A 127,705-nucleotide genomic window follows, 5' to 3' on the forward strand; every position below is an offset into this window, starting at 1 on the left:
CTTGGGGGAATAAAGGACAAAATCGACATCACTGTCCCGGAACGCTTTATGCACAACATGTAAACAATAAACAACAATTGCACAATGAGCGGAATACCTGATCTGACAACACAAACACAGCAATGAGCAGACTTTCCAGCTCAGGCGTACGAGAGGTGAGCGGAGCTCCAGCTCACCTCAGGGCGTTTCCTACGAGCAGCATATCCTGCTCGAGGTCGTCCCTATGCCAGCACTCGGAATACCAAGCCTGACTAACACCCTAGTAACTGTGTAATGGTAGCACATATATAGTAATGAACAACAATGGACAGACAAAGAGACAACGACGTTGCTTTGGACATATGGGCGTGATTAACAAACACAGTTCATGGGATGATCAATTAGGGCAATAAATGCCATACTATAAAAGCAGTAGTTAAAGGGAAGTGATATGGTAGTCCAGACAGTCAATATACAATGGAATGTTGGTGAGGATTAACAACGGGGATTAGCGCCTAAAACGTAATGACAATTAAGTTATGGAGACATGGCTACAGGGTAAATTGCCCTTGAAGTCAAATGTACTGCAGACAATGGTAGTCATAAATCAGTCGCTATGACAACTTATAGGGAGTGAGCCTTGCATCAAAGTACAATATAAGTGTATTTACCCTGTTTACGGGAGAACATCGTCTCCCGAGAGACCCCGTCGAGCTGTAAAAATTCTTTCTGGTGAACATTGAAAACATTTGGTTGAATTGAAACTTAAATACTTAATATGTGTTGTATATGCAGGATCAAAGCCTTAAGAATGATAATTGTTCTCTTCTCTATACTTTTGTGTGGTTCATGTCACAATATTTTCCGAACACACATTCAGTCTGCCGTGTGTTTGTAATGACATATGGGCACATCAGGAACATTATCGCATTTACTTGCATTCTTTAGAACCGCTTGTTGACTTGATCACTGAATTATATATGGTGGATTGTAAGAGCACACGACTTTTGTAGGATAAGCACAAATATATTTTATAAAAGAGTGAGAAACTTGAACGTCAAGACAGATGTTCAGTCTACTTTTCAGAGATCCCGACAGCTAATTCCGGTCTTCAGTATTTAACACACAAACACACACACAATAAGCACGTAGTCTCATAACTGTTTGACAGTGGTCTGTAAATGATATGGTTCCAGTTATTGACCTTGTCAGAATCGACCCACGCAATAGGCAAACAATTAACCAAGTCATCGAGCGTTTAGTCTCATAATGAAAAAAAATATATAAAAAAAAGGACCCGTAAAGATCCGTGATAGAATAGGTCTTCAGCAACCCATGCTTGTAAGAGCTTGATGACTATGCTTGTCGTAAAAGGCGACTAACGGGATCGGGTGGACAGGCACGCTGACCTGGCTGATGCATGTCATCGATCCCAATTGCGTGGATCGATGCTTATGATGTCAATCGCTGGATTGTCTGGTCCAGACTCGATTATTTACAGACTGCCGTCATTTAGCTGGAATATTGCTGAGTGCGGCGTTAAACTCAAACCAACCAACCAATGTAAGAGGCGACTAACGATCGGGGGTGGTCAGACTCATTATGTCAATCACTAGATTGTCAGGTCCAGCCTCGATTATTTACAGATCGCCGTCATATAGCTTGAATATTGCTGAGTGCGGCTTAAAAAAACAAAAAAACAATAAACGAAAAATTATTTTGCGTCACCGATGATGTTGCAAATATTGTAGCGTTAATCACTTGATGGCTTGCGCAGCCACAATGTGTAGTTGTATAGATGAAGGTAGATTTAATCAAGGCACTAGAATAGGAAATGAAGTTTTAATTTACAAAATAACTAACTATATGTAATAAAAAATAAAACAAAATCATTTAAAGAACTTTTTTCCGCGACCAAAGAATCAACGCATGGTCTCCCTCTAATTTCGTGAAAAACCTTCATCACAACATCAGTACATGAGACACATGGAAACGCTATGTTTCCATTTGCTGCCACTTATGTGTTAACCTCAAGCATATTACAAAATGGCCAATTTCCGAAACATTTGTCATAAATTAAAAACTGAAAAACATCGGCAGATAAAACATTTAGGCTGTTCACTTATTAGTCTTGTTTATTAACAGTTAAAGCTCACTTATTCGGACTCTTGCATGTTCCAATATATAGTCCGTAAAAACGAATTTCCAGAGATCTGAATCTCTTGTCAGTTACCTCAACTGGCAAAATTCTACGGCGGCAAAAGGACTCTCATTACATAATGCATAATATTATCAAGTATTGAGCGCATTAGATCACTACATTGCATTCCTTCAGCGAAACAATGAGGCGATAACAAACTTGGTAAATAAAAATGTGAAATTCATCACTAGACATGATAATTTACCATTTAAGGTGAAGGGAAGGTATTGAGGAAACATCAGATTCCTATTTCCGGCTAAGTTAACGAGAAAATACACATGGTTATCTCAATCCCTGATTGCTATTACCGGACACCCGTGAAGATGCTGGTTAAAGAAGATCTTCAGCAATCCATGCTTGTCGTAAGAGGCGATTGACAGGATCGGGTGGTCAGGCTCGCTGACTTGGTTTGATGCATGTTATCGTGTCCCAATTGCGTGGACCGATGCTAATGATGGCATTCATTGTCTGGTCCAGATTATTTACAGACCGTCGTCATATAGCTGGAATGTTGCTGAGTGCGGCTTTAAACAACAAACAAACAAACAACTATTGCCGGATAATTTTACGTATTGTAGTTTGTTGATGGGTAATGATTGTGACTGCATTACGTTGTCTCTGTTGAAGGTCGGGTAGACGCTTATAACATTTTGTATTTGGACAGTGATTGGTTGTCAGGAATGTTGTACTATTTAATATATGCAGTTTTGAGGAGGTTACTATATTTAGATGTGTTTGTGATATGTAAACTTTCGGTATACAGTGGACTTAAGGTTAGGTTATTTGTTGTTCAACGCCGCACTCGGCAATATTCCAGCTCTATGACGGCGGTCAGTAAATAATCGAGTGTGGACCAGACAATCCAGTGATTGATATCACTGTAAGGGGACTACAACGTGACTCTCGTATCTCTCGCACATACAATACGTCATCTTTCGTGTGAAGATCACTCATCACCCCGGATTCCCTGCCTGGGCCATGTCGGAAGCTTGACTTCTATTGCCGCTGGGTGTATATATGATTATCACTGACTTTAGCTATCACCACTGTGGGTTTGTATTTGATACTGACCACTGTCATAATATACTGCAATTAAATATTGTACTACCAGTCTGTTGTGTACTGCTATTGTAATTGTAATAACCAAAAACGTTTAAGCAAAACCTAAGCTCTGACTTTGGTTATTTGCACGTCATCGTATCCCAAATTGCTCATGATTGCCGTCGCGTCTCAAGGAAATAAATGACTGGAAATTCACCAGGCGTCAAGACATTGTTTTTGCTTGATATTTGACATGAATTTGCAATATATTTTGACATACATAATCGCCATTTTTTCGGTTGCTAAGCTTGAAAAATACTTCTCTAAAATAATGGAAAGGGGAGCTTCAGGAGTTAAGATGATGGGGTAAGAAATATATATCGCCGTATTCTTCTTGATATTGATACGTGATCGACTGTGCTCCCTTCAGTGAAAGCATCCCTTGCTTACCCGCATTATATTCGTTTACGAAAAGGTGTACATAAATATGTACGGATGCCCATTAGTGTCATATTTTCTTTTCTTGAATTTGGAAAGTGCTAATGAGAAATTTCAAGACACCATGTTGAAATTTAAAGATAATTACGTTGAATGAATTAACATTGTTATTACATTTAAAATCCAAGGGAAATCGTTATAATAATATGGCCTTAATGAGTTTCCGTAGTTCACCTTGGGGTTTTGTGAGATTTCCCCTTCTGATGCGGATTATAGGAGATATAAATGCCCGGGGTATTGTTTCATTCTTGCAAATGATCAGGAACAACAGAATGCATAGTCTTTTCCGATATACTGATTCGGTCGATATATTTGTTAAGAGGTTGAAAGAATGGTCTGTTTCACAGAAACTCAGTCTCGTGCAGTCTATCGATTTACTGAGGTTCATAATGTTTTCCTGTCGTTTCTGTTACTGGATGTATTGATAGCATTCATTGTCGGTAGAATCTATCCCCAAAGACCTATATTTGTCGTACGCGATGACTTATTTAACAGGTGTTCAGACTCGATGACTTTGATTGCGTGTCGACGCAGGCCGTTGGGGAACCGGGTAAGAATATTAGTCTGTAAAACACATTTCCTGGAATATTCTAGTCTTATCCAGGCAATAAAGCAATATCTAAAGCGTAAAAGTATAGCCTTAACATCTAAGTTACATCTGCCCTTAATACCATATTTCCTTGAACATTTGAGAAGAATAGAGTAGAGTATATTATGATATATTAGATAAAGTATCCAACAATATGATGTCCCAAAAATATATTCAAAGATGGGAACTAGATCCTGGCCTTAACATGATGGGAAAATATTGGCAATCGATTAATCGTAGCCCCCACAGACATAATGTGTCCTCAAAACAAAAATGGTTCCAATACAGTATATTCATAGAATTATATTTACAAACGAGTCACTGTACAAAATGGGATATAATGAATAATTTCTTTGCAATTTTTGTAAACGAAAAGAACAAACCTTAGTGCACATGTTCTTTGAGTGCAAACTTGTAAGACATATCTGGAACAACCTTACAAAATCGATCGAAGACAAAACTTGAATAGATCTAGAATTTTCAAAATTGACAAATTTATTAAGATATCAACAAAAACGAAATAATATATTAAATCATATTATAACTGTAACAAAGCAAAACATATTCAAATCAAACATTTCCGACTCCATACCAAATTTCCCACACATCAAGCAAGAAATAACCGATTCATGTTACAGAAATAGTCTCTTACAGTCTCTCTGTCACCACCTATTCGTGAAAACCCACGAACTTGCACAGTTCAACAATATATGTTTTTTGTTTTTTATCATCTATAGATATACTTTGAAACTTGAATGTATTTAAGATTGAACTATATTCTGTAAACTTATTGCTTCTAGCAACGTATATTTTTCGTAGGAGGAGGTGACTTATTTAACAGGTGTGCGGGTTCCTAGATTGCATGTCACCGCAGCCCGTTGGGATTCCGGGTAAGAACATAGGTCTCCAGCAACGTATATTTGTCGTTAGTGGTGACTTATTTAACAAGTGTGCAGGTTCCTAGATTGCATGTCACCGCAGCCCGTTGGGATTCCGGGTAAGAATATAGGTCTCCAGCAACGTATATTTGTCGTAAGAGGTGACTTATTTAACATGTGTGCAGGTTCCTAGACTTTGATTGCATGTCACCGCAGCCGGTTGGGATTCCGGGTAAGAATATAGGTCTCCAGCAGCATATGTTTGTCGTAAGAGGTGACTTATTTAACAGGTGTGCAGGTTCCTAGATTGCATGTCACCGCAGCCCGTTGGGATTCCGGGTAAGAATATAGGTCTTCAGCAACGTATATTTGTGGTAAGAGGTGACTTATTTAACAGGTGTGCAGGTTCCTAGATTGCATGTCACTGCAGCCCGTTGGGATTCCGGGTAAGACTATAGGTCTCCAGCAACGTATATTTGTTGTAAGAGGTGACTTATTTAACAGGTGTGCATGTTCATAGACTTTGATTGCATGTCACCGCAGCCTGATTCCGGGTGTAACGGTTCAGGGGGTGGGTATTGGGGTACAGCTCTGGTAGCGAATTATGGATCACTCCCAATACCACCAACCACACAGTTTTAATAACTTAATTTTTCAAGATTAATTTCACAATTAGAATTGCACAATAAGATTTATTAAATTACAAGAATATAATTATTCTTTTCAGTATTTCATTCAGTTAGGAAGATGTACAATAAATATAAAATACTTGAATGTCAACTCACATATCTCGGCTCGAACCAGCTTTCACTCTCGTATCAGAAAATCTACAACCGATCAAACTGTCAACAAAGTGACGTCATACCGGAAGTAGTCTCTCGCACGAGAATACGGTCGGTGGAACGTGGGGAAATTGCTCTCCAGCAGAGAGAAAAAATATTTTACTTCGAGTCACGGCTGTGTAGTAATATACAATGCATTTAGATGGACTAGATGCACTTTTGTAGCCATACAAGGCTGATTTTAGCCATTATGCTATAAGAAGTAGTTTCGTGGAACAGACTCACGAATATAGGTGACGTTACACGAACTATCACGTTGCCAAATTGAAACAGGTGATTTAGAACGTGTTCACATTTTGTTTTTGCACATTAAACAAACAGTCAGTAAGATCAGTGGTGATATACGTTAATTCCTGTAGCAATAACGTATATCTTTACGGTAGTATGCTGTATCACATACATGTACAATATGATTCATCTCACTGTCTACTGACCGAAATGTACAAAAGGCTTGTACATTACAATATTCCCCGTTTTAAAATGTAACTCGACCGCGAGTTAAACAACAATCTCATGATAGTGGATATATGTCAAATACAATTGATATTACACCAATATGATATCACGGAATATTTGTCTAATACCTTTCCTATTTGACATAGTGAAACATAAATTTTAGTATATACCTGTTACATACCAGTATACTTACTTATTCACTTACATTTCCACAAGAACATCCATGAATTAAAATACAGAAGAATAAAACATTTTACAAGTCCAATATCACAGTCTGAGAGACAATCTCAGAGTTCAACAGATACACTGTCTCACTTCTGCATGTTCAGGATATACGCATCAGCTTGATGGCGCAGGTTCAGCTGTTCCATGAACCTCTGGTCTTCGGCCATGTGAAGAACTAACAGGGCCTCCCTGCCAGAATTGATGAAGATGTCCAGAGCTGGTCGTGACCTCGGGATGTCAGCTGCAGTAGGCCATGAGGGCGTTGCTTTGGCCAGACGTTGTTGCAGATGCTCGACTTCCTGCCTGAGCATCTGAATATCCGGTTGGGCCCTGTCATAAGCCACCTTCAACTGCGTGGACTGGTCCGCCATCTGGTTTGATCTCGGCTCTGTGGCCGGAACTGCCTCTCCAGTGCTGAACTTATGCTCAGCTTTGGGTATATGATCTCCAGGTTTCACAGTTGCAGGTACCTGGGTAACCTGTGATCGTATGTTCTTCCCAGTTACGTTCTTCGTTGCGCTCTTCTTTGCTGAGTTAGTTGGAAAGACAAGATTGCCTGGGTCGACAAAGCATCTATTCACCATCACCTTTGTCCGAGCTCTTCTGCAGACCTGCATGGGGTTGGCCGGATTCCCTTTACGTCCGGCGTGCACCACCCCATAGTGACGGGTCAGGTCAGCAAACCTGTTGTAAACTGATCGGCACCTTACGGGGCAGAAGAATGTTGTCAGGTGCTGTGTATGGCGCATTAACCAGTGCCTGTCAAAAGCTTGTACATTTACTAACATCTCCTTGTCAGGGCATGCCAGGCATTCCATTCCACTCCTGAAAGTGACAACTTCCAGGGATGTTGGCGACTGAGACGGAGCATCTTGATCAAAACTCATATCCTCGTCACCAAGGTCAAGAATATCCTCGTCTGGAACATTGATAGCCCTGGGAGAATTTATAAGTTTGAATTTACTAAGTTAATTATGAATGTTTACATTTCGATATAATTGGCATAGGTGTAAATCAGAGATATCCGTTTCCTATGTTATTACAACAATAACATGTCATATAAGTCTCGTTAATACTAATGGTTGATCCAACATCTACCATTTGGTAAAATAAGACATTAATCCTCATGCGTTCTAAATGGTCATTCTCTGGAATATTTACCGGAAAGCGTCCAACACGCCCAATTTTTAAATCCAGATAGCATCCAGGATTAATAATCAATAAGAACCAATTAACAGAACATACCATATCTCATCAATGTTTACACCTTGGCATAGGCTATTGTAACTGTATTTGAATTGTTTTATTTTTACACAACTAATTCTCAGGTAGGTATTCACTCAATCTTTATACTCAGGAGTCCACCATGTTGGTGGGTCATTACCCTCGTACGGTAACAACCGGTCAACATGAACAACCCTGGAGGATCTATTTGGACCATTTTGAATACGAAATGTGATGTCATCAATGTGCTTAGTGACAACCCAACCTTTACACCACTTCAAAATGAATTTGTAACTCAGTTTTGAGCTTTTGTGAGGGTTAAACAACCATACTGGCTGTCCGACTTTAAGTTGTGTTTCCTTGCTCCCCAGGTCATATCGTTTCTTACGCACTTCAGAAGAATGTCTGAGATTTCTCCGAGCAGACTCAAAAGCATGTTCAAAATGTTGTTTGACCTCGTCGACATAGTCATCTCTCGTCACAGGATTCTCGTTACGATTTCCTGTGACCAGGTGGTAAGGCATTCGCACTTGCCTACCGAGCACCAACCTGTTTGGTGTATAACCTGTCAACTCATGCTTTGAGCTTCGATAAGCAGCCATTACGAAGGGGAGATGTTTGTCCCACAACCTTGGTCTCCCTTTAGTATAAATGCTAAGCATGGCGGCTAATGTTCGGTTACACCGCTCGACCTGGCCATTGGCCTGTGGTCGGAGAGAGGTTGTCCTAATTTTAACAACACTATGTACCAGCTGAGCTGGGGTACCATAGCGACAGACCCACTCCTTGACAATCTTCTTTGCCACTGTTTTTGCCTCGATATTTGAAATCGCATAGGCCTCGGTCCTTTTATACCCCCATTACACCGGACGGCGACCTTTCTGCGACCGTTCTGCGTTCTTAAGTTTTGCAAGGTCGGCGTTGAAGGCAGAGGGGTCGCAGAACGGTCGCGTAGAGCGCACAAGGGAGGCAGAGGGAACGCTCAGCCATCGCCAAGAGCGCCACTGTCGCTGAAAAGTTTAGAACCTGCTTAAAACAGTCGCAGTGAGATCGCCGTCGATGTAAGTCGCTCAAGGGAGGCAGAACGGCGGCAGAGTGAACGCAGAAAGGAGACAGAGGCATTGCCATGGTCGCAGAGAGAACGCACAGAGGTCGCTGAATGGTCTTCATATGAATCTGTGATGTAATCCTGTTTACCTTGTGCCTTCTCTCTGCGACCTCTCTGCCTTTATTCGCCGACCATAACGACTTTTGTACGTCCTCGGCGATCCCTGTGCCTCCTTTCTGCGTCTCCTCTGCCTTCATAAAGCCAGGTGTTTTACAGTATGTAATATATTTATATTGCCTGCTTTAAAAAAGCTGAACGACTCATGTTATTATATATACATTCTGGAAACATATTGTGTTGACTGTTCCTACGGATGTGTATTGATGCTTCAATAATTGGTGTTGTTTTACATTTAATTAGCGTTATATTTGAACTTCAAATATCTCTATTTTCTCTTTTGTTCATTTCAGTGTTCAATATATTGTAAACTTTCATTAGAGTGTTCATAGCAATGCTTGCTATGCTTTTTCTGATTAAATAAAGTTTATTAAAGCATGTTTCACTTCACTTATTCTAAGAGTATGTTTCATTTGTTATAAAATTAATTTAAGCATTCTCAACAAATTTGTTTTGAAAATTTGTTTAATAACATTAAAAACAACAAATGAATGAATATGTTGGTAACTCTGAAAAAATAAATAAGAAATAAATACAATAACAACCGTTTCTGAATGTACAAAATGCTACCAATTTAAAATTTATCAGTTAAGTATGATTAACTCCATACCAAGTGTCACATACATGTTCAAATCATGCGTTCCTGCCAAGGTACAGACCCAGCTGCACTGTTAAAATACAACTTGAGATACTCTCGTTGTTGTTTTCCTGCTCGTGTTGCACAGTTGGGTCCGACTACTTGATCGACATCACACATGTTTACTAGCTGTAGCCAGTTTCCAGGAATAAGGTTATGATTCTCATCCTCTGTATCAAGTGCTGCATTTTGTAGAGCTGGATATCTTGTGCGCATTAAATTGTGCAGACAGATGCATGCTTCTACAACATCCTGTACAAATTTTGGTAACAGCTGCATTGTTGTGAGGAATACTTGAAAAAGCTGAGCTAAAATGCCAAAAGCATTCTCTACCACGCGTCTACCACGAGAAATACGGTAATTGAAGATTACGCTGCTCTTTAGTCAGTCCTCTTGTAGAGTTAGGTTTTATCATGTATGTCCTAAGAGCAAATGCGTCATCACTAAGCATGAAGAATGGAATGTTCATGTCATCATGTAGCAGAGGCTCCGAAACTGGAACTTAGATTGTATCGTCTTCAGGACATTCCTTCAATTCAGATTCATTAAATATCGGGGAATCTGACATCGAACCAAACCCGCCAACATCACATCAAAGAAATTTGTAGTTAGCATCCACCAACGCAAGGAGCACAAGAATCCTTTGTAATTGTAATACAAGCTTCCTGTGTTTGGGGGACATCGCAAGGTCACATGTTTTCCATCAATAGCACCACATGCATGAGGTACATTCCATCGGTTCTTAAAGTCTGCAACTGTCTTCCACTGATTGGGGTTTCTTGGACATTGGACAACTTCGTTCTTGTACTCTTCTCGGATTGCTCTACAAACCTCAGGTACAAGCACAGAGACAGTGCTACGTGATACAGGATACTGGTATTGTAGCGAAGGATACTTGTCTCCTGTAGCAAGGTATCGCAGAGTCACAGCAAGTTTAAGACCAGGGTCCAAACATTCTCTGTAATTAGTATTTTGTCTTAATACTCTTGCGCTTACTCTTTGAAGTATTTCATCAAACATTCTTGGTTCCATTCAAAGGTAATTGAAAAATGAACCTTCGTTCTCATTTTCCTTCTTCGTCTGTTCAGTTTGCGTTCCATTATACCAATACTCATTTGGTGTAACAACAGTGCTTGATGATCTTGTATGATAGCAATTTTCAAGCACTGGTTGTCCATCACTAGTTGTATCACCAGGAGCTGACATAGACTGATAAAAAATCGTCTGCAGATGAGCTTTTTATAGTCAGGATGTTCAGCTGTCGCAAAGAAGGCAGAAGCATCGCTGAAAGGTCGTTGAGCGGTCGCCATTGGTCGTAGAAGGGTGGCAGCGCGGTAGTTAGTTGCAAAAGGAGGCAGAGGGGAGGCAGAGGGAACGCAGAGGGAACGCAGAGGAGACGCAGAGGGAGGGCAGAGATATCGCACAGTGAACGCCTAGGTCCTTCAGGGAATGCAGTGACATTGACAAAAGTAACATATTTAGTCGCAGAAGGAAGGCAGAACGGTCGTTGGAGCGATTACACCAAAAGACCGTTTTCTTGAGTATGGCGAACCCACTGCGCTCTAGTCACATTTTAGGATGCAGAAGGAGCGCAGAGCGATCGCCGTTTGGTGTAATGGCCCTTTAAGTTAACGAATGGGTGACAACAAGTATGTACTTGTTGCCACTGGCGGTACGGTCCAGTGGGCCCATAATGTCGGTGGTGAGTCTCTCCATGAGCCTGTTGTATACTCTTTCATGGGTGCTTTCTGTTTCCTAGGACTCTTCCTGGCAACACACTTGTCACAACTGATGCAGTGCCGACGCACATCAGTTTTCATACCAATCCAGAAGTAAGACTGTTCAAGTTTGGCAAAAGTCTTGGAAACCCCAAGATGGCCTCCCAAAGGAGAGCCATGACACGCTTTGAGGATAATTCGCCGCTTGATGGATGGTACAACTATCTGCCAATGCCAATCCTTTCCATCCTGACTCTCCCATCTTCTGTGTAAGACACCCTGCCTTATCGACAATCGATGAAACTGACCCCACAGCGCTTTGCATGCCTCCTAATATCCTGAAACAGTTTCCCATTCAGGTCGGGTATTTTGATCTCTAGCCTTGTATATTAGGCTGATATCGGGATCTTGAAGCTGCAGATCGTGAATCTCCGCAGGACTGAAGGAATTTTCCTCAACTCTACCCAATTGGTTTGAGCTGGAACAGGAAGTATCTTTATCCTGTTTGGCCGTTTGTGATCTGGTGATGGCATAACAACTACAATTCGACTCTACCAACCCTATGCTGCAAGGTCCACTCTCCCTCTTACATTGGGGACAGGGTGCCTGAGTTCTGCGACTTAGTGCGTCAGCATTCCAATGCACTCGGCCTGGCCGGTGTACCTCGGTCAAATCATAGTTGCCTAGCTCTTGCAGCCAGCGAGCCATCTGGTTGACAGGCCTCTTAATTTTTTTTTGCCCAGACCACTGCAGAGTTGTCAGTTCTGATAGTGACAGGCCTACAAAAGACATATGGATGCCAATGGCGACATGCAGTTACTACTGCCAGTAATTCTCGACGGTTGACACAGTAATTCTTCTCTGCTGGTGTGAGACTTTTGCTGTAGTAGCCAAGAACGACTTCTCTGCCATCTTGATTTTGTCACAGGACTGCACCTTCACCCTCACCGGATGCATCTGTGTCTACAGTTATCTCACCTTCATGCCTTGGAAACCCGAGAACTGGTGCTGAGGTAAGTGCTTCCTTCAGGCTGATGAAAGCTCGATCAGTCTCCTCAGTCCAAAGAAAATCAACTAATGGACTGGTAAGTTTGGTCAGTGGCCTGGCAGTTTTAGAGAAATCTTTTATGAATTTCCGATAGTTGTTAGCCAGACCCAAAAACTGTAGTATCTCCTTTCGAGACTTTGGGGTAGGCCAACATCTTACTGCCTCTATTTTCTCTGGCTGGGTGTGAACACCATCAGCCGAAATAACATATCCTAAGAAATCGACTCTCTCTTTAAAAAGGTGACATTTTTTAGGCTTTAATTTCAGGCCAGCTGAGGTCAGACGGTCGAAAACTGAATGAAGCCGGAACATTGTTTCTTCGAAAGTAGTTCCGAAGAAAATGATGTCATCCAGGAAACACAGACACTCATTCCACTGGAGACCTCTAAGCACCATTTCCATAAGTCTCTAAAACACACTTGGGGCGTTACATAGGCCGAAGGGCATGACATTCCACACAAACAGTCCGTATCATGTGACAAAGGCTGTTTTCTCTCGATCACGAGGATCCATTTCTACCTGCCAGTAACCTGCTTGCAAATCCATTGTGCAGAACATTTTGGCACCACCCAGACTGTCAATACAGTCTGCAATGCGAGGTAGGGGGTAGGAATCTTTCCGAGAAACCTCATTTACGAGCCTAAAATCACAACAATATCTCCAACGGCCATCCTTGCATTGCACAAGAAGTATCGGGGAAGCCCAAGGAATATTCGAGGGACTGATTACACCTTGCTCTAACATTCGAGCCACTTCTTTCTCCTCCGCCTCTTGCTTCGTCAGCGTCTGACGATGTGGAGCCTGTTTAATAGGTCTCGCATCACCAGTATTGATGCGATGTTTAACAAGGTTAGTTCGACCAAGATCATCATCATCTTTTGCGAATGTATCTCTGTATGGGTACAGAAGATCTCTCAGCTCATCCTGCTGCTCAGAGCTGAGGTTTGTTTTACTGCGATCAAATAAATCTGTTGAATGATCAGGCACCTTTGAGTTTTTAACATTAACTCGTGATACTTTCTTTATATGCCTATCTGGTACTACATTGACACACTGACACTGACTAATAATTCTTCCCTTAGTTAAAGTGTATTTGGTATCAAGAACATTGATAACCTTAACTGTAGCTGCCTTATTACTATTTGTGACTACATAATTGCCCATGATTATACCATGTGTGAATAAAATCTCCCTGCAGGGTTCTATCAGGATCGAGGACTGTTCCCGGTGAAGTTGAGGCAAGCTCACTTGGATAAAAGATACAGACTGGGGCGGCAAAGAGACATCATCTGCAACGATGACAGTGGTTTCAGCTCTAACAGTTGGTAACCACCTGCCCATCAACCGTATCCTTGACCCAGGGATGTCGATCAGACCCTCCAGTCTATCCAGTACATCTATACCAAGAATGCCATCACAATCATGGGAATTATCAACCTCTGCAACCAGGAATTCCTCCACAGTGGGGTTCATGTCATCACTAATGTGAACAGATGCTTTGAATATTCCATGTGCTTGGAATAAGCTCCCATTAACAGACTCCAGAACCTTGTCAATTGAGTTGACAGCTACTGAAGATGGCAAGCGCTTGCTTGTGGCTGGGGAAAGTAAGGTCACCTGACTACCTGTGTCAACAAGCAAAGTGAAGTAAATGTTGCCAACCTTGACATTCACTAATTGGCCCTTATCTCCTACTTTAAAACAAGCCTGGAAATTTGCCTTCACCTTGACTGGGTCAGATGGATTAAGGGAGGAATCAGGGGTTATCTCCCCTTGACCAGAAACCAGACAAATCTCTCCCTCCATCTGACCACTTGCTTTATTAGCTCTCATTTCCTAAGGATTTGTGGTTTCTATTTCAGAACTCTCCACCTAAGTCCGGGTCGTTGGGGTACCGTTTCCCTGACAACTATTTGTCTTGGAATTCTGAGGGCACTCGGAAGCCCAATGACTGTTCTCACCGCATGTGAAACAGGCAGTGGTTCCTCTCCTTGAAGCACTAGGGGATCGCGAATAACTACGCCCATTGGAATGCTCTCTCCTATTTTGAGAGGATTGAGGTCGCCCCTCATTCTTCTGAAATGTGTTGTTCTTATTGTTCTCAACAGGTCTTCCTCTAGCAATGCGACTTTGTGAGCGAGATGGCCGTTACCTGCATTGATGCAAGCTTCTCTACTGTCTTTTGAAGATCAGCCAACTGACTGGTCAGAGTAGTAAGTCTCTGGTTGACAGATTTCTCATCCAACTCTGAGTCAAAATGAACTCTCCTTCCTTGTGAAGGGTAAGGACTCAGTGCCCGCACCGACCTCTGGTGACAAGGTTTGCCTACAACTCGTACAGCTCAGCTACATCCACCACCTCCTGTAAGGTACGTACACCTCGGTCCATGAACCGGAGTCTCAAGTCTTGATCCACATCCCTCTTCAGTGCATCCAGAGCCAACCTCTCCTGAAGTTCATAAGGAAGATCAGGGTATGCACCTTGAGCAAGATGCTAGAGATCATCTCGTAAGTCGGCAATTTTCTCACCGGACTTACGGCTTCGCCTCATCAACTTTTCACGTTTAACATCTGGAAGACTGGTTCCATAACGCCTGCGCAGAATGTGTGAAAGCCACTGGTAATTCAGTCGGTCATGCTCAGGAAGGCCTGCATAAAACCGCTGGGCTGCACCCTCCAGAGCACATCCCAGCATTTGGGCTGCCTGGGTATTATCCCAGCATGACTGTGCAGCCAGATTCTTAAACTGTGCTTCGAAAGCACGATAATCTCCTTGGCCATTAAATGTAGGCAATTGGAGAGATATTCTTCCAATTGAATGATCTCCCCTTGGGGGGTATCTGTCCTGAGTGTCAATCCTTTGTGCAAGACCCAGCACATTACTAGACAATTGTGACACGAGACCAATTAGATTTTGGTCTGAACTCACCATTGGTGGTGGAGCAAGTACTGGGTACCCAGTCTGACCAGTGTATGGGTAATTATGAATAGTCTGTGAAAACTGATTCTCAGGGTACACATTAGGAACATTTGGCAACCGATCTTCACTGTGTGACCTGGATGGCAAGTAGTCACTGACCCTAGGGTCAGAATATTCTGGTCGTCTTGTTACCTGCAGATCATTTTGAAACCTACCTACTGAACTAACAGCAGGTGAATTTGCTGGACTCACAGCATTGAGTTGCTCAGATCATTCATGTCTGGAAGGTTGACCAAAGTTAACATCTGGAAACCGAGTACTAGTATTTTCACCAGAACTTAGCTCTGAAATATTGGACACTTGGCGAGAGTGTAAATTTCCAGCCGGACCATTAACATGATTCACTCTCCTTGACAGGGAATTGATAGATGAATTATTTTCCATTTTATAAAAAAATTGTCACAAAACTTTTATCTTATGGAATCTTATCAATTTGGAATATTTGTGAAATATTATTCTTAATTTATTTATATATATATGAGATCCACAACGGATCCCCCCGCTGCCACCATAAAACTGTAACGGTTCAGGGGGTGAGTATTGGGGTACAGCTCTGGTAGCGAATTGTGGATCACTCCCAATACCACCAACCACACAGTTTTAATTATTTAATATTTCAAGAATAATTTCACAATTAAGAATTGCACAATAAGATATATTAAATTACTAGAATATAATTATTCTTTTCAGTATTTCATTCAGTTAGGAAGATGTACAATAAATATAAAATACTTGAATGTCAACTCACAAATTAGTTATTTTACTTCGAGTCACGGCTGTGTAGTAATATACAATGCTTTTAGATGGACTAGATGCACTTTTGTAGCCATACAAGGCTGATTTAAGCCATTATGCTACAAGAAGTAGTTTCGTGGAACAGACTCACGAATATAGGTGACGTCACACGAACTATCACGTTGCCAAATCGAAACAGGTGATTTAAACGTGTTCACAATTTGTTTTTGCACATTAAACAAACAGTCAGTAAGATCATTGGTGATATACGTTAATTCATGTAGCAATAACGTATATCTTAACGGTAGTATGCTGTATCGCATACAACATCTCACTGTCTACTGACCAAAATGTACAAAATGCTTGTACATTACACCGGGTAAGAATCTAGGTCTCCAGCAAAGTATATTTGTCTTAAGAGGTGACTTATTTAACAGGTGTGCATGTTCCTAGACTTTGAATGCATGTCACCGCAGCCTGTTGGGATTCCGGGTAAGAATATAGGTCTCCAGCAACGTATATTTGTCGTAAGTGGTGACTTATTTAACAGGTGTGCAGGTTCCTAGATTGCATGTCACCACAGCCAGTTGGGATTCCGGGTAAGAATCTAGGTCTCCAGCAACGTATATTTTTCGTAAGAGGTGACTTATTTAACAGGTGTGCAGGTTCCAAGACTTAGATTGCATTTCACCGCAGCCTGTTGGGATTCCGGGTAGGAATATACTCTACAGCAACGTATATTTGTCGTAAGAGGTGACTTATTTAACATGTGAGCAGGTTCCTAGACTTTGATTGCATGTCACTGCAGCCCGTTGGGATTCCGGGTAAGAATATAGGTCTCAAGCAACGCATATTTGTCGTAAGAGGTGACTTATTCAACAGGTGTGCAGGTTCCTAGATTGCATGTCACCGCAGCCCGTTGGGATTCCGGGTAAGAATATAGGTCTCCAGCAACGTATATTTGTGGTAAGGGGTGGCTTTTTTAACAGGTGTGCGGGTTCCTAGATTGCATGTCACCGCAGCCCGTTGGGATTCCGGGTAAGAATCTAGGTCTCCAGCAAAGTATATTTTTCGTAAGAGGTGACTTATTTAACAGGTGTGCAGGTTCCTAGACTTTGATTGCATGTCACCGTAGCCCGTTGGGATTCCGGGTAAGAATATAGGTCTACAGCAACGTATATTTGTCGTAAGTGGTGACTTATTTAACAGGTGTGCACGTTCCTAGATTGCATGTCACCGCAGCCCGTTGGGATTCCGGGTAAGAATATAGGTCTACAGCAACGTATATTTGTCGTAAGTGGTGACTTATTTAACATGTGTGCAGGTTCCTAGATTGCATGTCACTGCAGCCCGTTGGGATTCCGGGTAAGAATATAGGTCTACAGCAACGTATATTTGTCGTAAGTGGTGACTTATTTAACAGGTGTGCAGGTTCCTAGATTGCATGTCACCGCAGCCCGTTGGGATTCCAGGTAAGAATATAGGTCTCCAGCAACGTATATTTGTCGTAAGAGCTGACTTATTTAACATGTGTGCAGGTTCCTAGACTTTGATTACATGTCACCGCAGCCCGTTGGGATTCCGGGTAAGAATCTAGGTCTCCAGCAACGTATATTTGTCGTAAGAGCTGACTTTTTTCACAGGTGTGCGGGTTCCTAGACTTTGATTGCATGTCACCGCAGCCCGTTGGGATTCCGGGTAAGAATATAGGTCCCAAAGCAACCTATGCTTTCCGTAAAAGGCAACTAAATTGATCGGTTGGTCGGACATGGTTACACTCAGCAAAATTCTACCTGTATGACGGCGGTCTGTAAATAATCGAATCTGGAGCAGACAGGCCAGTGATATTGACATCACGAACATTGATCTACTCAATGACACACGATCACCTGCATCAACCAAGTCAGTGAGTCTGACCACCCGATCCCGTTAGTTAAATCACACACTTTTTAACGGGAGTTGCATGTCGTATCCCAAATACGTGTTCGTCACGTCAGAAACATCTGCCAATGTGCGCCGTATGACGTATAGCGGACTTCTGCATCTCCGGTTGGCTACATATCAGTCTCGATTATTTACAGACTGCCGTCATATATAGAGGATATTATATCAGTGTTCAAGTTATACTATGAGTATGACATGAATATGAACATAATGTTCTATTTATTACCGAAGAAGATGTCTACATACAGAGACGAGTTTTAGTGTTTACCTATGAGGACAGCAAGTCGCAACAGCAGCGGAATCACAATTTGTCGAAAGCTATGACGTCGTTTCTAGTGTGACGTGACCCGTGAAGATTCCGGTGTAGAATGGGTCTTCAGCAACCCAAGCTTGCCGTAGGAGGTGACAATGCTTGTCGTAAACGGCGACTAACGGGATCGGGTGGTCAGGCTCGCTGATTTGAACGTGCTCGGATTTGTCTTTTGAATTATTGAGATTTTACGTGCGCTTTCACCAATATTATTTAGACGCTTTTAGTAAAGTTTCAGAAAATACATTTGCAAATCAAATACCTTTGCTATCATTTCATAAATAAAAAACAGTCGGAAATCACGCGTTTCTCGAAGGGCAAACCAAACTCATATGAGATTTCAACTCGCCGTAAAACCAGTGTTACATCGATTCAGATAATGGCAGTGAATGTAATAATTTGCATGTAACTGTATTTATTAGGAATGTGGCAAATTAATTAAAGGGCCGGGAAAATATTTTGAATCTCCGTCTCAGTGCTATTCTCCTATAGTTCCTGTCATTGTTGACACTGGATCAACCTGATTTGCTTGTTTCTTTGTTGTTTAACGTCACTCTCAGCAATATTCCAGCTACATATATAGCTGTAATTAATCTAGTCTGGACCAGACAATCCAGTGATTGATATGAATAGCATCGATCAACGCAATTTGGATACGATGACATGCATCAAACAAGTCAGCGAGCCTGACAACCCGATCCCGCTAATCGCCTCTTTCGACAAGCATAGTCGCCTTTTACAGCATGCATGGGTTGCTGAAGACCTATTCTACCCCGGATCTTCACGTGCCCTGTGGACTTGAAGTGTTATAGAAAGATGTAGAATATTCTGTGTTGTGATGGCACTGTGTGGAAATTTCTTTGAGGATCTGGAACAACCCGAATGTTCACATGGCCACATTATTCCAGACTCATCATCAATGTCGGGAGTAGATACCTCTTGAAGGCAGTACCTATATATATAGTGCGAGACGACGGCGATGCGTGTTCTCCTTGCCTTCCATTTACGACCTGACTTGCATCTGTCACAGAATGGATACCAATCGGAAAACGCTGACATTTCTACCTGTTTTCCTCACGCTAATCCCTGGATACAAGTCGGACATCGAAGCTATTCAAATGTGAAAATTACTGGGCATGCATGTGTGGACTGACTTCGTGGATAGGGCCTATTTTCTATTGCTGTCACATATAGTGTAACATATATTCCATCCATTGCATTGTCTTGTAATGATTGTAAACATTATCCTGTGTATTTCAGTATAATTTGTTAATTGTTTATTGATATTGTGTGGTTATTAAAAGATTTCACGATCTAGTTCTGCACGTACCTATTTCTGGGTTAACCATAGCGTTTAAATTTGAGAACCGTCACGTATGCACAAACTATTGACCGCCTCCGTGGTCTAATGGAAGAGTGTCCGCCCGGAGAGCGGAAGGTCCGGGGTTCGATCCCCGGCCGCGTCATACCAAAAGACGTTGAAAGATGGTACTTGTCGTTACCCTGTCTGGCGCTCGGCATTAAGGGGCTAAAACAAGGCCTTTCGGGGACAGTATACTTTGACTGAGTGGGATATTCATGTTAAACTGCAGCATGGTATCTCAGTGTGCTAGCACTATAAATCGGCATCAGTCCGGACTAGTACAAGCAACCACACAAACACACACAGGTACATGTACGTCGCTATATAAGTGCAATTATCTTGGACGCGACGTTAAACCCCATTTCACTTCACCTCACAGACTTAAGGTTGTGGAAAGGGGTCGCTTCTTAAACCGCTTGTGCTTATGGGTTCTCATCATGAGAAATGAAATCATATTGATGTCACAATGAATAGGGAGTCAGTTATTTCTAAGGCATTTCAGGAATGAACAACTGAAGCGAGTGAGTGAGTGTCTGAGTATAGTTTCACTCCACCTTTAGCAATATCATGGCGGGGGACGCCAGATATGGGCTTCAAACATTGTACCAATGTGGGAAATCGAACCCGGGTCTTCGGCGTGACGAGGGAACGCTTTAACCACTCACTAGGCTACCCCACCGCCCCGACTGAAGCGACGCAGGTCTCAGGAGTGCAACCAACTACAATCATCACACGAATTGCAAGTTGTTTACGAAACATTCAAGGTGGCACATCCACAACAACTATATAATTAAACGCAAAAGTTACGATCACATGGCATAACAATGAGAAAAAAAGACTACTTAATTCAACAAACTTAATTAGTCACAGCGGCCAAAAGGTTAGTAAACAACGAATTTACTATCCTGTCTAAATGATTGCACCAAGATGTTGAGGAAAGTGAATGTCACTTATTAAATGAGTATATAGCACTACATAAACCACACGGTAAAAAGTGGACGCGTGAAGATCCGGGGTAGAATGGGTCTTCAGCAACCCATGCTTGCCGTCAAAGGCACTATGCTTATCGTAAAAGGCGACTAACGGGATCGGGTGGTCAGGCTCGCTGACTTGGTTCATGCATGTCATCGTATCCCTTTTGCGTGGGACCCGTGAAGATCCAGGGTAGAATAGGTCTTCAGCAACCCATGCTTGCCATAAAAGGCGACTATGCTTATCGTAAGAAGCGACTAACGGGATCGGGTGGTCAGGCTTGCTGACTTGGTTGATGCATGTCGTCGTATTCCAACTGCGTGGATAGATGCTCATGATGTCAATCACTGGATTGTCTGGTCCAGACTCGATTATTTTAAAGACCGCCGTCATATAACTTGTAATATTGCTTAGTGCGGCGTTAAACAACAAACAAACAAACATAATTTGAAACGATGCACATTCAAATGTCAAGTCACTCGCTCACGCTGTGCAGAACTGCTTGCCTTTGTCGTTTTTGGGATCCAGTGGTTATAGGTTCGAGTCTAAGATTTGTTCTGATTATGAATAAATTTATAGATCCTTCGATTACTACGTCTTTCCTCATTTGAATTGACATTTAAAGTGATTCAGAGTAGTTACAGATTCCCTCTGATAAACCATGGGGAACGGGTGGTTACTTTGTGCTTGATGTGTGACCTGGCTAGCATTGGGTGATCGTGTGTCGACGGCATAATCTCTTCCCATGCAGTTCACCAGTGGCCAAGTGAGTGAGTGAGCTGGGTTTAACGCTGATTTGAACAGTAGTATTCCAGTGAAATCACGGCGTGTGGGAGGAAAGCTCGGAGTGATGCAGGTCTCAGACGTTTACCATTTCTGTGAAACCCACCAGCACGGGTATGGTGCGGAGAAACTTTGCGACATAATCAGGGTTAACCGGTGTTCGAACAGTCAAAAAAAGGTTTCTGGCGTGCTCATGGAACGCAATTCTGCACAGTGAATTTCGGCGCCTCAAACGGGCTCCTACAACTGGCTCATACTTGATTATGATCGGTCCTCTTTCTCAACCTTAGAGTATTGCTGACTGAGGCGCAACACAGATCTTTACTCATTTACTCAAATATGTGTTATAACGAACTACCGCACCGATCCTAACTACCTGTGGGGATTCCAGGTAAGAATATAGGTCTCCAGCAACCAATGCTTGTTGGCGAGTAAATGGATCAATGACTTGCAATTGAAAGTTTATGTGCTTTATACGCACATGTGTGATGCACACAGTCAAAAAGATACAACAATAGGTTTGTCCTTTACTCACTTTCGGTTTACTACATAAGCTTATGATCGGGACACAGCAGTATTACACATAGATACGGAAAACAACCAAAGGAAAAACACTCAGTATAAATGTCAAAACAATGGGGATTATTAACTGTTGACATCTCAAGTTTATTGAATAGGTCTTCAGCAAACCATGCTTGACTTGGTTGATACATGTCATCGTATCCCTTTTGCGCGGGACCCGCGAAGATCCGGGGTAGAATAGGTCTTCAGCAACCAATGCTTGCCGTAAAGGGCGACTATGCTTGTCGTATGATGCAACTCACGGGATCGGGTGGTCAGGCTCGCTGACTTGGTTGAAGCATGTCATCGATCCCAATTGCGTGGATCGATGTTCATGATATCAATCACTGGATTGTCTGGTCCAGCCCCGAATATATACAGACTGCCGTCATATAGCTGGAATATTGCTGAGTGCGGCGTTAAACAGCTAACAAACAAACCAACCAACCAATCAAGTTCATAGATTTTTTGTAAGGCATTACCTCACAGACGAAGGAACCCAATGCCCTCAAATATCATTGCTGATTATGCGATGAAATGGATTGGGTTGTCAGGCTCTACTTACTATTCAAATATCGCCGTCAAACAATATTGCCGATAATGAGACTACCTGTCATTCAAAAACTTAGCTGTCAAAAAAAATTGTCGAGGCTTTGGGGTTTCTCACTATTTTTCAAAATAATTACCGTATTTTCTCTATTACGTCGGGCATCCAATACACGCCGACCTTTAATCATACGCCCTGTCAAAGGAATAGAAGCAGGGCCCCTATTAGACGCCTGGTCTCTGATACTGTGAGAAGTTGGTGATTAATAATCACCTTTTCTGCAAATTTACCCTTTGAAGGACTGTAGAATTTGAATTATTTGGGATTTGTTAAGGTTGTGAGTTGCCGCGGAGGCAGCATTAAACGGGCGTCTAATAGAGAAAATGCATCATTCCTCCTCAAAGTCGTCCTCTATCATCAACTCAATCCATCAAACAGTTCAAAAGAAGAAGTCAAGTAAACATTTGTCATTATTTCATTACAAACAACAGGCACCATAAATGTGTGTTGGTATATCTTGTCACCAAAAGCATAGATCCGTGAATAGAACAATTCACAGAACAAAAGGGACTAAGTATCCATCATGTGTATTGGGTGAGCCACATTGAGTGATTATCAATTCAATCCTAAAGCAGTTCTGGGGAGGCTTAAAGTAAACACGCTAATGATGCTGATGTGCCATTACAAACAACCGGCAGCATACATGTGATGGCAGATATTGTGACATAAACAATATAAATATGTGGACCCGAGACTAGAACAGTTCTCATAACAAAGGAGTTTTTTCTATGTCTTAATTCTTTGTACCTACACAGAAGAACACATAACGGTTATCGAATGTTCAAATTAACAAAACCTGTTCAATGTTTGCTCCGTAAAATATCTTTACAAGGTCCACACTGTCTCTCGGGAGACGATGTTGAAAGGTAAACAACATCGCACCATTCACCATGCACTGAAACGTAAAAATGGAAGAGTCAATGCATAACAGTGGATACGTTTAATGATCAAACATCATATATACACTTTTGTCTTCTTTTGATGCAAGGCGCACTCACTATACACACAGAAATATCAGTAGACAAGGAGACATGAAGATACAGTTCTCTCGGTGGTTTCATCGTGTCTAGATATTTGGCAGGGGCAAAGTGTGGTTATGTGATGCAGGGAAACATCTACCATACCCAATATATATTGGCATATTTGTTTGTATGTTGTTTAACGCCGCACTCAGCAATATTCCAGCTATATGACGGCGGTCTGTAAAATAATCGAGTCAATAATCAATAATCACGCAATTGGGATCGATGACATGTATCAACCAAGTCGACCACCCGATCCCGTTAGTCGCCTTTTACGATGAGCATAATCGCCTATTACGGCAAGTATGGGTTGCTGAAGACCTATCCTACCCCGGAATCTTCACGGGTCTATATTGGCATGCATGAAAGTAATCAAACTGAACAATTGATATAATTGCGCCCGAGTAATTGCTGTACAATAAGTACCACAGGGGGGATTTTTACCTTTATTTCTCATTGATTTAGAATATTTTCTGTTGAAAAAAACAAGTGTAAAGACGAAACCTTTATGGTAAATGCATTCATTTACTTTAAATTATTTTAAAATGCTGACGACATTGTACTTATGTCTGACAATGCAAAATATCTGAAATTTACTCTCTTTTACAAACTTGTCATAAACCCAATTAAAACAAAATTACCAACTTTGCATGGCCTCAAGAAAGATAAGAAACATGTTTTGTGTCTTTCCGATATATTTGTAGAAAATGTTTGTAGCTATAAGTACCTCGACATAGGTTAAAAAAAACATCTTTACTCTTATCAAAAATGACCTCATGCAGTCTGCTACTAAAGCCATGTTTAATGTTATTTAAATGATTAAATATCAACATTTGTTCATTTAATATCAAGTTACACTTTTTGACTCTATTATAAAGCCTATATCTGTCTGTACCTGTGAAAGTTGGGCTTCTTTAACCAAATACTGCCTGAACATGTACAATCTAGAATCGTCAGACTTAGTAGCCAAAAAGTACCCTCATGGTAATTATACTCGGTGACCCTGGAATGTTGCCTGTTTTTTGCCTAAATATGCTTTGCTTCTGGTCTAAGCTACTACAAGCAGATACAAAAGATAATCTTCTTTTGTATACACTCAAATATTGTATGAATATGAAAAATATATGTTTATACACAGTTGAGAATACACTTGGCAAGGGATTTAGTGACATATGAAAACGATATCTAAAAATACCATAAATAACAGCGATAAACCTCTTTTCATATTCATACGAAATCTCTGTGAAACACTTGAGAACACTCTTGACATGGGATATAGTAATATACTGAACAACAAAATTTCCTGTGACATTGAATAAGCGATTTGCAACAGATAAAAGACTCTTGTAAGTGTTCACGTGGTTTCATTTGCCATACTGACTTCAGAAAATGCGTGATTTCATAAAAAGAACCATGAACATGCCCAAATGGCAATTTACAAATCAATAGCGTGTGTGTCCACCTCTGGTTGCGATGCAAGCAACACATCTTCGTCTTATGGAATGGACCAGACGTCGCACAATGTCCTGTGGGATATCTGTCCTACCATCCTATTGTGAACTGCCATTCTAATTGCTAATTGTAAACCTAGTTAATTTTTGTAATACATTTGTTGATTGTATACCGCTGGTTGGTTGGTCACATTGGGTACTTTTACGTACAGATTTCTGGGTTAACATATTGCTTCAATTTTGGAATCGACACATAACATTTTCTATAACACGTTTTGATGCTTATTGTCATCGAAATGTTATATCTCCTAGATTAAATGTTAAGTATCTAAAAGAATGGAAGGACCATGTACAAACTGTATTCGAAGTCATCAACTTATCGACTTATCTGATTTACTTATCTGATTTACGGCACAAACCACACTTACTTATGAATTATATGGTCTTCTTATTGTTATATGGCAGTGAAATGTATTGTAAAAAAATCATTGTCACTGTATTACATTGTTTCTGTTGTGATTCAGTAGAAGTTCATTCCATTGTGTTTGGACAATGATTAGTTGTCATTAATGTAGTAATATCTGATGTAAGAAGTGGTGAGGAAGTTATATAATATTAAGATGCTGTAATTATCTGTAAACTTCCGGTATAGCATGGATCAATGTCAAGTGTTACAGAAACATGTGGAATATTCTGTAATAGTCATCTGACACTGACTGGTCTGGCACTGTGTAGAAAGTGTTGGGAGCTGGTTAGACGATATATGCAGAGCGGGTGCATGCCTGTCATCTCACGTTTCATCTGACATCAAGACAAGCTTTTGTGCAAAGATCACTTTCCATCACGGATTCCCTCAGGAGCTTGTTGCTCACTGTTGCTGCGAACTTATTATTCTTATTCTTGTCATTTCCACTGTTCTCACATGTTATACTGCCATTGATTATTGTAAAACCACACTATTGTGTACTGTCAAATAATTGCTATGGAGTAATTTGTATTGATTTGTAAACTATGCTATTTATTTCTCTGAGAGGTATTGAGAAGTTGGAGTACTAAGTAAGGATAAGATAAATGGATGAACAACTTCGAATTCTTTATTACAATTAGGGGCAACCTTTAGGTGTAGGTTCTAACACCGTTATCAAGCAAGTGATCATCAATTGCTTGATAACGGTGTTAAAACCTACACCAAAACGTTGAAGTTGTTCATCCAATTATCTTATCCTTACTTATGCTAATTTTGTAATACAATTGTTGTTTGTTTGTTTGTTAGTTTCGCACTAAATTATTTTTTCTAAGTTAACATAGTTTCAGTTTTAGAACCGACATGTTAAGTTACGCTGTGTAAAACGCTGAACTGAAATAAAGAGTTCTGGTTTGAACAGCGTAACAGCGTGATGTGGGAGGCAGGCCACGTGACCCATCGAGTCAGTTAAATGATGTTGTGCAACCTGATTGTTCATAACAGTGACATCACTGGCCACAGACAAGAGGCTGGAGTGAAAATGTGAACTTGCAAATTCGCCCTTTCGATAGATTTACTTCACCTCTTCGTTGTGTGTCCCGTCCCATAGTTTATTGAAAAGTAGTATACCCTTATGGCATTATGATATTGGAAGCATGTATTGTTTTTTGTTTTTTTAAACAAGTGCTTAATTGAAATCGGGGCTTATTTTCCAAATGGCTACAAATACACTTACAGCCCTTTCAAAATCAAGATTTAGAGAACATTCCAGAATCTTACCTGGAATTCTGTAGCAGTTGAAAATATATCCATCGTAAACTTCTTTGCAATTTCAAACGGGAAAGTGGAAACCAAGTCAGACTCTTTCCCCTGCCAGGTTGAGGAAATACGACTAGTCCTCACCACAGTCAGCTGGTCAATTATTACTTTAATCATCAGTGAATAGTCTTCATTTGCAGTGACGAAGTCAATGCGAAACCTTCATTGTGAAACAAAAAAGTTAATAAATCATTACACAAATACAAAAAGTCAACGCAAGAGATTAATCAGTCTTGATTATCTGCTGTGAAAGGCAAAACCGTGATGACAATTATATAAATGGATCACTGAAAATCATTGACCACAATAGAAATGTCACAGATGCTTAATCTAAACGACATTTCCTCAACATGAAGCATATTCCAGGACATGGCCACTATAAAGATGCTACTGATGTAATGTAACCAAGTGTTCGGCGAAACCTGGAGTTGATACCCTTCTACATATTTAGCCCGCATAACGTCTGAAGGTCTCGAACATGCTGTGCAAAGATGTAAACACAACAATTTTCCATATATCAAACTGTGTCACAGGACAACAGATAAACATTAGCTTGGTGACACTTAGTCAGCTCTCATTAAGAGCATTGAATGGGGTATGGCTCTAAGGAGATTCAAGGAATACACTCCAGAGTGTCATTGGGGATCTGCTCGGACTTGATTTATTCTTTTTATGATTGAAAGACGTTATTGTTGGGTGCTTGGTGCGCATCGCACTTTCAATTCAAAGACATGTGACGACAATAGCTTTTTTGATGCTACATCTACAGCTGCTGTTGCTGCTTGTACATGAGGCGCTACAATCTCCAAACTAACATATACACATACTCGTTTCCTGTTGGCGTCCCAACAAAAGACAATCCAGAATCCAAAGCATGTATATACGTTCCACTGACGCGTAGAGGAGTCTAGAACAACAAAATAAGGCATGTCAGTTACAATAGTTTTATGTTTATAGACTGATGATTACAGTGAATAAGTGATTTTCGCTCAATACCATTTTGACCATATTGTTTGAAAAAAAGCTTGAAGTGACCATCTAAAAACGTTGAGTTTGGGTACGGTGCTGACAAACCAAAAATCAAAATCAGACATTCGACCTTAGAATCATCGTATTCTGCTAGTCTTTAGGCGACTGTTCCAAGCCTCTGATTAATATAGGGAAACTTTTAGCTGCTTACATAATTTATTAAATGCTATCAACAAAGGACAGTGGCGTAATTTTCACCGGTTTAATCTAATGTTGACCTAAAGTTGAGCAATGAGCTTTGATTTCGTCCGAAACATATCCTCATTGATAGCATCAGTGTGATATTTGTGTAATACATTTTGATGAGAACAATGCATACCTATGGGCACCAATTGCACTCCCCTTCTTGATGATCGGCTTCTTTTAGCACATGAATCATAATTTTTGAACGGATTGGCAAAATCGAAACAAGGCCTTTTTTGCAAAGAAGAACTTGAGCTTCGTTAATATCGATGATCTGATATCATTCAATAATCATGAAATAGACAATTCCCTTTGAATGATTTACCCACCCGAACTGTAAATGAAAGAGACAAGTGAAAGCGTCTCATCTGTTACATATTTAGATATATGCATAAAGATTTAGAGTGTCAACAAAGTCTCCACTAGACTGTACAAGTGTGATGACTTCAACTTTCCAAAAGCACACTTTCCCTTTGTAACAAGCTACTAGTATATTCCAGCAGCTCCAGCCTTTGGTGCTTACTTTTCAAAACACTTCGCTTTTACGTTGGTTTCTTCTTTCCAGAAAGATGTAAGGTTTTACTTTGTATGATAAATAAAACCTACTGAGAGGTCATACTTTTGAACTATGTCAAATAATTCGCATATAATGTTGGTTTTGACTTGTTCAAAGTCAAGACTATTTTCACATGAAAATGCCATGACGTTAATCGAACCTGCAATCTATCATGTTGGCAATGTAACCTGTGTGTAACTCCCCACCCGATCCCGTTAGTTGACTCTTACGACAAGCATAGACGCCTCTTGAGACAAGCATGGGTTGCTGAAGACCTTTTTCTATAGTTGGTGACAGCGTCCGTCGCCTATCCATTGGTGCACATGCATAATAATGAGCGTTAGACAAGCTCATTTTAAAAAGGAGTTAAGGAGGGTAAACAAATATTGAATAAACATCTCGATACAGGGCAACGTGCCTCCAATAAGCGCCTAATCGTGTGTAGCAACTATACATTGAAGTATTCACTTCAACAATACATAAAATACTCACGCTATTAAAAGTGACATCCAGCCAATAAGGCTACAGTACACCTTAGAGCATTATTATTATTATTATTATTACAAATGATGATACTATCACACATGTACATGTATCACTGTACCGATATAATTTTCAGGAAAGTGTATTCTCCACATTATGTCTTCAATTGTCACCGATACGTACGTAAAACCATTTAGGAATTTTCTTGCAAGACGTGTCTGTAAACATGTTTCCATCGCTTCACTGAAGCGAAATGTCTTAGAGAAATTCTGGAATTCAGGGCATCGTTCCGCAAAGTGATCGTGGCGCTATGACTGTCTATGTTAAAGTATGAGAGTTATGATCAAATTAGCAAGTACATGTCAATTACCCATAAGTCCCATAGTCTAAAACTACCATCGCCATAGCCTCTAGGCTTATCAGATATTGATTTTGCATTACGAGATCGTTTGCCTCACTTCACATCAAATTTCAATTTGTGCTAGTGTTCAATCCTGTTTCACCATTATGATCAAGATCTAAGTTTATAATGAATCGATAGATTTATAATATTTTCTGACATGATTTTATATGTCTACGGATATGTTGTCAATATCTTGAAATGTCATTAAGCAACTTCAAAAAATTCAAATTGAAATATTTTTGACTAAACACTAAAGAGGAAAACTGACACTAAAATCTAACGATTTGAACAAAATATGATGTCATCACAGGTAAATATCTAAATGCCAAAATTTAGCTTTCACACTTTGTCTATTTCAGTATGTTCAGGAGAGGGAGTTAACCAAAAGGAAATATGCCTTTTGGGAGAATTTAATGGGAGCATGGTTAAAATAAGGTCCAAATATAACATATTGCAAAACAGGGAACTGATTTTGTAGTTGAAATTGGTCTTTACCTGGTTATATACTGGATGTAATGAGCCAACTACATGTACTGACGACACATGTACCAAATTTCATGATATTTTGAAAGTAAAAAGTTTCTCAAATTTAAACATATCCCTATCATATATATTTCATATCATGCACAATAATGATTTTGCTACTGGCCAGTTAAACATAGCCTCTTGTTGGGTACGCAGCCATGTTAAATCAATGGTAACTCGCTGGCTAATGAGTAAAAGGCGACTAACGGGATAGGGTGGTCAGGATCGCTGACTTGGTTTATGAATGTCATCAATCCCAATTGCGTGGATCGATGTTCATAAAATCAATAACTGGATTGTCTGGTCCAGACTCGATTATTTTTAGACCGCCGTCATACAGCTGGAATATTGCTGAGTGTGGCGTTAAACAACAAACCAACCAACCAATCACAGTATCAAACACTGGGATTCCTGGTCACGTCGGCAGTGTTGTAGTGTGAATAGATAATTCTACCATGAATCTGGAATTTACTCGATTCTGATTGGTCAATCAGAGGCTATTAAATCACAATAAACTCCCTCTTATTGAAACAGCTGGTTTGACGACCGCATCACCGCGGAAACAAATATTCATAGAATAGAACTACAGTGTATTTTCAGTCTATGAATGTATGTCGTCGTCGTAGGCATATTTAAATAACTATATCTACGATTTTGTTTGTTTTAAAGGCATTACTTAGAAGTTGACGGATGACAAGATAGACACAATTTTTATGGATAACAACTTACAGTATTAAAGAAGTTGTTATCCATAAAAAATTGTGTCTATCTTATATCTACGATTACAGGTTACAAAATGCACACATGCAGTTACTACAATATTCAAAGGATGTGTGGCAATACATTTCGGGCAGAAAACACGATAGAAATCTACAAAGGGAATGAATGTACTTACGTTTTGGAGACAACAGATATCTTGGAATTTTGGCAATTTTCTATATACGACTGTGACGTCATAAGTTACCGTGCATATATGGTTTCAATGCCTGTCATAAGGTCGAGTGAAGTATTACGGTATAAACAAACTGCTTGAGTGTATACAGCGCCTTATTTTGTTCGGTGATTCTGTAATTCAGATCGATAACCCACTCAAAACACTGGTCTCAACCCATGCCGCTTCACTCAGTATATTTGCTAACACCAAAGATTTCGCGTTTTACTTAGTCGTGGAAGAATGGTGATAAACATACTTAGTTTTTTTTCTGACGCACATTTTCCTAAGATCGGAAAAGTGAAGGTTGTGCGAGAATTGCGTTCACGCGGCACTGGATCTACCTCTCGCTATAAAATTACGCAGAGGTGGAGAATATTAATTTTCCTATTTGATGGTGTAAATGTAACTGCAAATAATAAACCGGTTACGTAAGTGTTGTCCGAGAATTTATTCTGCGTTGAAAAATCAGTAAATTTCTCCGCTTTATTTCGGAAAACCGATAAAAGAACTGTGATACGATTTCTTTTATTTAGAAGCTTTACGAAAAACTGTGAGAGAACAAAATACTGTCTTATATCTGAACGACATAACTACATATCAAATGGAGTTGTATGCGTATGTATAACGACATACATTCAATGCCAAAAATAGCATGCCGTAGATGACGAAAACTGATTTTTTCTCTGTGACGTCAAAAGGCTACGGAGTTTCACACGTACAAAGAAAAGGGGGCATAACTCCGCTCTGCTTAGCACTAGTTTATTGTAACTCAGGTCACTTAGTGAGAATTAGCTGTGAGTAAGGACAATTTATTTTCGTTGTGTTTTGTTCACGAGGAACCAAACTATTCCAACACAAATATCGATATTGAAACTGTATACGTTTAGTTATAAATAAAAACACATATAAGAAATGATGAAATCGTACTTCATAAATAAGAGGTAATAGGGAAATGGATGACCCTATCTAACCTATAACTTAGTATTAGATTCCAACATTCTCCTGTTTGTGTAAGTGTAATTTGACTATTGTTGTACCATTATTAATGGATCACTAGCCTTATCATCAAATGTAATGAAATACCCAAAACATGCATATTCTGAAAATGTTGAGCCAATTTCTTGAACGAATAGACGAATGGATAGTTCAAAATAGGAGAAAATGCTACACTACTAAAATCTTAATTTTGCTTTGTTTATATTTCAAACAAGTGCAATTTTTCGAGCACAGCGTTCGTTTTCACACCAAACTTATTTTGCTTGATTTCATCTAGCCACTTTGTCTTGGCGGCAAAGACCATTGGTCATTTGATTCTAAAATGTATGAGGAATTCAAGGGTGTATGTATTGCAGCTAAGTTTGAAACATACGTGATGTTACAGGCGTCTCATAACCGATGTACCTGAAACGTGATTTTGTAAACACTATCCAATGTGTCGTAAAGTTCACCTCGGCGTTCGTGTTTGCGTATTTTCCAAAACATTCGAAACGATTCTAGGGTTATCGGAGACGTTTTGGAATGATCATTGGTGATTTGATAAAAGACAGATACCCGTGATCACTAATATGCTAATTTTGCAATTCATTTCTCCGAGTAAATATCCGAAATTTAGTTTTCAAAACATGCTGTAAATGACACCATGAGTGGTGTTTTAGTAATGTGTAAAAAAATAGCGACATTTACGATGTACCTAATATTCAGGGGGCATTTTGAGTGCTTGGTCTAAAACGCAAGTGGATGATATCACAGAACAGGAAATGTCCCACCTTATTCAAAACTGTGAAGTGTATTTGTGTGGGCGGTGTATTTTGAATTTTATTCGACTACAAAGTGAGGGTTGTAGAGGAGAGACATATATGTCCCGGTGGCATCCAGGGAGTCAACACCGCTCTAAGCAATATTCCAGCTATATGACGGTCTGTAAATAATCGAGTCATCGAGTGATAGACATCATGAACATCGATCGGCGCAATTGGAATACGATGACATGTATCAATCGTCACCGAGCCTGACCACCCGATCCCGCTTCGCATCTTATGACAAGCACAGTCGCTTTTTACGGCAAGCATGGGTTGCTGAAGACCTATTCTACCCCGAATCTTCACGGGTGTTTGATACTGTGAGCAACGAACGATGGCAGGCTAGCCGTGCAAAGAAATCTAATTGTAACTACCCGATCCTGATTTAAGGTAGTTCATATGACACAAATTGGGTAAGTGGGTCTTATATGACCCCTCAAATCCCCGCCAATGGTTGTTACACTTACAAAAGTGTACCAGTTACCAGTTTCGTAACTATTCACTACTGTGCTAACACACGTTCCAGGCGCTGGTGCCCATGTAGGGGATGGGGAAAGGCACCAAACAGTAGTATTGATACCCAGGAAAGCTTGTGTACCGCTGCACACGGCTGTTGCGACAAGCCCGCCTTCTATCCTATAGACAAAGGATTGAGGGGGATTCGGTGGACCGCATCCTGCTAACGGAACAAGAGAAAAGGTATCTCAATGTATACGAATGGAATATTTACATGTTAGCTTTAGAATCGTATTATTTAGCTTTGTACATATTTTGTTGACAAATGATTAGTTAGATGAATACATTATCAATCTTTTAAGATCAGGGACAAAATGAAAATATTTATTGTTTCGAGTCACATGCCAAATATGAGAGGATGCATCGAAATATCGACACACCTAATTACCCAGACAATATATCGCGCATTTACCGAGGTGTCGATTACCTCTACAACCAAGACATCAGGATATTGTGGTCAGTTTTAGTGTGTTTCTCTCTCATATATTGTAAATAACATCATTTAAATTAATTGGTAAATACGTTGGTAGGTTAAACAGAGCTGAAGTCGAACAATCGGAGCACCCTCACTTGCGGCAGTGTACGCATGCCTTGGTATGTTATTGTTAATTCATTCATTTGAGAGAGACATAAGTATAATTGCCACTATTACATTGTTGCAGCATTTGTTATGAAATTATTGGAACTCACGTTTCATGACGTAGTATTTGTCCCCACTTGTTTCCGTCTCCGTGGTAGTCTGTGTCTGGTAGGCTGCGTACATGTGACACTGACCGGTGCTGGGGGCAAACCTCACCGCGACACATCGGGTGTGTAGAAGGCATTGGTTGACACAACGGAGAGATTTCGATGTGTGATGTACATAAAAGATGTCCATCGACAAGAAACTGTGACTTGAATCAGCCAGCTTGAACGCTGCTCCAGGTTCGAACTTAAGTTCGCAGTTATGACAGCATACACAGACCAGATACTCAAACATAATTACCTTTGAGATTTGCATCATGCTTTTTATCGGATGTCTCTTCATCATTTTAGGGTGTTTATGCCTACAGATCAAAAGACAAAAGACTTGGTCCAACTGAGCGCGAATGCTTGTTCTGGCAGACTTACACCACACAAACTAAATATAAGATTCCGTGGCATATGGCAACGACAGGCGATCGATATTACCGCCATCCTATGATCAGTGCGTCACTGACATACGGTGTGTATACCTGTTCTTTCCAACAAGTAATGTTTAAAGGGTATTGCAGTTTTGTGTATTACGCAAAAGAAGTTAGGAACCACCTGATACTTTCATATTACGATAGTTAATCTGTAATGTCATGTCAGCATCAACCCTTTAGTCATGGGTGACCCAGTGTACCGTCGGCCTGCAATGATTCTCTGATCGTCGGTTCTAATGTCAGATGCGCATTAATGATAAATATACGTTTGTCAGCATCCTCGATTTCACCACACTGGTCATCATCTTAGACCTGTATCACGTCGCGATTTTACCCTCACAATATGTTGATAAGTCAATAAATAGTGAGTGAGTTAATATTTAACGTCACATCGGCAATATTGCATCCAAAATTTAAATTTAAAAATATATATTCAAACTGTATAAAATTCTGTCGACGAAGGACAGTAAAACAACTAGATTTTCACAGATGTATGTTTAAAACTAGTACATAACCATAAAATATGACAATTCAAAACAATACAATATATCACATTGGGCTATATATCACAAGCAACTAAAGTGAGGTCACCATACTGGGGACTATTGGGACAAACAAATATTCTACGATTAAAACACTGGCAGATATAAAATTACTTTGATTTATGTGGGCTTACAAATCCTCTCCGGGGAAAAATATTTTTACGCTGCTTCAACCCCCTTTTGAGGATATAGCCACTAACAATCTCAGTTAGTAATCAGTTAATACTACTAATTTATAAAATATATATCTTTCTATATCAACATTTATTAATTAATTCTAATTCCTTTAAAAAACCGATGATTAAAGGAGCATGTATGTGATTAAAAAGATCCGTTATTGATGACACTTTGAAATATTTATCCCTTGTGATGGAAATATCAACACAGTCAAGCAAGACCTGCTTGACAGTGATTCTTTCATCACCAGGGATACAAATGGAGGATCATCACCTTTCAAAAAATATTCTTGTGTGTACCTGCTATGGCCAATACGACATCGTCGCATTAGGACCTCTTCAAATCTGGATTGACAACCCAAGTAGGTATAACCGATAGTTGGTTAAAGTTCATGTAATTTATTGATACCCACCTGGGTGTCCCATTTCTTTTGCATGAGATCTCTGATATAACATCTAATAACTGGCTTATAATCACTGTATGGGATCAGAAGTGGTGTCACAGATTTGTTGAGTGCGGCCATTGTGTTACTAATGATTCCAACATGGCTCGGTCACCAACAAAATACGATGTCGTATTGGCCAGTGGCAAGATCATTATGTAATTCAACGATTTGGAGTTTAAGTGGATGTTTACAAGACATAATTTTAATAGCCTGAAGGCCCGAAAGTGAATCTGAAATATATATGAACTTTTGATATGTAGATTGGTTATTGATATATTTTAGAGCTGTTAAAATGACATTCACTTCTGCTGTAAAAATGGAGCTGTCATCTTGTAATCTTGATGATATTGATCTGGATCCAATGATAGTGGCACTAGCAACTGCGTCACCATCCTTGGATCCATCTGTCAAAAATAGATTTGTGAGTATCATATGTGTTTCTTAATTCATTATAGTGTTGTTGATAAAGAAGTTATTTTGTTGCAGATTTCTGAAGTTTAGTTAAATTAAGGAGAAGCAAAAAGCTGGGTTGGGGCTATTGTGTCAAGATATATTCTTGAAACAGCAACAAATGGTTGAATTCATATTCCAAAAGGTGGGAAAAGTGAAGATTTCTTTTCATAAAGGTCACCATAAAGGGGGTTAAATACGCAGTCAAACGCTGGGTTAGATTTGTTTGAATAAAATTTGGTTAAATATTGTAATGATAATTTTAGATGACGTTGTTTCAATGAAGGCTCATCAGCCTCCACATATACAACGAAACCACTTTCAACAAATCGAGGGCCTTCAGGCATTTAGTCTTCAAATAGTTTATATGCGGCAAAAAGGTCAAGTGATGATCAAAAATTATACCAAGGAACTTGGCCTCTTTTACAACTTTAATAAGAGCTCCATCCAAAACTAATTCAGGGTCTTTATGAGGTTTATATTTTCTACAAAAATAAATGCAGTTAGTCTTGGCTTTTGAAAACTTTAAACCATTTTCAGCGGACCATTTATGAATTTTAATAAAACATAACTGCAGTTGCCTTTCAATAGTAAGCATCTTTTTACCACGACAGGATATATTAAAATCATCCACAAAAAGTGATCCATCAATTGAAACTTTCGATAAACTATTCATCTTTCTGCTGAATAATGTGAGAGACAAAATACTGCCCTGTGGGACGCACTGATCCTGATTATAATGAACAGACAGGCTGGTACCCACGCGGACTTGAAATTGTCTGTCTGTTAAAAAGTTGGATATAAACTGAGGCAAACGACCTCGCAATCCAAAGTTATGTAAAACTTTTAAAATACCATGTTTCCATGTCGTGTCATATGCTATTTCGAGATCGAAAAAGATAGACACTGCATGTTGTTTGTTTTTTATGGCATTTTTAACAAATGATTCCAAACGTACTAAATGATCGATAGTACTTCTGTTCTTACGGAAACCACATTGTATATTTGTAATGAGATTGTTGGTTTCTAAGTACCAAACAAGTCGATTATTTATCATGCGTTCCATGGTTTTGCAAACGCACCTTTTCAATGAAATTGGTCGATAATTTGATGGATCTGTGTGATCACGTCCTGGTTTAGGTATTGGAACAACAATGGCATCACGCCAAGACGGTGTAAATCGTCCAGACGTCCATATTTCATCAAAAATATTTAACAGTAATTGCAAACATGATTCTGGTTACTGCTTCAGGAGTTGTTAATGTATGTTATCAGCTCCAGTAGCAGTTCCTTTAGCTTGTCCGAGGGCAGTATGTAGTTCATGTATAGAAAATATTTCATTGTAATCTTCCCAATTATCTGAATTAAAATTGATAGTTTTCTTTTCCTGCTGCTTTTGGTATTTTTGAAATTGAGGCACATAATTGGAAGAGGAAGAATGTTTGACCAAAGTTTTACCCAGTTTATTTGCAATATTAGAGTTATCAGTTACCAACTCATTCCCATTCTTAAGATGGTGAATGCCAGATTTAGATCCCTTACCTTTGATTTTCTAGATCATGTTCCATACCTTGGACATCGGCGTTCGTGAATGTATTTTTGAAAACGTAAGCTTGCCAAGACATACGTTTATTTTGCTTAAATGTACGCCGTGCTTTAGCAGTTAGAATTTTGAATTGATTTAAATTATGCACCATAGGATGGCGACGGAAATAATGTTCAGATTTCTTCCGTGCCTTTCTAGCTTGCTTGCAGGTATCATTGAACCATGGTTTACTAATGTGTGGATTTGCAGAGGACTTGGGGATACAAAGTCCAGTTAGCATTTGTGAAATTCCATCTTGATGATCGAGGAACATCAGTAGGAGCTATTGATTGAAGAATAGTTGGAAAATGGTCACTTCCACAGAGGTCGTCGTGGACTTAACATTCGAATTCATTTAACAAATCTGAGGTTGTAAGTGATAAGGCAAGTGAGGAATAGGTGCCTGTACCAGGATGTAAATAGGTTTTAGAGTTATCATTAAAAATGCATAAAGTGTTATCAGAAATGAAATCCTCTAGTATCTTCCTTTCCCGGTTGGAATCAGCACTTCCCCAAAGTGGATTATGTCCATTTAGGTCGCCCATAATGATACAGGGCTTGGGGAGCTGGTCATACAGTGCTTGAAGGTCAGTTTGTTGAAGAGGAGAAGATGGAAGAACATAAAGTGAGCATAATGTAAATACAATGTTTGAAGGTGTGTATTTAGAGGAACGGGGCTATGTATAACACCCTGCCTCACAAATATGGTGATACAGGGCTTGGGGAGCTGGTCATATAGTGCTTGAAGGTCAGTTTGTTGAAGAGGAGAAGATGGAAGAACATAAAGTGAGCATAATGTAAATACAATGTTTGAAGGTGTGTATTTAGAGGAACGGGGCTATGTATAACACCCTGCCTCACCATATGGAACATCCTCTTATCTGGAGTTGATCGGCATCTTTAAAATAAGTTTCCTGTTAACAAAATGCTGATGGTTTAAAATCTTGTATTAATATCTGTAAATCATTAAAATGATTTTTTAGCCCTCTGCAATTCCACTGCATACTTTTATTAGAGCCGCTGATGGTGGCTCAACTGGAGATAGTGAGCGAGAGGAAGACCCTTTCCCATGGACTGGGACTGAGGGAACAACATCCATCGCCAAAGGTTCAAAAGGGTTATGAACCTCTACAGGAGTATTTGGAGGAGAAGGCTCTTTTGCTCTTTTTGACAAATTGGCTTTGCCCTGAACATTTTCAATTTCATATATCTTGTCTAATTCTGATGGATTAGACCGTGTTGTGGATGGGGTGAGACTCTTTGTTTGGGAAGCAGTTGTCAATTGGTCACCAAGGTTTATGAGGTCAGCCTGTACCTAAGAGATGTCTGTTTGAGTAGATGCCGTTGACATCGTGGGAGCTGGTTTTGTGGTAGACACAGGCAGCTGAATAGGTTTTATTGTTTGGAGTCAGGGATGGAAAAAGTAACTTTTTTGCTTCTGTGTAAGAAATATTGTTTGTACATTTAAGTTTTAGTATTTTGGATGGAGACAAGTGCTCTCCATCACAGTTTGCACATTTGATGTCATTTGTGCAATCTGAACTTTCATGAGTTACGCTGCAACGGAAGCATCATATCTTGTCTTGGCAGTGCAATATTTAGCCCCATGACCGAATTTCTGACACTTGTAACACCAGAGTGGATTTGGAACATGAACCTCCACTCCGATGGAAAAGTAACCAGCTTTGATTGATTTGGGTAGAGTTGAAAGTGAAAACGTGAAAAGGTAGGTCCGCGTATTTACAATATTTCCATTTTCAGTTTTTCTTGTAAAACGTTTGACTGTAGTGACACCTTGGTTTTTCAATTCAACTGCATTGTCTTCCTCTGTCATGTCTGCGAGACAGCGAGCACGATCTCTCACAATGCCTCTGATTGAATTCAGTGATTTGTGTTCAGAAACAACAACGACACAAAGGTCGATCACCCGGTAAGACATTTTTTTCCTACTCATTATATTGTGTTGGCCAGGGACGGACTTTTCACATTATATAGTAATGATCTCTTTTGTCAGCTTACCATGGGGTAACTATGGGGGCCAACTGCTCGCAGATGACTCAACCATTGTTAAGAGCTCTCCATCAGAACCGCAAAGCCTATTAGATACGTAGATGGCATCTTGTTTATGACGTAAATACAGAGTGATGTCGTTGTATTTGAAATAAATGTATTGCAAATATAACGTGACACTCAGGTGTCTTGTAGAAAGATAGAATTGCCACACAAATTCTATTACGTATGGTGGTGTATACGTTTGTAACAGTATTTCAACACTGGAACGCTCGCAAATTCCACGTGAAAAACTAAAGACTTATCATAACGATGGTTTGTATTCTTTCTTTCTTTCTTTTTTTTATAATATTTTTTATTGTTCCTGGTAAAAGTACATCATTTTTTGGTAGAACTCACTGTACATGACCAGGGTTTTTTAAGCAAGTACATGTCATTCGCACACATCCATACACATATTCACACTCACTAGAAGCTTATTTATTTATAAAGTATTTATGAAGACAGAATGCAGGTTATATATTTAGTAAAGTTTTTGAATAGCAAATATTTATATTTTCAAAGGTTTTCATATAGAATTCAGTCTGTTTGGCTTTATTAAAGTGTCTATATTTTTCTATTTGATAATAATATTTAACCTCATTTTGGAAATGTGTATTGGTTGGTTGGTTATTTTTCATTTTGCATCTGTAAATGTGAAAATTGGCCAATAAGAGTACCAGATCAAAAATATCATCGGTGTGGATATTTTGTGAAAAGCCAAAAAGGATTAGGTCTGAAGTAAGATTTATCTTGCCATGTGCGGACTTATGGATTCAATCCATTGTGAAAATCTTTTCCAGAAGTTTTTGCTTACCCTACAGTCCCAAAACAGATGTTGGATAGATTCTGGCTGGGCATTACAGAAAGTACATAGACAGTTGTCAACAATATGCATCTTGAGTAAATAAGTATTAACAGGTAGAATTCTGTGGAGCAATCTAAGCTGAAACCATATAAGCTAGGCCAGTTCATATCCATTAAAAGTTCCTCTTCCCACTTGTCAATAACTTTTAAACTTTCATCGGTAATATTTCTTTGAGCCTTTTTTACATGAAAAGAGATTGGCAATAGATATATTTGTATTGTTTGTTGTTTCCAGATGCAGGTCTTTATTAATGCCTAATTGTATCATATATTTATTTACTAATCTTGTAATACCATAAAATTCAGGGAAATTTATATATTGAAGTATTTATTACAGAATTGTTGCAATGTCATAAAATTTCCATCATTGTTTAGCAAGCAATGTATGCTGTGTATGTTATTGAGATGAAAGGTTTTGTTATCTAATGATTTGCCATTTATAATAATATTTTTATTGTATAGCAGGGGTTCCCTTAGGAACTCTTCATAATTATTGTTTTTTTTTTATTACTATATTTAGAAAAGGCAGTAAAACAATCTTTCCTAAATTGGTTTTTATTTTTTTTAGCAAGCTTAAGTGGAAAATCACTTCCCATAAATAGTAAATCAGGAAATTCAGGAGTAGTATTAGTCATTAAAATTTTCCATTTCTTTTCCAAATCAACATTTAGTAACTTTTTTATCCAGATTATTTTCAAAGAGTCAACATATGCAAAAATATCTATCATACCAAGTCCTCCTAGGGAAATAGGTTTACAAGCAACTGTTCTCTTTATATGGTCTGGTTTATTATCCAATAAAAACTTGAAAAGAATAGTATTTATCTTTTTAAGGAATTCATCTTGGGGAAAAGGAAATTAAGTTTTGAAATGAGCATTGATTTGATAACTGCAATTTTGCCTAATGGGGTTATAATTCTTTTCATCCATCTCTTAATGGTTTGTTCAATTTCAAAGATCTTGCTTTCAAAATTAAGTTTAATAATTTTATCTCGATGTGTAAAAAACATTGTGCCTAGAATTCTAAAGGTTTCAGGGTTCCATTCAAGGTTTAAGTCTGGTCTAAATTTGATATTACTATTCTTCTTGGAGCCTATCCAGAATGTTTGAGTTTTATCAAAATTTATTCTTAATCCAGAAATATTTGCAAAGATATCAAGAGTGTCTATAGTAGCCTCGAAGGATCTCTTAGAACCGTCCAAAAGAAGTTCCATATCATCTGCATATTGCGCAATTAAATAATCTTTACCGTTTATAGTTAAGCCCTGAATATCTTTATTTTTTTTCACAAGAATTTTATAGAATTTCTTTACAAAGCAGAAAAATATAAGGAGATAAAGGATCCCCCTGCCTACAGCCACGGCCGAATGGTATCCAAGGTGACATATTTCCATTTATGATTAGGCTAGACCTGATATCTTTATAGTGTATAGATATCGATTTAGAAATACTTTCGCCAAATCCCAAAAGAGTCAGGGTTTAAAAGATAAAAGACCAGGAGACAGAGTCAAATGCTTTCTCAAAATCAACTAGAAGTAGCATACCTGACATTTGTTTAGATTCTGTGTATAAGAGTAGATCATATATCAAGCGGATGTTGTCTCCGATATATCTTCCAGACATGAAACCGGTTTGGTCTTCACTGATTATCTGAGGCAATACTTTTTAAAATCTATCTGCAATCACGGAAGATAAAAGTTTATATATGGAGTTTAACAGGGTAATCGGGCGCCAATTTTTTATGAGTTATCTCGTTTTTTTTTGGGGGGGGGGGGGGGGGGGGGGATACAGGTGATAATTCCTTGCTTCTGGGTGACTGACAAGTTTCCAGTTTTATAGCTATAATTAATTGTTCTAAGTATGAAGTCACCCAGATCAAGCCAAAATATTTTGAAAAATTCATATGAAAATCCATCTGACCCTGGACTTTTGTTATTCTTGGATCTTTTAAGAGCTGCTAACAACTTATTCTTAGTAATACATCCTTCGATAAGATCAGATTCAGGTGTTTTAAGTTTAGGAACATCATATTCTAAAAGTAATTCATCAAGGTCTATATCATTAATAGTGTGATGTCTAGAAGTATACAGGTTTTGGTAGAAATTGGTTGCTTCATGTATAATGTCCTTGGTGTCATTTAGTACAGTTCCATCTTTTGTTTCTATTTCTTTCATATTTTTGCTGATATGGTTTCTACTTACCAGATTACAGAAATATTTACTTATAGTTTCACCTTCATCTATCCATCTTGACTTTGATCTCACTAGTATGCCATCTAATCTTTTTTTTCGCAATTGTTGCAATTCAATCTTTGTAGTTTCTAGATCATTAGCAGTATTTTCATCATAATTGTTTTCTAGTACTTCAATGTCTGCTGTTAAGTCATTTTCTTTTTTGGTCATTTGTTTTTTTATAAATGAAGAATAGGCTATTGATTTGCCCCTAATTTTCATGAGGAGAGTTTCCATAAAAAGGTGAGCATCAATCTGGAATTGCAAGTTATCATTAGGGACTTGGTCAATGGCATCCTGATTATAGACTGGTATAGCATATTCTTTCTTTACATCAGATATTACCTGTTTTATTTGTTCAACATACTTGTGATCTTGTAGCAATAAGTTTTCCTTTTGGTGTTTTTTTCAATATTCATGATAAAATTTATAAATGAATGGTCTGTTCTATACCCTGGATTTATCTTGACATTGGTAACATGACTACACAGGTTTTCAGAAACAAGGAAACAAATCTAACCTGGCCTGTTTTATAGGATTTGAACGTCTCCATGTATATTGCCTTGAGTCTTGGTTATTTTCTCGCCAAATGTCAATTAGGTTAAGTTCTCCTTTCTGTGTTAGAAGCTGTTCTCTGGCATTAGGGTTATTAATATTTTTGTAATTGTTTGTATCTTTATCAGGGTCAAGCACCAGCTTAAAGTCTCCACCTAATATGTAACTGCTATTTCCATATTCCTTACACTTTGTCAATATCATCTTAAAGAAATCCGGTGTGTCGGTGTTTGGGCCATAAATAGTTCCGACCGACATTCGATTACCATTCAAAGTTATATCAATCAATAAAAAGTTGCCGGAGCCATCTTTATATACATGGTGAATCTGGTTTGTATTCGGTGGGTTGAACCGAATACCGCAGAGTTATCTTGCGTTCTTCCTCATGTGGATGCAATGTATGGGGGCAACTTACTGGTAGAGAGTATGAAATACCAGAGAGCTACTTCAGTACAGGGCCTACCAAGACATACATCAAGCCAAGTTGTACAAGTAGAGATTGCTGCAGAGCATCAATAGCTCCCCGCCATATATTGTTATGTGCAGAGGAAGGAAGTGTAAGCTATGGGAGGAGAGAATTTGTGTTAAGAACAAATTGGTTGTTATTAATGTACTTATCTTTGGAAAGCACAATAAAAGAAACAGTGTCTTTAATTGGTCAGCACAAAGAAAACCCAGGCAAGAAAACTGGGCCTGTCAGGCAAAACTTGATATATACCCACTATTAGTACCAATAAAAAAAATCCTATATAGATAACACAACAAATGTCATTTTAAAGCATGCTTTTGCAGCAAATATCAATATTTCTGGTCAAAATGTTGGTTGGGTTAAATAAAGCAAACTTTTAAAATAGTAAACACAAAAAATGTAATGGATCCTCTAAATATACTTCAGTTCAAATGTAAAAATCATTAATGGATTCCCATTTATCTAGCAGCAAGTTAGGAACATACAGTTTGGTCACGTTATCTATAAATATTGAGAATTATCTTACATATTGTAAAAACAAAGGCCATAGGTCACTTTTCTCAAAACTTAGTTTAAGTAATCACAAACTAAAAATTGAAACAATTGTAGATATACAAAAACACCAACCCCATTTGAACAACGTCTCTGTGAAACATGTGATGTCTCAGAAGATGAACAACATTACGCACTGTCTTACAAAATACAACCAAGACAGAGAATCACAAATAATCCCCAATCATGATAAAGAATTTGGTACACTCTGTTAAAAGGAGCAGATTCTTAATAAGTTTACCAACAGTTATTCAGAAACAACTTCCAAGATCTGTTAACATATCAACAATTACAAACAAATTCCTTGTACATGTATGTACAACATTACCATAGTTTTGCTCAATTCTCATATTGTTTCCATATCATTATAATACACTTGTTTTTTAAATAAAATTCTTATAATGTACCTACTTTGAATGTTGAATGTTCCTGTGTTTTTTAATTGTCGTTTATTGTGCATGTATTTTGTAGTTTGTGATTGTGTAATATTGCCACTGTTTCTTCATGGAATGTTCCGCAATACATATCTCATCTAAAACATCTTTGTTGTATAATAGTTTCTTACAGTTGTTTACGGGGGCATGGTTGGCCCAGTCGCCGAAGGCGCTGCAATTCGCTATGCAGAGTTGTGTCCCTTTGGCACGCCAGAAACCTATGACAGTGTGTTTGAATCTCGGTTCGCCCCGATTTTGTTGTCAGCACAAAACCCTTGCTCGTTGGTTTAACCAAAGTGGCGAGCGTCTAAGACCTGCATCACTTCAGACTTTCCTCCCACATCAAGCTGACACGGAATACTTTTCAAGACGTCGTTAAACCCAACTACCTCACTCACTCTTGTGTATGGTTCCGTTTGGTTAACTGGGTTTGTGTTGTGATTGCTTCCGGCTTAGATTTGAAATTTGTTTAGAAGAATGTTACTATTTTCAGCCCAAACATCGTGAAGATATCATGCAACCGTATTATCCTTTTGGAAAATAATTGCAAACTACAGAACAACCTGTTGATTTCCTATGTATCCAGAAGCAAAGAACATATACGGGTGTATGATCTCTGCTGGAAGTTAATTTTTTTGGGTCAAAGCAATAAACCATGCAGAAACGTAAACCGCCGCATGAAACGGTATGTACCATACATTACATGAAGTATTTAAAACAATGCTGTGCTCAACTATGCACAGCAAGCGCCATACATGTGATTATGAAGACAACTAATAAAATATTTCTCATATCAAAGCCGTTGTTTAACATGTGTTATTTAATCGTGTTGAACAATATGTTGCCATGGCAGTGTGAAAATTGAGTGCGCGTGACAGGCTTGGCCTAAATTCCTTCCTGGAACGTTTCTCGATGGCTGCCTGAATAACATACGATACATTGCAAAGGTAGTGCGCAATTGAGCTGTTCGGGTAAGGGAGATAATCACTCACTCTCAGTGATACAGCTTGAATAAGATACGATGTACAGCAATGCAAGGTCAGTGCGTGATTTATCACGTCTATACTACGCCTATAGCTAAAGGAGATAATCGCACAATGCGCACTAGTTTATTCTTACAAAATATAAACCGGTTAACTTTAGCGAAATAGGATCATTTTTAGATCTTTTAAAAACAAAATGAACAAATGTCATGGGTTTTCAGCATTACGAAAAGTGACTAAGTCTCAGAATATTGCTGGAAAAGATAAACATCAACATTTCACGCACATTTCACATGATTTGTATGTTTCGTTTCGGTAACTGTGTGGCTTGAAATTTCAAAGAAACCAACATGTCGACTTACATGCTATAAAATTAACCTCTCTCGTATACTTCCCCGCCTTAAGGGCGGGGAAGAATAAGATAGTCTAGATCTGATTACTGTCCTGGCGTACGTTGATCAACAAGCTCTGCTTTTATTTCGTAAGCAGTGTCGATCTAGCTGTGATTTCTGTTTTAAAGAATTATTTATCGGTAACTGCACCTTTCCCTTTTGTAGTCAATATGGGGTTGTTGAGTAGCCTAGTGGTTAAAGTGTTGCTCGTCACGCCCAAGCCCCGGGTTCGATTCCACACATGGGTACAATGTGTGAAGCCCATTTCTGGTGTGCCCCGCCGTGACATTGCTGGAATATTACCAAAAGCGGCGTAAAACCATTCTCACTTGTAGTCGATAAAAAGTTTGTAATGGACATCATTTCAATACCTCTGGTGAGTTTTGCAAATGCAGTGGTAATGAGTTTTGAGCTTTACATATGAGGAATTGCGTGATAGTGAAACCTTTTGTTGTGGCATTACATGATGTTATAAAGGTAGATCCACAACAAGTCAATTACTTCGCAGTGACAGGTCAATAAAATAAGCAGGCTGTTGACAAAATTGAGAAACACTGGATTGTCAGCTGTAGATTCAATTATTTCCAACAAGTTTTACTTTTCTCTACCGTTATTGCAATAATGAATGTCAAGGATTGTCAAAGCTCCATCAGACACATTCCACTAGCGTTTACAGTTTCGGGACCAACTATAGTTTAAGAGAAGTTATATCATCCGTGGAAATGAAGTATACCTTACAATTCCAAACAACCAATAGGGCATGTTATTTGCATGCATGCTCCAACGTATTTAATCACTGGGCATTCATTCTTTTAACCAGTTACATAAAAAGCAACAAAATATATAGAAATATATAGAAATCTTCTCTCACAATATGTTAATGTTGTTACCTTGCAGTGTTGATGATTATTTAAACGGTTTTATTCGCAACGTGCGACGATTTATCTGATTGATTATTCCATTACCTTCGCCACTTGGACAACATAACTTTATTATCCCCCTAATTGGAAGCACCAAACAAGTTAAAATGTGTTACAGTTGTACCCTTGTCTCTTTTGAATGTAAACAATGCCGTATTCAAGTCAGCGTTTTCGGATTCGATTATTACTATAACTATTCGGAGGGACACTCTGAAAAACGCAATGCATTGAACTCCATTGTGTAAACTATCGATACTATCCTGCCGACGAAATACTGACATCCATTATGGGCTTCCGCACGTTACTCTTTAAGTAGCTCGTGCCACTCACACGGTAAAATGCAAACAGAATTTAAAATATGTCCTTATTGGTCTTACTCGCTTAATGGACTCGCTGTTTCGATAAATTATCACCTCGAAGAAAACGTTAAATGTGCTGGAAGGTTTTCAATTTTATTTCAGAAAGATCTTAAAATCTCGAATGTTAAATGTTATCAGCATCAGCGAATTGTTTATCGTACTATACTCTTGTAAACAAAAGCGACTAAAGCCTTTCCATAATCATAAGAACCATCTACCGAAAGCAGAGGCCATTGTACGATGCAGGCTGTGTCAGAAAGCTTGTACTTATGAATCGCCAACAAGTAGTGAACATACCAAGTGTTCACGAAACGATGAGCGTACCCTTGCCCGCCAGTGGCACCCTTCACAAACACATACATAAAGTTTTGAAAGTTTTCCTGAGGGCGTGAATGCTGTAACCCTGATCAACTACTTATGTTTGTTGTTTAACGCCGCACTCAGCAATATTCCAGGTATATGTCGGCGGTGTGTAAATAATCGAGTCTGGACCAGACAATCCAGCGATTGATATCATAAGCATCGATCCACGCAATTGGGATCGATGACATGCATCAGCCAAGTCAGCGAGCCTTGACCACCCGATCCCATTAGTCGCCTCTTACGACAAGCATAGTCGCCTTTTATGGCAAGCATAGGTTGCTGAAGACCTATTCCTGACCGGATTTTCACAGGTCTAACCCTGATCAAACAATTTTTGCGCAAGAGTTGTATGACGCTCTTTGAAATCTTTGTAGAAAGTTCATTGTACCTCAAACGTTGTGAAATGTACACGCTAAAGACTAGAGCTGCTGGAATATGTAAAAAGCGTCTTTCTAAATTGTTTCTACATGCAGTCTCAGACTGTATCTTAATTGTATTGATTCGTACTGTGAAATGTCAAACAGCCAGAACGTGTCAGATTCCAAAAGCTGTTTACATTCAAAAGCAATATTTTATACAATACAATTATGTCAGTGATGCAATCGACGAAACAAATAACCCTTGAGTTATGTATATCGATAGTAATGTGCCTTCAAATATATCAATTGTTTGCTAACATTACATAAAGACAGTATTTAATGATGATTTAATTTCGCTCACGCTTTAGTGTTTGATCGATTACATTGATTCGATAAAATGTACATGTATCTCACTAAGGAGAATCAACACGAAGAGAACAATTCCTTGTTTAGCCATGCACTCAAAAGTATTCCAGCTTTAATCGAATCGAGACAAGATAGTGCAAGATGTAAAACCATCAAACCAAAAAAATCAAAATAACGATTAAATATGTGTCGCCCCCACTCATATTGAACAAACACATTATTTCTTGAACAATATCCCTGGTTCGAAACATACGAATATAGATTTTGGAATTAAAAAAATACAATTCATTTCAGAATATGAAACAATATTATTTTCTAAAGTGGTTCCGCATAAAATCATTCACTTTGTTAAAATTTCAATGGTTTGTAGCAGGTATACATTGACCCATGCCTTGCTAGAGCATGACAGCTGTAGTGATATAACATGTACAGGGCCCCAATGGATTCCTGTACTTGTTCATAGTGCAGCAACTGTGATGCTGGTTACATTCAACCACCCTTGTAGGGCCTCATACAGGTAACAGTGTGCATGTAAGATAGTCCTTGGGAGTCCTTGCATTCAGGGTGGGATATCCCACTGATAGGATTTATCCTTGCATGTCACCTCATAAGCCTTGAGAATAGCTGATTTAACGTGTTGGTAATCCCTAGCGTTAGCATCATCCAATGAGGTATACGCCACATTTGCCTTGCCTTTAAGCTGAGAATGAACGAAAACATGCCAATATTGCTCAGGTCAGTGCAATTCACCCGCTGTTCTTTCAAACTGACTGAAGAAACCTTCCACCTCAGACTCATCAAAGTTGGGAAAAGAACGGTAACATTAATTAATTTTGAGCCTAATCTAAGCCTTACTCCTATTTCCACGTAATCAGAATTCATGTTCATGTTCACAGCCAAACTGTGTTTCTAAACATCGGGAAAACACGAAAAGCTAACTAACTACTATATCCATACTGAAGATGTAAGTATCAAAATATAGCTCTGAATATGAGCTATCCAACGAAATCATTAAGGATATACCACAAACTATGTACACTTATTGAGGAGGCAAAAATGATCATAAATTCATGAGAAATATCTGAGTACATATAAATTCCCCTAATGTTTGAGTGAGTGAGTGAGTTTGGTTTTACGCCGCTTTTAGCAATATTCCAGCAATATCACGGCGGGGGACCCTAATGTTTGAAAAGCTTAGTTACAATAACATTTTCAATACAAGAATATGGTAGTGAACATATAGGAAGGAACATACATCCAGTCAATACATGGGTTGGCCATTAAATCACAGGAGAATGAAATAGTTGGCCACTAATTCCCTAACACAGAATGTAATTACACTGTACAGCGACGACTGCCGGACTTTTCCGAGCGGTGTCGGGACTAAAGCCGGTGAGCAGAGCAGCCACCAGACCGTGACACGAGCAAAATAACGCCCTGGTGACATCTTAGTGTTTACATTGATTTCATAAACATAGCTATAGAATGATGTCACCAGTTCTACTTGTTTCTGTTTGTTTTGCATGTCAAATTGATTTAATTTATTTGTAGAATTCGCATATTCAGGACAACTTTAAAAATAAAATAGTAATTTGGGATCACGAAAGTATGAGACAGCTTTTGGTATGTAACAGTACTGTTGTAAATAGCTTTGTGGCTCCAAAAGGGACCCTGCAGCAGCAACCTACCCTTTTCCTTTCCGTGTTGCTATTGTGAAGATTCCGGGGTGGAATAGGTCTTCAGCAACCCATGCTTGCCGTAAAAGGTGACTATGCTTGTCGTAAAAGGCGACTAACGGGATCGGGTGGTCAGGCTCGCTGACTTGGTTGATGCATGTCATCGATCCCAATTGCGTGGATCGATGCGCATGATATCAATCACTGGATTGTCTGGTCCAGACTCGATTATTTACAGACCGCCGTCATATAGCTGGAATATTGCTGAGTGCGGCGTTAAACAACAAACCAACCAACCAATGCTATTGTAAATGTGGTACCCTTCCTTGTACCTCATTCGTGTACTGTCGCACACCCGTACAAGAATTATCAATTAACGTATCATGAACTTTGATACCCACTTAAACTTTACCGCACTTCAGTCCCTCCCTGACCACACAACTTACGGGCCAGGAAAGGCTCGTCACAGAATGGGCGAGTAGAACGACCTAGGTTTGACTCGATCTCAAGACCACAAAATCAGCACTGCTGCTTAACAATGAGAAGATAGTTCCACGTCGACCCCTTCCCCATGGTTATCGGTGACAGATTCCGAGGTAGTTGTTTGTTTGTTGTTTAACGTAGCAATGTTCCAGCTATATGACGGCAGTCTGTAAATAATCGTGTATGGACCAGACAATCCAGTGACCGACATCATGAGCATCGATCCACGCAATTAAGATGCGATGACATGCATCAATCAAGTAACCCGATCCCGTTAGTCGCCTTTTACGGCAAGCATGGATTGCTGAAGACCTATTCTACCCCGGATCTTCACGGGTCAAATGATAAGGGGACGTCCGATTAAAAAGCAACATGCAAATTCTTAAAGTTCATCATGTTTGAGTATCTGGTCTATTTATGTTGCCCTAACTATGAACTTTAGTATGATAGAGTAGTAGTATTGTTCAAGCTGATTCAAGTAACTGTTACTTGACTAAGGACATGCTTTATGTACATCACACCTCGGAATCACCCCTTTGTGTCAACATGTGCCTTTACACCCCCGATGTGTCAGGTTGAGGTTTGACCCCAGCACATGTCAGTTTCACGTGTATGCAGCCTACCTGGTACAGACAACCACGGATGGATGGATGGATAGTTTGTTGTTTTACGCCGCACTCAGCAATATTCCAGCTATATGACGGCGATCTGTAAATAATCGAGTCTGGACCAGACAATCCAGTGATTAATATCATGAGCATCGATCCACGCAATTGGGATCGATGACATGCATCAAACAAGTCAGGGGGCCTGACCACCCGATCCCGTTAGTCGCATTTTACGACAAGCATAGTCGCCTTTAACGGCAAGCATGGGTTGCTGAAGACCTATTCTACCCCGGATCTTCACGGGTCGACAACCACGGGGACGACTGGGAACAAATACTACATTATGGAAGGTGAGTTCGAATAACTTCATAAGAAGCGCCAAAAAGTTATTACAAATGACAATATCTAATTCTACTAGGCAAAGTTGTCTTACGTAGCCAGTTCATACTTTGAGGTACCCTTTCTCTTGCTCTGTTCGGAGAATGCGGTTCAACCAATACTTCTTAGTCCTTTGTCTGTTGGAGACCGTGATGCTTGACTGCGGATTGTTCCATTACAAAGGATAAATATTTTAAAGCATTGTCTCTCAAGGATCGTCTTTATAATGTAAGTCCTCATTTATTGATTTGATTTTAAAAGAAATTTTACCAATGGAAGTTTACATAGTTTCAATCTTATAACAGTGACAGTGTTGTAACTTTGATTGTTGATGGCTACATCCTCAAAGGTGGTCGAAGCAGCGTAAAATAATGGCCCTTTGGGCGAGATGTGAGACCACATCATTCAAAGTAGTTTTATTCCCACTGGTATGTTCATCTTCGGCTAAACGTGCTGATAATCGCCTGTAACTAGAAGGATGGCGTAAATCCTGCCCCATGGACCCAAGTATGGGGCCAACTTAGGTTTCTGGTAATCTGTATTCCCATTTCTTTATTGTAATATCAACCTCATACTTATAGATATGCTTCTCTTAGGGGCGGTCGGGTAGCCTAGTGGTTAAAGCGTTCGCTCGTCACGCCGAAGACCTGGGTTCGATTCCCGACAGGGGTACAATGTGTAAAGTCCATTTCTGGTGTCCCCGCCGTGATATTGCTGGAATATTGCTAAAAGCGGCGTAAAACCATACTCACACACCCACTCACTATGCTTCTCGTACTTGAACTTTCTTCATGACGATGTAACCTTAGAACCTACACCGAAACATCGCTCCTAGATGAAATAAAGAAGTCCATATATCCTATCATTACTTAGTAATCCAACTTCTCCCTCACATCTCCCAAAAGGAAATACTACCTTCACCATTGACACATGACTAGCTATAGGAATATCATATTGATACTGTTCATATCACGACTGTACTTTCTCATTTTTCCTATGACTTTGAGATCGTAGCTGACGTTACATGTTTATTTGAACTGGGTCGATGTTTCTACTGGTGGACTGAAGTTCACGAGTTTCGAAGTTCAGTAGCATGTGTCTATTATGCGCCAATTATGCATCAATTATGCGTCAACCACGAGAGAATGTTTGGGCCGAAACACTTAAACTGATTCAAAAGTGTTGCAAAAAGATCATATTTATTGAAAATGTTTCTTTACTTATTAGCATCAGAATCTCTGCATTTGCTCACAGCAGACGTAATTCAAACTTAACGTTTCGTTTTTACTTTCAACAAAATCAGTTGATGCGCTATCGCGCCATGGTATTTTCTTGTCTATCATTTGATTGTCCGGCCGTCTAAGCAGGACAGGGGTACTTTGTTTAGTTCTTTTTTAGGTAAATTTTGTGATTGGCTGATGCTACCGTTAGGGCTTGAATACTAACCCTTTTCGCGAACACCTGGTGTCATCTCTGATTTTCTGTGATCCATTCATATAATTTGGTATTTTACCATTTACGCCGAACAGAATCGTTGTGTTTTTGCAAAGAATAATTAGAAGATTTAATGGGTCTTAATTTCAGAATTGATATTTAAGCAAACACGTCGTTTGGTAATATTTGCTTTATATTTGTACTATTATTTGCCAAAGTTCCAGTGATGTCCAGATAATTTTTATGTCGCTGCAATCCCGCAACAAGTGTTCATTCAATACCTGTGTCACATGTATTACTGTCTACACACTGCAAACACAAAAACGTCGTTTTTTCCGTATATGGTCATTGGACGGGAAAACGACGTTTTTTTTGGACGCTTTCAAACCAACGTTTTCCGTCCAAATAACGTCGTTATGTACATCGGAATTTACCTGTCAATCAAGCAACCGCCTCTACCGGTATTCTATTTCTTAGATTCCATAGGTCAATTCTTGTGCATCCCCACAGTTCCTTGTATGGTGGCCTACCTTTAGTCGCTGGCGATCCCTAGCCCCGTTTTTATAATGTATTGTCATTTATCGTGTTTTTTTTTATGATTCCATACTAGTCTTAAACTATACATCTGTGATACTCTAGTTATTTTACTGTTCTTTGACGACGGGTTTTATAATAAAATTGAATGTATTATTACTGTCTAACTTGATTTAGTCACGATATGGCTGAAATATTGCCGATGTGACTATAAATATTCACTCACTCAGTTCTCGCGCGTCAAATTAGAGGACGGAGTTTGACGCTGTACTCGAAGCGCTTAGCGGAAGTGCTGAATTCAATCGTTCTGCGTATGCGTATTGTTTAATGCCTTGTTCTGGTTGATGCATGTCTTTGATCCCTATTGCGTGGATCGATGCTCAGGATGTCACCACTGGATTGTCTGGTCCAGACACATTTATTTACAGACCTCCTTCATATAGCTGGAATATTGCTGATTGCGGTGTTAAACAACAAACAAACAAATCAAGACGACCTGTTTCTTATTTCTTGATGTCAGAATATGTATTAGATGGCAACTTTTTTGTAAGGCTGACCTCCACAGACAACAGAGGCTTATATATAGTTTGGCACATCAACACTCATGTTTGTTATTGTATGCGATATCAAAGTAATAACAGTCAGATCCTTAAGTGTAGGCACTTGAATTGTGTTTCCAAATTCCTTCTTGGCTTGTCCATTGTCGTGTGACAGCTACGGGCATGGATTTTTTCCCCGCGAAAGGATGCAATATTGACACACTCGGTCTCTGGTTTTGGCTTTTGAAATTTCGAGATTTTACGTGCGCTTTCGCTAATATGTCTGTTTGAGAAAAAAACATAGGGGATATCAACCAATATTTCATAAGCAAGTCAATCGGAAATCTTTAAACGTGTGGAGACAATTAAGTATGTCAAAATGAATTGCTAATTATGTCAAATATGAAGCAAAAACAATGTCTCAGCGCCTTGTGATTTTTGCATTGAAACAAGTTTCTCGTGACAACGGGACGACATCATGAGCACAACCCGTTGAACTGGGGCACGATGACGTGCAATCAACCATGTGACCAGATCTGAGCACTGGTTCTATTTATAACACTTCGTACGAGCAACATAGGTCGCAGGGGACCTATTCGAATCGGAATATCCTTTTCTCACCTAACCTAGAGACCAAACATGTTTCCACGAAGCACGAAGAAATGCTTAATGTGATTGATTGATGTAAATAAAAACACATATGGTTACATATGAGTTATAAACATTCAATAAAAGTGACACTCAATTATGGGTGTCTTGACAGAAACCAACTAGGGATACAATGGGGATTAGTCAGTTCAACACTTAACGCTACTGGCTTATTCTGATAAGTCATGGTGATGCCAAACATTACTGGCCCGTGAAGATTCCGGGGTAGAATAGGTCTTCAGCAATCCATGCTTGCCGTAAAAGGTGACTATGCTTGTCGTAAAAGGAGACTAACGGGATCGGGTGGTCAGGCTCGCTATTGGTTGATGCTTGTCCTCGATCCCAATTGCGTGGATCGATGCTCATGATGTCAATCACTGGATTGTCTGGTCCAGACTCGTTTATTTTACAGACCGCCGTCATATAGCTGGAATATTGCTGAGTGCGGCGTAAAACAACAAATCAAATCAATCAAGCCAAACATTACTGAAGAAGAATGTTATTAGAAAGCAAGAAATAGCAACGGCTTAGATCTACCTATGTGCGTTCTTCTGCCTGACCAGTTTGCTGACGGGTTCTATGCCGATGGACCCGTGAAGATCCGTTGCTGTTATTGGTCTTCAGCATCTTGTCGCAAAAGCCGACTAACGGGATTTAGCTGGAGTTATAGCACAACCCTGTTTTGAATGGTTATCGACCGGCAAACAATGATTCTGTGGAATGTTCACAATCACTGGCAGATACAGTCACGTGTTTTAAAGTTTGTGATCACAAATCTTTGTTTTTGCGTCAGAAAAAACATGATGTTTTGTCATTTGGCACCTAGATGTTTGCGAAGTAAAATAAAAACTGTACACACATCCTTTATCGGTGAAATGATAATATTGGGTTTAGAAGTTTAAGATGTCACAATGTGCATATAAATATTCTGCAAAGTTAAAAGATCATACATTGATAACAAAGACCTGATTACAGTGTAGATTCTGGGTAAGAATAGGCACGCAGCAATTTATACTGGTAGGGCAGAACATGCTTACCCTTTTCGTTAACATTCATCACTGGTTTTCAGTGGTTCATTCATATACTCAACAACAAAAGTTCCTGTGATACCAATATTTTAGTGTATTTTTCAATTTTTCTCAATTTTTCACATGTATGGAATCAAGTCACAAAAACGCAACTGCTGCAGAAAAGCATGCATTCCATGCAAAAGTTGACTTTTATGCAAGCCCCATGCATTTCACCACCCAAGAATGGGTAAAAAACCCTGTGCGTTAACGGGATTCCATATGCATTGTTTAGCATCGTGCTGACAACAACCACTCAGAAAAACAACAAAATTACGCAATTATTCAACATTACGAAATGCCTTGCCTATCCGAAAATGAGCGTCTGCGACATGAAGGGTAAGTTGACTTGGAAAGTTGAAGTCATCCCTTTAGTCATACAGTCTTGCAGAGAGTGTTTTGTCACTCTGAATATTTATGCATCGATCTAAGTATGAAACAGATGAGGTGGTCTGACTGGTCGCCTATATTTCTAGTTCAGGTGGGTAAATCAGTGGAAGGGAATTGGCTATTTGATTCCAATTGAAAGATATCAGATCATCGATACACTTGAAGCCTAAGCCTTGTTTTGAGTTTGTCAATCCGAGAAGATATTCCGATTCATATGCATAAAGATACAGATCCGCAAGAAGGGAAGCAAGATTGGTGCCCATGGGGATGGCTACTTCTTGCCTAAATGTCTTACCCCCAAATGTTACGTGGATGTTGTCAATGAGGAAGTCCAGCATTTCACATATTGTTTTCTCAGTAACTCAGAACCAGGATTCGAACCCACAATAATTGGTTTCTGGCGTGCCCAAGAGATGCAACTCTGTACAGCAAATTGCGGCGCCTCAAATGCCTGGGCCACCGGGTGAGCCCACCACTGTCTCAGAGATTATTGTCCTCTTTCTCAGCCTTAGAATATTGTTGAAAAACAACACTTTACTCATTTACTCTGAATTCTATCAGTTTTATTCAATACAATGCGTATTTACATGTAGGTGACGTGGTTGTTAACTAACAATTCTGTTTCTTTGTGACATCGCGTGATAAACAGATGACGTTAAAAGATCTACAAACTTATGGACATTCGGGTGTACAGAGCAGAAAGATGGCAAATATTTATCACGAAAATGTTTGTAAGCTTGACATACCAGGAGAAAGTGAAACTCATCTTCAATTGAATTTGTGTTACACAATGTGCATATTCTGTCTCTTCTATCAGTGTGATTATATCTACCAGTCTCTATATACAGGTTGTGAGAGGAACATCTAAATCGTGCTAGTGCAATTATAGATTTTTAAAACTTAAGTTTACAGAGGTACGCCTCAATTTCAAAATTACTTTTCATGATTCTATAATATAAACATTTATATTATGTGGACATTAATTCTAACCATTTCTGCAAATACATATCTTTTAGTCTCTGGGTGAAGGTAATTAAAAAGAGCGGTTCTGATTCTACACACTGATTATACCACACATAATTAAATCCCGTAATAAATAATAATTCTTTTACGTTTGTTACCCAATTTCGTTTTCCAGTTCTGTCGTAGAGTTTTAACATATCATAACACTTCCTAGGGTTTCTATCATTAGTCATGTTTATCAAGCGAAGCCAGTATTTAATAACTCTTAAGTAGGATTGAATATACAGCGGATTTCGTCCCGTTTCTACATGTACCATTATGCTGTACGTACTATTTTTAACTCCTAAATATTTCTTCCAAACAAACAAATATTCTTTTTCAATTTGATCATGAATTTTTATACCCCAGATTTCAGCACCATATTGTAGTATTGGAATTATCTTTGTATCAAAAAATTTAAAATATGATCTAAATGAGATGTCTCTTAGAAGTCGAGACTGTCTAAATATACCAGTCCAAACCTTTTTAGATTGTATAGCAGCTTCATTGACGTGAAAATGCCATGAAAGTTGATTTGTGAAATAAACACCAAGATATTTATAGAAAGATGTGGTTTCCAAAATTTCTCCATTGTGAAACCATTGTTCAGTTGATGCTAGTTTTCCCCGATTTCTAAAGACTATAACTTTTGTTTTTCTCTATTTACAACTAAGTTTGATTCTTTACAGAATTTTTCAAGTTCAATAATTTGCCTTTGCAAACCAATCACTGTCGTGGAGAAATGTATGACATCATCTGCGAACAGCAACAGAAATAATTCCGTAAGATCTGGATGTAACTGTATACCATGGGAGCAATTTTCTTGTATTTGAGTAGCTAATGCATTAATGAAAAAGGAAAATAGAAACGGACTCATCATACAGCCTTGTCTAACACCTAAATCAATAGTAAAACTTTCTGACAGTTCGTTATTATTTCTCAGGCAGGCTTTGACATTGGTGTATATACTTCTCAAAAAATTACTCATTTTCAAGCTAATTCCGTGCGATTCTAACAGAGTCCATAGTTCTGTTCTATCTACTGTCAAACGCCTTTGAAACATAAACGAAAAGTGCAAAAAAAAATCCACCTCTTTTACTAAGACATTTCTCTATTAGACTCTGTTGTGAAAAAAATATTATCGATGGTAGAATATCCCTGTCGAAAACCAGCTTGTTCCTCACTTATTTTCCCCATTACATCTGCCCAATTCTGTAATCTTTTATTTATAATGTATATGAATAATTTACTAAAGACGCTTAAAAGTTTTATACCTCGGTAGATATTGGTATTGTTAATATCACCATGTTTATGGATGGGGAAAATTATGCCAACCGTCCATGATTCGGGGAAATTCCCACTCTGTAGAATATGATTAAAAACAAGTGATAAATATGGTATTATGATATCTGCACAGTGTTTGAAGAATTCCGGTGGCATTTTGTCAATTCCTTGCGATTTATTGTTTTTCAAATTATCTATGCTATTCATTATTTCCTGAGAAGAAATTGGAGAATCTAAAATGTCAGTTACGACATCATCGGTTTCACGAATTCGGTCACACTCTGTGGTATGTACATGGTCCATATCCATATCATTACTATTTTATTCCAGCTTTAAAGTGAGAAACCCATTCACCGGTGCTGATATCATTGCCTTGGGAGTAGTTATTTCGTTTTTGTCTACAAATGGCATTGCACTTATTTCTTGCTGCATTATAAAGTTGTAATGAATCCCTGTCTTTAAGTTGTCTAAATCAATTTAGGTACTTTCACCTCTGTCGTTTCAATTCTTCACATTCTCTACCAAACAACTTATTAACCCTTTCCGAGTAATTTGAACTTTGAACTTTTCTTTTCATTTCACAGGCAACTTTAGAGATTGCCTCAACTATACAATCGATCCTCTTATTAATATTGACGGACACTTCTCCCTGTGACATGTTTAACAAAGTCTGTACCTCATCTGTAAGTAAATTTTCTCTGAAAGTTTCACAGTGCTGAACATCCCAAACAAACTTATAATCAGAAACGCTATCACTACGAGAACTATTGTTGCTACATGGGTGAGGATGAAGCGTCCGTAAAATCCCAGAAATTGGAAGATGTGGAGAGTCAGCACGTGATGAAATCTCGAAATCAGCTACACAGACAAATATAAAAGATGATGCAATTACATAATCCACAAGACTGGCACCGAGTGATCCAATAAATGTGTAATCTCCGCGTCCTGAGTCTGATCCACATCTCCCGTTCATGATATGTACGTTGAAAATTGAACACAAATCTAGTAAAGATCTACCAAAGGCATTAATGTTCTTTTCCACAGAGTGTCGTGTTTCTTTAAAATAATCTAGTATAAAGTCGAAACGCGACTGGCAATGATTTTCTGTTTGTTCAACTATTACATCTTCAATAAAGTATTTACTATTTAAAGATTATCATCAAACAATGTGGTCGATTATGAGACACCTTGTTATTGTTTCATGCAAGAACTTAGTTTTCGGGATCACTAAGAAGTAATCTGAACATGTGTTGGGCATTTAGGGTTCTCGTTATTTTTCAAAATAACTACCATATTTCTTCCAGTACACGCCGGACTTCCAATTCATGCCGCCCACTAATTGACGGTCATACGCCCTGTCGAAAAAGTAAAAGCTGGGCCTCTATTAGACGCCGGATCGCTAATACTGTAATATGTTGGTGATTAATAATGACCGTTTCCTCCAAGTGCACCCTTTGTATGACTGTAGAATATGGGATTTGGTAAGCTAGTAAGTTGTTACTGCTCCAGCATTACACAGAATAGACACTGGCGAAATTAAAAGACGCCCGTCTATTAGAGGAAAAATGGTTTGTCCTAATGCTCTGCTCAAAGTCGTATCCTCTAGTAGCCCGCCATATACTTATTGATTATGAACTCAATCCATCACGCGGTTCTAAAGTAGAATTCAGGTAAACGTCCTATGTCAATATTCTATTAAAAACAACATAAATGTGTGTTCACAAATGTTGTGACATTAAATATGCAAATTAATGGACCCGAGAATGGAACAGTTCTAAAAACAAAAGGGCTTTTGTATCAGCTCCATTGAGTGATTATCAATTCATTCCATCAAGCGATTCTGGAGGAGACTTTAAAGCAAACACGCTTATGACGCTGATGAGCTAAACAAACAACCGGCTGTATACATGTGTGATGGCAGATATTATGACATAAACCATACAAGTAGGTAGATCCAAGACGAGAACACTCTCATAACAAACGAGTTTTTTTTATCTTTCTTAAGTCTCTGCTCCTGCACATAGAATAACGCGTAATAATTATCGAAGGTTCAAATCAACAAAACTTTTTCGAAGTTGACTCCCGCAAATATTCTAATTATGTCCACGCTGTCTCTCGGGAGACGATGTTGAAAGGTAAACAACATCGCACCATTTACCTTGCACTGAAAGGCAAAAACGAAGAGTCAATGCATGACAGTGGATACGTTAAATGATAAAACATTTTATATAACTTCACTTATGTCTTCTTTTGATGCAAGGCGCACTCACTATAGAAACAAAAATATCAGTATACAAGGAGACATGAAGATACAGAGCAGGTCCCTCGGTGGTTTCAGAGTGGCAGCCTGCAAATCCAGCATGTTTACGTGATGCAGGGAAAGATCGACCATATTCCATATATACTAAACCACAAAAGAAACGTCACCCCAAGTAACATTGCATGAAAAAGTTGTCATTTAAATATCTCGGTAATTTTTGTCAAAGTTTCTAAAATTAAACATTACCTTGTCCGGAAAAATGAAATATGATGATAAAACACAGAGCAGATGACAATAAAACCGATCACCCAAACGCATCACGGCAACGGCCATGGTAACCCGATGCACGTGAGTTCCGTGTAAATTGCAATGCACATACGTTCCCGCATTTCTTGCCCTATAAAATGCACCCAGGTCAGATAACATTCATTCGTTATCGAATTGCTACCACATGCCAAGATTGACAAGAAATCAGCGACACCAAGGGGACGATTGCATGCTCGACAAACCGCCCGGCAAGTGGCCAATGCATTTCAAGTCCACATAATGACGATAAACAGGCTCCAGCAACGGCACCAGACCACCAAGAGAGAGAGAGAGAGAGAGAGAGAGAGAGAGAGTCTGGCGACGCCGTTGGGACCGTTATTCGGATGCGTATGTTGTTGAGAGAGACTTGTAGGGTGGTCCGAGCATCATGGTGTGGGATGGAATTGGTCTTGCATAGAGGGTCGGCGCTGTGGTCTTCCAGAACATCGGTCATGGGAGAGGCAATGGTGTCACAGGAGCTCGGAGACCACACGCCATACCTCATTTGGCACGTCGCCGCAACCACGAGTTTCAGCATGATAATGCCCGTGCCCACACTGCGAGAGCAACAAGAGACTTCCTCCAGCAGAATGGCATTAGAACCATGGAGTGGCCTGCCCTCAGTCCCGATTTAAATCCCATTGAGCACCTGTGGGACGAGATTCAAAGACGGCTGAGTGACGTCCGACCAAGGCCGACAACTGCAGAGTGTGGGCTCAAGTGCCTATGGCCTTCATCAACCGCCTCATCCATTCCATGTATCAACGTTGCACGACAGTCATCATTGCACATGGCGGACAGACGAAATACTGACTTGTGATGCCATTTTCTCAGACTAGTGTTGTGTTTCACTTAAAGAACATTTGACACTTTAATTTCAACCTTGATGATCAGTTTCATCTTTTTCATATGTCTCAAAGTATGTTTACAATGTTTTGACAAATAAGGTTTCTACCCATGGTGACGTTTCTTTTGCGGTTCAGTATATATTGACATGAATATAGGTAATCAACGGGATAATTGATTGTTTCTTTCTTGTTCGATGCTGCACTCCGCAATACCCCGGTGATGTCATGATGACCTGAAAATAATCGAGTCTTAATGCGTAATGCATGTGTAATGCTGTGTTTAAGCTCGGTGACTTGTATAAAAGCATTTCAACGTAATCTGACGGGGTTGGATGTTGCTTTAATATCGTTTATTGATTGTCGTGTCCAGAGTCGTTTGTTAGAGAAAGCAGTCCAACATCTGGAATATTGCCGTGTGATATGACTGGAATACTGTTAAAAGCGTGTTAAGCCCAACTCACTCACTCACTCACTCGTGGTGAGTGATGGGTGATGGGTGGCGCTAATAGCTCTTCCCCAGTGTGGATCCGGGGTAGAATGTGTCCTCAGCACCCCATTGTTGGTCGTAAAAGGCAACCGAATCGGGCAACCTGTTGGTGGAGGACAGGATTCTGGTGGTTGACATCTTCATGTCAGAAGATGAAATCACTGAGGTAGAGGGTCAGGCTGTTAAACGCTTTACCGTCAAGAAAGAGAGTGGCATTGAAAACACAAATACATATCTGCTGACCTTTGCACACTCATCTATTCCCCAATGTATAAAAGCAGGTTATAACAACATCGGAGTGGAGGTGTATGTCCCCAATCCACTCCGATGTTTCAATTGTCAACACTTTGGTCATGATTCGAAATCATGTCGTTACTATGTGGTTTGTTCTCGCTGCGGTGGCAATCATGATGGCACCAGTTGTACAAATGATATCAAATGTGCTAACTGTGGCAATGACCATATCGCCTCATTTAAGTCCTGCCCTGTGTGGCAGACAGAATCTAAAATAATCAAAAGTAAATGTGAACAAAACATTTCCTACAATGATGCAAAACAACTTGTAAAAAGCAGTCAACAACTCCCTGAACTTTAAATTATTCCGCAGCTGTTTCCCGCCTTGTCTCTACTTCCTCTGTTCATTGTCAGACTGATTTGTCATAGGTTACGTCTGATCGGCCTGTTCCAACCAAATCAGTTGCTCAAACTCAGGCCAGTATTCAGAATGTGGGTCAATCTGACCCAGCTGTCACAGCGCAAGCCGTTGAAATTGTACACTCATCCCAAAAAGGAAAGAAAAAACTGAACAGACAAGCTGTCAGGGTATCCAGAGGTATCGGTTTACAGCTCCTTTGAACTTCTGGACATGGAGGTAACTCCATCTTCAGAGACCGGAAGGAGTTCTTTTTCCTCACGTCCGCGTGGGAGATCACCAATTGAGCCACCATGACTCACTCATCAAATTTAATTCAATGGAAGTGTAGAGGACTTTGGAATAATTATTAAGATTTACAACTCTTAATCCAGGATTTTAAGCCATCTGCAATATGTTTACTAGAAACATACTATAAAGACACTGACAAATTTGATATTAGAAGTTATACCTCCTACAATGTCTTTTCACCTCCAGCTGCTAAAGCCACTGGAGGTTCCTCAATTTTCATGAAACACAACGTCATCCATAGCCCCGTTCATCTTACTATTCCCCTTCAAGCTGTTGCAGTCCGTGTAACTTTGCACTGGCCTTTGTTTGAAATGCTTGCATCCAATAAATTAAAACCTGATTTGTTTCTTGATTTCTTCTGCCCCTGTACAATTATTTTCTGATAAATTAAACAAATTTGCTGAGGAATGTATTCCTAAGTCCTCTACAAATCCACACATCTGTAAACCATGGTTTAACGATGACTACAAAAAAGCTAGGAAGGCACGGGTAAAGGATGAACACTACTTCTGTCGCCATCCCATGATACATAATTTGAATAAATTAAAAAAATTAAATGCTAAAGCCAAGGGTACTTTTAAATAAAATATACGCCAATCTTCGCAACATTATGTTTCCAGAATAAATTCACGTTTACCTCAATTTATATCCAAATTTTTAACTGACAGACAATTTTAGGTCCGCGTGGGCTCTACCCTGTCTGATCATTATCATCAGGATCAAGGTGTCCCACAAGGCAGTATTTTGTCTCTCAGTTTTTTTAGTATAAAAATAAATAGTCTTTCAAAGGTTTTAACTGATTCAGTTGACGGATTGCTTTCGTTTATGATTTTAATGTTTCTTGTCTTGAAAACAATATGCATACACTAGAGAGGCAGTAGGCAATTTGATTTGAAAGATTTGAACTTATGTATCCTATCCGGGGGACGCTAATTTTACTGTACTTTACCCCCTTCGAGGATACAGCCACTAACAATCGCAGTTGTTAATTTAATCTACCAAATTTAAAACAGTTTTAATACAATATTATTAATCAACATTTTTCCAACAATTCAATTTCTTTTAAAAAACCTGTAATTAAACGAGAATTAATACTAGTAAAAAGTGTTTGTTTGTTTGTTGTTTTACGCCGCACTCAGCAATATTCCAGCCATATGACGGCGTAAATAATCGAGTCTGGACCAATCAATCCAGTAATTGACATCATGAACATCGATCCACGCAATTGGGATCGATGACAACCAAGTCAGCGAGCCTGACCACCCGAGCCCGTTAGTCGCCTCTTACGACAAGCATAGTCGCCTTTTACGGCAAGCATGGGTTGCTGAAGACCTATTCTACCCCGGATCGTCATGGGTCGGCCATGAGACTGACTTGATTAATACAAAGGTTGCCAATACCCCATGCTAGTCAAAGGTGGAGTAATGATCGACTAAGTGTGGTTTAACGTCGGTTCTCGTGGAGTTATCTTTCTGGAAATTATCCAAATCTAAAGATAATTTTATAAAAGCTATAAACCCAAACGCGATGTTAAATCAACATGAAGAATGAAGACATTAAAAATTGAAAATATTGGCCTGGATAACCCTAATAATAGTAGAATCACTGAATGTGAAATTTTGACGCCCTTTAAGAAACTAAAAAGCAACAAAGCGTGTAGCTTTTATGATATAATTATGATTGAGTATTTGAAACACCCCTATCAAAAATGATAAGTGTTTATATTAAAGTGTTTAAAATAATATTTTATACTGGAAACCTACCAGAAGCATGTTTTAATGGAAATATCAAGCCTATTGATAAGAAGAGTAATCAAAAGTCACCAGAAGACTTCAGACCAATTACACTTACAAGCTGCTCGGGTTTTTACTTCTACCCTAAACAACAGAGTTAATACTTTTATTGAAGAAAATCAATATTTATCTGCAGTCCAAACAACTCTTCAATAGCTCGCATCTTCATTCTTTATGGCATTATTTAACTTCAACTGTCACAAGGAAAGAAGCTACGTTTAAAATTTTATTCACATTTGGCATGTAGACTTGGACTGTGCAATAAGCTTTTGATCTTCGACATAAATGGTAAATGTTTCAGTGTGATTGTGAATATTTACAATTGCATAAAGTCATGTGTATTTAGTAATAATGTTCGTTCCCTTACTGTATTGGAGTACGGCAGGGAGCAAATGTGTCACCTTTATTCTTTTCTTCATTGCTTAAGGATCAAGAAAACTTTCAATTTAAAAACAAGTCCAAAGACGTAACCTTTATAGAAAATGAGCAATACTCCTTGAAAATGTGTATATAGATTCCTCAGAAATAGTTTAGTAGTCTAAAAAGTACCCAGATAGTAATGTTACTTCGTGACCCTGGTATGTTTCCTCTATGTTGCCTCTATTCATATCAGTGAAATAAAGTGATGTCATGGTTTGAACAGAATCTCGGTAATAGCTCAGCGTGTCAGCTTGCCGTGGTAGGCAAGACATACGTGCCCCATCGAGTCAGTCAGATGATCTGTAACCTGATTGTTTATTACAGTGCTATAGCTGACCACACACTTCAGGCTGAAGTGAAAATGTGAACTTGCACACTCGTACTTTCGATAGAATTACTTCTTTGTGCGTAGATGGTCATTCTGACAAGACAGAATATCCTCAAATTGTTTACTGAAAAGTAGCATTACCTTATGACAATATAATATTGGAAACATGCATTTGTACAGGTTTGTTGGAAACAAGTACATCATTGAAATCCGGGATTATAATTCCAAATGGGAACAAATACACATATAGTGCAATCTAAATAAAGATTTCAGGAATATTCCCGAAACTTACCTGGAATTCTGTTGCAGTTGAAACTATATCCATCGTAAACTTCTTTGCCATTTCAAACGGGAAAGGGAACATCAAGTCAGACTCACTCTCCTGCCAGTTTGAAGCAAAACGACACTTCCTCGCCACAGTCAGCTGGTCGATTAATACCTTAATCTTCAGTGCATAGTCTCCATTTGCAGTGGCGAAGAAAATGCTAAACCTTCATTGGGAAACAAAACAGTTCACTGACATCACACAAATAAGAAACTTCAACGCCAGAGTATAGTCATGATTATCTGCCGTGAAAGGCAACATCAAGGCAACATCGTTGTGAAAATTATATGAATGGATCAATCAAAATCATTGATGACAAAGAAATGTGACACATATTTAATCTAAACGACATTGCCTCAACATGAATCATATTCAGGGCATGTTCCAGGGCATGGCCATTATTAAGATGCTGCTGATGTAATGTAATCAAGTATTCGTCGGACCTGGTGTTGATACCCTTCCACATATTTAGCACGCATGTCAGGCATCTCCAGTACAGACATAGCCTCGAACATGCTGTGCAATGATGAAAACAAAATCAGTTTCCATATATCAAACTGTGTCACATGACGAAAGGTTAACAGCTTGGTGACATTTAGTCGGCTCTCATTAAGAGCATTGAAGGGGTATGGCTCTGATGAGCTTCGGGGAATACATTCCAGAGTTAAGGCACTTAATGTGTCATTTGCAAATCTGCACGGGCTGGATTCCACAATTTCTGCTGCTTTTTCAATGTGAAGTTTACACGATATACGACTTTTCTATTAGACGAGAGGTCGGTCACATGCCCGCGAAACTGAAGTTCATAAGCAATGGACGACACATTTTGACATTCACTGCGACATTCACACAAATAAGAAACTTCAAAGCCAGAGTATAGTCTCGATTATCTGCCGTGAAAGGCAACATCGCGGTGAAAATTATATGAATGGATCAATCAAAATCATTGACCACAAAAGAAATGACACATATGCTTAATCTAAACAACATTGCCTCAACATGGAGCACGTTCCAGGGCATGGCCACTATAAAGATGCTACTGGAAACTTGACATTCACTACGAGAATGTGTTCTTGAAACGACTACTTCCAAATTCATGGGGATATTATTTGAATACCATTGTTCTTCTAACGAAACTACAAAAGTTATTACTGTGGAGCATATTTAGCATACATACTCTGATGTCACCTCTCGTTTTGAGGAACTATTTCATTTTACTATAGATCTATGAAGGCCCATAGTCCAGTGAACCCACACAAAGTAAAAGTCAATTCTTAATTATGATTGAAAGGCGAAAATGTAGGGTGCTTGGTGCGGATCGCACATTTAATGTGATGACAATCGCTTAACTTGTATGTAAACACATCTACAGTTGCTGATGTTGATTGTACATGAGGCGCTACAATCTCCAAACTAACATATACACATACACGTTTTCTGTTGGCGTTCCCACAAAAGACAATCCAGAATCCAAAGCATGTATATATTTTCCACTGACGAGAAGAGGAGTCTGGAACAACAAAATAAGGCATGTCAGTTATATTAACAACAAGAAATATTTATAGACTGATGATTACAATGAATAAGTGATTTTCGCTCAACACCATTTTGAGAGTTGTTATGTTATTGTTGGAAGAAAAGCCCCAAGTGACCCAAATGTAGCTAACTTTGTTGAAAATGACGAGCATGGGTATGGTGCTGACAAACCAAGAATCACAATCAGAGATTCGAACTAACAATCATCATATCACGACACTCCTTTGGCCACTTTGCCAAGCCTCCAAATAATTAGAAAGGGAAACGCTTTCATTCTACATAATTGTTTGAGTGACATGTGAAATTATGTATTTACAAAATACCATCAACAAAGGACAGTAAGGTAAGTATCAAAGGTTGTATATGAATGTTGATCTAAATGGGGCCCATGAGATTTGATTTCTCCTAAAGAATGTCCTCATTGATAACATATATGTGATATTTGCGTACAATACATATAAACGAGAGGTGGGCATCCAATTGGGCACCAATTGTGCTCCCCTCCTTGCTAATCGGTTCCTTATATAATTAAGTATATGAATCGGAATTTCGGATTGGCAAAATCAAAACAAGGCAATTTAATTTAATCTCCAGGTGAATCGATTATCTGATTTAGTTCAATAGTCAAATCGCCAATTCCCTTCCACTAATTTCACCACCCGGTCTGGAAATAAAGGAGACCAATGAGACCATCTTATCTCTTTCATATTTAGATCTATGCATTTAGATTCAGAGTGACAACAAACTCTCCAAAAGTCCCTTCTACAAGTGATGACTTCAACTTTGCCAAACTCAACTTTCCCTTTGTGTCAGCCAATATTCCAGCAGCTCTTCATTTCACAACTTTTAAGGTACAATCGAGGATGCTTTTTCTTCGAAGATTTCAAAGAACGTCATACGACACTTGCTCAAACGTTGATCGGGGTAAAACATTCACGGTGTCGGTGAAGATTTCTTAATGTTTTATGGTAGACATGTTAAATATGAAACGCCAATGCAGGAAAATAACCATTCTTGTTATGTTTTTGCCGCTGTGATGTTTTCTGAAAAACTGAAACATGTGTCCAAAGGAGAAGACTGAAACTTTTTATTTGGCTGTATGCAGTCAAGTTTGTCCAAAGCATGTGGATGTAGGGCAAATTTCCTTCTCGTGTTCCAATAATTAAACTTGGATGGGATCACACTGATCATTCATATTATCGAGCAATTTCATTGACAGATGCCTTTGCAGAACTAATACATTAGTATGGTACTTAGAAACCAATAACCTTAGTACAAATATTTAAAGTCTCCATGGAAGTTCCTTTTTCTCGTTAACCAGAAATTCCAGTTAATGAAATCATTAGCATCGATCCAGGCAGTTGGGATACCATGACATGTGATCAGGCAAGTCAACGAGCCGGACTACTCATTTGCCCCTCATGACAAGTTTGCTGGGACTCATGTTGATAGCTGATGGGTAATCAGGCTCTGCTGTCTCAGATGGTGATGTCGTAGACCGTGTGACATCACGACCGATGCCTATTCATAGTGCTAGCCCACTGAGATACCATGCCGCAGTTTAACATGAATACCCCACTAAGACACAGTATACTGACTCAGAGCCGACCTGTCTTTGTTTTAGCCCCTTAATGCCGAGCGCCAGACAGGGTAACAACAAGTACCATATATTTTAACGTGTTTTGGTAAGTCGCGGCCGGGGATCTAACCCCGGACCTTCCGCTCTCCGGGCGGAGGCTCTACCACTGGACCACGGAGGCGGTGTAGCCGGTAGTGAAGCATGACAGTAGATGTTATAGCCGCCAACGATCTTGAAGGACGATAGATGGGAAATTTTAAAGTTGACGTTTTAGTATCAGTAGTGCGTAATGACGTCACGATTTGTCAAACTGCCTCAATCTCATTAAAATTAGATCTTAGTTCTCGCTACCGCTAAACAAAGATCTGAGGTCATCCCATTACGGGTCACGTCAGACCGACCTTGCGCGAACTTTGACTGACCAATGGAATGACCAATCAGAAGGCAGCTCTCTCCTGCTTTACGGCCCTAATTTCAAATTGGCGTCTACGCTTTGCAACATATTTTGACAAATGCTCGATTACAAATTTGAAACCTAAACAAAATAACATTCTGGAATGGCTAATAGATGGTCTAGATTGTATGGATTCAGTCGTTAAACCCGTAACTATCGTTCGGAATGCCCCGTGTTAAAGTTTTCGAGGTTGTATGATTAGAAATCACATTCCGACTGTCACTTTCATGATCTGGTAAGCGACGCTCTGATTGGTCGGATGAAAGGTCGTTCTGACGTGACCCCTAATGGGATGTCTTCAGATCTTTGTTTAGCGGTAGCGAGAACTAAGGTCTGATTTTAATGAGATTCAGAAGCTCATGCTTGCTGTAAAAAGCGACTATGCTTGTCGTAAGAAGCGACCACGCCTATCAGGGAAGTTTAAAGTGAATAAAATGACACCTTATCGGCTACGATTACCCCATTTTCATCCTTGTGTACACCATTGACATCTGTTGATAATATGACGATTTGTCAACTTTTTGGGTTTGTTTGTACATGTTCCATAGTCTGCTTATCACAGAGTGTGAAACATTGAATGTATTGGCAACTGCGTGGGGTATTAAAACTATATCCAAACTTGGCACTCAGCTAAGTCTAGTGTTGGTGCATTTTAAAAACGTATTTTTCGAGTTTCCATGGCAACAACGCTGACTCAGACAGAAAATGGGGATAGGTATGCAATAACTATAACTGGTTACCGCATTCACAAGTATTTACCATTGCAGAGAATATCGATGACTTTGTCCTCTTTTTATTTTACTCTTGTACGAAATTTCAAGTTTAAGAGCGCACGTGGAGTTAATGCCTGTTTCTCATATATTTATCTGAACACGTTCGATTTAAATGTGTTTTCTCGACATCCTAATGGCTAACCTGATCGCCTCTGTTGTCACGGTAACATAAGACTATATCAGTTGTGTCATGACGTCATCGCATTAGTGGTGCAACACGCCCCCACACCACCCCCACCCCCACCCCCTGTGTGCGAGTTCACAAGAGCGATTGCTGCACAACATTACGGAAATGTCGATAAATGTAACGTGTTTTTAGATTTACGAATTGAGAGCATCAGACACCCTCACATCTGAAAATACACAATGTTGATCGACATTTCAGTCATTTTCTGTAGCAATATCTCTCTACGGGAACTGTACAGGTTCTCAATAACAACGTAAATTTAAAACCCCTTTTTGGTAAATGACGACAAGGCTTAGCCAATATGAAATGTTGATGGGTCACCGTAGACCTGTTGACGTTCAGTATTCAAGATAGGCCTTTCAAGGAGAACTTAGAATTCTTACAGGACATCAAATATTAACCATGGACGCATTAATCCTCAGACAACGAGTTCTGGTATAATAAGCTATTGACTCTCTTCTGTGTACTTGGATAATGATAATATAGTAACCTTTGTATCATAAGCTGTATGTATCCCCACAATCTATTTTTCATTTTATGTAATGGAAATGTGCGGTGAGGTTGAACAAACTAATTCATTTGGCGCTTCTGCAAATAACTTTCAGAGAATAGATATATTTGATCAAATGGATTCTTACCTTGTGGGATGGTTTCGTTTACAATTGTAATCAGCATTCTCTTGAATATTACTCCCTTTACTAAGAGTTAATATAGTACCAATCATTACATTTATTATGAAATATAATACGTGAAACGTTGCCTTAGGCGTAACACGTTGCAACAAAATGTTATCTAATTATGTAAATAATGCATGTGTATTTGCGCGTGCGATTGTATTTGTGACAAAGTGAGAACGCAAAAGTGTAAGAAAACCAACATGTCTAGGGCGTGTTGAAATGTTCGACCTCAATGTCCTGCTGTACGTCCAATTGTGCTGCCACATCATGGTACTCAACGCCTTGCATGGTCAAAACAACATCCGAGTTTCGGGATACACGACTGGCGCTTAGTCAGTTCAGATTTCATCTTGACAGCGGTGATGGCCGTCCGTGTTTTGTCTTCCCACGAACACGGGTATGGTGCTGACAAATCTAGAAACATAATCGGCGCGAACCGGGACTCGAACCCACAATCATAGGTTCCTGGCCTGTCCAAGAGACGCAACTCTGCACAGCGAATCGCGGCGCCTTAGACGACTGGGCCACCCGTGCCCCCGGGTGCGCTCATTGAAATACCCCCATTTAGTGTTTACATGTTTTAGTTTACAGTTTAATTTCTAAAATTGGTTTTGCCACTTTTGGAAGATTTTACTCTTAGTGATACTTTTAATCTTGGTCAGCAGGACACAGATTCGTAAATAAGGGGTTAGGTACAGATGATTTCAACCAATGACAAAATATCTGATCGGTATTATGATTATTACCTGCTAAAAAAGCAGATTTCATCCTCCGCCTTTCTGCTTTTATATGATGCAATGGCCCTTCGTGTTATTTCGAGAACCTGGTCAGTGTCGCGAGTAAACAATGGCATTAATTACACGAGTTGTCTCGCTATAGGTTGTCAAAAAACGAGGGGTTCATTGTTATAGTATTAGACATTGGGAGTGAACTGTTCGTTTCCAATAAATATATCATTGTGGATAATGTTTCGGTCTCATTCGCTGTCGAATGTCAAAAGAATAAGGAATTCAGCAAACCACAACCAACCTACTTCCTGATCCTATAATCTGCAGACCCCGCCTAGATGAAGAAACTCTCCAATACAAGACACTCGGCATTTTACTGTTTGATTGGCATTGTAGAAGTCGGTCAGAAAAACAGAAAACGTACAACCTTTTGGATAACAACTTCTGTGTAAGAATCTACATAACATATATACTCACACGCAAAAGAAACGCAAGTGGTTTTAAGCATGTAGTGAAGGCTGATGGTGTTATCAACAAGTTTGGTTGCATTTTGAAGCCCCGAGTAAAAACGCAACATAAAAAACGAATTGCCAAATGAATATGTGGGTATCATGCACCTATTTCTCGCAAAATCGCAAATGCACGAACTGTCACGAACTGTAGTGGGTATAAATCTGTGGCCGATTCTTGGACCTACCACTCCTTGGTCAACAATGCCACGCCTAATGCAAATTCAGAGAAACCAGGCTATCGGACGTTTGGAAGCTGGAGAGTCTGTCCAAGATGTTGCCCGTCATTTCAACGTTAACATAACCACAATTTACCGTCTCCTGCATCGATACAATGCTACACAGACCACAGATGACCTTCCTCGGAGCGGTCGTCCTAGGGTCACCACACCTCGTCAAGATCGGCAGATTACCCGTCAACACCAGCGGCATCCGTTCCTAACTGCAAGTGAAAGTGCTCGACAGACCATAGGAACACATAATCGGGACACTGTGATCCGTCGTCTCCGTTCCAACAACCTCAGATGGCGCCGACCAGCACATCGTCCTGTTCTCCAACCACGGCATCGACAAGCATGACTTAAGTGGGCACAGGGTCATCACAATTGGCGTCATCGTGAGTGGAGGCGTGTCATCTTCTCTGATGAAAGTCGCTTTTGTGTCTCCCATGCAGACGGGAGAGTCAGAATTTGGCGGCGTCGAGGTGATCGTTTCGCTGACAGAATCGTTCTGGAAAGGGATTCATTGGGTGGACCTAGCGTCATGATAATGGCAGGGATTGGACTTAATGCGAGACTTGGACCCATGTGCTTTCTGAATGTTGGTCAAGGTCGGGGACACGGCGTCACTGCTCAGCGGTATATCAACCAAGTGATCAGACCCCACGTTGTTCCATTTTTGGCACAACATCAACAACACATTTTCCAGCAGGACAAAGCTCGTCACCATGTGGCCAGAGCTACCATGGCCTTTCTGAAAAAACACAACATCCGTGTTCTACCGTGGCCAGCCCTGCGTACTCGACTTGCGTTTCTTTTGCGTGTGAGCATACTATACTATAAACGAGAAGTTTTTATCCATACAGTTGTAGGTTTACTTACACTCGGCATTGATATATATGAATCAACGTATGCGCCAATAGTAGCAATATTTTGTCTGACAACCAGCAGCAACTCAGCCTATACGTTCATCCTACTAGTATGTGGAACCTCTAAATAAATAAAAATTGACCTATCATTTTATCATGCACCATGCGTCTGTGTATAGTCTGATTTCTGCTTCTTTTTTGAAAGTTACAGAAAGGAAAGTTTGTGGAAAGCTTTTACTTGATAATGCGGAGACCTAAGCATCAATAATTACATATACCTCAATAAGGATCTGCCAATGCTCAATTTCGATAGCGGAGAATCAAAACATTCTTGGCAAGGAGAATTATTATGGATTACAATTCTTGTTGCTACACAGCAATTTCGTTCCCACAGATTAGCGAACCTCAATTGGTGTCAGTTGCACTGATCACAGAATCTGTTGTGTCAAATCAATGGTGTATCAACACCATTTGCATTTTACAGCTTGAGAGATCTGTATTATTGGCACTGCTAAGCATACACCATGACATATGTAATGTCATGTGGTATAGTTATTCTATAAAACACTAATTAAACCACATGCATTCAATGCAACAGAAACATCAACAAACACATAAAAAATGAAAATCATTACTGTCTGTCACAAGGAAACGAGACATTACGTCATTAATAAAACAATGCTGAATTGAAATCCATCATGCGAAAATTATTGCTTGCCAATTATTGTTTTCTTCTTCGATGTTGCCATGTAATATGCATGGTCTTGTTAATAATGTGATTGAAGAGGAATTTGGATAGGCTGTTTATCGACCCGTGTCGACACCACAGATCTGTGGAATGGCATACAGAATGTTTAAAGCAGAATATCTCGATAATCTGTGGTTATAAAGGCGTATCTTGGCATCATACAGGAAGGAACAATTCATATATTAAGATACATAGAATTGCATGTACATGTAATTGCTGCAAGTGAAAGGGTCGCCTCCGTGGTCCAGTGGATAGAGTGTCTGCTCGGAGAGAGGAAGGTCGTGGGTTCGATCCCCGGCCGCGTCATACCAAAAGATGCTAAAAGATGGTACTTGTTGTTACCTGCCTGGCACTCGGCAGCTAAAACCAGGACTGGTCGTCTGGGAGTCAGTAAAATGTGTCTGAGTGGGGTCTTCATGTTAAAGTGTGGCACGGTATCTCCGTGGGCTAGCACTGTAAAATTGCCATTAGTCCTGACTAGAAAAAGCAGCCACATACACATGTTCATCCACACTATATAAGTGCAATAATCTTGAACGCGACGTTAAACCCCATTTCACCTCACATGTAAGTGAAGCTAGCATTATTAGCATTGTTACTTTCAAAGGAAGCACTCAGCAAAAACGTGAACTGAAATCTGTGTATTTGAGTGAGAGCAAAGCTCACTCATAAAATCTAAATATTTACTGCAGCTAGAACAACAATCAGAACTTTTAAACTAACATAACAGTCACAACGGAAGCACTTTACGGAAGAAAATGGATCGTGTGGGTTTAGTGAATGACATAAAATCGTTAAAAACGTTATTTGTCTGGAATCAACAAGGTGCGGCTGCTCACAAGACAGTGGTATTGACACTGACAAAATGGTTTCCATTCTGACAGAATCTGTATCGATCATTTGTCTACCTTAAATAATATGGTAAATAATAGAATATCTGCGGGACTATTAACTGATGTGTGTTTAGTAGACTTAAGAAAGCATCTGAATCCGCAATTGCCTTTGGTATAAACGTATGTCTGTTGGTGTACAAGGAGAGATGTTGAAAGCTGTTCAAGCCCTTCAACAAGGTGTGACGTGTGCAGTACGTGTGAATGACAAAATAAAAGACTTCTTTGATAGGCATTTAGAAGTTGGAGTCCTAAGTAAGGATAAGAATTTATGGATGAACAACTTCTTTATTACAATTCTTATCCTTACTTAAAATAAAAGACGTTGGCACGTATTGAGTCTGTTTCCAGCATCCCAGAGACGTCGACGCAGCCCTGGTTATAAGAAAGGACCATGGCCAAATTATACCATTCATTTGGTGCCGCTCCTTTAGAACCATTGGGACTGAACAAAGTTAAAACAAGACTATACTTTGCGTCATTGAAAGAAATTAACAACTCCTGCAAATGTTGCTGATGGGTGGGTCTACAAACAGGAAGATCCCATAGTATCGCCTTGAGAGTATAGTTCTTGATATTGCTCTGAAACGTTTGGCCACACCAGAAACAGACTGAACTAAATCAGACAAAGGCCGCATGTTCTTGAATTTGAAATTTGCAAACAAGGGAATTAATGCCTTGAATTATAGTAACCTTCTCAGACAAAAATCAGTTTCCCAAAATGTCCCATGATATTTCAAATTTCAGGAACCACCAACAACCTCCTACCAATTGGGATCTCAACTTTAAAATCATTTGGGATGCTGTCGTAGCATATGAAAAAAACATGTTCCAAAAGAGAAGAGGAACTTGTTGAATGTCTTTCAGAGTGGTCAATACGTGATGTTGTCATTGGTAGGATGCACAAACTTATAGAGAGGATTTGGAATAAAACCTTTCTGTCCAAAGTCTGTCTAAAGTGTGAAGTTGTTCCCACTGACAAGGCCTCAAATAACATAACCATTATATGTAAGCATCCCTACATTAATTGTTTGATCAAATGATGTTTGGTGTATAAATGACACACAAACTAATGCCACATATAAGTCCAGTAAAGAAGAAATCTGCAAAAAACATGCATCAGTACTATCAACTTTTGACTTGGCTCTAAACCCTGAATACATGTCCATTCTTCTTTTGTACTGGATTCCAAAGCTCAATCAAAATCCGTACAAAGAGAGATATATTGCTAGCTCCAGCAAGAGTACCATCAAATCCACGTCTTAAAGACTAACCATATTCCTTAATACAATCAAGGAAGGACTGTTACAGAGTGTAATTAATACCAAGGATTTGCATGACTTTTGCAATCTAAGAACAGATCCAAGTACCAAGCTGTCAAAACATTTGATTTTTCAACTTTGAACAACATTATCCAACATGGCAAATGTTTTTTTGGTTAGATTTGTCAAAAATGAAAGTAAATGCCATCTGAAGTTTTCTGAGAAAACAATATGTGAAATGCTGGACTTACTCTTTGAACTGGATATGAAGGAGACCAGTGAGACTGCCTCAACTGTTTCATATTCAGATCTATGCATAAGGATTCAGAGTGACAGTGACAACCCCCCCCCCCCCCCCCCCACACACACACACACACACACAAGGCACATGACCCGAGCATTGTTTTCAACTTTCCCATTGTCAAATTTCCCTTCATGTTGAGCAATAATCCAGCAGCTCCAGCATTTAGTGTTTACATTTCAAACTTTTGAGAAACAATCGAGCAGGTTCTTTCTACCAAGATTTCAAAGAGCGTCATAAGACTTTTGCTAAGAAGTTGTTTGATCAAGGTATTGATCAAGTATGTACAACTCTTCAATTGGATCTAAATTACTGTTAATTTTATGATACAGCTTGAGCCATGGCAAGTAGTGTTTCATATTCAGTCATACGCTACGGCGTTTTGTCCCTATGAATGGGGATGCGTGTCCGTACAGTGTACACAAAATAAAACGTTTTCTAGATAAATCACATCTGTATGTTGTCCTCTACGTGGGGCTCACATAACTTTAAAGAAGTTGAAGTTGTTCAGAATAAGGCTGCCAGAATGTTTCTTTGTTTAAGTATATATGCACCTGTTGCTGCAAGTAGAGGTAATAGGCTGTTGTTCAGTTTCGGTTCCACGGGAAGTATCATGTTTCAGATATCTTATGAGATTTAAGTCTGTGCAGCAAGATCGCCTGCATAACATTATTCATCGATGGTCTGGGTGCTTTTCGTTCTCTTGGGACTATAATGAAACTCTTGGGCCGGTATAATTGTACTCGCTGGAAATTAGAGGGGGCGTAAAGCGCTGTTTTGGTAATATTAAATACGTTTTACTTCAGGGCGATGCTTTTCAATTGACACACTTCGCTTTGGAATAATAAGGTAATGTAAATGGAAATAAGTTACGTACTCTCAGAAAATATAAGTGAACATCTGTTGATTTCTATGTTAATAACGTTATGTATAGAGACCATCGCCGTTTTTTAGCCAAGTTTAGATGCGGAATTTCACCTTGTTAAACTAGGTACATATGCCAAGCCATCTATACCACTGTCGGAGAGGTTGTGTACATATTGTGATTGTGGTTTTGTGGAAGATGACAGTCCCTCTAAAAGGTGGCGTAATCCCTGCAGGGTTAACGTGCAGCTTGTACAGGTATTATAAATCCCCATGGTCCTCGTGACATGGCCCGACCTTGGTTGCTGGCGATCTGTAGCCACAATTTTATAGCGTGTGGTCTAATTGTATTATTTTTTTGTCTACGCTAGTTTTAAATACAAACCTGCGATGCGTTGGAAGTAATATTAATGTTCTTTGTTGACAGGTCTTTTCAAAATGAAATAAAAAGCAACAACGCGGTTTTCTTTTTCTTGTCAACATGGCTGCAATACTGCCGACGGCGTTAACAACAAACACATATTCATGAAAAATGTAAAAGATTAAGTTCGGGGACCAGGAAAACCAGTGTTTGATATTGTGAGCAACGAATGATAACAGACTATCCGTGCCCAGAAATATCTTTGATATCGGCTCTGATGACACGCTTTGAGTACTTGGGTGTTAGATCGCGCCAACATCTCCCGCCCAGTGGCTATCTGAGACGAGTCACTAGCATACGTTTCTCAACTATTCATATCTCAAACAAAAGATTCTTCATGCGCATAAGGGGGGCACGGGTGGCCCAGTCGTCTAAGGCGCCGCGATTCGCTGTGCAGAGTTGCGTCCCTTGGGCACGCCAGAAACCTATGATTGTGGGTTCGAATCCCGGTTCACCCCGATTATGTTTCTAGGTTTGTCAGCACCATACGCGTGCTCGTGGGTTTCACCGAAGTGGTAAACGTCTAAGACCTGCATCACATCGGGCTTTTCTCCCACATTAAGCTGACACGCCGCGATATAACCGGAATACTGTTAAAAGCGGCGTTAAAACCCAACTCACTCACTCACTCATGCACATAAATTTTGATGAAAGATATAATTAGTGAGTTAATATTGAACGTCGTATCAGCAATATTACTTCCATTTAGAGACTCAAACTCAATGGATAGAAGTACATAAAACGAACGAATATTATATTGATTGATGACAGGCCAGTCGTGCCCAGAAATCTCATTGTAACTACCCGATCCTCTTTTAAGGTAGCTGATATGACACACATTGAGTAAGTGGGCCTTAAATGGCCCCCTAAATCCCCGCCAAGTGGTTACCCTTAGAATAGTCATTGACGTCGGCTTCGTACCTATTCACGTCTCAAAAAGAGAGAGAAATTCTTGATTCATATCAATTTTAATGAAAGATTTACTTATTGAGTTAATATTTAATGTCGCATCAACAAAGATTCAGCAAGATAACGACTCAAAATGAATGAACAGATGAACTTCCAAGAGATGCCTATCAAATTAGGCGGGGGCACGGGTGGCCCAGTCGTCTAAGGCGCCGCGATTCGCTGCGCAGAGTTGCGTCCCTCAGGCACGCCAGAAACCTATGATTGTGGGTTCGAATCCTGCTTCGCCCCGATTATGTTTCTAGGTTTCTCAGCACCATACCCGTGCTTGTGGGTTTCACCTAAGTGGTAAACGTCTGAGACCTGCATCACATCGGGCTTTCCTCCCACATTAAGCTGACACGCCGCGATATAACTGGAATACTGTTAAAAGCGGCGTTAAACCCAACCGAACCACTCACTCACGCTTTGAGAGTCATTTAAAACTTGGATCCGGTGTACAAAGTAAGGATAAGATACATGAATGAACAACTTCTTTCCTACAATTAGGAGCTACGTTTCGGTGAAGGTCCACTTGCTTGATAAAGGTGTTAGAACCTACACTTAAACGTCGCTCCTAATTGCACAAAAGAAGTTGTTCATCCATGTATCTTATCCTTACTTTGAACAGATGCACATGACAAGAACGACACACACAGTATCAGAAAGATGAATTAAAACCACCTACTGTGCTAACACACTTTCCAGGCGCTGGTGTCCATGTTTGGGATGTGGGAAAGCACCAAACAGTGGTATTGATACCCAGGAAAGCTTGTGTACCGTTGCACACGGCTTTTGCAGCAAGCCCATCTTCTCTCCAATAGACGAAGGACTGAGAGGGATTGAGTGAACCGCATCCTCCTAACGGAACAAGAGAAAAGGTATCTCCAAGTATGAACTGGCTATAGTGCGAATGGAATATTTACCTGTTAGGATTAGATTTGTATTAGTTACGCGTGTACTTATTTTGTTATCAAATGATTAGTTAGATAAATACATAATAAATAGTTTAAGATCAGGAATATACTGTATATAATTATAGACAATACATCGTGCATTTACCGAGGTCCAGATTACCTCTATTGTTACTTCGTCTTCATAAACAAAACTACAGTAAACTGCGGTTATAACGAACACGCTTATAACGAACTGACGGATATAACGAACTTACTTTTTGGTCCCGACTATGTGCCGAGTTATGCTGTATATATGCTTATAACGAACTACGGTTATAACGAACTAAAATTAGTAGTCCCTTTGAGTTCGTTACAACCGTAGTTTACTGTATAGGATAATGTGGTCAGTTTTACGTGTTTCTTTTTCTAGTTTCTTTTGCATTTTACATCGATGAAATTAATTGGGAGATGCTTTAACACGTTAAAGCAGATCTCAAATCGAATACTAATTACAACCGAATACAAGTCGAATACTAAGATGTAAGATCGACAGTGTTCACTTGCAGCAGTGTTCTTTACTTTGGTTTGCTATGGTTGTTGCTAGTTCATTTATATATTTTTTTAAATTATCCATTCATTAATGTGATAGAGATACGAATATAAATACCACTATTACATCGTCGATTTTAATAACTCTTGTATCTTGTCTTGTAAGTTCTTATTAAGTTATTGGATTTTGGTTTGGTTTGTTGTTTAACGCCGCACTCAGCAATATTCCAGCTATATGACGGCGGTCTGTAAAGAATCGAGTCTGAACCAGACAATCCAGTGATTAATATCATGAGCATCCATCCACGCAATTGTGATCGATGACATGCATCAACCAAGTCAGCAAGCCTGACCACCCGATCCCGTTAGTCGCCTTTTGCGACAAGCATAGTCACCTTTTACGGCAAGCATGGGTTGCTGAAGACCTATTCTACCCCGGAATCTTCACGGGTCATAAAGTTATTGGAAAGTTATTGGAACTCACCTTCCATAATGTAGTATTTGTCCCCAGTCGTTCCCGTGCCCGTGGTCGTCTGGTAGGCTGCGTACATGTGACACTGACCAGTGCTGGGGGCAAACCTCACCCCGACACATCGGGTGTGTTGAAGGCAATGGGTGACACAACGCGGATATTTTGATGTGTTACGTACATAAAGGATGTCCTCAGACGAGAAACTGTTACTCGAATCAGCCAGCTTGAATAATGCTTCATTATACTGGCGTTCCCTGTTTTGACAGCATACATAAACCAAATACTTAAACATGATTAACGTTGAGATTTGCATGAAGCTTTTAATCGGATGCCTCTTCATCATTTTAAATGTAAATATGTTTACAGATCCTTATCTTAATACCGAAGACTTGGCCAAACCGATCATACACGCTTGTTCTGACTTAGACCAAAGAAACTGAATACAAGATTCCGTGTCATACGGCAACGATAGACGATCGATATTACCACATTCATATGATCAATTTGTCGCAAACATAAAGTCTGTAAGCCTATTCTTCCAAACAAGTTATGTTTTAAAGTGCATGGATGCAGTTTTGTGTAAAGGATTTTGATACGCCAATCCAGTGAAGCATGGAAGATATAGTAACCTATCTGAGGAATACGTACTTAGGAGAGACACGCCTACTGTGTTGTTCTCAAAAAGATTATGGTCTACCTTCAGTTGCTGACGATCTATAGTTTTTATCTTGTATCGTTATGTAGAGTGCTATTCTCTTTTATGATTCCGTAGACCGCCTCCGTGGTCTAGTGGTAGAGCGTCCGCCCGGAGAGAGGAAGGTCCGGGGTTCGATCCCCGGCCGCGTCATACCAAAAGACGTTAAAAGATGGTACTTGTTGTTACCCTGTCTAGCGCTCGGCATTAAGGGGCTAAAACAAGGACTGCTCGGCTCGGAGTCAGTATACTGTGTCTGAGTGGGGTATTCATATTAAACTGTGGCATGGTATCTCAGTGGGCTAGCACTATAAATCGGCATCAGTCCGGACTAGTACAAGCAGCCACACACACACACGTGCATGCACGTCGCTATATAAGTGCAATAATCTTAGACGCGACGTTAAACCCAATTTCACCTCACCTCACCTTATGAATCCGTACTAGTTTTATATCTTTTTCTGTGATAAATCTAGTTACTTTACTGTCCTTCGTTAACAGGCTTTTATATAAGTTTCAATATATGTATTATGTTTAACTATTGATAGTTACGATATCGCTGAAATATTGCCGATGTGACTTAAAATTTTAACTCACTCACTCACTCACTCACTCAAGAAGATTGGATACTAAGAGACATAACAACAAATGCGCTCAGTACATTATTTCCATCAATAAACGGCATAATCTTACGTGACAGCCGAAGTGATTAATGTTGCAGCATCGACTTTTTTGTCAGAGTGGCCCAGTGTATCGTCGGCGTGCAAGAATCCTATGATCGCGGGTTCTTATGTCAGAGTCGCCTTAATGATACATATTGATTTGTCAGCATCGTCGGTTTCACCACACTGGTAATTTTCTTAGACATGCATCACTTTGCGCGTTCTTCTCACATTAAGCTGACACGGCGTTAATTAAAGCAGCGTTAAACTTACAGTTCTTTGATTTAAACATACTTTTTTCAATAAAATGAATCTGGATTGGTTAACAAGTCATCTATGTATTAGTGTCGGAGTGGTAGTAATAGTAGACGCTTAGATTAGCAGTACAATAGCTGTCAGTTCCACTTAACAAAACGCGTATGGAATAAAACTTCCATCTGCTTTCAATGAATAAGAATATGGCATGTGTTGGCTGCGTGGATCCTGAAGTGTGTGTGATAGCAATAGCTACATAGTCCTTGTCGAACCCAGGCCTTCGGTGTGACGAGCGAACGCTTTAACAAGTAAGCTACCCCATCACCCATTCTCAACAATATGATTGTTGTTGTTGGTGGTTTGTTGTTTAACGCCGCACTCAGCAATATTCCAGCTATATGACGGCGGTCTGTAAAGAATCGAGTCTGGACCAGACAATTCAGTGATTGATATCATGAGCATCGATCCCCGCAATTGGGATCGATGACATGCATCAACCAAGTCAGCGAGCCTGACCACCCGATCCCGTTAGTCGCCTTTTACGACAAGCATAGTCACCTTTTACGGCAAGCATGGGCAGCTGAAGACCTATTCTACCCCGGATCTTCACGGGTCCCACAATATGAACAAATGGCCATGCTAATTGTCGTTTACATATGTGTGACCATGGACACCACCTTTCTGATCTGTAAATAATTCTTGTCAGAGGTACGCTACTTGATTTTAGTGCATATGTAATAGCTTGCTTTTCCCTCATCCGTCGTCTTTGGCGTCAAATGTAAACATCATCCTTTCAAAAAATCAGTCATCCGAGAATAGAATAGGTCTTCAGCAACCTATGCTTGCCGTAAAAGGCGACTATGCTTGTCGTAAGAGGCGACTAACGGGATCGGGTTGTCAGGCTCGCTGACTTGGTTGATACATGTCATCGATATCAATTGCGTGAATCGATGCTCATGATGTCACTGGATTGTCTGGTCCAGGCTCGATTATTTTACAGACCGCCGTCATATAGTTAGCATATTGCTGAGAGCGGCGTTAAACAACAAACAAAAAACAAAAGAAATATCAGCGAACACCCAGTGTCATCACTTATTTTAAGTCATCCATGGCCATTCATATCATTTTCACCACATTGCCTTTTACGCCCAATGGAAATAATATTTATACACACGAGTAAGACATGTTTCAGTTTGATTTGATTAAAGGGGAAGTGTACACGCAAAAATCACTTTCTTTCTTTTTCTAAACAAAACGCAATTTTAGAATTAGTTAGTATCTGTGTTTGAAAATATACACTCATTTTTTTTCACAGTGAAAGTAGGAAGCTCACAATAGTGTGAAAGTGATATGCCGTTATGAGGCCTTCGTTTTACGAGCGAAATAGGCCTGAGTTATCCCCCTTAGATTATGACGTAATTGGTGCCAATTCAACTGGGTCCCTGTCTATTCTCAACGCAAAAGATATCAAGGACCAGTTTGCGGTAAAACAACATGGTCTACGACACACTCCGGCGCAGTGGTGACTCAGCATAACACGATTCTGGCTGGCATCTGAGATGCTAGAATCACAAAACTGTACCTACACCACGTGAAGCGGCTCTAACAAAGCATGATGACGTCATAATGTTTATCAATTGGCACCAATGACGTCACATTGCAAGGGGCATAAGCCATGGTGTTTTTGTTATGGAAATAGAACACTTGGTAAATGTGAAAAATATAAATCGTTTTAGTGCAATAAATATGTTAATTAAATATGATGTTTTTTATATTTTTGTCTATGACACTTCTATGTTAACACTTTTAATGTAGAAAAAGTACAAGAAAAAATGGTTCATTTCCGTGTGAACTTGCCCTTTAAGCAATTACCTCGCTTTGGGCATCATAATATACTACTCAAAAGAAGTTAAGGATCACCTGATTCTTTCATATTGGTAATGTTAATCTGTCATGGCATGAGAGATTAACTATTGTAATATGGAAGTATCAGGTGATACTTAACTTCTTTTGAGTAGTATATTTAAAATATACCAGTATTTGGTAGAAACGAATGTTACACGTTATTTGTATGAACATGTTTCACATTGTTACAGTTTTCGGTAAGTTTATTTAGCACATTTATTAAAACCAAATGTTTGTCTCTTCATGTTACAGTGTAAGGTGGACGTGGAAACTGTTTACCGTATCATACCGTTCTCCAAGAGAACGTGATAAAATAATCAGAATAATGAAAGCGGTCGATATTGAAATACTTACACATACCTAGTGGTTAAAGCGTTCGCTGGGCGCGCCTAATGCCCGGGTTCGAGTTCCCACATGGGTACACCGTGTAAAGCCCATTGTTGGTGTTCCCCGCAGTTCATGCACAGACAACTTTGGGCAATAGACCAGGCAATGCACATTAGTGCTTCTGTGACCATCTTTCTAAGAATATATTTGAATGCAGGTTCTGAAATAGTAAATCATTGTTTTCAATATTATTAACCAGTCACGAGAAAAGAAGTCAAATATAAATTAATAGAAACCTTCTGTCAGAAACTATTGTTGAACAGCAAAGATGGTGTTCACTTTAACGACTAAGTTTGTTCTCGACATTCAACGACTCAAATGAATTATTGATGCATTGGCTTCGCCATTTAGACACTGTTCAGAGGCCCTGTATAAACTCAGGGTGTATTTTACTGGCTACAATTGTGTAGTCTATCGTTAAAATCCTGCTAAAATTCCGGAATCAGGATATTAACGATATAAAACACAATCGTGTATCCTTCAAATATCTCGGTAGCAGTATATAAACGATATAAAACACAACCGTGTAACCTTCATATATCTCGGTAGCAGGATATTGACGATATAAAACACAATCGTGTATCCTTCATATATCTCGGTAGCAGGATATTAACGATATAAAACACAATCGTGTATCTTTCAAATATCTCGGTAGCAGGATATTAAGGATATAAAACACAATCGTGTATCCTTCATATATCTCGGTAGCAGGATATTAACTATATAAAACACAATTATGTATCCTTCATATATCTCGGTAGCAGGATATTAAGGATATAAAACACAATCGTGTATCCTTCAAATATCTCGGTAGCAGGATATTAAGGATATAAAACACAATCGTGTATCCTTCAAATATCTCGGTAGCAGGATATTAAGGATATAAAACACAATCGTGTATCCTTCAAATATCTCGGTAGCAGGATATTAAGGATATAAAACACAATCGTGTATCCTTCAAATATCTCGGTAGCAGGATATTAAGGATATAAAACACAATCGTGTAGCCTTCAAATATCTCGGTAGCAGGATATTAAAGGATATAAAACACAATCGTGTATCCTTCAAATATTTCGGTAGCAGAATATTAAACGATCTAAAACATCGTATATCCTTCAAATGTGTGTATTCTATCGTTAATGCCCTGCAATCGGAATAGCGTCAAATGTTATGGGCATACAAACACAACCCTTATGTATCTCGTGTAAAATACAATCTGAATTAAAACATGTATTTATTTGTCTCACTCGCTTAATGTACCCCTTGTGTGTCTGAATTATCGCATCGATGGACACGTTAATTGCGCTGGTTTTCGATTCTCTAATATTGATTCTTGGGTATTTTACGATCTCGACATCAGCTAAGTGGACAATTAAAAGTTCTCACTGGTAATGAAACGGATCTCTCGAATCAACGTACTGAACTCTTGTAAATAACAACGGCAAAACCTTTTCCATATTCATACGAAATCTCTGCTAAAACCAGAGTCCATTTTACGATTCCGACTATATCATAAACATGTGCTAATGAATCACTGTCAAATAGTGATGATATCCAGGTGTTCGCGGAACGGTGAGCGTAACCTGCCCCACCAGTGGCATCCGTTACAAACACATGCAAAGGCAAGCCAAGTGTTCACCTTAAAACACGGGAACAAGTGATACAATTCAATCAAGGGAATATGGACCATAACATGTTTTGAATGCTTTACTGAGGACCCGATGGTAAGCACCACCACATTAATGTTTTGATCAAAGAACTTTGTATGAGTGAAATGTCAAATAATGCCACACATATGGCCGTTATGTAAACTGAGGAACAAATCAGAACTAGCAACTTTTCCAAAGCTACTCTTACATAATAACCATACAAAGAGAGATGTATTGCCACGTCCAGCAAATGTACCATGAAATCCCCGTCTCAAAGATTGACCATAATCCTTAGACAATCTGTATACTCACTACTGAGACAAGTGGAAATAATGCCATGTGGAATTATTAAAAACCTTTCGCAATCTCAGAAAAAACACAGTTCAATCATTTCAAAACATTTGATTTTCCACGCAATACACCACAATCACACACGACGAAGTAAAGGAAAAACTTTATGCTTTAATCAATGGGATTATTTGTCACAAAACGAAGTGACCATTGATAGTGGGTTTTTTGTTTAACGCCGCACGAAGCAATCATCCAGCTCCATGTGGGCGGTCTGTACATAATCGAGTCTGGACCAGACAATCAAGTGATTGACTTTATGACCATCGATCTACGCAATTGGGATACGATGACATGCATCAACTAAGTCAGTGAGCCTGACCGCCTGATCCCGTTAGCCGCTTCTTACGACAAGCATGGTTGCCTTTTACGACTAATTGTAAGGTCTAATAGTTGGTGTATTTATACAGATTTCCTTGCTGCTATTCAAGACAAACGGTAAGTTACGTGACGAAATGCTCATCCATATGATGGCTTAGCATGAAATGTGTTCTTGTCGGGCACTGGAGTAACAGTCGAGTTTCACGCCGCCCAAAATTTTGACCCATTGAAGCCCTATCGCAAGTCCTGTGCTAATAACTGCCTTAATAACAATGTCATGAGCAATTCCATTTTGGTAATGTCGCCTTAGAATAACCTGTCAAAACAGATTGCAACGGGCGTGAAAGCCAAAACGGCATTGAAACTGATGTCAATGGATCACTGGAACTCAGTGAGGACATAAGGTAGCACTCCCACTCACACAGTTAAAAACATGTCTAATGAATGACAACTATAAAAAATCATGCCTCTAATAATATTGATAAAAAAAAGTATATGGACTCCATTTCCGGATAGGAAAAACACGTGTAATTCAACTTAAAAAAAGGTCAACTTCAAAAACAGGAAGTTCCATACCTCCAGCTACATTAACAAGACATTTACTTGCACAGTGACATGACGTCCATATTTTCACTCTCTGACGCAGAAAGTGACATGCATTTATATACCTTAATAATATAGTCATATTCACTTTCGGTTTAATGATGATGATCCTTAATTTCAGTTATTCACATGCTTCTTTCAAGCTAAAAACGTTTGCTTGCTCTCATCAACTTTTCACGCAAACACGGGGAAGTTGGTTCAGTACACAAAGAGGCAGAACCACCTTTCAGATAACCGTTCCAGTGACCTTGACCTTCCTTTTTATACCTTAAGGAATGATCTTCACTATGACCTTGACCTCACACATTGTTCGTTCATGACTTGTTTCAGTCTGTGCCGTGCACTAAGGATGACATGAACCAAGTTTCACTGACATGCAAATACATCCTTCTTGATTTCTTGTCTTATGTAAACAAAGTTTTATTCGGGTCATGACATGGAGGATGGATGTTTCCCTTGACGTGACATATCAATGTGCCAAAGTGATTTCCTTGGGTTATATTTGTTCCAGCGGCGGTCTGTAAATAATCGAGTCTGGACCAGACAATCCAGTGATTGACATCATGAGCATCGATTGTCAATTGTCATGCATCAACCAAGTGAACGCCTCTTACGACAAGCATAGTCGCCTTTTACGGCAAGCATAGGTTGCTGAAGACCTGTTCTAGCCCGGATCTCCCTGGGTTATAAAGGAGCCATACATGATATGGTATCCCTGAGGTATCAATGCAACACAAGGTTTCTAAATTAGTCCCGTTAGTCGCCTCTTACGACAAGCATAGTCACTTGTTAGGGCAAGCACTGGTTGCTGAAGACCTATTCTTCCCTGGATCTTCAGGACTCACTGAAAGTGTATAGATCACAGTAACATGAGTCTGATATCAAAGGATTGTGATCACTTGTTTTATATAAGTATTCAAACAATATAACATGCAAAGGTGGGCTGAAAAAAGCATCTTAGTGAAAATGGCAAACATACTTTTAGAATGACGTTCACAGTGACCTTGACCTTACATGTAAGTCAAGCCATGCCAGATCATGTGCCTGCACCAACAAGGACACCTCCCAAGTTTACACTTAGGCTGCTTTTTATCATTCACATGAACACTCTGATAACTTTCAAAACAATTTCTGTTATTTTTTTCTCATTTCTTACAGCCCAATGATAGTTATTATTCTATCATTGCACATCTCTTCTGGAGCTGAAACAATTGAGATATACAGAGTTTTCTTCTGTGATTCCCTTTTTTGTATGTTGCCACACTCAGCAATATCCTAGCTCAATACGGATTACCTGTAAATAATCAAGTATGGACCAGACAAACCAGTGATTGCTACTATCAACGATCCTTACAACGGTACAAGTTAGTGAGTGAGGAAACTTTCATGCTGATTTTGACAGTAGTCCAGTTATATCACAGCATGTCAGCTTATTCTGGGATGAAAGCATCAAGTGATGCACCCATAATCATAGGTTTCTGGTGTAACAGTACCCAAGGGAGGTTTCTGGTGTAACGGTACCCAAGGGAGGTTTCTGGTGTACCCAAGGGAGGTTTCTGGTGTACCTAACTCTGCACAGCGAAATGCAGTGCATTAGATGACTGTACTGGCCGTGCCCCCTACAACAAGGGTACTAAGAGACACAACCAACCAAGTCACCGATCCATTAAGATGCCTTATAAAGACCAGGGCCCACTTGCACAAAGCGATCTTAGCACTACAACTATTGTGAGCCTATGTTGAAGTATGGGAGTTACGATCATCTGTGCAAGTGGGCCCAAATCAGGTTGTTTGGGACGTTTTTTAACCCGGAATCCACAATGTTTACATTGTTTCGTTCCAGTTCTTAACAATGAGGACAACAAAACAGTAATTGGAGATTAGTTTAATGGCAAATATGTAAAAATGTGTACAATAATTACACATGACTATTATGTACATATGAGTGTTTCCATGATTTTGTGTATTCAACAGCTTTGAGATAATCCTTTGCCAATGACTAGATGGTCTACATTAGCACACACCCTAGATGACAGTCAATCATAGCATGATGAACATATATTTACACTAATATCTTGGCCTGCAAGAGCACTCGTTAATTCTTTCATGACATCTGCAGCACAATTCACAAACTTGTTTACACATAACAGAAAATCATACTTTCATTCTATATTATTGAATTGTTCCCAAACAAAGGAACTACAATAAAAGAAATGTACAAGTGCAATGGTTTGAAGAACCTTGGTAGGACTGACATAATGTTTCGTCACCAAATGTCATGCTTACACATACACAGCTGACAAAGGTAAGAGATCAATTTTCCATAAAAGCAAGTGTTTTATGTTCCTAAAACCATCCTGTCAGAATCATGTCATTGATCTTATTATATTTACATAGTTCAATTTCCTTGGAAAATTGATCGACAGAGTCGATTACGACACAGACCAAACACATTTTGTGTAAACTACACCCACACAGAATATCTTATAAATCTTTTGATTATTGATTAAAATATGCATTTTACCATTGCATCGACTGAGTCACACCTAAAAAATCACAAAATCATTAAATTTGAAAAATAAATCATAATCATGGTAATAACTAGGAATTGATAAAATATAGTTATCTCCTCTGATTTGGGCTCATGTGTAACGGCATAAAAAAGTGCATTAAAACGGTACTTTTGATATTCTATTTAGTTAGAAAATGTAGAGAAGAACATCAGTTTGGACTGTTTAACACTTCTGAATGAAACATGTAGCACTGATGGCCATTAGTTCAGGAAGTGGCCCACCAGGAGAAGAGGGACCTTATGGGTGCTAGGATACAATTGTGCTTTGAGGTCATAGAGACGTTAACGTCAACTTACTTCAGTGAAGATCAAAATGTGTGATGTCATGTATCTCTGTAATAAATATGAATTGAAGCTTGTGAATTGTATTTATGTGTTCTGAAGATGCTGTCGTTAAAATATAATAAAAAATCAAAATGTGATGTTTCACCCATAAGGTCCCTCATCTCATGGTTGGTCACAAGTATGAACTTACAAATGCTACCAGACACATACTGATATGGCGATCAATCCAGTATCATACAAAATAATATACTACTCAACCGTTCAGCCGCTTTGAGCAATATTCCAGCAATATCACGGCAGGGGACACCAGAAATGGGCTTCACACATTGTACCCATGTTGGAAATCGAACCCGGGTCTTCAGTGTGACGAGCGAACGCTTTAACCACTAGGGTACCCGACAACCCCAAATATATGTATATGTATTTGTTTGAACTATCATCAATTTCCTTACAAAAAGTTAAGTATTACGTCTTAGGAGTTCAGAGAGACCTAAGGGACTTAATCATGTGTTGTTATTTGAAACAATTCTCTGTATCTCTTAATCCATGAGTGTCTAATCTTTGTGATATTTTGGTTAACATACTTTTCATGATTATACACAGCTACCATACCTACATGCTGCTACACTTCAAACAAAACTGAATACTAAATACTGTAAATTCACAAAATATTGTATAAGATAAATATTTGTAATTCTGTATGGTGTATGTTTCACTGCGGCAAGTAGTCAAATTGCTTCATAAACCTTTGACCATCCGTACAAAATATGAATAAAACAATGTGTTCAAATAATCCAGTACAGTAACTGTTGAACCAAAATCTTTCAATACATTTCAGAATGCCTACTGTACAGACATTCAAACCTTCAAAACAAACATGTTCTGGAGTCTGGAGAACAAAAATGAGATTACTAACAACACCTGTGGAAATAAAATACCAATGTAATAAATCTGGTCAGTGTGTAAGGGATGATAATAAAATGAAAGATCTAATTGCATATTTTGAATCATGCACCGACTAACAAGTGTCAGGCTGCATTCAACAGTGCAAATATTTGCAGTGATGCTCTACAGTTATAAAGATAAAGGAGTGAGTGAGTTTGATATAACACCTTTAGCAATATTCCAGCAATATCATGGCAGGGGACACCAGAAATGGGCTTCACACATTGTACCCATGTCGGGCATCGAACCCGGGTCTTCGGCGTGATGAGCGAACGCTTTAACCGCTAGGCTACCCAACCTCCCCTTATAAAGATTAGGATACACTTATGAAGCATATACCATGACAGATTAACTACAGTAATTGTGTGGTCCATTATGTTTTTTGAGGGTATAACATGCTTTCTTACAAATAAAAGGAAGTCAAAAGGAAGTTAACCCATAATCCTGTCCGAGTTTAATCTGATAGATGCATGACAAGTAGACCATTCTGTATTAAGACTGTCAAATCAGAGACACCCAGTGTACAGTTACACTAATATCTTAATTCAAGTAAGAAGCTTCACAGAAACTTAGTGTACAGTTACACCAAAGAAAACTGATACCCCGGGATCATTTGGGAGCAGACACCTTGTACACACCAGGGGTTAAGAAAATTTAAAATCCCAATCGGACATTTGCATTTAGGCCACGCCCCCTTCAAATAGCGTATTAGTACGACTTTTCACACAGTACAAGTTTACGTATTCATAATATGATGAATTATGAATTGTTTCAATTTAAATTGTTTAATTCACCGGACAATTAATAACAAATAATATTATTTTAGATATACATGGAAAACATACGTTTGTTTCTGTTATAATAACGATCTGCTAACGTAGCGAACGGTCTAATTAATATTCATGAGTTATATTCATGAGTCTGCTCAAGTGTACGCGTTGTAACATTTGGATGTCCGGTAAGCAATATTTTAAACCGGACATTTGAGATTCCCAATCGGACATGTCCGGCGCATATGACGGTTTCCGGACCCCTGGTACACACCAAAGAGAACTGGCATCTGTGCTCGTGTCAGAGGCTGAGCAGACCCCTTGTGTACACCAGAGAGAACTGGCATCTGTGTTCATGTCAGAGGCTGAGCAGACACCTTGTGTACACCAGAGAGAACTGACATCTGTGCTCTTGTCAGAGGCTGAGCAGACACCTTGTGTACACCAGAGAGAACTGACATCTGTGCTTGTGTCAGAGGCTGAGCAGACCCCTTGTGTACACCAGAGAGAACTGACATCTGTGCTCTTGTCAGAGGCTGAGCAGACACCTAGTGTACACCAGAGAGAACTGGCATCTGTGTTCGTGTCAGAGGCTGAGCAGATACTGAGTGTATAGTTACACTAATGAGAACTGACACCTGTATTCATGTCAGAAGCTGAGCAGAAATCCAGTATACAGTTACACCAAAGCAAATATATATACTGCTGTGTGAGATATGAAACAATTTGATAGATCCTCTCACTTGATGATGTAGTCTTCCTGAAATACACATCAATAAATGTGCCATCCTTTCTTGTGACCCTTCATCATGTTCATGCTAGTAGTACTCAGAATAAATGTCAAATTGTGTTAGAGTGTGAGTGAGTTGGGTTTAACGCCGCTTTTAACAGTAGTCCAGTTATATCACGTCGTGTCAGCTTGATGTGGGAGGAAAGCCCGAAGTGATGCAAGTCTCAGACGTTTACCACTTCGGTGAAACCCACGAGCACGGGTATGGTGCTGACAACCCTAGAAACATAATCGGGGCAAACCGGGGTTCGAACCCACAATCATAGGTTTCCGGTGTGCCCAAGGGACACAACTCTGCACAGCAAATCGCGGCGCCTTAGACGACTGGGCCACCCGTGCCCCCTATTTGTCTTAGAAACTTGACAAACTCAAACTACTGTAGACAGTCTAGCGACAGATCTTCTAACGATTACTTTATTCAAATGATAACCTTGGATCAAATGAAAAATATAACTGATGAAGTGTAAGCATGATAAAGATGACCATAACACATGAAGAAAGTGAGTGAGTGAGTGAGTGTGTGAGTTGGGTTTAACGCCGCTTTAACAGTATTCCAGTTATATCGCGGCGTGTCAGCTTAATGTGGGAGGAAAGCCCGAAGTGATGCAGGTCTAAGACGTTTACCACTTCGGTGAAACAAACGAGCACGGGTATGGTGCTGACAAACCTAGAAACTTAATCTGGGCGAACCGGGATTCGAACCCACAATCATAGGTTTCGGGCGTGCCCAAGGGACGCAACTCTGCACAGCGAATCGCGGCGCCTTAGACGACTGGGCCACCCGTGCCCCCACATGAAGAAAGAAGGAAAACATTTGTTCACTGGTCATGAAAGAACTATTTGTAGAAGGTATATTGAGTTCTGCCCTCTGGTTTAGTATAAGTTCCTGGGTTCTAATTACACTGGTTATAACATTAACAATGAAGTTACAGCCAACTATTAACATCTGCACCACAAATAGAGTAAAGACCATCATAATTAGTTATCAAAGTACAAAACACATCTCTCATCTGTGTCGGACATTCACAGCACTGTACATAGAACAAAGGAGTAGGACAACAACGGCAAGACATACAGTGTAGAGATAACAGGTGATCACTGGGTTTGAAGACATCAACAGGCAGCTTATGGACATGATGTTTACATGTGACCATCACATCTCATGTGTCGGCTAAGGTCACCGACTAGAATAATATACATGTACTGCAACAACACGTCTTCACATGTACAATTGTTGTCTGAAGTTGACAAGAACATACTGCAGAATATCAGATATCATCTCTCGTGCATCTGTCCACAAAGAAAATAGGCATAAGTTTAAATGTACAGAGAAATACCAAAACCAATTGTTGTAGTACAAGATCAGATGTCAAATAATCTGATAATCATTACATAAAGGATAAATGTGCTTTTTGTTTCTGATTTCAAATAAATTTCAATTGATAGATCTTAAATACAAAAAAACAGTTGGATTACATGTTATCTTTCAAGTTTGGTTCAAAGCTGCTTTGAACAGTGTCACAGTTATAACACAGTGTGTTAGTTTGATGTGGGAGGAAAGCCCGAAGTGATGCAGGTCTTAGGCATCTACCACTTTGGTGAAACCCACGAGCACAGGTATGGTGCTGACAAACCTAGAAACAAAATTGAGGCGAACCCGGAATCTAACCAACAATCACAGGTTTCTGGCATGTCCAAGGGACGCAACTGTGCACAGCGAGTTGCCACGCCTTAGACGACTGGGTCATCTGTGCCCCCACCTAAAATGAGGGAGGCTTACTACTAGGGTGAAACTAATCAGCAAGGCTCACAATCCTGCTGAATTATGGATTAAAACATACCACCTGTAGATCCTGGCAAAGATAATGGATGCAAAGTCTGAAGAGGAAATCGCCAATTACAGTCCAACCAGGATTCTAATGCAACCAACCCTTTAATGTTCTATAATAAGTATTCAATATGAAAGTAAATACGTACTTATGTCAACTTCTTACACTTGCTGGACATTAGCCAATGGAACGATTTTTGCATTATTCTCCTTTTCAAAAGTTCTATTCAAACAATAATTTGTGAGCAAAAAGACAGAATGATAACTCTTGCGGTGTCTGAGTGTGAAAGAAGAATGGTCAGTTTGGTTCACACCAGTCACAATCAGCAATATGCCAGCCATATCACAACAACCTGTAAAAGGCAAGACAATACAGAGGTTGAAAACACATGCAACGATCCACACAGTTTCACACTCTCAATGAAATCATCTACTGTGACACATTCATCGTCATTTTGCATGTCTCATGTCTGTAAGCGTTTCGATGTTGACCTGTAGAGCTGATCATGGAGTGCTGATCATTTTACAGACAAGGAGGACGATCAAAAGAGTGTTGTAAATAGACAGTGGTCTTGGCATAATGTGACGTTCAGGAAATCAAGGCTGACGCAATGACCCAGCAAGGCCGTTGTTAACTTTTTTGACAGTGGGGGGGGCAAATATTTGTACAAGTATCACTTGTCCCCAACTTGATTCAAATAAAACTGATTCTATAAAAAATCCTGGGAGGGGCAACTGCCCCCCCCCCCCTGCACGGCACTGCCCAGCCAGCTCTTCCATCTATTGCATTCCTGTAAAAATATCATCTGAAAACACAAAGTGATCACAGCTTTATGCAGGGATGAGAATGGATATTTTCCTTTCCAGCTGAAACTTCTTTGCAATGGAGTGTTGTCCATAATTTGGGGGTGCTTATGGGGGAAGCAATCAGATTTTAACAGATCTGTGGTCACTAAAATTTGCGGATCCGCAGAAGATTCTCACCCCTGTATATAACTGTCATAGGTTATGTTAACGTATGGGAGTTATGATCTTCTTGGCGTGAAAGAGGAAAGAGGCCCCGATTGTGCAAGATCCTGCCCTAGAGACTTGCTTGGGGAGGAAAATATTCTGTGACAATAATAAACAAATCAATTAAAATATTCCAGTCCAATTATGAAAAAAACCTTGTGTAACCTAGATATAAATGTTCCCTGTCTTCAGTGTTCATGTAATGTGTATCTTGATTGCATCACATGAGTTACTACAAACTATTTCAACCATGTCAACACCATACACTTCTTGAAGAAAATTAAAACTTGACAAACAACATCCTCCAAAACATGATTAGCTACCTCATCATAAATATTTAAGTTGGCACAAATGATGAGCTTGATGCCCAGGGGGATCATGATACAAGTCAATGCACATACCCTGTATTCCTTCCTCTGAACAATCAAGAATTATCAACGACAACCACCACCTTCCCACCACTCTTTGAGAATATGTCAAACAGTCTGGAATAGAACCAATGCCCCTGAACAGATACGTTCCTAATGAAATCAGCTAATGATATGTTTGTTCACCAACTTTGCAGATAAGAGCTGGCATCAGATTTGACGTCGGCTTACCGGATATGCCAAAGCAGAGGACTCTGAGAATGGGCTTCACGCATTCTAAACATGGGAATCTAATCCAGGTCTTCAAGCATGACTAGATATTAAACACTAGACACACAACTCCCACTCAATTTGGAAACAAGTCTTAAGACTCTGTTGTGATCAATTTACCGCTTAACTAGCATGATTTAAAGGTTTTTATGTTATCTACTAAAATTTATGATAATGAGTCATCATAGCATTCGTATCTGGAACTAACAATGATTAACAGACAGATTAATAAATTAATCTAATTGTTGACTACCTGAAGCACATCCAACCCTATGTGGCAGTCGTCAAACAATGCTGCCACTCCCATTGCCAATGATTTGCATATAACAGCTGAGTCTATGTACATCATGTACAAAATCTACCTGTCTAGTCTACTATCACACATGATATATATACACAGTCACACACAGGAGACTGGGAATACAACAGAAATGTCAGGGCAGAGCATGCAGGCTTAGGCCATTAACATGACTAAATGGGAGAACGGGATTAACAGCCTTGCTTGATATTACTATCAACAACTAGCTGCTCTAGAGTCATTCAGATTGTACAGCTTGACAACCAGCTGCTCTAGAGTCATTCAGATTGTACAGCTCGACAACCAGCTGCTCTAGTGTCATTCAGATAGTACAGCTCCACAACCAGCTGCTCTAGAGTGAGTCAGATTGTACAGCTCGACAACCAGCTGCTCTAGAGTCATTCAGATTGTACAGCTCCACAACCAGCTGCTCTAGTGTCATTCAGATAGTACAGCTCCACAACAAGCTGCTCTAGAGTCATTCAGATTGTACAGCTCCACAACCAGCTGCTCTAGTGTCATTCAGATAGTACAGCTCGACAACCAGCTGCTCTAGTGTCATTCAGATAGTACAGCTCCACAACCAGCTGCTCTAGTGTCATTCAGATTGTACAGCTCCACAACTAGCTGCTCTAGAGTCATTCAGATTGTACAGCTCGACAACCAGCTGCTCTAGTGTCATTCAGATAGTACAGCTCGACAACCAGCTGCTCTAGTGTCATTCAGATAGTACAGCTCCACAACCAGCTGCTCTAGTGTCATTCAGATAGTACAGCTCGACAACCAATGCTCTAGAGTCATTCAGATAGTACAGCTTGACAACCAGCTGCTCTAGTGTCATTCAGATTGTACAGCTCGACAACCAGCTGCTCTAGTGTCATTCAGATTGTACAGCTCGACAACTAGCTGCTCTAATGTTACCAGATAGGAGGATCTTAAACTGGTAATGTCAACAGCTGGATCTGTGATATTTGAGCTCCACCTTGGCTGCTGCACCTCCACACATGTTGGGCTTCATGCATCGTCCCGAGGTGAGAGCGTCCACCAGCCTTTTCATCAAAGTCTTGTTTCCACTCTTGCCACATCAAGCCCCCTTTCCTGTGCTAAATATGATTGGACTGTCGCACATATTGATAGTCCAATCAGACAACATTTCACAAAATCAACATCCACGACCGGTACACCTTCGTGTGAATGTGATTTACCGCCGCCTGACTTTGTTGATACAAATATGTTTTTCCATCTTTAAACCCCTGAACGACTGCCTATGTTTTTGTGTCAGGGATGAAGCTGCGAATGTTTTCATCATTTGATTGACTAGGTTGCCTGTGATAGTTGCTATCTTTGTGAAGCTATACAAGATAAGAACAGTGATCTGATTGGATATCGAGTTTTCATTACAAGGGCACAACTTGTGATCTCCACGAGGTGGCGCCAGGGTCGAGCCAAGAAAAGTGGCCCTGATGTGGCAAGGGTAGAAACTAGGCTTTGATATAGGCTAGTGGTCACGCTTGCCTCGGGAAGATGGGCTTCATGTAACAGCGTGCTACTACAACATATTAATCACATCAGTGTTGGTGGATCTTTCAGTATGGGCAGTAGGTGCTGAAAGGATCACATTACAATGTGAGATGAGCTGTGTTCGTATGGGACTGATTGGTGAAAGATAATGCTGTTCTGTCATCATCAACAATATTTGTAACTGGTGTTAAAGGCCGAGGCAACATTGGTCCACTTAAACCAGTGACACTGTTCACCAACATCATCGTTTCCTTGACAAATTAAGAATACATCATACATTCTATTTAATAGGACTAGCCATGTTTCTTGATCGGCATGATATGGAGTATCTACACTGTCACATGTTCAGCCTATTTTTCACTTGGCATGCTTTCTCTTTTTCATATGTAAATCTTCTTGTTTCCTGATGCACTGTAGCCAGCCACATTTTCCAACAATATAGGACCAGCCCTGTTTCCTCACTTTCAACATATAGGACCAGTAATTTTTCCTTAAAATATAGGGCCTGCCATGCTTCTACACTTCCACAGAATAGGACCAGCCGTGTTTCCACACTCCCACAATACAAGACCAGTCGTGTTTCCACACTTCCACAATAAAGGACAAGCCATGTTTCCACGGTTCCTCAATAAAGGACAAGCCGTGTTTCCACACTTCAACAAAAAAGGACCAGCCATGTTTCCACAGTTCCTCAATAAAGGACAAGTCGTGTTTACAAACTTCCACAATGAAGGACTAGCCATGTTTCCACAATAAAGGACCAGCCATGTTTCCACACTTCCACAAAAAAGGATCAGTCATGTTTCCACACTTTCACAATAAAGGATCAATCATGTATCCTGATGTTCTAGAACCAGCTATGTCCACATCTAACAATCATCCTCAAACACTTATACCAATTGAAATCTCTGTCTAACTGTCAGTCAAGACTCAGTTGTCCCGTTTATTGTCTAGCAATATGAGCAGATGACTGCCTCTCTGATATACCTGATAAATTGTATCTAAAACAAATAAATTAATCATAAAAGCAGTCCTTTTAAATATAAAAGTGTCCAAAAATGCAATGATCGGTATTTTCATAAATCTCTACAAAAGTCTGGCAATGTTACAACCTTACAGAGCTGAGATAGTCCATGTCACAATCCATCACAACTAGCACTTCCACATGCTCTAGCACTGCAGTCTGGGTCTGTATTCTCTGGTCTTCACATGCACCATGCGTAATACTCGCTAAGAGCAAGCTACAATACAACTCTCCACATGCTCTTCCCTATATTAACATTGTCACTTGTTTTTCCCTATATCAAGTGTCACATGCTCTTCCTCATTACCAGTGTCACTTTCTCTTCTCTATATTAACAGAGTCACATGCTCTTCCCTATTAAGTGTCATTTCCTCTTCCCAAGATTAACATTGTCACTTGCTTTTCCCTATATCAAGTGTCACACGCTCTTCCTCATATTAACAGTGTCACTTTCTCTTCCCTATATTAACAGTGTCACTTTCTCTTCCCTATATGAACAGTGTGACATGCTCTCCCCTAGATAAACAGTGTCACTTTCTCTTCCATATTTAAACAGCGTGACATGCTCTCCCCTAGATCAACAGTGTCACTTTCTCTTCCCTATATAAACAGCGTCACATGCTCTCCCCTAGATCAACAGTGTCACTTTCTCTTCCCTATATGAACAGCGTCACATGCTCTCCCCTAGATCAACAGTGTCACTTCATCACTGCAGTTGCCTAGGTTTGTCAGTGGCAGATCTATGCCGACACATATCTCATCCTCTTCTTGCCCGTCCTCTGAGTCCATACACAGGCGGTGATCCTCTTGGAACATGTACGGGGAGAGATGTCGGACGCTGGTCATCACGTGGACAATGTTGGCCTCGAGGTACAGTCATAAGTCAGGAAAGCGGTTGGGGTCTTCACGGTAATCGGAGGGAATAATGAAGAGTTCTTCTGGGAGTTCTTCTTGCCATTCAAACATTGTGAAGGTCACCTTGGCAGTGACAGTTGGGAATACTGGAATTTCTGAAACACAACACCACAAACATCGTTAGTTGCCTTTTATGATGAGCATGGGTTGCTGAAGACCAATTCTGACCCAGATCTTCATCAGGCCTATGCATATGCTTCACTAATATAGTGATAGCATGATGCAATAAAATATATGAAAAATTAAAATAAAAGAAACGGATTTCCTTTAAATACGATTTCAGAGGAAGCTAAACAAATCAAAGAAAGTATATTAGAACGAAACAAGTCAAATGCAGCATTCTCAAACACATCAATCTCTGCATGTCTTTGAGGATAATACATGGTGAGGTGAGGTGAAATGGGGTTTAACGTCGCGTCCAAGATTATTGCACTTATATAGTGACGTGCATGCACGTGTGTGTGTGGCTGCTTGTACTAGTCCGGACTGATGCCGATTTATAGTGCTAGCACATTGAGATACCATGCCGCAGTTTAACATGAATACCTCACTCAGACACAGTATACTGACTCCGAGCCGACAGGCGCCAGACAGGGTAACAACAAGTACCATCTTTTAACGTCTTTTGGTATGACGAGGCCGGGGATCGAACCCCAGACCTTCCGCTCTCCGGGCGGACGCTCTACCCCTAGACCACAGAGGCGGTGAGGATAATACGTACCTATCTTCACAGGGAACCCTGGCGGAAGCTTAGTTGTCATGAACTCTCTCAGTTTTTGAAATTGTTTAAAAGGTGCCACAACTTCTAGGACATCTAGTAATCTGAAAAGAACATGGCCATATGAGAAGTGAGACAATGAACTACCCCAGGCAAAGCATGAAGACTACATTCAACAGTTTTGTTTTGGTTTGTTGTTTAATGCCGCACTCAGCAATATTCCAGCTGTATATAATACTGTAAATAATCGAGTCTGGACCAGACAATCCAGTGGTTGATATCATGAGCATCAATCCACGCAATTGGGATCGATGACATGCATCAACCAAGTCAGCGAGTCTGACCACCCAATCCCGTTAGTCGCCTTTTACGACAAGCATAGTCACCTTTTACGGTAAGCATGGGTTGCTGAAGACCTATTCTATCCCGGAATCTTCATGGGTCCTACATTCAACAAGAAGTTGGGGAATTTCATTAAACAGCAAAGGAAAAAAGGTACTATCAAAGTGTTTCATACATATAGGAATCATTTTGGATCTCTCTTTGAAAATTCAAATGTTCGTATGATGTACTTAATTGCTTTATTTGAAGATTATCTCCCCTTGTCCACAAAATTTGTTCAAACTTTCATATGAAGACAGAGACTGAACCTAGTAATACATAAAATAACTGAGGAGGACTTGTAAATTTTACATTAAATTGTATATATTACTTATCCTATCTCACACTATGCATTTCTTCCTTCCTCTTTCAATTCTCATGTGGAAACGTGCTTGAACAAAGTTTCCAGCTTCTAAAAACATTTTGCCTGAACACATCCAAGCGTCACCATGATAACCACCCCAACAATGAGTAAGCTGGTGATACAAATAAAGAATCAATAACACTGCCTAGTGTTGTAAAAGACAAGAACTTGTGAGCGGATAAAACAGGCTATGTGACCCCTTTGCACTAGTCAGACGTAACATCATGAAATCTGGAATTATCATCTTCCCAAAGCAAGGGAGTTAACAGACTATAAAAGATCAGTTTCCACCCTTGCCGAACTAAGCTAGAACTAGGCTAGAGCCACTGTGGATATTACGAGTTATGTCCCTTCTATGTCCTTCATACTGACCAATCAGATTCCAACTCTCATATCACTTGCATTTGCTTCAAACAAAATGATGGCGCCCAGTCAAGACGATCTGATCGATAATCAATATCTATATTATGATAAAACTGGTCTTACTTCATGAACTGCATCAAATCATGTAAGCAATTTGATCAAAAACATGAAAAGATTTGGAAATATCTGTTGACGTCAAGTTGGCGGTAGACATGCTTTGCAAATCCTGCAATCGATTGAAATCTGCACGGCAGTTTACAAACTGGATATTGATTTTGTAATGTGATTTTGATTGGACTATGCATAGACTTCTTAGTCCAGATATAATATAACCTCATAATTCCAGTCTAGTTCAGCAAGGGTGGAAACTGGACTGTGTCTGTCAGTTAACACCCTTGTCTTGAGAGGATGGGGTATAACATGTGTTACGGTACATGTTTTCACATAGTCCCATGACGATCTCTGCATGTCTTTGAGGATAATACGTATGTATCTTCACTGGGAGGCCTCATTACAGAAATGACAGCAGTTTTCCCGGAAGCTGCTTCTTCACGATGAGTGAGTGAGTGAGTGAGTTGGTTTTAATGCCGCTTTTAACAGTATTCCAGTTACATCACGGTTTGTCAGCTTAATGTGGGAGGAAAGCCGGAAGTGATGCAGGTCTCAGACTTTTACCACTTCGATGGAACCCATAAGCACAGGTATGGTGCTGACAAAACTAGAAACATAATCGGGGTGAACCGGGATGCGAACCCACAATCGTAGGTTTCTAGCATGCCCAAGGGACGCAACTCTTCACAGCAAAATCGTGGCGCCTTAGACGACTGGGCCACCCGTATCCCCTGTACATCTACTTGGAGATGATTGGGGCATTTTAGAGCAAGGAGGAACAGCCTGTGTGGAAGTCAAAGAATCCTGAGAAGTTATTATCGAAAGTCCTGAACGAATCTGGAGGGCAGTGGTTCACGGTTTGGTCCTGATAAGGACACCTGTAGTAATCCGAGCAGGAGCAGACGTCATGTTAATGTCAGCAATCTGTATAAGTGGAGGACAGGGAGGGGCCCAAAGTAGAGGAATGTTTGATGGAGTCTGAGTAGGAACCATTCTCTGAGTCAGGAGTATGACATAGTGTGAGATAGTATAAGTTTAACATGTATTATCAATTATTCAACATCCTCTAAACCAAATGTAATGACAATGGGTATGGAATAGCTTCAACACTTACATTTCAACACTCATCGGGAAATCCTCACTCTGAAATGGAGAAAAATTGTTCTTTGAACATTTTTCATCAACAGGATTTCTTTTTAAACCTCATGGCACTTCTTGAAACTAAAACTAGGCCTGCAGTGCCCTTACTTTTAGCTACACCAGCATCATAACATCAAAAGACGCAGAACTTTTATCATAGGTTTTACTCTTGCAGGAGGCCAAGACGTACTGAAAATGCAGGGCACTGCATGTTCTCACCATCGCAACAGTTGCCTTGAAGCCCTTGGTACTCTCCTTGGCAATGAGAGTCCGTCCTAAACATGGGGGTCGTCCTGGCAAGGCATTAATGTACTCAGACCAGCTGGTGATGGGGTTGTCAGGTGGTTCCAGTGATGGGCGGCGCTCAAACTGAAACACCAAGACACCTTGCACAGTCTGTTGACAAGCAGATCTTATATTTTTTCCCAATTCCTTGCAGCAACATCGACCTTTTGCTGCCTTTTGAGCCAACTCTGTTTTTAATGTCTTTACGGAAAAAGTGCTTAGACTATACAAGAATATGAATGTTATTTAATGGGTGACACAACTTTATTAGACTTACAGCACAATTGTCCCAGGTGCCTTTACTGAAGTTCTCCATGATTGCCTTATTCTTCTGTACATCCTCTGGAGACAGGTGCTCTCTCCTGTAACCATGGCAACATCCTATATTATATTCTGTGCTGATATCTCTACAACAATGTTCCCTCGCTATTGCGCGCTTCAATATAGCGCTAACTCGGTTATAGCGCGGAAAAGCTTGGCTCCCAAAGTTTCATACTGACACATACTTTGAGTTTGTATTTTATGATTTAATCATTCTATTTCCAATTTTAAGCAGTCTTCAAACAAATATTACTCATTATTCAAATATAGAATAGAAAATATTTGACATAAAATTATCAATAGCGGAACAGGTGATGTTTCCAAAGAGACAATTGGATTGAGGAAAATCACGCGGAATTCCATCACCACTCCTAAAACCTGAACAGCAAGAACAACATTTGAACTGGTGGTTGGAGCATAGAAATCTCAGTTGGGACAATGTTATGTTCTATGATGAAAGTTCAGTGTGGCTTTATCCAAACTGCATAAAAATGTGGACCAAAGGTACAGAAAAACCAATTGACCAGCGTCCAAAATACAGTCCTAAATTTCATGTCTGTGGTCATCTTCCTGAGGCAAGGACTATAAAAGTCCAGTTTCCACCCTTGCTGAACTAGGCTGGAATTATGGAGTTACATGTATATATTTTGACTGGACTAACGAGTCTATGCATAGTCCAATCAAAATCACGTAACGAAATCGACAACCAGTTCGTAAACTGCCATGCAGATTTCGGTTGATTGCCAATCTCATTAAAATCAGACCTTAGTTCTCGCTATCGCTAAACAAAGATCTGAGGACATCCCATTATGGGTCACGTCAGACCGACCTTGTGCGAACTTTGACCGACCAATAGAATGACCAATCAGAAGGCAGCTTTCTTGTGCTTTATGGCACTAATTTCAAATTGGCGACTACACTTTGAAACATATTTGGACAAATTCACGATTACAAATTTGAAACCTGAACAAAAGAACATTCTGGAATGGCTAATAGATGGTCTAGATTGTATGGATTCAGTTGTTAAACCTGTAACTATCGTTCGGAATACCCCGTGTTAAAGTTTTCGAGGTTGTATGATAAGAAATCACATTCCGACTGTCACTTTCATGATCTGGTTAGCGACGCTCTGATTGGTCGGATGAAAGGTCGTTCTGACGTGATCTGATTTTAATGAGATTGACAGTGAGACAGATCAGGGACACTTTGAATCAGTAATTGTTGATGATGCCTCACCTTTTACGAGATTCTAAAGTTAAATTATTTACACAGTAGAAGTCTGCCCGGAACTCCCCAACCATTTCCTGAAAGAAAAGGGGAATTGGTAGATAAATATTCAACAGTTAACTACACTTTCTATTTTATCATAGTTTTAATCTGACCAGTATCTATTATTTGTCATTTTCAGGACAGGCATCAGTTTTGTGAATTAAAATAAGGGACAATTTCATGAATATATTTTTCTAAGAAGCGATTTCTTTCCCTACCAATTCATGAATCAGCATCAAAATAATGGCAAGAGCAAAAACTGGCTTCCCGCAATGATCGCGGATGATTTGCAGATCACAATATTGTCCTATTATGTACATTTCCCAAAGAGCAATTTGAGACTTGTGTATGTTTGTTTGTTGTTTAACGCCGCACTCAGCAATATTCCAGCTATATGACGGCGGTCTGTAAAATAATCGAGTCTGGACCAGACAATCCAGTGATTGACATCATGAGTATCGATCCATGCAATTAGGATTGATGACATGTATCAACAAAGTCAGCAAGACTGACCACCCGATCCCGTTCGTCGCCTTTTATGACAAGCATAGTTGCCTTTTACGGCAAGTATGGGTTGCTGAAGACCTATTCTACCCCGGATTCTTCACGGGTCTTGAGACTTGTGAATAAGCAGTACTATTGCCTTGGACAGCTGTGTTTCAGGAGAGGGGGACAACCTACTGTCTTGTCTTCACGGAAGAGCCATCCACTCTGGGCCCTGGAGAAGGAGATGTTCTTGGTGGACATCTGGGCGGCCATGATGTCACTGCTCATCAGGATGTCCACCTCGTCCTCCAGCTCCATCTCACTCTCCTGCAACACAGCTCGCAACATCATCGTACGCAGAACAAGCCATAAGGAAGACTGTCATTATGTTTTCAAGGTCCTATTATTATCAGATCTCTGGTAAACTAGCTATATATTGATGCATAAATGTATTTTGACCTATGTTATCCCAATGATGTGTATGCGTGTTAGCCAGTTCCAGCTCACATCCTAGCATTATTTCTGAATGCAGATGGAAAATGTTTGTCTGTCATCCACAAGCTACAGCACAAATGACAACAAAAACAACTGTAACTGTCAATATTACAAAAATACTGACAGCACAGCATTGATTGAACCAGCCTCATCAAGCTACATGTGTGAGCTTTGAAACAAATTCAAGTTGCCACTGGCTCAAATACTATCAGTTTTGGCTGATAGTCATATTACTGCTTGAGCCTAACCAATGGGTGCTTGAGACTGTCACCTGAAATGTACCCTTTACAAACATATACACCAGGAAGGTCACGATTCACCAATACATCTGTAATATTCTCAGATGTTTTGATATGCTGTTCATTCTTACCTGTACACATTCGTTTTTAAATACTGTATCGATTCATGTTTTAAGCCTGTAAGTGTTTAAAGATGGACCCATTCATTCATACATAATCTTTTGTATTTCAGGGACACCCGGAATTTGCTATGTTATTAATAAGAGAAAATACCTATGTTGATACACCAGTTTTAACTGAAATTAAGTATTGACTGAATGAGATATTTTTATTTTGAAACCTGAGTCCAGATATTTAAGAAGTTTTAAGCATTTTTAATAATGTTTATGCCCTATGAAATTTTAAAATTCACACAAAATTGCAGCAAATTAAGTATCACGATACATATTATATTGTGAAAAAACCACTGCGATACATATTGTATCTGTAGTCTTAGTCATGACATCCCAAATACACACACAAGCAATCTGATCATCTGAAGTAGTAAAGATTTCAAATGCTGTTGTAATGGACTCTTTGACTTATAACAATATACATGATTTATGAAGAAAGATTGAAGGAGAATGAACATGCATATAATAACATTCTCCCATTTAAAAGACAGAATAGAGATAGTCAAATGATAAATAATAGCTACCATTGTCGGACTGACCTCGTATCGGATACGCTGGAACACCTTGAGTTTGTTGTCCAATACTGTGAGGGACTGGCGTGGACCAGCATCGCCATTAAATACAAATGATATATCACCCCGCTCCCAATGCATGTCATTAAAATCTACTAAAGTTGTGTCTAATCTGCAATGAAAAGAAAACAGCAGTCACAACCACTATCAGTCTAATCATGCTAATAACAGCTAATACTTGTCCTAGTTTACTTTAAACATGGTGATAACATCTGAGGTTGGTTGGTTTGTTGTTTATCGCCGCACTCAGCAATATTCCAGCTATATGACGGCGGTCTGTAAATAATCGAGTCTGGACCAGACAACCCAGTGATTGACATCATGAGCATCGATCCATGCCATTGGGATCGATGACATGCATCAACCAAGTCAGCGAGCCTGACCACCCGATCCCGTTAGTCGCCTTTTACAACAAACAAAGTCGCCTTTTACGGCAAGCATGGGTTGCTGAAGACCTATTCTACCGTCTGATAACAGCTGAGATAAATTAGCGTGAAAAGTGATCTTCACTCATTCACCCTTTAACTGTGTGTATTCTAGGGCTGTTACGATTCACTCGCGTATTTGGTAGATCAAACCGTATCCCTCCATGAACTGAATTTGTTATTCGCGGTCACTTGAATCTAATATTAATGATTTTAAAAAAACTTGAACTTGTCTGTTATGTTATAGATTTCTTAAGAAAGATAACTCTCTCATATATTTTATTTGACAGTAATGTGGTCACTGGTTGTCGCATTTGAGCAGATACTACCTGGATAAGCATGATAAGTGCGGCGTATAAATGTATAATATAATAATAATTAACACTGTCAACATGGTCAAACCATGTCAAATAATTGATTTTGTCATTATTTCACTGACTGAGTACAATAAATAATACATCAACTGCCAACTTGTTATTGTATTCATGAATAAATATTCATATTTGTTACCGTATATTCGTGATATGCATCGTATTCACCTCATAGTGTATTCGTTACAGCCCTAGCGTCTTCAAATTTTAGACCACATGAAGGGAGAATACCTATCAAGACTTAAAATGAGATTTTAATCAAGAACTTAACAAATGTGTTATTTAGGTGGGTGCAATTATTGACAAGTTCTGTCAAAATTGTTGCAAAAAAATGTATGTTTTATTGTTATCTAAGAAGATGTACCAAGGCTTCAACAGCTATGATTTCATGTCTATAACACTGCTTCTATGTCATATCAAACACCAACAATGCAATGAAAGATATTGCTAGGCCATGTGCATGATTTAGTACCAGGTATTGTATTTACAATTTGTCAGTTTTATGTACCATATATTACCTTATACAAGCCCCTTTCTTGCGTATTTTGCATATATCTGAAGGTAGAATTCTGGACACTAAGGGCACTGAAAAACACAAACAAAAGATCTTCTACATCCAAACTATTGACTCTGTCATTGTCATGTTTGACAGTGACAGTCTACAGCAATCTATGAATTTACCTCAGTATCTATTTGACACATCTTCATAATCACAATCAATGATCAGCCAATAGATCAATGATGACGAACACTTGTAATCACTATAGGTTCGTTAATGCATTCAGAAATCTCTCTGTCACATTATTCATATGTATCATGGCGGCCATTTTGATAAAAATGTAAAACATGCCTTGTCACTGTGACATACTTACTGAGTGAGTGAGTTGGGTTCAACGCCAATTTTATCAGTTTTCCAGTTATATCGCGGCGTGTCAGCTTAATGTGGGAGGAAAGCCCGAAGTGATGCAGGTCTCAGACGTTTACCACTTCGGTGAAACCCACAAGCACAGAATGGTGCTGACAAACCTAGAAACATAATTGGGGCGACCCGGGATTCGAACCCACAATCATAAGTTTCTGGCGTGCCCAAGGGACGCAACTCTGCACAGCAAATCGCGGTGCCTTAGACGACTGGGCCACCCGTTCCCCCGACATACTTACTGAGGTAGTTCAATACAGATCTTTCTCAACCTTTGACAATAATAAATAAATCTGTTCATTGTATATAAACTACCAAGGATGTTACTGTAGAGTGTTAGACTGAGGGCCAAACATTGTTAGCTCTGACATTCATACAGTTTTGTCCTCACTCTATGAATACACACTGTCGTGAACTCACACAGAGTGAAAGTCAATTCTTAAGTGAAGACAGTCAAATGTGCTGAAACGTCATGTAAGTCTCACCCCAGCTCTGAAAGTCCCACTTGAGTTCGAGGTAGAAATCATCTATTTCCTTCAAGGCTTGGATGAGTGATGGACGCCTTTCTTCTAGCAATTCTCGAGACTGTTGCTTCAGCTTCCGTAGAAGGGAGACAACTAAAAATGAAGTGTTGAAAGCATGAACAAGAAACCCACACAGCTCAAACCCCCAGGTCATCTTGAACTGGGAGGAATCTTTATTAAAACTAACCGATATTATCCGACTGTCACATCACTTGAACTTGAAGTGTCTCAATCTGCTCTTTCAAATCAATGAGTATTAATACTTTCTACTTTCCAAATCATTATTTCAGCTGATAATGTCTTAAATTTTATCATAATCACCACACAGTTTGCACATTTCAGACATCACACAGGTGAGATCTAGCATGGTGAACATAATTCTGTTTTATTAATTTGGTTCATCATCATCATCATCATTATCAAACATGCTTAACATTTAGCTCAACAGTAATGATAGAAACTTCCATGTATGACGATATCATGATCATGATGATATCATTTACCTGGCATGGGAAGTAACCACCGTACCTTGTTTACTCTCGTTAGTTGTCAGTTAAAAAACTCTTTTTCTTTATTTCACCCAATTGACAATGCTTTCAAGAGATCATTGAACAAGATTAAAAGCAGTTTCATTTCATTCTCTGACCCTTTTAGGCTGATGGCTTACTTACTGGTCTGTCTGTTGCCATAGCTGATGACTTACTCACTGGTCTGTCTGTTGCCATAGCTGATGACTTACTCACTGGTCTGTCTGTTGCCATAGCTGATGACTACTTACTGGTCTGTCTGTTGCCATAGCTGATGGCTACTTACTTTTCTGTCTGTTGCCATAGCTGATGGCTACTTACTTGTCTGTCTGTTGCCATAGCTGATGGCTTACTTACTTGTCTGTCTGTTGCCATAGCTGATGGCTACTTACTTGTCTGTCTGTTGCCATAGCTGATGGCTACTTACTTGTATGTCTGTTGCCATAGCTGATGGCTACTTACTTGTCTGTCTGTTGCCATAGCTGATGGCTACTTACTTGTCTGTCTGTTGCCATAGCTGATGGCTTACTTACTGGTCTGTCTGTTGCCATAGCTGATGGCTACTTACTTGTCTGCCTGTTGCCATAGCTGATGGCTACTTACTTGTCTGCCTGTTGCCATAGCTGATGGCGTACTTACTGGTTTGCCTGTTGCCAAAGCTGATAACTTACTTACTGGTCTGCCTGTTGCCATAGCTGATGGCTTACTTACTGGTCTGTCTGTTGCCATAGCTGATGGCTTACTTACTGGTCTGTCTGTTGCCATAGCTGATGGCTACTTACTGGTCTGACTGTTTCCATAGCTGATGGCTTACTTACTGGTCTGCCTGTTGTCATAGCTGATGGCTACTTACTTGTCTGTCTGTTGCCATAGCTGATGGCTTACTTACTGGTCTGTCTGTTGCCATAGCTGATGGCTTACTTACTGGTCTGCCTGTTTCCATAGCTGATGACTTACTTACTGGTCTGCCTGTTGCCATAGCTGGTGGCTTACTTACTGGTCTGACTGTTGCCATAGCTGATGGCTTACTTACTGGTCTGTCTGTTGCCATAGCTGATGGCTTACTTACTTGTCAGTCTGTTGCCACAGCTGATGGCTTACTTACTGGTCTGCTTGTTGCCATAGCTGATGGCTTACTAACTTGTCTGCCTGTTTCCATAGCTGCTGACTTACTTACTGGTCTGCCTGTTGCCATAGCTGATGGCTTACTTACTGGTCTGCCTGTTGCCATAGCTGATGGCTTCTGCGAGGGGCGTCCATCCCTGCAGGTTCTTCACCTTCACCGGGGCGCCATGGGCCAACAGGAGGTGCACACACTCTGGCAACACAGGCAGTCACAGATCAACAACAGACATAAACAACATAAACAACCACTGCAGGATTTAACTAAAATAATTTGTACATATGCATCTGATATTCCGCATACCACATACCTGCTACATATCAGCATATAAACTTTCATTATCTCATATGCAGAAATGGCTGAATAATAGGCTAAAAGTAATTTTCAATATGGCCACCATATCTTCCATGTTTAAAGTCTGTTAAATTCTGGGAGCATTTCTTAGTGACGCCATAGCTTGGATCATTCACACAAAGTCTTAGCACCATAGGCCTCATCGTTTCAGAGGTGATGTAAAACATAACACTAAAAGGCTAACGTCAACAGACAATGTGCCATGATATACATGATACTTTCAGTCAGGTGAGCTAAAAAATTCAAAACAGTAAGTGTGTCAGCTAGCTACTACAATAGGCTACATGTTTAACATGTACAACCAAAGATTAAAAGAAGGGAATGCTTGACTCACCCTTGTGCCCCAACATCACAGCTAAGTGGAGAGCTGTATTGCCTGGAACAGAGACAATATATGTCTGGTGAACACAGTGAATCTCTGTCCATGTCACCGAATGTAATATGGATGAATAGCAATACATGCAATATGAAGGCCAAACAATGCATCTTGACAACCATCAGAATATTTTGACAGGCAGGGTTTTACCGGATGCAAAATATTCCATTCTATGCTCCTGAGAAAAGAGAATGGAAGCAAACAATAGATACCGTATTCAACGTAATAAGCGCCCCGCTCTAATAAGCACCCACAGCAATATTTGCTAATATATTGGCTAGTGAGCAATCCAAATTTGCACCTCTTCCGAATGATCAATGTACTCGAGACTTATTATTCATGAATAATACGAATCGCCTCCGTGGTCTAGAGGTAGAGCGTCTGCCCGGAGAGCGGAAGGTCTGGGGTTCGACCCGTGCTTGTGGGTTTCACCGAAGTGGTAAACGTCTGAGACCTGCATCACTTTGGGCTTTCCTCCCACATTAAGCTGACACGCCGTGATATAACAGGAATAATGTAAAAAGCGGTTTTAAACCCAACTCATTCTCTCTCTCATTCTGAGCCACCAAGGAGTGACGACGAATTGTGGATTATCTGGCGCAAGTGAATGAATGTTTTATTTCATGTCCTCAGTAAACATGGTAAAGGCTCAATTTCACGTCATTTTTTCTAGTGGTCTAGTGGTAGAGAGTCCGCCCGGAGGTATGGTATCTCAGGGGGCTAGCACTTTAAATCGGCACCAGTTCTGACTAGTACAAGCAGCCACACACACGTGCATGCGCTATATAAGTGCAATAATCTTGGATGCAACATTAAACCCAATTTCACCTCACCTCACGTATAATACACACTCGTATGTTATATGCACACTTAATCATGGGCAATTAAATACTGAAAAAATATATCTGTCGTATATAAATATTTCAGGCTGTCAGGATAAACCACAAAATATATCTTTCAACTCTATTTTTTCACCCAAATAATATTCTACTAAGAGACCCAATTTCTACTTTTGTGTGTGCCCTGGGCGCTTATTACGTTGAATACGGTAAGTCCTATGGGATGTGAACAAGTATGGGTGTTTCAGTCGTTACATTTATGAAAATTGTCCACTTCACACAGATCGCCTGTCTGAGACCCCATAGTCCATGACTTGGACTCCAAGAATTTATAACTTAGTGTCTTCCAGACTTGAAAATAAACAGACTCATGTATATCCCTGGAAAAGTATTAAAATGTCTGAAATATGTAGTTACTGAAGGCTGATGAAGATCATTTAAATTAGTAACTTGGCTTGAGCATGTTGAGCTTAGCTAAAAGTTTAATTTTCATATCCTATGTATCTCAATCTATCGCTGACATGATTGATTACCTAATTACACAGAGACCATTTCTCACAAAGATATGACGATGTGACAGAGGTACTCGGCTGGCGGCAAAGAACCCAAGGTAGGAGAGTGATTGGCTTTATACGACCAAGGCATATATATATTGTAGTGAGTGAGTGAGTTGGGTTTAACAACGTTTTTAACAGTATTCCAGTTCTATCACGGTGTGTCAGCTTAATGTGGGAGGACAGCCGAAGTGATGCAGGTCTCAGTCGTTTACCACTACAGTGAAACCCACGAGCACGGGTATGGTACTGACAAACCCAGAAACATAATCGGGATGAACTGGGATTCGAACCCACAATCATAGGTTTCTGGCGTGCCCAACTCTGCACAGCGAATTGCGGCACCTTAGACGACTGGGCCACCCATGCCCCCTATTTATATTGTAATCTAGGCTCTGATAAACATTGGCTTCTTACCTAATCAAGCCGGCATTTAGTTTTTTGGAACTCAGACGTAAGAAGAACACAAGCTTTCTTTCCAATTTGCCTCTTTTAAAAAAATGAAGTCAATTTACTCTGCGCGTTGTCGGCTTCACTGTGCAGAGCTCTATTTTTTGGGTTTGAGTACACACACTAGGACATGTAATGTCACTCTCAGAAATTATTTCATGCATGATTTAAAAACACACAGAACGATCTACGTACTGTCCCTTTAAAGCGAAAAATTATGACCTGAACCAATACAACAATTTACAATGATTGTAATTTTATTTTTTCTTGATTGTTGATGATTATCATTAAAAAGGTCTTTACATATTGATATATCGTGTATGCATTTAGCATCTATTAAATGAATAATGCGTCATAAGGTCAGGCTGCCATTAAGAAAGTTATTTCACACGATTTCGTTTCATGGCAGTTCATTATATTTTCTGTGATAAAATGTTAACGACAAATAGGTTGTTAAACAACTTGTCATATCCACACAACTTGACGAGTGGATAATAATTGTTACTATTCACATTAAAATCTGACGTAGTGTATGCACGAGCTGATGACAGATTAAAGAATAGCAAAGAAATATTAAATTAAATTTGACATGATTTTCCACATCTGATTCCATTTCAGCCGCGAATAAAAATCCTGTTATTTCCAAAGGGTACAACTCTTGACGATTGGCTAGAACTGACCATGAATGTCTTTCTGTGAGAGATCATAAGTTCTGATAAGTTGCGAAACTCGACGTATATCATCATTAAAAACACTTTCATGTAAGGGGTAATCCGAGTTGGCCGCCATCTTTATTTACAAGCTGACGTCAAAGGGAGCAGTCATTGTGTTAAGCTGTTTTTAATTGTGTAGAATTGAGTTTAGCTTAATCTTTATGTTAAGGCCAAGACAACACGCCACAACACTTGTAATAAAAGCTAGAAATTAAACAGAAAAGGGCATTGCTGGAAATATAAAGATGTTGTTCATAAACATTAATTCAGAACGTAGTTCGGATTTTAAGTCACCGGACCAAACCTTTTTTAAATTCTCAATTCAATGCATCAACTGTAACACCCGCTTCGACTATATTTTCAACTGTGACCAACAGTCTTCAGAAAATGCGTTTACCCGATGTCATTATTTGACATGAAATTTTATTGATTTAAATGTTGATTAATAGTTAATGAATCTGTCAAACGGAGTAAGTGAATGAGTGAGTGAGTGAGTCGGGTTTAACTCTGCTGTGAATAGTAAAGGCCTATATCACGGCATCGAATATAGGCATGGGATCACACAGAATGCCATAGCGATATTGTATAATTAATATAGCTGAATTGATCATGGTCATTTTGATTTTTTTATGGGCAGTTTTGACTTTCTTCGGTGTCCTTTTGACTGGCTTCATTTCACACGAATAATATGAACTATAAGCGGATTGAAGAACCGTTTCTCAACTGATGACAAGACTTTGGATCGGAGAACCTTCTCTCAACTGATGACAAGACTTTGGAACGGAGAACCTTGTCTCAACTGATAACAAGACGTTGGATCGGAAAACCTTGTCTCAACTGATGACAAGACTTTGGATCGGAGAACCTTGTCTCAACTGATAACAAGACTTTGGATCGGAGAACCTTGTCTCAACTGATGACAAGACTTTGGATCGGAGAACCTTGTCTCAACTGATAACAAGACTTTAGATCGGAGAACCTTTTCTCAACTGACGACAAGACTTTGAATTGGAGAATCTTGTCTTAACTGATAACAAGACTTTGGATCGGGAAACCTGGTCTGAACTGATGACAAGACTTTGGATCAGGGAACCCTGTCTTAACTGATAACAAGACCTTGGATCGGAGAACCTTGTCTCAACTGATGACAAGACTATGGACCACAGATTACAAAACAAGAATAAGACAAGAGGATTCTCAGGCAGAATAGGTCCCCAGTAGCACATGCTTGTCGTAACAGTCGACGAAAACGGGGAACAGGTGGGCAGACTGTGACTTGTCACCACATCCCGAAGTGAGACGGTGATCATCATATCGACCACTGGTTTGTGTGGACTGAACTGGATATTTACAGACCTTCGTAATATAACTGGGATATTGCTGACTTAGCGTAAGACGACAATGAAACAAAACCCACTTTGGTGATAAGTGAGTATGCAGCACATCAAATACTCATCCTGAACACCCAAGGAGCGACGACGAATTGTTGATTATCTGTCGCACGTAAATGAATGTTTTATTTCATGTCCTCAGTGAAGGCTCCAGTGGTAGAGCGTCCGCCCGGAGAGCGTACGGTCCGGGGTTCGATCCCCGGCCGCGTCATACCAAAAGACGTTAAAACATGGTACTTGTTGTTACCTTGTCTGGCGCTCGGCATTAAGGGACTAAAACAAGGAATGGTCGGCTCGGAGTCAGTATGCTGTGTCTGAGTGGGGTATTCATGTTAAACTGTGGCATGGTATCTCAGTGGGCTAGCACCATAAAATCGGCATCAGTCCGGACTAGTACAAGCAGCCACACACACACACACACACACACACACACACACACACACACACACGCATGCACGTCGCTATGTAAGTGCAATAATCTTGGACGAGACATTAAATATAATGTATAGCGCAATATTACCTATAATGACAAACCATTTTTGAGACCCGCTAAAATGCATGTGTAAATTATTAATTTATGATTCATTTTACCTAATGGGTAATATAAGTCATATATATTTACTCTATGCTAAGCCATAGCAATAGACAAGTATGTTGATAATATTAACATTATTCATTTACTGACAAAACACATTTGGTTTTATTTAGTGACATACTTATGCTGAAATGCAGAAACCAAAATCGATTGTTTTGAAATGTTTTATGACGATTCCACGATTGTAGTTAATTGGCTACCTTTCAGTATCCTAATCTGCTTCTACGCATCATCATATGACATCACCCAGTCTTCGTGGCCTTCTGGAGGACCATGGGTACAATGTGTAAAGCCCATTTCTGGTGCCCCCGCCGTGATATTGCTGGAATTTTGCTAAAAGCGGTGTAAAGCTATACTCACTCACTGTGGAGGAACATTCCTACTTTTCATCGGATATTAACTCTTTCAAGGTGTGGTTAGGTGTAGTATTTCATGGGTCCCGTAAAAAATTGATACCCGTAAAATATTGCCTCCTTATCTTGTGAAATTGTGACAGCCCCGCTCCCCTTACCCATGACTACAGAAATGTCTAAAACTATAAAACTCGAGTCAATATCAGCTACTTTAATAACGAAAAACCGCATTGAATTACCCATGCATTATGCAGGTCTCTGATCTCTATCTGGTTTTGTTGACTGACAGGAAGAGAGTGAGATTGCAGTGTTGGGGCCCCCAATTCTCATCAACGATATTTATGTCAAAAGGTACACTTGTAAATTTCTTCATCCGATATCAAAAGACTGAATCGGAACTTATTCCTGATGTCACTATACAAGCACATTAGTTTTATTTCAGTTTAACCGTAAGATCAATATCAGCAGTTGTTGCAATCCTTTTCTTGTAATGACCCATTTTCCCGACAGTGGTCTAAATAAAGGACAAAACCCTTTCCGTATCCAATAGAAATCTCTGCATAAAGCAGAGTCGATTGTACAATTCCGACTATATCATGAGCATGTGTTTATGAATCACTATCAAATAGTAATGATACCAGGTGTTCACGAAAAGGTGAGCGTATCCTGCCCCAAAGGTGGCACCCATCACAAACACATGCAAAGGTGAGTCAACTGTTCACCTGAAAAGAAACATAGGAACATCTGGTGCAAGTCAAAATGGGGAATTGCATTGGACATCACTTTTCTAAGTGATGCTTCAAATTTGGAAATGTCCTCCACATGTCTACCATAAGACCCTTTGAAAGCTTAACTGAGGCCTTGGATGTTGTAACCTTGATCAAACAACTTCTGAAGTCGTACGACCCTCTTTGAAATCTTGGTAGAAAGAGGATGCTCGGTTGTATCTCATCAGTTGCGAGATGTAAACACCAAAGGCTGGAGCTGCTGGAATATTTGTCACTCTGAATCTTTATGCATAGATTTAAATATGCAACAGTTGAGGCCGTCTCAATGGTCTCCTTTATTTCTAGTTCAGGTGGGTAAATCGGAGGAAGGGAATTGTCTGTTTGATTGTTATTAAACGATATCAGTTCATCGATATACCTGAAGCTTAAGTTAAACTTCTTAGCCAAATTACCTTGTTTCGACTTTGCCAATCTGAACAGAAATTCCGATTCATATGCATAAAGATACAAATCCGCAAGAAGGGGAGCACATTTGGTGCCCATGGGGATGCCTACTTCTTGCCTAAATGTCTTACCCCCAAATTTTATGTAGATGTTATCAATGAGAAAGTCCAGCATTTCACATATTGTTTTCTCGGTAAACTTCAGGTGGCATTTGCTTTCATTTTTCACAAATTGTCCAGAACCCCTGAAAATAGATACATACTGTATCTGTGATCACCGCATTTTGTAACAAAAGCCCCATGGATCAAGGAATGAAGTTTTCCCTTAAGTTTATCATGTTGGATAGTGGTTTACAAAGGTATAAAATCAAACGTTTTGACAGTAATGGAACTCCCTTTCATGTCGTCTTCCCATAGAATACATACAACCAACCGTCAGTTATGTGTCAACAGTTTATTCTTGTATAAAAGAAAATCACAAATTTGACACAACACTATATAAATCACATAGACACATGCTTTCCTAACAGAAGTAAACACATCAAGTTGCATAGATAAATCCTACAACAGTTAAGCAAAGGCAAGAAACTGTCATGAAAACAATTCAGTATCAAGTAAGAATTCTAAAAAATCCTAATTGATCATTTTGATTGCTTTAGATGTTTGTACCAGAAGGCATAGAAGTCTACCAACTGGAAGTGGTGGAAACAAAGGCACCAGTAAGATTCATATCTCGTATTGATGTTTGATAACACCTGTAGAAAAAAGACTTGTGTCATCATATTTTTCACAACATTCAATCCCACATATTGGGAATTCAAACTGTACAGCTACTTTTTTGCTATAAAAGTAAAGTAAGAGTAGAAAACTACATGGTTGAGGTATTGGAATTGAAACCTGCCAAGATGACAGAGTGAGTGAGTTCGGTTTAACGCCGCTTTTAATAGTATTCCAGTTATATATCGTGGTGTGTCAGCTTAATGTGGGAGGAAAGCCCGAAGTGATGTATGTCTCAGACATTTACCACTTCGGTGAAACACATGAGCACGGGTATGGTGCTGACAAACCTTAGAAACATAATCGGGGCGAACCAGAATTCGAACCCACAATCATAGGTTTCTGGTGTGCCCAAGGGACAACACTGCACTGCAAATCGCAGCGCCTAAAACGACTGGGCCACCCGCGCCCCCCGCCAAGATGACAGAAGCCACTGACTGATAAGCAATGAACTCAATGTATGAATATACAATTGAACAGATTAAGGAAAACGTGCAGTATTTCAGGTTCAGCAATATGGCATACTACACATTTCATGGAGATATTGAGATGTCTTGCAATTTACATATACACATACAATCAGTTTGATGTATGATAGAATAACACAGATATCCTTATCAACAGTTGAGTGATATGCTGACACACTATGAAAATGCTTAGTAGAACAGCGTCAGAAATTGGCACTTGTCCTAAAGTCCTTGCCAAACTGCTCAATAGTTAAGGTATAAGGACTTTTAGACATTTGCCATATTTTTTTGCTATATGTTATTATAAGTACTAGAGGGCTAAAACAGTTAGTTTCTATCGCTGAACTTAGGAAATAATTTTCAAGTGACAGTAAACAAAGTACACAAGGTAATCTTAATCCCTGGATATAAAACAATGCCTAGTAGAACAAAAAATACAATTTAAATGGTAAATCAACATGTCTGGTGATTTTTTATCTCAAATTTCGAATTTGTACTGACAAAGTTTCTCATCACCCGTTCGTTTGCCGGACTTCGCTGAAGTGGTACAGTGTAATTTTTTTCTGCACTTAATATTCAAATTTCTTTTTTTCCAAAATATTGAATCCGCTAGAGGGGGGTGCGCATTATACATGGGTGCACACTATACTCAAGAAAATACGGTAATTGGAACATGGTAGTATGGCCTGATGGAATGCAACATTGCAATAATGTTGTCCAGGTTTGAATTTGCCTGCACTTGTCATACCTGGACATAAACTTCCATTCACTTGTTACTCTTCAAGAGTCAAAATCCACTTTGTATTTTCAAAGTGTTGCAATACATATAAAAGGTGATGTAAACTGCATGTAATCAGATTTAAACGATATAACTCCAAATAATAGCAAACAAAGCTTAATATTGAGAGCACTATCCATTTTCTTTGTTCATAAACAAACAAGAGCAGCCAGGTAAACAATTTCTCATGACAATGTGAGAGTTGGTTCCGTTGATGCTGCATATTACCATATACTTACTAAACAAGCAAAAACAATTAGGAAAACTACATTCAATTTTTTTACTTCTTTTGCTTGTAACTTTACATACATTAGAACATGTTTTTGCTCAAACCTTAAATTTGTTCTTCTTCTGTAACCCATTTAATCTCCATTTAACTCAAGTATACCACATTGAATATGTCAACCGAGTTGTCATGTATCTTTCGTGACACATTTAAGGCGAAGAATATGATTAATAGTGACTCATCAAAGATGAATTCATACTCAATTGATCAATACTTTTCGGAAATTTGTTCAATGGCTTATATAGTTAAAAAGGAAGATGAATATCCATTCTCCAGTGTGAAGCAAGCTTCATGGGCAAAAACCTTAAGCAAAACAAATGTATAAACTTCTATGATAGCACAGTAACAGACCAATGAAATCTGCAAGTTTAGCCTCAATAATCCCATGGAACAAAATAACATACACAGAAACACAAGACTGAGTACACACATCCACATATATATTTGTACACATTCAGCTTTCACACCTCTAAAAATGAAGGTTAACAGTCATAAACTCTTCATCTGTGAGTCTTAATCAATGACCATCTCCAGAACAAGTGCGTCACAACATGTACTATATTTATAATGAGTCCATATATAGTGTACTAGATTCCATTCACCAAGTGAAAGCTTATGGCACTAAACCATTATTACCCCAGTCAGTGGTCCAGAGTGGACTTGATTTTCATTCCCAACTCCCTGGGGAATATACAATATCCTGTATATTAGCTTGGAAAAATGTTTGAAAAATACAAGGAAATTGTACATTGCTTGGTATAGCACGTTTAGTGAAGAATATCATTCTTATGATGGACAAGCAAACTTCAGACACATTGTTGACCTTTGAGTGAGTGAGTGACGTTTAAGATTGTGTTGCGTGAGTGAGTGAGTTAGGTTTAAGGTTGTGTTCAAAAGAATGTTTCTGTCATGTCAAAGCATGTAAGCCATGTCATGGATGGTTGGACAATCATAGGTAACAAACCAAAGCTTATGATCGGGTTAATGTACCATTTGAACCATAAGCGTGACCAAGGGATACAACTCTGCATATTGAATGGTGAAACTTGAATGGTGCAGCCACCCGCATAGCAATCCAACAGCACTTACAGCTCATGCCTGTAATTGTACTTAATCCAGTCATATCTAATTACACATTCAGCTGAATACATCTCAGTAGTTTAGAAGAAATTATGCCTTACATCAGATGTGGAAATAAACTTTGGTCGTCATGGGGACACTGGTCCTATTTTCATTGACTTATATAAAGGATAAAAAGTACTGGGTGAGTGAGTGAGTTTGGGTTTACGCAGCTTTTAGCAATATTCCAGCGGGGGACACCAGAAATGGGCTTCAAACATTGTACCCATGTCCACTTTGACCACTAGGCTACCCAACCGCCCCATAAAAAAGTACTGGAGTGCAACTGGAAACGAGTTTTAATGTCATGGGTCCTTTGATTTTAATATTTTCTTTTTTGCTGGTTGCTTTTGGCTCAGATTCAGAGGGGATGGCATTGTAGCATATGTCTTGCATGATGACACCGACTCAATGTGTGGTGTTACAATATATCTAAATGTGGATACCAAGAAGCACAATTGTCTCCAATATTACACACTGCATTTCTGTTCTTATCATGCAGTTTATTTGCTCTTGAACACAGTATACAGCAGTATTTCAGCAATATTCCAAGTATATGACGGTGGTCTGTAAATAATCAAGTCTGGACCAGACAAGTCAGGTGATTGACATCATGAGCATCGATCTACACAACTGGAATACAATGACATGCATCAACCGAGTCACCAAGCCTGACAACTCGATTCCATTAGTTGCCTCTTACGACAAGCATGGATTGGTGAAGACAAACCTTAATTGAATGAGTGAATGAGGTTCAAAGCTGCTTTGAACATTGTTTCAGTTATTATGTGGTTATATCAGTGTGGAAAGCAGTGAAGTGATGCTTACTTCTACAGAAATACAGCAAGGCAATGGTGCCGACAAACCAAGGCCGACATTCTTGCCAAATCAGGGACTAAAACACACTACCAGCAGATCCTGGCATGAATAAGGGTTGCAACTCTGACAGAAAATTGCTGCACCTTTGATTGAGTTGAAGGGGACACCTGAGCCGCATCGTTGATTCTTGAATGATTAAGAGACTCAAGTGTGCAAAATGCAGTGCCTCACGAGTGGCCCATGCTGGCAAAATGACAAACCTGATCTACATGTCACACATCCTATATAATGCCCTGATACAACCATGCTACATACATGAGACACAGCAACACATGAATAGCACTACTCTCTTGTCTAGTCACAAAATCCCCATCACAAAAACATTTCTACTTATTGCATAGAATCATCAATTTGGCAATGTGAATACAAATCTAAACATGGTGATACTCTAAATGTCATACATAACCAAGCAGGAATATATGTTTAATGTGATTATCACACATGTAAACAAATGAACATCATGATCATTAAGGCCTACAGACAAAACAATTCTTTGTTCCTGCTGATTGCTTAAACAATTCATAACAGAATTTCTTTGGTAATCAGTGGTCATAAGAAAATATGGTAAACTGTCTGATAATTTGTTACAATAGTGTATTCAGTTAAAGCAACCAACATGAAGAACAGTAAAAACAGAAAAATTGTAGAAAAAATACAACAGGTCCAATGCTATTTCAGAAGACCTGCAGATAAACTGACGTCATGATCCTCATTTATAAAATAGTGTGATACTGATCGATGTAAAATATCAAAGCCTGTACAATCTCTAGAAGATGAGCTTTTCTAAATTGCCCTTCTCGTGTATACAAACATATATTAAACAATCTTGTCTCGTGGCCACAGGGCTTTCTGTTGCAGAGAGCAGATTGATTATTTCAACTGTAGAGCTAAATGATTCACTGTATCGTACTACATGCTCCAGTGACATGTCTGCCATTTCACAGCTCTTCCATTAATGTCCTGGTTATCATGGTTATTGCATAAGAATATGCATTGCACTGTCATTCTACTAACATAGATAGTACTTGTGGTATGATTCTCTTGAAAGACTATAAAAGATATACTGTGCACAATAAAAACATTCATGGACACATGGTACATCTTGCAAGTGTCTAAGTGTTTCATTTGCCACGCTATCTACATCATGTATAGATTCAGTGACTGGTAAATCAGTCAGTCAGCAAAGCATGTGGGGTGAAAATGATTGCATACTATGTGAGATCATTGAAATTTACTCAGTCGAGCACCTACTGCTATTCATTCCTAACTCTATTGCAATAATTATCTTGTCTCACTATTAACCTAATTCTTCCTTATTATTTAGACTTACAGCTCTGATAATTTGTGTTTGTCAACTACTTGCATTTACTTTTGAAATTTATTCGTAAATACTTTTCACCCAAATTGTAATAAATTAAATAATCAGTTGATGAAAAGTTGAATTAAGTTATGCCATCTGGGCCCACTTGCACAAAGCGATCTTAGCGCTACGACTATCGTAAGCCTATGTTAAAGAAGGGTTATGATCATCTTAGCACTAAGATCATTTTGTGAAAGTGGGCCCTGACCCTTATCAGAATGGTAAAGCAATGATAATATTACTGAACATATTGCTGAATATTGTGTTTGTGTTTCTGTCTGTGCTAAACATCTGTCTATAAAAGTCTAACCATCACATCACAGACAGTTGTCTGCATCAATGTGTTCTTGTTCTGCATAATGGGATAAACATGAGGAATGAGATCAGTCAATGCAGGACCTTCCTTCTGTGTTTCTTCTTGCAGAAGATAAGGAGGAATATGATGACTACAACCATGAGATCGACAAACATGAGGGACACTGCCAGCACCAGGACACTGCTGGAGTCAGAGGACTTGGATGGGAATTGCGCATGGTACACACTCGACAGCTGCATGCGTGTGTGGTGCTCTTGAATGATCCGCCACAGATGTCGCATTATCGTTGCCTCCTTGCCCAGGAACTCATCTCCAACAACTCCAATCATTGCTGGGCTTGTCAAATAATCCACTCCCATGAATTTCTTGAGTACTGGTGTTTTGTCATCAATCCCAACAAAGGCACTGGCAGTGTTCTGGAAAGTGATTCCAGCCTCTCTGGCCACTACTCCCATCCAGGCCTGGTCTGGTCCAAACCTGGGAGTGGACAAAGAGGCCTGAAACAACTTGTCCACCACTCCTATAGGCGCCAAATAGGCGTCACTGCTACATACTTCTTCAGATCTACCATAGTACTTGAAATAATTGGATTTGAGAAATCGGCTTTGAGGAGGTGCTTCACAACATTTCTGAAAATTACACACAGTGAATTTATCTGCTGATGGGGATTGCGATTTTAGATAAGGTATCAGCTTGAAGATGTCTACAATGATGTTGTCATTTGCAACCATGACATATGAAGCATGAGGACAATGTTTACTCGCCCACTTGTAGGACATTGCAGTCTTTAATGTCAAGTTATTGTCACTGTCTATGAAGTCTTCCTGGATGATATCTTTGTATATTTTGTTCTCCCTTTCAATTGAGTTTTGAATATCTCTATTGCCCATGGCACCAAACATGAACACTAAAGGTATCTGGAGGCCCTTGTACTTGTGCTTGCTGCCCCATGTCTCTCGTATTGCCATTCGGCGATCATAATGGGCAAAGATTGTCCTGATCGCAACAAGAAGAAATACTTCGGTGTGTTGCAGACACAAAGACGGATGGTTTATGTTGTAATTAAACTCTTGTGGATATTCAATCACATTGTTTGCAAAGTTTTGGACCTCCATTATGAAATGCACTTTGAGAGGTTACATGACATTTCCTTCTTGTTTGTTATTTGTTGATTGATGCACATCTGTGGAATTTACTCTACTACGCAATGAACATGTTGGTGACTCACATCTGAAAACACAAAAGAAATGGATTCAACGTTTTAAAATAGAAAAATAATCTCATTTGCAATTTTCATGCAATAAAAGAAAACTAAATGACTGAACATGCATAGTGAATAGTGTCCTACTCAGCTGGGGTCTTCATCAGCACAGGTATAACATAATATAAACCAGTTCCCGTTTCATCACAATGCTCAAAACTGCTTTAAGTATTGATGTCACATAAACAAAGCAGTGTGCGCATTATCCTGCAATTCTGAAGTACTGCCACGACAGATTTTACTGGGTTTTTGGCACTCTGGAAGTCTAGACTATGTAAGTCTGCAAAGAAATCATTTTGGGGAGTTGGGAAAATAGACTTGTACTGACTACAACGCTGTTAATATTGTCAAGCAGTGTACATTTCTTTACTCCAGGTGTGTACAGAATTGTACCTCGGGTACATTTGCCAATACGGTGAGGTACCTGGGGTACTTCATACATTGGCAAATACATACACAATCGACAACGTATTCTGCTTCCCTGATATCTTTCATCATGTTCATATTTTGGATTGTTCATATTGTGTCTATGCATGCATTTGTGCAAAATCAATGCTTTCGGTAATAAGCAAGCATGTTATGTCATTGTTATGAGATAAGATGTTATTTTTCAATCGTCTGTTCCTAAGACTTCTCGCCAACTACGCTACTTGCTATGAATCGGTAGCCTTCGACTTTGCACTTGCAAAAATAGCACGAACCCTAACAGCTACATTATCGACGTGGGGTGTAAAAGAAGGACGAAATGCAGATATTTACTTATGCCCACAAAACGAAGAATCCCTTACAACACGAAAGACACTGATCATGTCAGTCACGTGAACAAGCTGCTGAAGCACAACACTGGTTTCCAGTCATACGGTTAGTTACAAAACTAATTCGGTACATAAACTAATTTCCTTCACCGTTAAGTTCACAGAATAGAAAACATTTGGTTTCCTAGTTTTTTTTAAAAACAGTTTTGACTTCTCTATATCAGAAACATTTAAAAATAGTTTGTAACAAAATGCAGGGTTAACAAAAGAAAATGTAAACTAGTAATCTATTTATTACTTAGGAAAATAGTATTGAATTTCACAAAGCTAGTTCTGTCATATGAGCCGCAGATAGATCCACAGGGAGTGTTTATGTTGCTTTAATAATTAGCGAATTAACATTAGAAATATTCGTGAATAAATAATATGTATTTTGTTTAGAACAAGATAAACGGAGTGAAACAAATTTCCCATTCGTAATTTATTATCCCTTAATATTATTTTTTGTTGTTGAGTTCATACCAATATTAAAACACTAATGTTCCGGATTTTAAGGATGTGGTTTCAGCTGTTCACTCACTGACAGGGACTTCTCGCGGAAAGGTTGAAGATATATGATCTGATAGATCTAGTTCCAACTCTCTGGGCAGCGTTTGTGTTATCACTAAAACAAATTAAAAAACTTGAATAAAGTGAAAAAAAAGGAAGAAGAAAACATTTTAATATTGTCAAGTTTATTCCGTGCACATATATTCTTTTACAGATCACTTGATTGTACAACGAAGGAAATGCAAGACATGGTGTTAACGCTATTAAAGTCTAATCAAAGTGTCTTGAATACTCCTGACGTTGTAGGTGTTACATATACACACATTATCATTGATGTCTTTGGTTACACAGACGGGTTCACCATTGCAAAAATGTCACCAATTTCTTATTATGAAAATGGCCACGAATTGTGAAATTAAGTGCACACATTTTGAAAAAACAAAACAAAATCCGTAGTAATATAGTTTATTCATTCATAAGACATTTAGTTCACCTATTTTGCACTGATCCTTGTTTCACATGGTCTCTGTCAAAATGTCATGGTGACATCTTCGGTAGCAGTAGGAGCATCGGATGGCCTCTCAGCCTCAAACTTCCGTTATGACGGCTGCCTGTTTGTTTGTTGTTTAACGCCGCACTCAGCAATATTCCAGCTATATGACGGGTTGGATTACTCATACAACTGACTTGCACATTATACATTACTCTCATCGAATCCTTAGCTGACCCACATGGCTGATTGT

General features: G+C 39.4%; 4 protein-coding genes across 5 annotated transcripts; all 4 read right to left on the minus strand.

Moving 5' to 3' along the window:
• Window positions 1-23,595: 23,595 nt before the first annotated feature.
• On the minus strand, window positions 23,596-34,528 carry LOC139478745 (uncharacterized). The gene is made up of 5 exons (XM_071261354.1): window positions 34,189-34,528; window positions 33,489-33,661; window positions 27,898-27,977; window positions 27,032-27,230; window positions 23,596-23,709 (listed from the first exon to the last, which is right to left on the minus strand). Exons 1-5 carry the CDS (start codon window positions 34,526-34,528, stop codon window positions 23,596-23,598), a joined length of 906 nt encoding a protein of 301 aa, XP_071117455.1.
• A 26,326-nt stretch (window positions 34,529-60,854) lies between these two features.
• Window positions 60,855-81,789, minus strand: LOC139480285 (uncharacterized). The gene is made up of 5 exons (XM_071263338.1): window positions 81,405-81,789; window positions 80,164-80,336; window positions 67,945-68,024; window positions 66,482-66,680; window positions 60,855-60,968 (listed from the first exon to the last, which is right to left on the minus strand). The coding sequence occupies exons 1-5, from the start codon at window positions 81,733-81,735 to the stop codon at window positions 60,855-60,857; spliced, it is 897 nt and encodes a 298-aa protein (XP_071119439.1). The 5' UTR covers window positions 81,736-81,789.
• A 14,384-nt stretch (window positions 81,790-96,173) lies between these two features.
• LOC139478342 (ankyrin repeat domain-containing protein 13C-like) lies at window positions 96,174-114,981 on the minus strand. The gene is made up of 13 exons (XM_071260777.1): window positions 114,873-114,981; window positions 112,308-112,349; window positions 111,710-111,814; window positions 109,931-110,062; window positions 109,045-109,111; window positions 107,698-107,842; window positions 106,447-106,578; window positions 105,733-105,800; window positions 104,453-104,537; window positions 104,110-104,259; window positions 103,865-103,893; window positions 101,535-101,635; window positions 96,174-100,908 (listed from the first exon to the last, which is right to left on the minus strand). Exons 1-13 carry the CDS (start codon window positions 114,979-114,981, stop codon window positions 100,775-100,777), a joined length of 1,299 nt encoding a protein of 432 aa, XP_071116878.1. The 3' UTR covers window positions 96,174-100,774.
• An 8,396-nt stretch (window positions 114,982-123,377) lies between these two features.
• On the minus strand, window positions 123,378-126,512 carry LOC139479132 (beta-1,3-galactosyltransferase 1-like). 2 transcript variants are annotated; one of them, XM_071261908.1, is made up of 2 exons: window positions 126,447-126,512; window positions 123,378-125,627 (listed from the first exon to the last, which is right to left on the minus strand). In XM_071261908.1, the coding sequence occupies exon 2, from the start codon at window positions 125,510-125,512 to the stop codon at window positions 124,469-124,471; it is 1,044 nt and encodes a 347-aa protein (XP_071118009.1). In that variant the 5' UTR covers window positions 125,513-125,627; window positions 126,447-126,512; the 3' UTR covers window positions 123,378-124,468. The 2 variants fall into 2 exon arrangements, with proteins under 2 accessions (XP_071118009.1, XP_071118008.1); XM_071261907.1 differs by having other exon boundaries at window positions 126,418-126,506.
• Between the last annotated feature and the right edge of the window lie 1,193 nt (window positions 126,513-127,705).

The sequence above is a fragment of the Haliotis cracherodii genome, unplaced genomic scaffold, assembly GCF_022045235.1.
Source record: "Haliotis cracherodii isolate W230 unplaced genomic scaffold, xgHalCrac1.p SCAF_4, whole genome shotgun sequence".
In the NCBI taxonomy this organism is placed as follows: Eukaryota; Metazoa; Mollusca; class Gastropoda; order Lepetellida; family Haliotidae; genus Haliotis; species Haliotis cracherodii.

What these genes read in the sequence shown, in the direction of transcription:
- LOC139479132 (XM_071261908.1), bottom strand. Translation starts at nt 125,512, where the DNA reads ATGGAGGTCCAAAACTTTGCAAACAATGTGATTGAATATCCACAAGAG.
- LOC139478342 (XM_071260777.1), bottom strand. Translation starts at nt 114,981, where the DNA reads ATGGCGGCCAACTCGGATTACCCCTTACATGAAAGTGTTTTTAATGAT. An exon ending in AAGAAAGGGGCTTGTATAAG is followed by an intron (nt 107,843 to 109,044) that starts GTAATATATGGT and finishes TTTTCATTGCAG; the next exon opens with ATTAGACACAACTTTAGTAG. An exon ending in TCAAGGCAACTGTTGCGATG is followed by an intron (nt 103,894 to 104,109) that starts GTGAGAACATGC and finishes TCTCCATTTCAG; the next exon opens with AGTGAGGATTTCCCGATGAG.
- LOC139480285 (XM_071263338.1), bottom strand. Translation starts at nt 81,735, where the DNA reads ATGATGAAGAGGCATCCGATTAAAAGCTTCATGCAAATCTCAACGTTA. An exon ending in CAAATACTACATTATGGAAG is followed by an intron (nt 80,337 to 81,404) that starts GTGAGTTCCAAT and finishes TTGTTCCGTTAG; the next exon opens with GAGGATGCGGTTCACTCAAT. An exon ending in GGAACGCCAACAGAAAACGT is followed by an intron (nt 66,681 to 67,944) that starts GTATGTGTATAT and finishes TTCCCAATGAAG; the next exon opens with GTTTAGCATTTTCTTCGCCA.
- LOC139478745 (XM_071261354.1), bottom strand. Translation starts at nt 34,528, where the DNA reads ATGATGAAGAGACATCCGATAAAAAGCATGATGCAAATCTCAAAGGTA. An exon ending in CTGGAACGTGTGTTAGCACA is followed by an intron (nt 27,978 to 33,488) that starts GTAGTGAATAGT and finishes TTGTTGTTCTAG; the next exon opens with ACTCCTCTACGCGTCAGTGG. An exon ending in CAACTGCTACAGAATTCCAG is followed by an intron (nt 23,710 to 27,031) that starts GTAAGATTCTGG and finishes TTTACGTTTCAG; the next exon opens with TGCATGGTGAATGGTGCGAT.